Here is a 108,894-nt window from a genome sequence, read left to right as displayed (position 1 = left end):
TTTTAATAACTATAATTTAAATCTTTACCGACAGACTTTTTTGCATCATAAAGTAAACTCCATGTTGGTTTTCTCTTTTGTTATAGTGTATTTAATTTTTCTTCTATTTAATTATTACTTCGATCTTGTTTATAGTTTTTAGATAGATTTTTCTTCTTTTTGATAACAAAGACATTTTTTGGATGTCAAGAAGCCATGCGCAAAGAATGATTATATCAGAAGATAAGCAATAATAATTGATTTATTTAGTTTAAACTTAGAACATGTTGATTTAAAAAAAATTTCTTAATTTGTATTTGAATCAAGACGTGCAATTTTTTTAGTTTATTTTTTCAAAATAAAGATGACATGGTAAAATTTTAACTTTATGAATTTGATTTAATTAAATTATTTATTTTTTCTATGATTAAAATGACTGCCTGATATTAAAATATATTAATAATATAATATCTTGTAAATTATTGAGAGTATAATAGTAAAATGTTATATTTTTTATCATCGAATATTCAAACAATAAATTTTAGGATAATTGTGGTGGGTAGAGAAATCATTTTATGTATTTCACAAAATGTCACCCGTTTTTCAAAATTTCAAATATAGCAAAATATTTGAAGTTTTATTTTTTGAATTTTTATTATTCCAATTTTACCCTCATGATATCTGATATACATTCAATCTATATCTGATGTATATTTGTATTTGATATGCATCTGATGTTTATCTATATATGATATACATCCAACTATATAAGATATACATCCGATGATGTACCTCTGATATATTTTCGATATACATATAATGTACTACTGATATATATCTGATGTACACATGAATCAGGTCAATATTAGGGTATTCATTAAAACAGTTTAAACTTGTAATCAAGTTAAACTCCCTCAATCCAAATATTACAAAGTTCCCATTTAGATTGAATATCATTGCATATCATGGGCTCTTTTCAAATATTCGGCGAACTAGATGCACTAATAACTGTAGTGGACATCTCCTAATATTAAATGACAGAAAGTGTCCAAATGATCAATTTCTAAAGATTTCTATTTGGGTTAGTGCTGACATCTTGAGAATGTTATCTATTTATTCTAATTTTAAATATGGTTGCATTTTGTATTAAAATACCATATTTCATTCTTTTGTTAAAGTAAAATCAACATTATATTAGCTATAAATTAGATTATCACATCAATAGTATATCAGACAATCATATCAGTGGTATATCAAATAGTCATTTCAGTAGTATATCAAACACTCATATTAGTAGGATATCAGACGCTCATATAAATAGTATATCACATGTATATAAGATATACATATCAGCAGTATATCACACACTCATATCAGTAGTATATCACATTTATATTAGATTAAAATCAAATGAAAATCGAAATGTAGAGTTTTTTTTACCATATATCAAGTTGACCTTAAATTTTAATTTCAAAGATTTAGAATCATTTTATTTCCATTTCCATATGAAATCATTTTCTATCCATTTAGACACCAAACCAAGGGGAAATTGACAGATTTGACCCAAAATAGTTCTCAATTTGCTCAAACGACCTAAAATCTAATTTTTAACTTTTCTAACCCAATTTACTTTTTCTGACAGTTTAGAGAGTGTGTAAAGGTGGACATGCCCTTCACTTTTGACAGAAGAAAGGACGAGTACCGCTTGAATTTAATTAATTCATGGCCAGGGTTGAAATGCTACACGGTCGGGATTTAATTTCTTTACAACCAATGTATTTATTTCCCCCACCAGATTGTTGTATTTTCATTAAACACATTCTGTACTTTCATTAAACACGTTCTCATACATTCGAACTGATATCAGAGAAAAAAATACCTTCCTTTTTCAATCCTTATTGTCCTTATTCACATGTTGCACGTTTTTTTTAAAGAAATCTCACACATTTTGCAACATATTTAACACCTTCAACACTTGAAAGAAAGCTATTTCTTCATTTTCGATAGGTTCAACGAGGTTAGTTTTTCATTTGTTCAGAGTATTATTTTTGATGCATTATGAAGGTTAATGTTATGGAAAATGAAGAAACTTTTATATAATGGTTGATTCCCGGTCGTGGTTATACGATTCCAGGCCGTGGTTATACAATTCCCAGCCGTGGTTGTGAGATAATCACTCCAGCCCGTGGTTGGAAGTTACCTCGGCCGTGAATGTAAATTAATTTTCTTATATGTTAACTCGGTTGTTTGTATTATTGGACCGGATTTGCAAAGTTGATGTAACTAATTGTTGTGTGATGTAAATTTATGTAGAATGCGTCGAATATTTGTGATCTACTGTGGCAAGTGGAATAAGGCTGCTACGATGTACATAGGTGGCGTTATGGGTGGTCTTGAAGTTGATGAAATGATAACATTTACCAACTTAGTAAGTGATATGCACAGGCTTACTAGAATTGATCCTGACCAATTTGACATTGTGATACATTGTGTATATAAATTTGGTTTTCAACACGAAGTCCCAAACTACCACATATTTGATGATGCCAATTGGAGATTTTACTTGAATGGCCTTCCAGGTCCTCCTCAGGTGCCCTTGTATATAACTGTCCTGCCAAAAGCAACATATGGTAGTGGTAGGAATCGAGAAAATATTTTTTTTGGAAACGCAGACATCGTCTTCATTCCCATACTACCCAAGTCAGACTGATCCTTGTTTTGGCCCATCACATTCTATTCACTCTCCCTTGGATGATGCTTGTCCCCCCTCATTTGTCCCACGTATTACACTGCTGACCAATAACGTTGTCCCATATAATCAAGGCAATGACAAATCACCATATTATGGGGAATTGTACGACAATGATGTCGAGTATGACATTCAGAGCGGCGATGAATACGATTATGACGAGAATCAAACTGAGGATGGGGTTGATGACAGGGATGTTGGAAAGGACTTTCATAACGATGGTGTGAATGAGTATTACAACGATAACCAGGATGTCAGCGCAGAACATTTTGAGAATGAAGGTCAACCTGTAAATGAGTCGCATCCAGTGAGTGTCAACGCACCTGAGCCCACATTTTAAGGATTAGTTTCCCGTCCAATGTAGAATGTCATAACTGGTGATGTGGCTGAGTCTGTAGGTGAGATTGCTGTTAAGGGTGTTTTCCGTTCCAAGGAAGAACTACGCTTCAGACTGTCTGTGTTGGTTATGAAGCTTAACTTTGAATTTAAGGTAAAAAAATCGACGAATACATTGTACACCGTCGGATGTACGAAGGAAGGTTGCAAATGGGTTTACTGGAAAGAGCATCCGTGGTGGTGACTCATTCATCATTTCAAAGTTTACCGATGTCCACAACTGCAGACGTGAGGTACTGAACCATGACCACAGACAAGCTGAGAGTTGGGTGGTCGGTAAGTTATTGAAGTCCAATTTAGAAGATGTAAGTCGTCAATACAGGCCGAAGGACATTATTAGCGACATGCGAAAGAACTATGTGGTTAATATTAGATATGAAAAGGCATGGTGGGCAAAAGAGATGACATTGTATCTGCTTATGGGATCACCCAAAGAGTTGTATACTTTATTACGCAAGTATGGAGAAGCCTTGAAGGCTGTCAAGGCAGGAACTATTTTTGAAATGGAGCTGGAAGATGATAAGTATTTCAAGGGGACATTTGAATTTGTGACCCCTTCAATAACTGAAACTGGATAAATGACCTCATTTTCAAAAAACCTAATTTGTGACCCCATATTCTATTAATTATGACCCCTCTCAAAATATGACATAATGAAATTACCATTGTACCTCTGTTTTAAAAAAATTCATCCTCTCCCTCCCCATCCTTTGTCTCGGACGTTTCGTGGCACTCCCATCCCAAGTAAAACCCTAAACCCCCATCTCGGAGAATCCCCGTCTCGAAGAATCCATTTGCACTCATCCATTTTTTCTGAAGATCATTCTTTCGCACTCATCTGTAAGCGTCGAATTCATCTCGGAGGCTGCATGGTTAGTTTCTATCTTTTACAATGTAACAAAAGTTGCTATTCTTTGTTGTATTAGCATGACCGGCGCTATCTAAAGCAACCTTATAGATTTAGGTTTAGTTTGACGTTGTGATTGTAGGAGAATAAAAAAATCCAGAGATTGCTTCAATCTCGGATTCTATCTCGTATTCAATCCCGGACCACTGAGGTCCGGGATTGAATAGTGATTGCATCCAAGATTGAAGCCTTCGAGGGTCCGGAACTGCCTTTCATTTCGGACTTGTCCCGGTCTGGTTAGGTCCGGGATGAAGGTCGATCACGGACACGTCTCGGTCCTGTTCGGATCCGAGATGAGATGCAAATAGATAAAACTAAGTGAGATAGGAAAATCTATCATTCAAAAATAAAATATTAAAAATTAAGAAAAAAAATTAAATATCTCGGATGAATCTTAGACCAGTCTTGGTCCGAGACATGTCCCAGACAAATCTCAAAGCAAGACTGGTCCAAGACATGTCCCGGACTAAATATGCTTCGAGATTAGTCCAAGACATGTCTCGAACCAAGACAGGTCCGAGATATATTCGAGACAGTCTCGATACGTGATGCACCGAGATTGTTTACATTCAATCCCGGACCAGGTATAGATCCGGGATTGAAGTAATTACAACAATCTGATTTTTTTTCTTGTCAACAACCAAATCTAGTAGTTGAACCCATTAATGGGAAAATATTTCAATAAAGTTCAACAATTATAGAGTACAAAAGTTTGTGTAAAGGTAACATACCTAGCTTTCACAAGTGAAATTGTGGGGACAATGATTTTGGATAGTGTGGGGACAAAGAAAGATCAAACACGTTGATGCTTTGAGCGGATTTTGAAAACGTAATCTATGTGTTATACATAATCTAAAATATTAACAAGTTCAAACATATGTAAAATATGAGTTTACAGTTTGGTGAAATGGTTAGGTGGAAATCATAAATGCACATTTATTAACAATGAGGGTAAATTGGTCTTTTCCCATGAATAAAATATTTAAGGGATCATAAATAAGGGGTGGAGGGGTCACAAATTAGGTTTTTTGAAAATGGGGTCATTTATCCAATTTCAGTTATTGAAGGGGTCACAAATTCAAATTTCCCTGTTTCAAGTACGCCTTCATGGCCCTCGGTTGTTGTAGTAGAGGGTTCTCCAGTTGTATCTGCCCAGTGTTAGTGATAGATGATGCACTTGAAGGATAAATATAGATGTATTATCCTTATTGCTTCTTTTGTTGACGGTAACAACTAAATCTATCCTCTTGCGTTCGGACTTGTAGATCGGTAGAGTGATCAATCCTGGACTTGGTTTCTGCAAATGGTGAAACGTTGTATTGGAGAGGTTGATGTGTTATTATTTGTATCTGACCGACACGTGACCATTACAAAATCCATTAGGGAGGTTTTTCCAAACGAGTCCCACGGAATCTGCATGTAGCACTTGTCCACAAATTTAAAGGACAAGTTCAAGAACGAATTATTCAAGAAAATTTCATTCTAGCAGCAAAGACATTCCAGAAGTCAGAGTTTAGGTAGTATTTCTCCCAACTTGCAGGATTTCCAGAGGTCCAAAGGTACTTGGAAGGAATCGATTTTGATAAATGGACACGTGCATTTCAACCGGGATTGAGGTACGACCAAATGACATCCAACGTTGCGGAGTCCATGAATGCAGTCCTTGTATACGCACGTGCATTGCCAGTAACCGCACTTCTTGAACTCCATCACACCCATTGACCACCACGAGTTGGAGGTGAGCGATGGACTAAAAAGGGTGCGTGTGAATTTAAATACAAGGACCTGTGGATGTAAACAGTTTGACTACTTTCAGTTCCCGTGCTCCTATGCTATTGCAGCGGCAACCCTTCGGAACATGAACAGGTATACACTATGCTCACCTGCATAGTCTCCAAACTCTAATTACTGCATATGCCGAACCTGTGTACCCTCGACGATGTAGAAGACTGGATTTTACCTAAGGAATTTGTGGAGTTCAAAGGGAGTCACCCAAACTTGTAAAATGTGTTGGCCGTCGTCAAACTGTACGAATACCGTCCGATGGGGAGACCCGCCAAGTCCATAAATGTGGTCGATGTGGCAACATGGGACACAATAGAAAAACGTGTCGCCATCCACTTAGAACTACTGGACCAGACGCCGATGGTGGGCAAAACGTTGTACTCCACTTATAACTATAATCGTGCTTTATTTGCTTATTCAGCACTTTAGTCATTCAATATTCAGTAAAATTTGTTATGGCTGTCTATGATAGAAAATGCTTTCTGGAATATTTCACGGGTGTCAACGGACGAACTCATGGTCGAGATTCCTCATACAGCTAAAATTTCAGAAATTTTCCTAGCCATGAATTGTGTCACACACGACCGAGATTTATCTAAGCATGAATTGGTAGGTGTCAATGGACGAATTCATGTGCTTTCTGTAAAATTTCACGGTCGGGAGTTTAATATATTTCAACCATGAATTGGTCTTAGACTATCCCAAATGCTTAGTGTCACTGATTTCAATCCACTCGTATTCAAACATGTATCCTAATCACAAATATGTGTTAGTTTGAAGTCCCAAACTACCATTAAGCAGTCAACACTATCATTCATCAAACATGTTAAGAGATTAAAACATCAACGTTCGAACGTACCAAACAAAACGCACTAATTAGGTAAGTCATTACAACACCAAAACATCAGAATATGGATTTGTTCGCCCATAGCTATACTGCGAACTGCTGCCTAAAGAATAACATCCTATCCTGTGTCAAGGTATCTAATCTAGAATCCATCATATCGTATTCAAAGAACTTTACACAAAATATATCACAATCTCCATCTCCCTCCTACTGTGGTACGGATGAAACTCTATGTATGCGTCATGGTGTGATTGGGATTTCAGGCCTCTTTAACCGAACACCCGCCCTGCAAATAAGAGCTGGTATGATCATTCGCATTGGCTTCAACTCATCTTCTAAATTCGGCAACGGTGTCACGGCCATGAATGAGTCCCATGGGAAACCGTATAGACTATACGTCTTTCTCAATCCCCCATCTTTCGCCTTTCTGACTAGGGCTCGGTTAAGACTTTTTATGGTCTTCTCGAAAGCCATCCCAACCCAATCGTAGTTACAACATACTTCTAAGTCGTCAACAACACCTAATAGGCTCGTGTCGAATTTCAAAGTCCTCTCCCTACCAAACAACATGAGCTCCACAAAAAATGTCATTGACACATTCACCGCATTCAAGTCATTTTCAAACTGCAATTGCATGTACTTCGTCCTCCAGCTCACTTAGTTAAATGTCAACTTTGTCATCGAAGTACAACGTCCTAAGCCTAACGGGGTAAGTGTTCTTGTGAATTGGCCGCCTACTATACTTTAGGCCCATGATCAATTGAAATTCGCTCAACCCAAAGGATACCCTATTACCAAGCACATCCATGGTAATAACATCGTGTCTACTATCGTCCACTTCCCTAATCAATAGATTGTGTATAAGTGGTCCGTTAAGTACAAGGTCCACATATAGAAAATGACCAAAAATGATCTTCCTAAACATACTAAGTTGTCTACGTGTTAGTTTACTCTTAATCGACTTCACTGTACTCCCTAAGTGGGATATGCAGGTCAGATTGGCAGAGCGATAACTAGAAGAGGGGATCTTAGGTACCATTGCCATCCCATAAACTTGAGAAACAGTAAGAATACATACATATAAGCTAACCACAAATACATATGGCACACAAAACAACAAACAACATAAAAAATATGCATAAAACTGTTAAAATTCTCGGTCCAACCACGGCTGTTATCGGGTTCGAATTATAGGTCCAACCATGACAATCTTCACGAGAATTGCAATTCTGTGAAAATTACGGTCACGTTCACGGCCATGGTCTTGACCGTGAATTGTTACAGAATTGCAATTCCCATTGAGCCTCGATCAGGATTGTCATCTTTTCATAAATCACGGTCTACCTCGGTCGTTAGCGTGACTGTGAATTATTACAGAACTCAGTTTTGTTCCATCGCAATTCGCGGTCACACCACGCCCGAGTTTGGGCCAAAAGTTCACGAAATAGTCCTCGACCTCACCCTACCTCGGGCAATAATCCTTAACCAAATCAAATTTCAAGGGCCAAAAAGCATACAAATTACATATACACAACCAATCCTACATATATGCACATAAAACGCCCAGACATATAGTAAAAACGGAATCCCTAAATATGTAAACGAACAACTAAGGATGCTCGCTAATGAAATCAACCAAAAACAGTTCAGATAGTGCCGAAATTAAGCCCTACAACTGAATCCACTAAAAGCAACACAGAAAAAGAGGAGAGTGAAAATACCAAGACCAAAACTGAAACGAAACCGAAAAAAACTGCTCTTTTAACCCTAACTAACAGCGACACAAATACGAATGATATGAAATCCTAACCTTAAATCGAAAATGAGATGAGATTCGGAGCAAAAAACACCCAGAACTATGTAGGCAATGGAAAGGTCTGCAATATGGAACAAATGGAAACGAGGGAAACCGAAAGCGCAAGAAATTGAAGTGTGGAAGATGAAAAGGATACCAACGGTTAGAATTTAAATGGGGGGTATAACTGTAAATTCCATTTCACGGCCATGATTTTGAATTTCCCAACCGTGGTGTGCCCCCGTCAACCACGCCGATGAACAATGCTTCAATAAATTCCAGGGCATTGTTTGTTCGTGTTTCGTTGACACACTCCTCCGACATGTTTTACACGCAATATCGAGGCTAAAATCATCATTTCAACCTACATTATTTAATTGAATAAAGTAAATTGGGTCAAAAAAGTTAAAAATTAGATTTTAGGTTGTTTAAGCAAATTGAAAATTATTTTAGGTCATATCTGTCCATTTCCCCAACCAAGCATAAGTATTTTGGTTGAAAAATTTCAGACCATCCGGTCAACATGGAGTGAGAGTGTGATGGAATAGTGAAAGATGTCGTTCCAACCACGTCAACAATACCGCGACGGCGTGTGGCATTTTCTGACCACACATGCAAAGCCAAAATCTTTCGTTCCAACGCCCACCATTTCCAGTTTGGTTCTTCAATTCGCGCTGTGGCCGCTCGTAGCAGCGTGCGTATTTCTTCTTCTTCTTCCCATGTAACGCATTCCCACTCCAAACAAATTTATCAGATGTCCTCCTCAATCTGCTCGTCAATTCGGGCATTGCCGCCGCACCACGGGCGCCCCAACAACTCCAGATTCGCATTGTTTCAATCCAAGAGATGTTTATGCTTCGCGCCTCGCTTCGTTGCTTGCTTGACCAACGACGACTCTGTTGCAATCCCCAAACCCTCGCCGGTACTCATTCTCTCCAACTTTGTTTTCGCATTTCACCTCTTTTGTTTGCTTCTTCTGGTTTTCATTTTCTATCGCAGCTGGCCTTCGATCCTTCGGAGGAGTTGTACGGACTTGGCGTCGATTTAAACCCAAGGTTTAGTATCTGGTATTCAGTTACGCTACTATTGGGCGTTAATCCTTTGTGATTTGAATTCAGAACTTAGAAATTTATTGTGCATGTCAGGAATTCAGCTTCCAGCGCACCTGAACCCAGGTCCTGGTTTGGCCCGAATGGTCAGTATATTAAAGAACTACCTTGCCCAAGTTGCCGAGGTAGGGGCTATGCGCCGTGTACGGAATGTGGAATTGAAAGATCCCGAGCAGACTGTTCCGTGTGTAATGGGAAGGTATATGCTCTAGCAGACTAATCTGAACTATGTGGTTGATATTTAGTCAACTTCTCGTTTTCTGCTCGCACAAAACACCATAGTGATGGAATTTAACATGTAAAATAAGGGTGCCCAAGGATACAGACCTCTTTAAGACTGAACTTAGATGGCCTAATGATCAACCTCTTTAATGTATAGTAACAGATGGTTGTCGGAAGATTTCTAGGACCTGAAATACTCGTCAAAACTGTTTAATCTAGTAGCATTTGCTCTTGGATTTGGGAATAATCATAAAGCATGGAGATGTTGGTTGTTCTGCCGGTTTCTATTTGTTTGTTTACCGTTACCTCATGTTGTCAGGGTATAGTGACCTGCCACCAATGCTTGGGAGATCGTGTCATATGGGAAGAGTCCATTGATGAACAACCATGGGAGAAAGCGCGCTCCACGTACTAGCACCATTCTCTTTCTCTTATTCCTATTCATTTTATTTTGTGTTAGATTTTGTTGGATACTAGCTTTTAGGCAGTGAAAGAGTCCGGCTAAGGGAAAGTAGATTCTGGCATTATTATTACTCTACTGGGAGAAATAATCATGGGTGGTAATCATGCCGTTTTGCTATTATTAAATCCAAAACCAAAAAACTTGATTATTGTGAATCATTCTCTAGTCTCAACTAGAGCATCTCTTTCCCAAAAAGAAGTGGGAAACTCTGTTCCAGATTCTTAGAATTGATCAGAAGGTTGTTTGGTTGAATTCAATAAGAATTTAGGGAAGTGTTAAGTATATTTCTTTCTTTCTTAGTTTTTCTTTTCTTTTTATTTAAAAAAAGAAAAAGAAAAGAATAAAACGTATATAGATATTTAAAAAGTAAGCATGGAAGTACTTTATGGATATTTGAAAAGGTGCAAGGGAGACATTTTAGAACAATCTTGATGAGGGTTTAGGTTTTAGAATTAGTCTTGATGAGAGTTAAGGTTTGTAGAATCAATTTCCATCCTGGTGTTGAATTGAGTATGAATCATGGATTTAAAATGAAGAAAAGTAGCATAAATTTGTTCTTAATATGCAGTGTAGAGCAATGATAATCTAGGAAAGTTATCTATATAAAGGACAGTATTTGACACTTGTGGTGTTATTGAGGTGAATACCTCTTGCCTTCAGAACCTAGTGCACCTTCATTGAGGCGCACAACACTATTGTCGTTGCCACGGACCTAATGTTCATGGAAACAACACGATGTCAGCTTATGCAATGCCTATATATTCTATGAAGAATAAATAAAGTAAGAACGTAGTTTAAGAAAAAAAGACCACATAATAACTTTAACTTGCTATTTTAAGTTCCCATTTGAAGTGGTTCACACATGCCTCCATTCCTCTATGAATATTGAAACAACTAAAGAAGGTAAAACAATTTCCTATGGGAGCTCAGACACTCTTGCATGATAACTCTTGACAGACTCCAAAGAAGGTTCCCATGGTTGGTTATTTCTCCGAATTGGTATTCCATTTGTAAAAAAGCATTCTGAATCACAAAGTCACATTTCCATCACTTGCTCCTTTTTTGCTGAGACTTTTTGGGGGCATATCCGTTCCTCCTTCAACTGGCTTTCTCCCAAAGGACTGTCACTGCATGCTTTCCTTGATAATGCGTGATTGAAGATCCATTCTTAAGTAGTTTTTGGGAGGGGATCCCTCTTCCCTCTTCCCCCCTGCCCTTTTGTTCTTTTAATCTAAGGTTTGTATAAGAAACTGAGAAATTATATGAAAAAACCAAGACAACCAAGGGATAAACCAAGAAAAGTTTCTTTCTTTTAAAAAAAGAAAAGACATAGTTTATGAGTACCCTATTTCCCAGTTCCTACTAATGTTCCTCAAGTATGTATTCAGTACACTTACTGAATTTCCATACTATGCAATCTCGGTTCTACTTGCTTAATGTTCTAATTTCAGATAAATCTTAGTGGTTTTGGATACCTAAGTTTTTTCATGTGTTTATATCATATCAGTTCTCCATTAAGAATGAAGGAAGATGATGAAGTTGATAACTTGGAAATAAAGCTGGAAGAAAAGAAGAAATCAAAGCGTGTATACCAATCACCTTCTCCTGAAGTTGGATTAAAGATCAGTCGATCATTAAAAGTTTGTTCTCTACCTCCCCTTAATGTGACCTGTTAGGTATTTCATGCATGCTGCGCTGTTGGAAAGATAACCTAAAGAACTATGGATGAACATATGCACGCTGACATCCATCAGTATCAAACATAGAAGAAGCATATACTGTCAGCTCTTCAGTTGATGTTGAGGATACAGTCAATAATATGATTTTAATTATGAGATTTTGGAGAAATATCAGCTCTCCAAATGTACTTGTTTGCTATTTGCCAATTCATGAATTTAATCTTTGTTGTTTAGTTGAATGATTGCAGAGTCTCAATGCCAAAACAGGTCTATTTAGCAAGAGAATGAAGATTATCCATCGTGACCCCACTCTTCATGCCCAGAGAGTTGCTGCAATTAAAGTATGTTCTTGAGATCATTTGTCTTCTAGCATTCTGTTTTTGAATATTGTAACAACCCCAAGCACCCAAAGGGCAGCCTAGTTGACAAGAGCTTGGAGTCTCTTGGTCATACTGGCTCAGAGGTCTCAGGTTCAAATCTTCTGGTGAGCTTAATTACCAAAAACTCTTGATGTCTTCTGGGTCTGGGCCTCGGGGCGGGTGCGAGCGCCCTTGGGTGTTGTGGAGCAAAGCTTCGATTCCCAGTTATCAAAAAAGAAAAAAAAGAAAAAAAAATATATATTGTAACAACCCCACTTTTTCAACCTATTAGTTAGGTTTAATTACTAATACGTAGTAATCTGAAGTACAGTGGTAAATTTAATAAAATAAAATAACTGGTAACTCATTAATTTAGACATTTCTATATTAATAGAAGTTTTGTGAATATTTAACTGTTTGAGAAAACAATGTGACTGAAATGTAATTGGAGTCATCTGTAGTGACCCACCTAAGAATAGGCTTGAGACAAGGAAAACACCTTTCCCCTTTCCTCTTCTTGTTCGGGTGGATATTTTAAGAGTAGAGTCATTTGGAGAGGCGTGGAAAGTTAGTATTCTTGAGGGGTTTTGAATTGGGAAGGATAACTTGAGTGTGTCCTATCTTAGTTTGATGATGATACGATATTCCTGTGTTCGTGTATGGAAGAGTCTGTGAGGCCCCCCATTGTAAATACCTATGTAAGGAGGGCTAGAGAGGGAAATTCCTCCCCAAAGGACAGTTAGGAAAGGGGCTGTACGGGGAGGTTGGTTATAAGATAGAGGCTTAGCTTGTTTTGGGGATGTTTTTTCATTTTGTAAGTCTTGGACTTAGGAAGGAGAGCTCCAGACCTCTCGAACGGCTGAGAACTTGGTTTGCCCTAGGGCTGTAAGTTTGTTTTGTGTTGAACACTTTTGAATATCAAATTGTAAGGAGATACCTTACAGAGTCTTTTGTTAATCCAAATCACATTTTGGCTTTTTTCAGTCCATATCTGGTCTGAAAATTAACAGAGACAAGTGTCTTATGTTAGGCATTAACTATGACCCCTCTAAGCTGAATAGGTGGGCCTCCTCAGCAGGTTGTGGGGTAGGCTCTTTTACTTCTTCTTATATAGGTCTTCCTTCATCTTGGTCATAATTTCATAAGTTTGTCTCTTTGGGATCCAATTGTGGAAAAGATTCAGAAATGTTTCTCTTCTTGAAAGAGAAGCGACTCTTATTTAGTTTGTTCCGAGTGGGATTTCAATTTTTTTCCTTTATCTGTTTTGGTCTATGTCAGTCAGGAAATAGTAAAATCCTGGAAAAGTTTATGAAATATTTCCTTTGGAAAGTTTATGAAATATTTCCTTTGGGCTGGGGTGGATGAGGGGAAGGGCTCTCATTTAGTCAAGTGGGAGGTTGTGGTCAAATTGGTGGATTTTGGGGGTCTAGGCATTGGTAATCAGAGGCGCAAAACGAGGCTTTATTGGCTAAGTGGTTATGGCGCTTTCCTCGGGAGTTTGACACACATTATGGCATGGGTCATTGTGAGCAAATATGGTCGGACAGGGTTCAATTGGGACTTCCAGAAATTCGTGGAAAGCTATTTCTGTGGGGTTTCCTTTCTTCTCTTAGTTTGTTCTGTGTTTTGTGGGAGATGGGTTGGATACTTATTTTTGGGAAGTTAGGTGGTTGGGGGATAGAACCCCTTTGCTCCTTGTTTCCTTGTTTATTTGTTTATTATTATTATTATTATTTTTTATTTTGAGAAGAAACAGATAAATATATTGATTCAAAAAGGTGTTTACAAAAAGGCTTTAGAGAGAAGATACCAAGAAGAGAAATGAAGCTTGATCATATCCAAAAGATTTTCTGTACACAACTCTCCCCGTTGAAAATCCTTTGACTCCTTTCATGCTTAAGCAAACCATAAGTGCCGGATAATAGTCATCACCACATTTTTTTTTCACAGGATACTAGCATGATTATTAAGGAAAGCACCAACCCGCCCCCAAAGGTGTTGAGAAACTTTGCCCAAAGACCAAGAGCATACGGGCACTGGTAGAATAAGTAGCCATGACTTTCAAGGCTCTTATTGCAAAGAATGCACCAGCTGGGGAAGAAATATCACTAGTATTAGCTTGTCTTGCGCCAAGATTCAGATAAAAACCTTGACTTTCTTGTGCACTTTGGATTTCCATATGCATTGGCATCCTATGGTGGCTCTTGGCTGGGTTTAAGGCACTATTTTTGGCTGACAAATTCAAAGTGGCTGACTTCACGGTAGAGCAACCATCACTTTGAAGAGACCAAACTTTGGAGTCCTCTTGCACAAGGAGATTACACATCTACAAAGTAGGCTAGAAAGGTGGCACCATTCGCTAGCTTCATTGTCCGTGAGATTTCTTCTAAGTTTCAAATCCCATCCTTTAATGCCCTCATTCCAAAATGACTGAATCAAGAAGTTATTAGAGTTAACAACCTCGAAGAGTCTTGGCAAAGTTGTTTTAAGGGGGCCACTTCCAATCCAATGATCTTCCCAAAAGCGGATTCTCTCCTTTACCTACTTTGGGTATATATCATTTTCCCACAAGAAGGTAGCATTTTTCTATAGCTCCCCAAGGACCTCTGAAACGGCAGTAGGACGAAACAGGGGAGAGACTCCAGCCACTGACAACCATTTCCCTCCGTAGGGTGGGTGGGGTTCTCAAGAATCTCCATCATACAGGTAACAAGTTTTTGGTATTAGATAGCAAACTTACACCTGAAGGCATATAAGCAGATCTTGGTATTAGATAGCAAACTTACACCCGAAGGCATACAAGCAACCCGCCAATTTGAGAGTGCTGGGAGTCACTCCTACAATAGCCTCAAACTATTCAGCAAAATAAAACCTACCTCACAAGGGAGTGCCCACAGGTTTATATCACTCCCTCTCCCCCCTACAAACATCCATACTCATACTCTAACTAACTTTGGGGAAGTTCCCACTCTACCCCTCCTAGTGTAGGTATTAACAATTTGGTGGGAAGTTCCTACTCTGCCCCTCCTTCTACAGGTATTCACCACCGGAGGTCTCACATCACCCCCTAATTCTAGAAGCACCTTGTCCCAAGGTGCGTTTCAGGAAAGTGTTTTTTTTTTTAACAAGATACAAACTTTTCATTGATAAATGAAAACAAAATTGTTCAAAGATACAAACTCCCAAGGAGTGAACAAAAAGAAATTATTAAGATAAGAGGAAAAAAACCATGAACATGAAGAAACCTTATTAAAAGGGAGTTATAAAAGCCTCCCAATTCATACAAAGCATTCTAGGAGAATAAGAAGAGAAGAGATCGGAACGAACACACCATTATGAGGTTTTAAATTTGGCTATTGAGAAACACTCTATTGGAGAACGATTCTTGCCTCCAAAGACCAGCTGATTTCTTTCCAACCACAATTCGAAAGGAGAGCTTTTATCCCAAAAGCCCAAAGAAGATTGGTTTTAGAGCTTGCTCGCAAACCAATGAGAAGCTGTAATATAATTTGAGACACCTCCAGATCCCACACCCATGAAACTTCAAACATTGAAAGGAATTTCTTCCAACAAATCTCCACATAGCTACATGAAAAAAAGATTTGTCTTTGGGTTTCTCCACTTGGCTTGCGCATTAAACAAATCAATGGCTGCATCAAAGTATCGGGCATTTTCTTTTGTAACGTCTCTATAGTGTTAACTTTGCCCCCGAGAAGAATCCAGACTAGAAAATTAACTCTTTTTGGACAAAAAGAGCTCCATAAGATAGATAAAACTTCCTTAGGAATATTAGAGATCGAGTGCCCGGACTTACTCAACGAACGAACGGAAAAGATGCTCGAAGCTTCCAAACTCCATACCTGATGATCTTCTGAATCATTGAGGGAAATAGAAGAGAGTAAGGATAAAAGATTCGCCAGTTCAATGACTTCCTCATTCTTCAATGAAAGCTGAGTAGGTAGCCTCCAAGAAGAACCAATGCTATCCCAAGCATACGCTACAGCAATGAGAAGATCACAAGAGATCCTAAAGATTGCTGGAAATCTATCTTTAAGCAAAACATCTCCCACCCAAAGTTGATTCCAAAACAAACTCCTTTTACCGTTCCCAACTTTTAAATGGGAGAAAGAATCCACTTGCTTACAAGCTTTGGAAATGTTCAGAAGAGATCCTAAAGATTGCTGGAAATCTATCTTTAAGCAAAACATCTCCCACCCAAAGATGATGCCAAAACAAACTCCTTTTACCATTCCCAACTTTTAAATGGGAGAAAGAATCCACTTGCTTCCAAGCTTTGGAAATGTTCCTCCAAGGACTTTTACCTGAACCTGCCAACTTAGGCAAAGTGCACCAGCCGCCAAAATCAGTACCATGAATACTAGCCACCGCCAACCTCCATAAACTTGAGGATTCTACACTGAAACGCCACCCCCACTTTGCAAGCAAAGCTCTATTTCTTTTAGCAAAGTTCCCAATGCCAAGGCCTCCTTCCTCACGATCTAAAGAGGTTATGTCCCACCTCACTAGATGATTTACTGAACCTTTCGAAGAATCTCCCCAAAGAAAGGAACGAACGCTTTTCTCCATCTGCTTGCAAATTCGCATAGGAACCTTGAAGAGAGAAAAGTAATATAATGGAAGATGTTCAAGAACCGATTGACAAAGAGTCAATCTTCCATCCCTCGATAATTGGTACCTCTTCCATCGATCTAACTTCTTCATGATCTTGTCTTGAATAGGGCTCCAAAAATTGTCATGCTTTGGATTATCCCCTAATGGCATTCCCAGACAATACAACGGAAGCTTTTCTGCTTTGCAACAAAACCTAGATACCATATGCTGAATTTGTTGGGTATTCAAGTCCACTTAGAGAAGACTTCTCCCAATTAACCTTCAAGCCCGAAAGCCGTTCAAAAGCTTTAATTGTGTCAAACAATACAGCCAACATATCATCATCATCTTTGCAAAACAAGAGTGTATCATCAGCAAATTGCAAATGTGAAATATGCAACAAATTCTTGCCAGCTTTGAACCCCTCAAATGCCTCTATAGAGTGTATGTGACTAGCAAACTACTCAACACGTCACTCACAATTAGGAACAAAAATGGAGAGAGAGGATCACCTTTCTTTAAGCCCTTTGAATCCCCTTGGCCTGCCATTAATGAAAATGGAGAACTTGGTGTCCTTAATACACCTATTGATCCATGATATCCATCTATTCCCAAAGCCTTTTAGCAAAGTGTTGTTGATGGAAGTTAGGGAATTGCTCTTCCAACTTGTAGATCACCTACCACGTGGCTTCTACTTTTGCTAGATTCTTCCAACTTACTAAGGCCTCCACTGTCCCCGAATCTGGATTGATCCGTGTGGCAAAACATCTTCAAGTTTAGCTACCCATTCTATTTATTCCGTCAGCCATGGTATGATCTGTTGGACTATCAACGTCGCACCTATAGCCTTCTTGAGCTGGGACACATGAAACACCGGATGAACTCGAGCTTCGTCTGACAGCTTCAACTTATATGTTACCTTGCCAATGCGTTTTAGGATCATGAAAGGGCCAAAATATTTCTGAAGTAGCTTTTCATTCTGGCATTTGGCCAAGGATTTATGGTGATAAAGTCTGATTTTCAAGAATACCTGGTCCCCTTCATTGAATTCCACATCTTGTTGGTTCTTGACCGCACATTTCCTCGTACGTTCTTGTGCCAGCCTCATATGCTCCCTCAGTCTATCAATAGCTTCATCTCGTTCAGCTAGATGTAGCTGTTGATCTTGATCTAGGGTAGCATTGGAGGTCTCTGTTTGAGGTAATTCCAAGTCTTCTACCAGTCGCTGCAATATAAAATTACGCGTGGCCTCGCAGTTGATCAACACCACCACCTCCTTGCCGTGTACCGTCCCTTTGAGTTTCACTGTACCCGGAGTTGTAAATCCGACGATGGTGTTGAAAGCCACGAATTCAACTACCTTTTCTTTGTCCTCTAGTATGCCTTGTCCTTCCTAGATGGTTTCGATTGCAGTTTCCTCTTCTACTGATTCATAATTGTGAACCACATACACTCTCAGCTCTTGATTTTTGCATTTATGACCAACCGATGAACTGAGTATTTCTCTTTGTAGCAAAAACACAACCCCTTTCCCTTATTTTTCTGATACTCAGCTTCAGTGAGTCTCCGTTGTACTGTTTCCAATTTCGCTGGCAGCGTAGGCCCTGGTCCCTTACTCATCAATGCGACAATAACCGCTAGAGTTAACCCTATTGTTTTCCTGAGGGTCCTTGTCGCCATTGTTGCCGGTTTGCTTTCACTCTTACCTTGGTTCGATTCACTTGATTCTAGGACTGCTAGGTTAATATCCTCAATCAATTGTGCCTTTCGCATGATTTTGTCCAATCCCTCAAGTTTCGAAGCCAACACTTCTGCTCGTACAACTAGGTCTAGCCCGTTTAGAGTGCACTCTTCAACACCTCTTCCAAAATCTGCCGTAAGGGTGTCGCCAGTGCTTCAAAACATTCCCTAAACTCCACAACGATGCTTTCCTGTTTAATGGACAAAAGGCGTCACACTGCTTACCTTCTTTCAATGGACGAAATCTCTAGTACATGCCTTTAGATCGTTCCAATTCATGAATTTCTATTTATTGTCTGTCCATCGATACCACGCGAGCGCAATTCCGCTGAAGCTGATCACCGCCACGACCATCTTCTCCGAGTCCGTAAACTTATGGATATCAAAGTACTGCTCCACTTTGAAAAACCACGAGTTCGGGTTGACTCCTGTAAAAATCGGCATCTCAACCTTTTTGAATTTACTGCTATTGTTCCCCTGTTCGTGTGTTTCCAAGATTCGCGGAATGTCCTCCGTCTCCTTCTTCCTTAACAAAGACCCCTCACCAATGGTAGATGCTGATTGGGGTGTTTTCCTGCCGATGATCTCAGCCATAAACATCTCAGTGATTTCTGCATGTTCGTTAGCTGCTCACGAATGATTGTCATCGATTTCTTCATACTGCTTATCTTAGCTTCCGTTGCTTCGCACCTCTCTTCCAATTTCTTTTGTGCCATTTTGCTCAATTTCCCCCGATGAATGCTCTGATACCAATATGGAAGGTAACCCCTCATAAGTTCATGGTATTAGATAGCAAACTTACACCCGAAGGCATACAAGCAACCAGCCAATTCGAGAGTGCTGGGAGTCTCCCTTACAATAGCCTCCACCTATTCAGCAAAATGAAACCTACCTCACAAGGGAATGCCCACAGGTTTATATCACTCCCTCCCCGCCCCCCCTACAAACATCCATTCTCATTCTCTAACTAACTTTGGTGGGAAGTTCCCACTCTACCCCTCCTAGTGTAGGTATTAACAATTTGGTGGGAAGTTCCTAATCTGCCCTCCTAATATAGTTATTCACCACCGAAGGTCTCACATCCCCATTCGGCTAAGAGGCTGATATTTTTAATCTTTAAGTTCTCCATCTCTAGGCCACCCTCTTGAGCAGTTGGTGGCCTCTGTCATGGCTAGGCCACCCTCTTGAGCAGTTTGTGGTCTCTGTCATGAGGGGAGCACCGTTTCCTCTCTTATATCTTCTTTCTTCTACGAGAAATGAATCGGTAGTCTCTATTTTACCTTCTTTTTGGAACTCACCTCTCTTGCTTTGGGTTTCTGCCGTCTGTTATCCAATTGGGAAGCGAAGGATTTAGTGGCTCTTGTCTTTGCTTGGGGAGTTCTCTGGTAGTCCGAGGAGAAGAAATATTCGGCAAGGTCCCCATCTTTTAGAGGGGCTTTCTTGTAGATATTTTTTCCGTTGTTTGGTGGATCCCTCTTCCTCCAATAGTCACGTCTTTTCCTCGCTGTGGGAAGTTAAAATTCCCAAGAAGGTAAAATTTTTTGACAGGTACTACATGACATAGCTAATACGTAGGATCGGGTTTGGAGAAAGTCTCCCCTCATGATAGGGCCACAATGTTGTATCCTTTGTAAGGGTGTGAGTGTGACAAAGGATCTCGATCATCTCATATGGAGTTATTTCACTGTGAAGGGTTAGCCATTAAAGCCTAACTGGGGGAGAAGTGGTGAGATGCCAAGCATCTCACTATCTAAAAGAGGTTCGAAGAAAATGGAAGCTGAATACAAAGGGGAGTATCATTCTTGCAAAATCATTTTCACCTCCTGTAGCTTAACTTTACTTTTAATTTTCCTTTTACTGTATTTAATTCATGTTGGGTTTTGTTTTTGCCTTTGAGCTTAGTCATTTCATTTGGTTATATAGGAGTAGTTTAAAGTCTTATCAAGTAGAATTCTACCCCCAGCCCATGGTGAATTACTGCACAAGAATTTCATCAGAAGGATGAATTGTCAAGATTAGCTGAATGGATGAGATGTTCAAGCATCAGCGTTATTGAGCATCGCACCTATCTTGAGAGGATATATGGAAAAGACAGATTCCCGGCCCATTTACTAAAAGGACAGTTGTCAGACGTACAGTCTGCTACTCAAATATTCAGAACCAGTGCCACTCAAATATCCTAGTTCAATTTTTTAAAGCATTATCCTGTTTCACTCTTTGATATTGATGTATTAATTAAAACCCAGGCTAGTAGCCTATGCTACTATCTTGTTGGAAAGGATTTGTGGTCTCTTGGTCATATCGACTTAGAGGTCTCAAGTTTGAACTTTCTAGTGAGCTTAATTCCAAAAATCCTTGATGTTTCATGGGTCTGAGTCTTGGAATGGGTGCGGGTGCCATGGGTGAAGGGGAGTGAAGATTTGACTCCTAGTTATCAAAAAAAGAAAAAAAAAGGAGTTTAGGGGAGTATTATCAATAGCAATTCAAAAAGTCAAGGCTAGTAGCCTCTATTCAAGGACAATGTAAAGTTTAAGTTTGCGGGTATGGGTGTTTTGTTGAGCCATGTAATGTTGTGGTGTGGTAATTGTCTTGGCCCTATTATTCAGCTCGAAAGTAAAAGAACGAAAATTCTACCTGGGAAGAGCTGAGCAGTGAGCTTACAAACTTATGCAAGTCCTCCTTATAAAGAATGATTAAGACACTCAAATTACCAATTTGCCCCAACTGTGGAATTTGAATTGATTATCACTCTGATTAAAAATGGCAAGTTAGTGAAATCAAAAGCACTGGTTTCATGTTTTGACATGCAAACTAATTTTTAATTTAAATTTCATCTATACGATTTTCTTAAAATTTCAGAGAGTCATTTGGTAGCCAGATATGAAACATAACGGTTCAAAATTACCAAATTACTTTTTCTTACAAGTTTGAGATGTTTCAAATATATTCCTAAAAGGAAAAGAAAACTGAACCTGTTCTCATAAGATGCTTTTTGTTTAAAGGTTACTGCAAGCATTAAATCAAGTGAAATTGGGTTTAAATCAAGTGAAATTGGGTTTTGTTTTGAGTGTACTTGATTTTATTCTTTCTTTTTTTTTTTAAATTTTATTTTATGGGAATTATGCCTCAATACCAGTGGTGGTTCATTAGCTAAAAGAACTCAAATTTCATTTTGCAGTGTTTTTTCAATGCATGTTTGTTGTCAAACAATTTCAAGTCTCCTAATCCTTATAGTCCTTCAAATATATGATCTTTTCTTTGTAACACAGAAAGCCAAAGGAAGTGCTGAAGCAAGAAAACGTACTTCTGAAACTTTGAAAGCATTCTTCAGCGATCCAGAGAATCGTCGAAAGCGAAGTGTTGCAATGAAAGGTCAATTTTTGTATTCAAATTTCTATTTGCCTAGGTTCAGCTTTCATTATAATTAAGAATGCTAGTGTTATTGTTAAATGCTTTCAAGTGATTAGATTGATGTAGAAAAATAAACATTTGACCAAAGTGATCAGCACGTTATACAAACGCTCACCTTCTTTCAAGTACATTATACTGGAGCTGATATTGACTGCCTTCTTTTTCAATGTAGGAGTAAAATTTTACTGTACAAACTGCGGTCGTGAAGGGCATCGAAGACACTATTGTCCCGAACTTATTGGCAACCTCGATAGGCGATTCAGATGTCGAGCATGTGGAGAGAAGGGCCATAACAGAAGGACCTGTAAGAGGTCTATATTGAGTAGTAAACCAATCACTGCGACAATGCAGCGTTGTTGTGGGATATGTGATGTAAAGGGCCACAACAGGAGGAACTGCCCGAAGTCGGATAGCATGAAATTGATCAATGGAGATAGGATGGCTAATGAAAATAGCAGATTGAGGCAGTATCATTGTAGAATCTGCAATAAAAAGGGTCACAATCGGCGAAACTGTCCCGATATTGACGGGAAAGCCAACGATTCAACCCCTCGAAGAACATACACCTGCAAACTATGCAATGAAAAGGTCATAATAATAGGACTTGCCCAAGTAGAAATATGAATGATCTACAGAAAAATCCACCAGTTGCTGCAAACCAATGAACTCTCTTGTTGTACTTGAACAAAATTTGATAGTACTTAAACAAAGCCCCACTGAAATCACAAGTGACAGAAGAATCCACCAGTTGCTTCAATTTGTTTTTCAAACGACTTTTGATTACCATGGCAAAAAATTTTAATTTAGTAGCACATTTTTTTTAGAAAATTAGAACTTTCTGGAAAATCCATCAATGGAAATCCGTTATTCTCTAGTAGCAGCCGATTTAGTAGCCAATTCCCTCAACTAAGAGAAACTTCTCCCCGATTTCAACTAAGAGAAACTTCCTCTCAAACACTTCCCCATTTTTCTCTTCTCCCACTCTGCCTCCTCCAGCGTCCTTCCAATGGTGTCTTCCAACAGTTGGAAAAATATAACATATCTACCTATAGAAAATTGTGTAATTTTTATTGACCTTCTACTACAAACGGGTGAGCCTTCAAACCATTGTGAACTTTTTAGTTAAGAATGGACACTAATGAAAATATAAGCTCTAAATGGACTACTTGTGTAGTTATCCCTAAGAGTTGAAGGGATAATGCTTTAATCTCGACTCAAAGAGCGGTAAAAATTACCAACATGAGTATTATCTAAATAGTTAAGGTATTTTACTCTTTTCTCTAAAGGTTGGAGGTTCAATCATATATTCCCACGTGGTGTACTAAAAAAAGAGGGAAAAAATACACTTTTCGTCCTTGAAGTCTTGAGTAGGTGTCTATTCGATTTTGAAGTTTTAAAATGAACACTCTTGGTTGTTGAAGTATGGAATAGGTGTTTATTTTTTGTCCTTGAAGTCTCAAAATGAATACTTTTGGTCCACTACGATGGGAATTTCTTTGACAGTTAGTTGACTAATGTGAAAATGAACACGGTGGTTTAACTTGTTGATTTTACAAAATAATCAATTTAATAATATATTTGTAAGTTCTATTTTCCTTTCTCTTCCCCATCTCTAGCGAACGTTGCCACTATGCCAGTCGTTTCTATCCTCGCCCACCGACTGTCGTCATCCTCGTCAAAAGTCGTTCTAGTCACCCTCATTGGAGAGAAGGAAGAGAATCGTTGGAGATTGGGAGAGCTCCTCCTTTCGTTCTAGTCCCTACGCTAAAGAGGATAGGAACTAGAATCATTTTCGAAACTTCAAAGACCAAGAGCATCTATTTTGAAATTTCAATGACCAAATAGACATCTACTCCAAAATAAAAAAAGGTTCTTTTTAAACTTCAGAGATCCAATAGACATCACCTACTCTAGACCTCATAAGTAAAAAAATCAAAAAGCGTATACGTGTACCAAAATTTTTACACCTTAGTGTTCCAATCCAAAAAACATCTTTCCTCGTTTGCAAAATCAAGGTTGACAACGACGGGAGCAAAATACTATTTTACAGAAGTCTTGAATCATTCGAAAGATACAAACCACATAGTGGAAGAACAGGATCCTGTCATATACCACTTTACAATTTACAACATGCAAGTGTAAATTTACCCATTTGTCCTTAATTAAATAATGTATCAAATAATTTAAATTTAATACTCAAACTATAAAAGGAATTAAATTTCATGAGTATGCGACAACATTATTACACATTTCCTAAAAACTCATCCTCAAATGAACTTTGAACTCACTTTCCTAAAGCCTTCCCAAAATTGGTATTGAACTGTGCTTCTTCCACAGGTTCCACAAAGAATACAAAGCATATCTGCTCAAAGACTACTATTTTTTCAATATGTAAACAAAATTAATACAACATTTCAGTGATAATCTTTCAATTGAAATTGAATCACACAACAACCAGAAGAGTTTTTATCTCAGATATGCAGTAAACTGCACTTCTGCATTGCAGCAAGGTCACAACTTGAATTCCAGTTGGACGAGTTACGGTCAACACCCAAAGATCTCGACAACCTTGGGAAAGGAATAGTAGCATACAACGGATTGGCGTATAAATATGCATTCGTCAGAAAAATGTGCTAATGTGTAAGATATATTCTGCCGTGCATTCTAACTATTCTTCATACTCCAGGACTTCGCCATCTGCAATAGGAAAGATCACCTTAGTAACTCGTAAAGTTTACGGTTACTAAAATTATTTAAGAGAAGCATTACCAGCAAGAGTGATAGCCAAGTTTGCTTGAGCATCGGCTTCAGAATTAAGATTCTTTCAAGGATGGAAAAGCAGAATGTTAAGATTTTAGAGGATGAACGAGTAAATATCAGCAGCTAAGAAAATGGGATCTAATAGTTGCTTGAAGAAATTGGCATCTAGTTTCATTCACTTCTTCCTCATTCCTCTTCTCAGATAAGAACTTTTTCCCTCATTTTCAATAGAAATGATTATATCATCGACAGTTTAAAGATGCTAAGAAGCACAGACACTACAATTTGAGCAAAGACACTGATTCATGTTTCGGACATTTGTTAGCTCAATACATGTGTGTCACACACTAGTGGTACAAAATAAATATGGGCCGGACACTTGTTAGGTACATTTCACGCACTTGTTAAGCATAAGAAATAGACATAAATAGTAATATAGGACAAAACAATAAATTTTGAGAGCAAACATACATTAAATTCATTTTTTTAAGCATAAAAATGCATAATTTTATTGACTTTGAATTTTCATCTTAAAAATTGTATTTTTTAACAAACGTGTCTTTGTCATATCCGCATCCCAAATTTTCTAGGAAATAACGTGTCACCGTGTCCGTGTCATGTCATGTCCGTGTCATGCGTGTCCGTATCCGTGATTCTTAAGGTTTAAGAAGCAGACATAAGTGTCTTTTATATGGTAGGGCAGATGGGAAGAAAGCAACGTGCAAACTCTAACTTGACTGATAAGGTCACTGGTTTGCTAGAAACTGAACTCGAAAGCGTACAGTTTAATCCTATATTTATATGGGAAAAAGAACGCACGCTTAAGTATGAATGAAATCTAAACTAGAAAAAGCAAAAAAAAAAAAAAAAAAACGTATGAATCAGATCAAAACTGTAGTAATGAACAAACGCGGAAGTGCTCAATTAACTGTAGAAATCAACGAGTGGGATTAAGGTTCAAAATATCTTTTACCAACCTTCAGATCTCGAATAGCAAAGAGCCTACACTGAATGCTTAAGAGGACAAAAACAGTAATATACAGAAACAAACTAACATCACCGTAAGATATGCAAATAGAAAAGAATTAATGCACTGACCCGTAGTACATGACTGATCTGGAACGAGAGAAATTTATCCTTCAGCTTGATTACTTCATTACATAACTCAGAGATGTTCTCATTTTTTACCTTCCACAATCCTTGGACCTGTTAAATGAAATATGCTTGGTTTAAAATATTTAAGAAGTTGGGGACAAACGATGAATTCAGGTACTGCACAGAGAGCTAGGATTGATAGATTAGGTTGTTTTGATATAAGGAGGTAGAAAATTACAGAATACTAGCAGGTTTAATCCGAGTTTAGAAGTCCCACATACAAAATATTCAAATAAACACTGTAATAGTATTTCAACAAAACCATGCTACTAGAAAATGAAACTGAAGATGAGAACTTGTAAAATAAAACTAACCACAAGATGGAGCTGGATGCATTTTAGTTCTTTAATTGAAACGAGCATGCCTAGTAATTATCGAACATGTAAAAACTGTGTTTGGGTTCAAATTTGGATCTTCCCCAACACTTTCTATAGAACCTCCAAAATGCTAATCCACATTACAGAATACTGGGAATTCAAAAGAACTCACGACGTTATACTTTTCAAATCCAAGACCGGAATTGTTAACACCTCGAGGAAAGATCTTCCACCCCCCACCGGAAAAGAATATTTTAAGCAATGAGCTAGTTATGATGAGTGGTGTGGCATCATATCAGATTCAACTCCATGCCAAGAGGTTGTCATCCACTTGGCACTCCATATTTGTGTTTAAAATATCAAGTTGGTTTTCTTTAAACAAACGCTTCCGTAATTTGGTATTGGGGGAATCTTTACGGAGCAGGTGCATTGAGAAAAAGAAGTTGAGTCTCTTTTTACCCTCCCCGAAGGAAACAGTAGTAAAATCCTAGATGGAATCAGTATTATTGCAGAGATTGCATGCAGGGCAAGGTGAGCTATTGGTTCATCCCATCCTATATTAAGACATTGGCTTTCATGCAACTTGGAACATTATTTACCTTCAACACAAATGTTCCCTACAAAATAATAATAATTTCACAAGATTTGACAAAAGAAATCTTTTAAATACGAAGTTTTCAGCTTTGTTTTTCTTGGTAAATCCAAAGATCGACCATTAAACCCATCCCTACAAATTAAGACAAAAAATAATTCTACCCAACAGATTTATGGATTTAGAAACAATAAGAAATGAGTTGACCAGGTTCAAAAAATAACACAACAAAGTTTGTTAGCGAAAAAGATTTTAACCAACCTGCATACAGACAAGTTTGGAGTCACCTTGGACATGGATCCTAGTAAAACCTTTCTGAAGAGCATACTTCAACCCTAAAAGAATAGCTCGATATTCAGCAACATTATTGGTTGCCGTACCTAAGCCTTCACGCAGTCTACATATCTACTCCAAGGGAGAGAGAGAGATTAGACATACATGAAAAAGAATAAATAAATAATGTGGGTTCCAAAAGGAAGAATGTATACCACACTTCCATCATGTGCTCGCAGAACAGCTCCTGCTCCAGCTTGCCCAGGATTTCCTTTCGAAGCACCATCGAATTCTAGAAAGCAACATTCCTGTACATGAAATATTTTAAAAAGATCTTTTAAGAATTTGGACACTGAGATGAAAGTAAAAATAGCAGTTAGTTTAGCAACAAAACTAAAAAGAGATTCCACTCATTTTCATCATCGCATTTTTTAGTACCCAAATAAAATATGATAATCATTAAGTAACTATTTTTCTTTATAAGAAACTTTATATATGGATAAAAAGCATAGAGACAAAAGACAGCCTAAGGGCAGGGGGAAGAGGGCTCCCCCTCCCAAAAACTAGTGAAGTAAAGCACTCTAATCTTGCATAATTGACGAGAGGCTATAATTACAAAAGAATTTTCTATGCCTATAACACCACCAAGACGTGTGTAATTGAACAGTGTTACAAAAAATTTCTAAAGAGGACTTATCTTTAAAAATTCTATTGTTTCTTTCCATCTAGAGGTTCCAAATAAGGGCTCTAGCTGCACAATTCCATAGAATTTTTGCTTTCCCTTTAAAATGACACCCCCGAAAAGCTTCATTCGTCCATCCATCAATATTCTGAGACAAACAAATGGAGTACCCAAAGATTTGCAGCAGAAAGAACCACCCACGAAGAGCAAACTGGCAGTGAAGAAAAATGTGATCCATGGTATCCTCATTTTGATTGCAAAGAACACAAATGGAAGGAGAAAGAGCCCAATTTGGACATCTTCGCTGGAGTCTATCTGCTGTGTTTACAGCTCGGTTGGCTAGGATCCAAAGGAAAACTTTCGCCTTTTTTGGAATTGAGAATTTCCAAAGAACGGAAATTAAGGGAGAGTTCAAAAACTTGGGGAGTCGGAGCTTTGCTCCCTCATACCCAGAGGCACCCGCACCCGCCCCAAGACCCGAACCCGAGAGACATTAAGGATTTTTGGTATTAACTCATCGGAAGGTTCGAACTTGAGACTTATAAGCCAGTATGACCAAGAGATCCCAAGTTATTGTCAACTAGACTACCCCTTAGGGCCGACTCTAAAATTATATACTTGTATCAAAACTACCATGCATGCTAACAAACTTATTATGATCTAACTTGATATCTCAGTTGACAGATGCAATAGTTCCGCATATTACTGTGCTGGCAGGTTCTGATTGTTACAACGAGACAAGGAAACAATCAAACAAATAACTAGTTTAGAAACAGAAATCAATAGTTTCTAGCTGAAGGTCTAAAATAAAAATATTTCCCAGGGCTGTTTGCCATTTCTCTTAAACCTGAGGCTGTGATAGCAGATTGCTGGTGTAATGTTCAGAGAACTTGGGATCTAGGCTTCCGAAGAGGGTTGTTCGACAGAGAAATTGAGAACTGGATGAGAATGGTTCAACGTTTGGAAGCTTTTGAGATAGGAGATGAAACAGATGTAGCAGTGTGGCCTTCGGACCCAAACGGACACTTCACTACAAAGTCTGCATACCTCAAGCTAAAGGAAAATCCTCCCAAATTAAATTCCTCTCTGATAACAGGAAGGACCCTATCCCAAAAAAGGTGAAGGTCTTTCTTTGGTCCCTAGCTCATCGTGCGTTAAACACCCAGGAGAAGCTCCAAAGTGTCCGAATTGGTCTCTGTCCCCATCGGCTTGCTATCTCTGTTGGAAAGGGGCAGAGACTCTAGATCACTTGTTCATTCACTGTCCCCTTGCTACTAAAGGATGGTAGTTCTTGTTTCAGTGTTTTGATATTAACATTTGTATGCCAAAAGACTTGTAGAGTTGGATTTTAGAATGCTTTCATGGGTGACACTTAAAACTAGAGTCTTGTGGAGATGTGTTTTTCGAGCTCTTTTGTGGAATTTATGGCTGGGGAGGAATTCACGCTCTTTTGAAGATAAAGATAAGTCTTTGGAATCTTTTTGTGATAGTGTGTTGGTCTTAGCTTCCTGGTGGTGAATACGAAATACGAAATTCTTTTGTAATTACAGCCTCTCTTTGATCTTACAGGATTGGAGAGCCTTTTTGTGATTAGTTCGTGTTTTGGAAGGGGCTGCCTTGGCCCCTGTCTGTAGGCTGTTTGTCCTCTCTTTTCATCAATGAATTGTTTCGTATCCAAAAAAAAAAGTCTAAAATAAAAATTGATAGAACCTAGAGGCCAATAGACACATGTTAATAATTTACTTATTTTTTAGTTAGCCACTTAAGCTACACTAGGCAATAGATACTGGATTACCTGCACCTAATTATTGAGCTAGAGAGCAGAGTATACAGTTGATAGTATTGGTTGATTGTTATGGCAGTGTCAAGACTTTGACTTACATGGTTAGAGGATATTGCTCGGGACACCATGGAATCGTGCGACTTGACATGCTTCCTCAAGGCATCTTTTGGTGTAGAAGCTACAACAGTTCACCCTGCAAACATTTAGATCTACATAAACCACAAGTAAACAAGCATTGACAATCAAAGACCATAAGTTGCATACTAGAAGAGCAAAGAAAGTCACATTGCACAAACATTATTTTCTTCTATTAAAATTTCAGTTTAGAAGATAACATGAAATCAACTTACAACATCTTCTGATACAAGAGCTTCTCTTGATCTCTTCTTTGTGGCAGCCTGGTCAGAAGCTCCACCTTTGAGAGAAGTAGCTTCATCCTGGCACATGAAAAGAATTTTATATATACACTACTGTCAAGAGTACATAAATACAGTCCACGTAGAAGGTTGGATAAATTAGGATTATCTATGTTTTTGATAAGAGATAAATCAGTATTATGAAACCAATATAGAGCCTTCTTTAGTTACAAACTAGATGGCCAGATCTAGGAGCAATGAAGCCCATAGGTTGTTCCATGAGAATTATGAAGTAATCAATGTAGAAAAGCATTGTTGATGTCGATTTGTCTCAGATCCCAACTATTAGCCAAGGCCAAAGTAAAAAGTACTCGAATAGTGATGGGTTTGACTACGTGGACTATCTTTATGTACTCTTGACAGTAGTGTATATATATAGTTCTTTTCCTGTGTCAGGATGGAGCTACTCTCTCAAAGGTGAAGCTTTTAACCAGGCTACCACAAAGAAGAGGTCAAGAGAAGCTCTTGTATCAGAAGATGTTATAAGTTGATTTCATGTTATCTTCTAAACTGAAATTTTAATAGAAGAAAATAATGCTTATGCAATGTGACTTTCTTCGCTCTTCTACTATGGTCTTTGATTGTCAATGCTTGTTTACTTGTGGTTTATGTAGATCTAAATGTTTGCAGGGGTCAACTGTTGTAGCTTCTACACCAAAAGATGCCTTGAGGAAGCATGTCAAGTCGCAAGATTCCATGGTGTCCCGAGCAATATCCTCTAACCGTGTAAGTCAAAATCTTGACACTACCATAACAATCAACCAATACTATCAACTGTATACTCTGCTCTCTAGCTCAATAATTGGGTGCATGTAATCCAGTATCTATTGCCTAGTGTAGCTTAAGTGGCTAACTAAAAAATAAGTAAATTATTAACATGTGTCTATTGGCCTCTAAGTTCTATCAATTTTTATTTTAGACTTTTTTTTTTTTTTGATAAGAAACAATTCATTGATGAAAAGAGAGGACAAGAGGCAAACATCATTGCACCGCACCAAATAACAATGAAAGGCTCAATTTCTTTGAGTTAAAAAAAAAAACAATGTGTTCAAGGCTTCAATCATTTAAGTCCTCTTGAAAGTTATGGTATTATTAATACAAGAAAAATTAAGCAATATCTAATGTTTGCTTGTTGCAAGCTTTTGGGGTAAAACAATACTAGTTTCACAAACACAGGGATAAAATCTCAAATTTTAATAAAATCATCTTAGAATAAGAATAAAGAAATGCATAATCTCAAGATCTTTCTCTCTAGTCTTAAAAAAACTGGAAAATTTTACTACTAAAAAGTTCTTCAATTTATTAATTCAAGATTCAATTTTCAAATTATGCTGTCAAATGCATTTTCAAATTCAGGAACTAGAATATACACAATCCTCTATTGTATACTTATTTTCAAGAACTTGTTTTCAGATCAGAAACCACATGGCCTAAATTTTTGGAACTTTCTACTCCAATATCATTCTTTCAAATGTATGGATTTTATTTCTTTTCTTTTTTTTTTTTTTTGGGTAAATTCAAATGAGATTTTTTTTTAACAAAAATGAAATGATACTTATAAAGGAGCAATATTCCGTTTGATCCCTCGGGAATAGAATCAACATGAAAGAAAGAGAAATATATAGTTATTTTCTTATGCTTTTTTTCTTTTTTAGAAGGGGGAGAGAGTGACTTAGATAAAATAAAACTCACAATTGGTCCATTCTTCAGAACATGTTCCTTAGCAAACTTGCAAGCCTGTTTGACAGCAACAGCATCCATGCCATCCACCTGTAACCCAAAATTATGGTAACTTTTTTTGGATAGGAAAATTATGGTCACTTTTTGAACTCAAGGAATTAGTTGTAAAACCTATAGTATAGATACTGTTCAAGAAAATAACTGCTTCTACAGAGAAAACAAATGGAATATTTATTTTTTATAAGAAACATAGAATCATTTCATTATGATAATTGATATGGAATTACAAAAGAGAGGGATGAAAGCCAAAGCCCCAAAATTAAGGAAGATTACGATTACGAAAAACTTTCAACGAGTAATCAAATGATCTCAAGAACATATTTTAATTGCAGCAACTCTCTGGCCATGAAGAGTGGGGTCACGATGGATAATCTTCATTCTCTTGCTAAATAGACCTGTTTTGGCATTGAGACTCTGCAATCATTCAACTAAACAACAAAGATTAAATTCATGAATTGGCAAATAGCAAACAAGTACATTTGGAGAGCTGATATTTCTCCAAAATCTCATAATTAAAATCATATTATTGACTGTATCCTCAACATCAACTGAAGAGCTGACAGTATATGCTTCTTCTATGTTTGATACTGAAGGATGTCAGCGTGCATATGTTCATCCATAGTTCTTTAGGTTATCTTTCCAACAGCGCAGCATGCATGAAATACCTAACAGGTCACATTAAGGGAAGGTAGAGAACAAACGTTTAATGATCGACTGATCTTTAATCCAACTTCAGGAGAAGGTGATTGGTATACACGCTTTGATTTCTTCTTTTCTTCCAGCTTTATTTCCAGGTTATCAACTTCATCATCTTCCTTCATTCTTAATGGAGAACTGATATGATATAAACACATGAAAAAACTTAGGTATCCAAAACCACTAAGATTTATCTGAAATTAGAACATCAAGCAAGTAGAACCGAGATTGCATAGTATGGAAATTCAGTAAGTGTACTGAATACATACTTGAGGAACATTAGTAGGAACTGGGAAATAGGGTACTCATAAACTATGTCTTTTCTTTTTTTAAAAGAAAGAAACTTTTCTTGGTTTATCCCTTGGTTGTCTTGGTTTTTTCATATAATTTCTCAGTTTCTTATCCAAACCTTAGATTAAAAGAACAAAAGGGCAGGGGGGAAGAGGGAAGAGGGATCCCCTCCCAAAAACTACTTAAGAATGGATCTCCAATCACGCATTATCAAGGAAAGCATGCAGTGACAGTCCTTTGGGAGAAAGCCAGTTGAAGGAGGAACGGATATGCCCCCAAAAAGTCTCAGCAAAAAAGGGGCAAGTGATGGAAATGTGACTTTGTGATTCAGAATGTTTTTTTACAAATGGAATACCAATTCGGAGAAATAACCAACCATGGGAACCTTCTTTGGAGTCTGTCAAGAGTTATCATGCAAGAGTGTCTAAGCTCCCATAGGAAAATGTTTTACCTTCTTTAGTTGTTTCAATATTCATAGAGTAATGGAGGCATGTGTGAACCACTTCAAATGGGAACTTAAAATAGCAAGTTAAAGTTATTATGTGGTCTTTTTTTCTTAAACTACGTTCTTACTTTATTTATTCTTCATAGAATATATAGGCATTGCATAAGCTGACATCGTGTTGTTTCCATGAACATTAGGTCCGTGGCAACGACAATAGTGTTGTGCGCCTCAATGAAGGTGCACTAGGTTCTGAAGGCAAGAGGTATTCACCTCAATAACACCACAAGTGTCAAATACTTTGTCCTTTATATAGATAACTTTCCTAGATTATCATTGCTCTACACTGCATATTAAGAACAAATTTATGCTACTTTTCTTCATTTTAAATCCATGATTCACACTCAATTCAACACCAGGATGGAAATTGATTCTACAAACCTTAACTCTCATCAAGACTGATTCTAAAACCTAAACCCTCATCAAGATTGTTCTAAAATGTCTCCCTTGCACCTTTTCAAATATCCATAAAGTACTTCCATGCTTACTTTTTAAATATCTATATACGTTTTATTCTTTTCTTTTTCTTTTTTTAAATAAAAAGAAAAGAAAAACCAAGAAAGAAAGAAATATAATTAATACTTCCCTAAATTCTTATTGAATTCAACCAAACAACCTTCTGATCAATTCTAAGAATCTGGAACAGAGTTTCCAACTTCTTTTTGGGAAATAGATGCTCTAGTTGAGACTAGAGAATGATTCACAATAATCAAGTTTTTTGGTTTTGGATTTAATAATAGCAAAAAGGCATGATTACCACCCATGATTATTTCTCCCAGTAGAGTAAATAATAATGCCAGAATCTACTTTCCCTTAGCCGGACTCTTGCACTGCCTAAAAGCTAGTATCCAACAAAAACTAACACAAAAATAAAATGAATAGGAATAAGAGAAAGAGAATGGTGCTAGTACGTGGAGCGTGCTTTCTCCCATGGTTGTTCATCAATGGACTCTTCCCATATGACACGATCTCCCAAGCATTGGTGGCAGGTCACTATACCCTGACAACATGAGGTAAAGATAAACAAATGAATAGAAACCGGCAGAACAACCAACACCTCCATGCTTTATGATTATTCCCAAATCCAAGAGCAAGTGCTACTGGATTAAACAGTTTTGACGAGTATTTCAGGTCCTAGAAATCTTCCGACAACCATCTGTTACTATACATTCAAGAGTTTGCTCATTAGGCCATCTAAGTTCAGTCTTAAAGAGGTCTGTATCCTTGGGCACCCTTATTTTACATGTTAAATTCCATCACTATGGTGTTTTGTGCGAGCAGAAAACGAGAAGTTGACTAAATATCAACCACATAGTTCAGATTAGTCTGCTAGAGCATATACCTTCCCATTACACACGGAACAGTCTGCTCGGGATCTTTCAATTCCACATTCCGTACACGGCGCATAGCCCCTACCTCGGCAACTTGGGCAAGGTAGTTCTTTAATATACTGACCATTCGGACCAAACCAGGACCTGGGTTCAGGTGCGCTGGAAGCTGAATTCCTGAAATGCACAATAAATTTCTAAGTTCTGAATTCAAATCACAAAGGATTAACGCCCAATAGTAGCGTAACTGAATACCAGATACTAAACCTTGGGTTTAAATCGACGCCAAGTCCGTACAACTCCTCCGAAGGATCGAAGGCCAGCTGCGATAGAAAATGAAAACCAGAAGAAGCAAACAAAAAGAGGTGAAATGCGAAAACAAAGTTGGAGAGAATGAGTACCGGCGAGGGTTTGGGGATTGCAACAGAGTCGTCATTGGTCAAGCAAGCAACGAAGCGAGGCGCGAAGCATAAACATCTCTTGGATTGAAACAATGCGAATCTGGAGTTGTTGGGGCGCCCGTGGTGCGGCGGCAATGCCCGAATTGACGAACAGATTGAGGAGGACATCTGATAAATGTGTTTGGAGTGGGAATGCGTTATATGGGAAGAGGAAGAAGAAGAAATACGCACGCTGCTACGAACGGCCACAGCGCGAATTGAAGAACCAAACTGGAAATGGTGGGCGTTGGAAGGAAAGATTTTGGCTTTGCATGTGTGGTCAGAAAATGCCACACGCCGTCGCGGTCTTGTGGACGTGGTTGGAACAAACGCGACATTTGCATCACACTCTCACTCCATGTTGACTGGATGGTCCGAAATTTTTCAACCAAAATACTTATGCTTTGGTTGAAATAGTTTTGAATTTGCTTAGACGACTTAAAATCTAATTTTTAAGACTCAATTTACTTTATTCAATTAAATAATGTAGGTTGAAATGACGATTTTAGCCTCGATATTGCGTGTAAAACATGTCGGAGGAGTGTGTCAACGAAACACGAACGAACAACGCCTTGGAATTTATTGAAGCATTGTTCATGGGCGTGGTTGACCGGGGCACACCACGGCCAGGAAATTCAAAATCATGGCCGTGAAATGGAATTTACAGTTGTACCCCCCCCCCCCATTTTAAATTCTAACCGTTGGTATCCTTTTCATCTTCCACACTTCAATTTCTTGCGCTTTCGGTCTCCCTCGTTTCCATTTGTTCCATATTGCAGACATTTCCATTGCCTACATAATTCTGGGTGTTTTTTGCTCTGAATCTCATCCCATTTTCGATTTAAGGTTAGACTTTCATATTGTTCGTATTTGCATATTTGTGTCGTTGTTAGTTAAGGTAAAAAAGAGCAATTTTTTTTTTTGTTTCGTTTCTGTTTTGGTCTTGGTATTTTCACTCTCCCTTTTTTTTTGTGTTGCTTTTAGTGGATTCAGTAGTAGGGCTTAATTTTGGCACTATCTGAACTGTTTTTGGTTGATTTCATTAGCGGGCATCGTTAGTTGTTCGTTTACATATTTAAGGATTCCGTTTTACTGTATGTCTGGGCGTTTTCTCTGCGTATATGTAGGATTGGTTGTGTATATGTAATTTGTATGCTTTTTGGCCCTTGAAATTTGATTTGGTTAAGGCCTATTGCCCGAGGTAGGGTGAGGTCGAGGACTATTTCGTGAATTTTTGGCCCAAACTCGGGCGTGGTGAGACCGTGAATTGCGATGGAACAAAATTGAGTTCTGTAATAATTCACGGTCACGCTAACGGCTGAGGTAGACCGTGATTTATGAAAATATGACAATCCTGACCGAGGCTCAACGGGAATTGCAATTCTGTCACAATTCACGATCAGGACCATGGCCGTGAACGTGACCTTGAATTTTCACAGAATTGCAATTCCCTTGAAGATTGTCATGGTTGGACCTGTAATTCGAACCTGATAACGGCCGTGGTTGGACTGAGAATTTAAACAGTTTGATGCATATGTTTTATGTTCTTTGCTGTTTTGTGTGCCATATGTATTTGTAGTTAGCTTATATGTATGTATTCTTACTGTTTCTCAAGTTTATAGGATGGCAATGGTACCTAAGATCCCATCTTCTAGTTATCGCTCTGCCAATCTGACCTGCCTATCCCACTTAGGGAGTACGGTGAAGTCGATTAAAAGTAAACTAACACGTAGACAACTTAGTATGTTTAGGAAGATCATTTTTTGTCATTTTCTAGATGTGGACCTTGTACTTAACGGGCCACTTATACACAATCTATTGATTAGGGAAGTGGACGATAGTAGACACGATGTTATTACCATGGATGTGCTTGGTAATAGGGTATCCTTTGGGTTGAGCGAATTTCAACTAATCACGGGCCTAAAGTATAGTAGGCAGCCAATTCACAAGAACACTTACCCCGTTAGGCTTAGGATGTTGTACTTCGATGACAAAGTTGACATTTTACTAAGTGAGCTGAAGACGAAGTACATGCAGTTGCAGTTTGAAAATGACTTGGATGCGGTGAAGGTGTCAATGGTATTTTTTGTGGAGCTCGTGTTGTTTGGTAGGGAGAGGACTCTGAAATTCGACACGAGCCTATTAGGTGTTGTTGACGACTTAGAAGTATGTTGTAACTACGATTGGGGTGGGATGACTTTCAAGAAGACCATAAAAAGTCTTAAGCGAGCCCTAGTCAGAAAGGCGAAAGATGAGGGATTGAGAAAGACGTATAGTCTATACGATTTCCCATGGGACTCATTCATGGCCATGACACCGTTGCCGAATTTGGAATATGAGTTGAAGCCGATGCGGACGATCAAACCGGCTCTTCTTTGCAGGGCGGGTGTTCGGTTAAAGAGGCCTGAGATCCCAATCACACCATGGCGCATACGTAAAGTTTCATCCGCACAACAGTAGGAGGGAGATGGAGACTGTGGTATATTTTGTGTAAAGTTCTTTGTGTTGGGTGTGTTGCCCTAAACTCGTAGTTTGTATTTTGTAAAAACAAATGTCTATTTAATAAAGTTTTATTCAATAAATTTGTTGTTGAATCATAGCTTTGCATTGTCTAAAATCCAATAAACTAAACATCCAAGGTTATTTATGATGTAATCGGGACAGTATATATACTGGGTATATAGTTGATATACGGGGTATATATTTGATATACCCCTGATATATGAATGGATAATGTCCCGTGAATAACCTAAAGGGTCTATAGTATATGGATAAGGCTGGGTACCTTATCCTGACAACACTATGGATACGGCCCGCTCTGTAAAGGTTACAGACGACTCGATCCAGGTCGTTCGTGTGGAGACATGCGAGTGGGGGTATCCTATACAATGAGTTTGTATAAGACCGGACCGCGAAATAGGCAATCTTTAGATGTAACACCGTTAACTAATAGATTGCCATTTCTTAGGATGACCAGACAACTCATTCTCAATCCTGAGTGAGTTATGGACTCCTGCCCGTGAAGACTCGTTCTTTGATCTGTATGGGTGAGAGTGGCCCGAGTCGTCGACTCAACATTCCTACCATTTTGGGGACGAGACCGAGTGGGGAGCTGGGAACATAACTTCACAAGATGGAATTCACTCCTCCCCGACTTTAGGGAAGTAGGTGGGTGTTCCCTTAAATGCTGACTCCGGGATTTGAACAAGGGGCCCCACCCTCTCATTGGCCGAGAGGGACTTCCGGTTATTGGTTGGACCATAACCGGGTTGTTCATTAGAGGAGCAGTAGTGTTTAAGAAGTAAGATGTAACTCAGGGGTAAAATGGTAATTTGACCCAACTTGAGTTACGAACACTCGTGAAGGATTGACTCGTCATTAATGGTCGTATATCCATGGACACGAAAACATTCTGCAGTGAGAAGAGTGCAACTGCGGGTCTTTAGTGGAATGACCCGTAGTTAACGAATCTAGATTAACTCGGTCAATGAGTTTGACCGATTAATCTTGCATCGTTGGAGCTTCGGATCTGTAGGTCCATTAGGTCCCCTAGCTAGCTCATAATGGGTAAAACGAGGATCAAATTTTTTGGAAGAATTTGAATTGTTCAAATTACTTAAGGGATTATATGTATATTGATACATTATAATATATATAGTTAATTGTAAATTAAAACTATATATTATGAGAGATATTATTTGAATGAGATTCAAATAAAATTAATATGAATGAGATTCATATTAAAACTGTAGGTTAAAAATAATGTGCATAAGATGTACATTAAAACTATAGGTTATACGAGAGAAATGTTTTAGAATATGATTCTAATTTTATAATAAATAATTAAGTGTTAATTATTTATGTATATATATATTTATTAATTATTAATTGGATTAATAATTAATTATATTAATTAATTTGCTTAATTAATTATATATATATTATTAATTATTATATATATATTTTAATTATTATTATATATTATATATATATTAATATTAATATTATTATTATTATATTAACCCACCTGCAAAATTGCAGGGGAGTGAGGGGTTGCTGTGACGTGGGGAGATACCCCACGTCATTGTGCTTCTTCTTCAATGGTTGAAGAAAACAGAACATAATGATGAGAAAAGAAAAACTCCCAGATCTCTCTAAAAAATTCTCTCGATCTCTCCCTCTCTTCTATCAAGGTGCTACCACAAGCACGATCCCGAGACCCAAGAGGATAGCGAGGAAGATCCGGTGGTGGTGTTTGAGGGGAATTCACTGAAGAAAAGTTCTTCAAAGGTTTGAGTTTCCTCTGTATTTTCATTTTTTGAAATTCGATTTTATATCCCGAAAATCACCAACGAAAATCTGCTTCCGCTCCGGGATTCACATCCCTTTACTTTGAATACGATATGATGGATTCTAGATTAGATACCTTGACACAGGATAGGATGTTATTCTTTAGGTAGCAGTTCCCGGTACAGATATGGGCGAAAAAAATCCATATTCTGATGTTTTGGTGTTGTAACTTACCTAATTAGCGCGTTTTATTTGGTAAGTTCGAACGCTGATGTTTTAATCTCTTAACATGTTTGATGAATGATAGTGTTGACTGCTTAATGGTAGTTTGAGACTTCAAACTAACACATATTTGTGATTAGGATACATGTTTTAATACGGGTGAATTGAAATTAGTGACACTAAGTATTTGGGATAGTCTAAGACCAATTCATGGTTGAAATATATTAAACTCCCGGCCGTGAAATTTTACAGAAAGCACCTGAATTCGTCCATTGACACTTACCAATTCATGCTTAGATAAATCTCGGCCGTGTGTGACACAATTCACGGTCGGGAAAATTTCCAAAATTTTAGCTATAAGAGGAATCCCGATCATGAATTCGTCCATTGACGTCTGTGAAATATTCCAGAAAGCATTTTCTATCATAGACAGTCATAACAATTTTTACTGAATATTGAATGACTAAAGTACTGAATAAGCAAATAAAACACGTTTATAGTTATAAGTGGAGTACAACGTTTTACCCACAATCGACGTCTGGTCCAGTAGTTCTAAGTGGCTGGCGGCACGTTTTTCTATTGTGTCCCATGTTGCCACATCGACCAAATTTGTGGACTTGGCGAGTCTCCCTAGAGGACGATATTCGTACAGTTTGGCGTCGGCCAACACGTTTTACAAGTTTGGGTGGCTCCCTTTGAACTCCACAAAGTCCTTAGGTAAAATCCAGTCGTCTACATCGTCTGGGGTACACAGGTTCAGCATATGCAGTAATTAGAGTTTGGAGACTATATGCAGGTGAGCATAGTGTAACTTGTTCACGTTCCGAAGGGTTGTTGCTGCAATAGCATGGGAGCATGAGAACTGAAAGTAGTCAAACTGTTTACATCCACAGGTTCTTGTATTTAAATTCACACGCACCCTTTTTAGTCCATCGCTCACCTCCAACTCATGGTGGTCAATGGGTGTGATAGAGTTCAAGAAGTGCGGTTACTAGCAATGCACGTGCGTGTACAAGGACTGCATTCGTGGATTCCGCAACGTCGGATGTCATTTGGTGGTACCTCAATCCCGGTTGAAATGCACGTGTCTATTTATCAAAATCGATTCCTTCCTAGTACCTTTGGACCTCTGGAAATCCTGCAAGTTGGGAGAAATAGTACCTGAACTCTGATTTTTAGAATGAAATTTTCTTGAATAACATCGTTCTTGAACATGTCCTTTAAATTTGTGGACAAGTGCTGCATGCACATTCCGTGGGACACGTTCGGAAAAATCTCCCTAATGGATTTTGTAATGGTCACGTGCCAGTCAGATACAAATAATAACCCATCAACCTCTCCAATACAACGTTTCACCATTTGCAGAACGCAAGAGGATAGATTTGGTTGTTACCGTCAACATAAGAAGCAATAAGGATAATACCTCTATATTTACCCTTTAGATGTGCACCATCTATCACTAACACTGGGCGGATACAACTGGAGAACTCTCTGATACAGCAAACTTTGAAATGATGAATGAGTCACCACCACGAATGCTCTTTCCACGCAGACCCCATTTGCAACCTTCCTCCATACATCCGACGGTGTACAATGTATTCATCGATTTTTTACCTTAAATTCAAAATTAAGCTTCATAACCAACACAGACAGTATAAAGCGTAGTTCTTCATTCAAACGGAAAACACCCTTAACAGCATCTCACCTATAGACTTAGCCACATCACCAGTTATGACATTCTACATTGGACGAGAAACTAATCCTTCAAATGTGGGCTCAGGTGCGTTGACACTCACTGGATGCGACTCATTTACAGGTTGACCTTCATTCTCAAAATGTTTTGCGATGACATCCTGGTTCGTTGTGATACTCATTCCCACCATCGTTATGCAAGTCCATTCCAACATCCCCGTCATCAACCCCATCCTCAATTTGATTCTCGTCATAATCGTACTCATCGACGCTCTGCATGTCATACTCAACATCATTATCGTACAATTCCCCATAATATGGTGATTCGTCATTGCCTTGATTATATGGGACAATGTTATTGGTCAGCAGTGTAATACGTGGGACAAATAAGGGGGGACAAGCATCATCCAAGGGAGAGTGAATAGAATGTGACGGGTAAAAACAAGGATCAGCCTGACTTGGGTAGTATGGGAATGAAGACGATGTCTGCGTTTCCAAAAAAATATTTCCTCGGTTGCTACCACTAACATATGTTGTTTTCGGCAGGACAGTTATATACAAGGGCACCTGAGGAGGACCTGGAGGGTCATTCAAGTAAAATCTCCAACTGGCATCATCAAATATGTGGTAGTTTGGGACTTCGTGTTGAAAACAAAGTCTATATACACACTGTATCACAATGTCAAATTGGTCAGGATCAATTCTAGTAAGCCTGTGCAGATCACTTACTAGGTTGGTAAATGTTATCATTTCATCAACTTCAAGACCACTCATAACGCCACCTATGTACATCGTACCAGCCTTATTCCACTTGTCACAGTATATCACAAATATTCGACGCATTCTAAATAAATTTACATCACACAACAATTAGTTACATCAACTTTGCAAATCCAGTCCAATAATACAAACAGCCGAGTTAACATATAAAAAAATTAATTTACATTCACGGTCGAGGTAACTTCCAACCATGAGCTGGAGTGATTATCTCACAACCATGACCGGGAATTGTATAACCACGGCCTGGAATCGTATAACCACGACCGTGAATCGTATAACCAAGCCAGGGAATCAACCATTATATAAAAGTTTCTTCATTTTTCGTAACATTAACCTTCATAATGCATAAAAAATAATACTCTGAACAAATAAAAAACTAATCTCGTTGAACCTATCGAAAATGAAAAAATAGCTTTCTTTCAAGTGTTGAAGGTGTTAAAAATGTTGCAAAAGATGTGGGACTTCTTAAAAAAAAACGTGCAACATGTGAATAAGGACAATAAGAACTGAAAAAGGAAGGTCTTTTTTTCTCTGATATCAGTTCGAATGTAGGAGAATGTGTTTAATAAAAGTACAGAATGTGTTTAATGAAAGTACAACAATTTGGTGGGGGAAATAAATACATCGGTTGTAAGGAAATTAAATCCCGACCGTGTAGCATTTCAACCCCGGTTGTGAATTAATTAACTTTAAGCGGTACTCGTCCTTTCTTCTGTCAAAAGTGAAGGGCATGTCCATCTTTACACACTCTCTAAACTGTAAGAAAAAGTAAATTGGGTCAGAAAAGTTAAAAATTAGATTTTAGGTAGTTTGAGCAAATTAAGGACTATTTTGGGTCAAATCTGTCAATTTTCCCTTGGTTTGGCATCTAAATGGATAGAAAATGATTTCATATGGAAATGGAAATAAAATGATTCTAAATCTTTGAAATTAAAATTTAAGGTCAACTTGATATATGGTAAAAAAAACCCTACATTTTGATTTTCATTTGATTTTAATCTAATATAAATGTGATATACTACTGAAAGGGAGCATTGTTCAAAACCAAGATCGATATATAACTCAATAGGAATGAGCTTAATTAGTAGCAAAATAGTTTATCTGAAGGAGTGGTGTCATCTTAAAGTGTGTTTCGAAAATGGTTGAACAGTATAAAAAATCGAGGGAAAAAAATATTGTTCAAAATAACACACAAAATCAAAAATCCATTTATGGGTATGTAAAATATACCATTGCGAATCCTAGATTATTTATGAATAGATTAACCAAAATACAAGACCAAACAAACCTCGACTTTGAGGGGAGGCCGTCGACGAGAATGGAATAAAGCAGGGGTGATCAAACCAAGCCGAAAAATCGATCCGACCGACTAAAACCGACCGAACCGAGTCGGTCGGTCGGTTTATAGAATGAGTCGATCGGTGTCAGTTTTTCCCTATAAAAAACCGACCAGTCGGTTGGTCGGCTCTTCCAATATCATAGGAACCGACCGACCGACTTATTTTTTTTTAAAAAAAAGAAAAACATATTCCAGTATTACACCCAAGAAAGCTCAAGAATCGAAGAAAAATGAATGGAAAAAGAATGGTGGTGAAAGCAAAGAGAACAAAAACGAGGGAGAGAAATTGGGATGAAAAAAAGAAGGGGAGAAAAGAAAGGGAAAAATAAATTCAAAAGAAAGAATATTGAAAAGGAAAAAAAAAAAGAGTGGCTGATGACTAGCCACGTTAGTTAAAGTGTGAAATAAAATTAAAGAAAAAAAAAACAAAATTGCTCCACATGATTCACGTGATTCTTTTAATTATTTCTTTTTTTCTTTTTACCCATTTTTCTTCCCACCGACATGGCACACTAGTAGCCATTTCTTTGTATCCCCTTTTCAATTTCTCTCTCTTTCTTTTCTTCCTCCCACTCTTCTCTTTTCCATTTCTCATTTTCGTTCTCTCTCCACATTTCTTCTCTTTCTTCCTCCATCTTCTTCCGCTCTTCCCTTTCTTCTCTTTCTTCATTTGTCTGTTTCTCCCGTTCTTCCCTCTTCAAATCACTGTGTTTGAGTCCCCAACACTCATTTTCCATCTCCTTTTCGAGTTTAGTATTTAGTCCAAACCGACAAAATCGACCGACCGAATAGTCAGTTAAACAGTCGGTTTGTACAAAAGGGTAAAAAAAAATTCCCGACCGATCGAAACCAACAAGGTCTGATTTTGACTGATTCCGACCGACCGATGCTCACCCCTAGCATAAAGGACTGCACTGTTTGCTACGACGAGAACGGACTGCACGCTCTGCTACGACTGCTACCGGCGACGAGAACGAAGGAGATGCCGGAAAAAATGTTGTTCGGAGAAGGAGAAATTGGCGGCAGAAGAAACTGCAGAAGAAAAAGTGGAAAAACCGAAAGGATAAACGAAGAATAAACCGAAATGATTTCTTTTGAAACTGTCGGCGGGAGAAAAAGAGATTTTTGGGATTTTTTTTTTGGAAAGTTTGAATGGTCATAAAATAAGGGATTTGAAATCTAACCTACCAAATAAACTATTTTAATTTTCATAAATTTATTAATATTTAGGTGTAATTAAAGAAGGATATAAAGGTAAATTGATTATGGGTACCATCTTACATAAGGCTATTCTAAGACAAAAGTGTAAATTTTGTACATTCAATCCAGTTACGTAATTATAATCTCTAAATAGGCTATCAATGTACTAATCCCCTCTATTTATAGGGAGGTTTCCACAGGTTTGGTGGGCTGTTGGCCTTGAGTGATTTTGGACTCAACTCATGGATTGGGCTCTATTCGGGTTATGAGCCCAATTTAATTTCAAAATATTTGACTTGGATATTTTTGGACCCAACCCAACTCTTTAAGTTAATTTAAATTTATTTAAATTTAAATATCAATCCATCCGATCTCATGGTAATTTGGGTTTTGGGCCAAGTTTGTGAACCAAATTGATTACAGGTCAAATTCTCATATGACCCAATTAAACCAATAAAATTCAACACAGGGGCCCAATGAGAGACATGTGACATATTTCAATTGTCAATTTATCTTTAATTTTAATTTAGGGTTAAATATATAATTAATACCAAAATAAAATAGATAATGACGTGGCTGCTTATGATTAGCCCAAAATTTGTGGTTCTACAGAAGCCACTCACCCGAAGGACACGTGGACCTCTCCGAAATTCGCCGCCAACAATGATAAATAAATTTCATCTCATATAACATTAATTATATAATTGTCTTTCAAAAAAAATATTAAAGTTAAAATGAAATTTATATTTAATATTAATAACTTTTCTTCTTGAAAAAGGTCTTATATTGATATGAATTCAACATAATAACAAAAAAAAAAATTAATATATACGAAATTATATAAAAAAAACAAAATATAAATTAATAAAAACAAATTTATTATATAATTTATATGAATATATTAGTAAGGGCATTTTTTGAACATTACATAAATTTACAACATTCCAAAAATAAATCCTAAAAAATAAACATAGCTATCCAAATATTCTCATCCTTATAAATTTTCGTACAAAACAAAGATGAATATCTGAAGATGTTAAACATCTAAAATTTTGAGCATCTAAAATTCCCCAACTAAGCTCAAAGAATGAGTGAGGTATATGAGATTAACTCTTGGGGAATTATGCAACTGATTTTCAAGGTTGTTTATCCAGAGAAACTGGATCATTTTAACTCTTATTCATACCAAATCTTTAGAAACTATTAAATCTCTTATTGTTCAAGATATTTGTCAAATGATATCCTTGAACTCTTATCTTTCTCTTTCCTTTCTTCTAGGAAGAAGGAAGCTCACCGTTTTTCTTCATCATTAAGCTTTGTTGAAAAATCATGATTTCTATCCTTAGTTCTAATGTCAAAAGTTGTTCTCTTGTATTCAACATTTTTGTCAGTTACAAGGCTGAGGTTATGAAACAGTTTAATCAAACGAGATGCACAATGCTAATAAATTACCTTTGATGGTTCTCTAAACTTGTACATGAGATACATCTAAAAAAGCATCCCCAACCAAACCTGATATGGTTGAGAAATCACCTTGATGCATATATCTCCTATCAAGTGAAGACATTCATTAAAAAGAAAAAGAAAACATAAGCAAAGAAAAAAAAAAGAAAATAGTTGACATGTTTCCTCCAATGTTGACAATACTTTTTTCATTTGATTCTTTACTAAATATTTGCTAATAAAAATGACGAGAGTAGACAAATGATAATATATTTGTAAAATAATGGAAAGACTTTTTGGGATTTTTTTTAAATAATGTTTTTATTTAAACTTATTTTTAAAATAATGCTACATTAAATAAAATTAAAGAAAAAATACTTCTTTTGAAACTTATTCCAAAAACAATGCTTTTGGAAGTAGTCCCCCACTTGGTCGTCTCTTGAAGAGACGGTCATGACACTTTTAGTAGTTAGTCGTCTCAGACGACCATAAGAACGTGGAGCTTTATTGGCACCACGTCTGATTTTTAAAAAAAATCAAAACATGGTCGTCTCTTGTTGGTCACGGTCGTTTCTTCACGGGACGAATTGGGTTTTTAGGAAATAATAAGTATTATTATTTATTATATATTAAAAAGTAGACATTTGTTTAGGATACTAATTAGTGGCACAGTGGATGACTTGAAAAACACCGGATCCCGAGAAGAGTTGAAGATGGTGCAAGATCGAATCCTCTTACCTTACTTCGAATGGAAGCTTAGCCCGCCTCACTTGCTTTCTTTACTGCATAAGGACATAAATGAAGTCAACAAATTTCCTTCTAACTAGCGACTGAGAGTAAGCAAGCTACCTTCATTCAACGATTTGTGGTTGAGTCAATAACATGCTCTAGGTCGGGAATCTTTGCTCTTCTCTTTGGCATTTCCGCTTCCTGCATTCTTTTTCTCGACTAATTTTAGTCTTTCAGTAGTGAAACACGATTTCAGTATTCAATCTATCCCCCTCGTTCTAGAGTTCAGGACTGATTTTCTATGGTTTCTTTTCCTTAAACTTCAGCTCTCTTTAAGCTCTCTTCTAGGGGATTTTTTCTTCTTGGTCTAGTAACAAGTCTCGATAAGCTGTTGCAATCAGGCAATTCGTTAAAAGAAATATCTGATAATAATAATAAATTGGTCAACATTAAAAACGTAATAAGAAATGAGAAACACATCAATCAAAGCTTGAACACGAGAATTCTTGAATATAAGGTGAGTACAAATTCACTACACCATAGCTGACTTTAACTAAAAAGATGATTATATACAATAATTAAGGTGATTACAAATCCAATAAAAACTATAATAAATATGTATGTATATATATATATATATATATATATATATATTTATATTTATACACAATTTATTAAAAATAATATAAATAATATATAAAATATAATGATATAATAATTATAAGTAAAGTGTTGATTAACAATATAAAGAAAAAAGAAATGCATTTGCAATTTATTAAAAATAATATTTTTTTGAAATATATTAAAATATAAATAATAAATAATCATAATATATAAAATATAATAATTATAATAATGTATTGTTGTATTGTTTTAAAATAATAATAACAATAATAACTAAAAAGTTGATTAATAGTAAAAGAAATATAATAATAATAATAATGTATTGTTGTATTCTTTTAAAATAATAATAATAATAATAAATAAAAAGTTGATTAATAGTAAAAGAAAAGAACCTGGATTCGAACCCATAAAGGGAAAAAAGAAAACTGTACCATCATCTACTGCGCCACTAATTGGTATCACATATAAACCTCTACTTTTTAAATATAATATATAATTATAATTATTATTTTCTTAAGAATCCAAGTCATCCCATGAAGAAACAGCCGTGAAATGCGGTCCAACACATGGTTGTCCCTTCAAGAGGCGACCATGTCTTGATTTTTTTTAAAAAAATCAGACGTGGCGCCAATAAAGCGTCACGTCCTTATGGTCGAGAGACGACCAACTACTAAAAGTGGCACGGTCGTCTCTTCGAGAGACGACCAAGTGGGGAACTAATTCCAAAGGCAGAGTTTCAAAATAAGCATTTTTTTCTTTAATCTTATTTAATGCAGCATTATTTTAAAAGTAAGTTTAAATAAAAACGTTATTAAAAAAAATCTAGACTTTTTTGTTCTCTCAAGTGACATTACTTGCACCACCATTTTTCAAAAAAAAAAAATCATGTTCATATCATGGTTAAAAATAAATAAATAAAAAATAAAAATCATGCATACATGTTGCATTCATCTAGTTTTATCATGCATGTCATTATATCATGCATTCATTGGTTAAATCAAGGGAACAAAAGAAGAGTGTTTTATACATTTCCCAATTACATTCTCACTTTGCAAGGTTAATAAAAAAAAATCTTTGCTTAATTCATGACATAGGGACAATGCACATTTACAAATTCACACATCATTCTTGTAAACTTCATTTACATGATAAGTAATGCATACTACCTTTGGAACTTTTCATTTGCATGAAAGTGCACATCTCATGTATTTAGGCATGTTTAGGAGGATTTCTAAACCATGCACTTAGGTAAAGAACTTCCTAATAAATCAAATCACTTTACCTTTTTGGAAAAATTGCATTTTAATTTTTTTATTATTAAATTGAACCCGATCCAAGATCGAGATCGAAGCCCTAGTAAAATGCAGGTCCAATGCATTTCTATCTTTTTTGGTTAAATCGAACCTGATCCAAGATCGAGGTTGAAGCTTGCGTAAAGTGCAAGTCCACTCATTTTCATATTTTCTGGTTAAACAGAACCCGATCCAAGATTGAGGTCGAAGCCCACGTAAAGCGGAGGTCTAGTGCATTTTCATCTTTTCCGATTAAATTGGACCCGATCCAAGATCGAAGTTGAAGCCCGCGTAAACTGCAAGTCCAGTGCATTTTTCATCTTTTTTGGTTAAATCGAACCTGATCTAAGATCGAGGTCTAAGCCCGCGTAAAGCGTAGGTCTAGTGCATTTTCATCTTTTCTGGTTAAATCGAACCCGATTTGAGATCGAGGTCGAAGCCCACGTAAAGCGAAGGTCCAGTGCATTTTCATCTTTTCTAGTTAAATCAAACCCAATCTAAGATCGAGGTCAAATCCTATGTAAAGCGCAGGTCTAGTGCATTGTCATCTTTTTTGGTTAAATCAAACCGAATCCAAGATTAAGGTAAAAGTCCACATAAAACGCAGGTCCAGTGCATTTCCATCTTTTCTGGTTAAATTGAAACCGATCCAAATCAACGTTGAAGCCCCCGTAAAGCACATGTCTAATCATTTTTCATCTTTTATGGTTAAATCGAACCCGATATAAGATTGAGGTCTAAGCCCGCGTAAAGCGCAGGTTCAGTGCATTGTCATCTTTTTTGGTAAAATCGAACCCGATTTGAGATTGAGATCGAAGTCCACGTAAAACGCAGGTCTAGTGCATTTCCATCTTTTCTAGTTAAATTGAACCCGATCCAATATCAACGTTGAAGCCCGCGTAAAGCATAGGTCTAGTCATTTTTCATCTTTTATGGTTAAATCGAACCCGATCTAAGATCGAGGTTGAAGCCCATGTAAAGTGTGAGTCTAGTGTATTTTCATCTTTTATGGTTAAATCGAACCTGATCCAAGATCGAGGTCAAAGCCTGCGTAAAGCACAGGTCCAGTGCATTTTCATCTTTTCTGGTTAAATCGAACCTGATCCAAGATCGAGGTCGAAGCCCGCGTAAAGCGCTGGTCCATTGCATTTTCATCTTTTCTAGTTAAATCGAACATGATCCAAGATCGAGGTTGAAGCCTGTGTAAACCGCAGGTATAGTGCATTTTTATCTTTTCTAGTTAAATCGAACCCGATCAAAGATCGAGGTCAAAGCCCGCGTAAAGCGTAGGTCCAACACATTTTTCATCTTTTCTGGTTAAATCTAATTCGATCCAAGATCGAAGTCGAAGCCCACGTAAAGTGTAGGTCCAATGCATTTTCATCTTTTTTGGTTAAATCAAACTCGATCCAAGATCGAGGTCGAAGCCTGTGTCAAGCTAGGTTTGTCACATCTTATCTTATCTTTGGTTAAATCAAACCCGATCCAAGATCGAGATCGAAGCCTGTGTTAAAGTTAGGTCCGTTGCATTTTATCTCATTTTCGGTTAAATCGAACTTGATCCAATATCAAGGTCGAAGCCTGTGTAAAAGGCAGGTTCATTGCATTTTATTTGATCTTTGGTTAAATCTAATCTGATCCAAGATCGAGGTCGAAGCCTGTGTAAAAGTCAAATCTGTTGCATTGTACCTCATCTTCGGTTAAATCGAACTCAATCAAAGATCGAGGTCGAAGCATGTGTAAAAGCCAAGTCCGTTACATTTTATCTCATCTTCGGTTAAATTGAACCTGATCCAAGATCAGGGTCGAAGCTTGTGTAAAAAGCCAGATCTGTTGCATTTTATCTCATCTTCGGTTAAATCAAACCTGATTCAAGATTGAGGTCGAAACTTGTGTAAAAATTCAGGTCTGTTGCATTTATCTCATCTTCGGTTAAATCAAACCTGATCCAAGATCGAGGTCGAAACCTGTGTAAAAGTCATGTCCGTCTCATTTTATTTTATCTTAGGTTAAATGAAACTCGATCAAAGATCGAGATCGAGCCTTGCGTTAAGCTATGTCTGTCACTTATCTTTCCAGCCTTTAAATAAAATTTTCGCCTTCCAAATACTTTGTCTTTTTGTCTTTGTCTAACTGTTTCAGTTTTTTAAGAATACACAGAGGGGGTAAGCTATAGATACAATATTTGGTTACCTCAAATTATTATTCTCTTTTTTTTTATTATTATGTTTTATAAAAAAAAGTTGATATTGGTTTTTATATGTTTTTTTAATTATTTTTTTAAAAAGAAAAAAGGAAAATAACTAAAAGCATTAAATAAATATAAATTGATTTTGTTTTTTTAATAGAAAAGTAAGCATTTCTTTAAATGGTAAGGTTTTTTTTATTTTAAAGTGAGTTTTTTTAAGTGGATCAAAGTTAATTAATAAAAAGTTTCCAATTTTGAAAGTTTCTTAGTCGAGTGTTATACATGTGGTTTAGTTCTTCTCATTTTTTTTCTCTAAATTCAGTTTTGGACTTCCTAAAAATACATTTTTTTTACCTATATAAAGGGAGTGTTTAATTCTTTGAAGGGGAGATGGAAGAAACCAAATGGAGAAAGAAGTCTTTCCACTTTATGGGAAAACCCACCATGGCCCACCATCTCTCTCTCTAAAAAAGACTCTTTCGTCCTCTCTCGCGCATAAACCAGTTACCTCCTGTTGGGTGTGTTATCCTAAATTTGTAGTTCGTAATTATGTAAAAACAAATTTATATTCAATAAAGTTTTGGTTTCATATTCAATCAATTTGTTGTTGAATTTATAGCACTACATTGTCCAAATCCAATAAACTAAACATCCAAGGTTATTATCATGTAACCAGGACAGTATATATACTGGGTATATATTTGATATACCCTTGATATACAAGTGGATAATGTCCCGAGAATAACCTAAATGGTCTATAGTATTTGGTACCTTATCCTGACAACTCTGTGGATACGACCCGCTTTGTAAATGTTACAGACGACTTGATTCAGGTCGTTCGTGTAGAGACATGCGAGTCGGGGTATCATATACAATGAGTTTGTATAAGACCGGATCGCGAAATAGACAATCTTTATATGTAACATCGTTGATTAACAGATTGCTATTTCATAAGATGACCAAACAACTCATTCTCAATCCTGAGTGAGTTATGGACTCCTGCCCGTGAGGGCTCGTCCTTTGATCTGTATGGGTGAAAGTGGCCCAAGTCGCCGACTCAACATTCCTACCATTTTGAAGATGAGACCGAGTGGGGAGCTGGGAACATAACTTCATTAGATGGAATTCACCCCTCCCCAACTTTAGGGATTAGATGAGTGTTCTCTTTAGTGCTGAGAATAAGGAGTCCCACCCTTGTATAACTTTCCAATATTTTCGAGGGGATTAATTTTCTTAATGGCCTTGGTGCTGTTAATTCACGTTTTATCTTAAGATGTGAATTAATAAAAGATGAGACATTTAAAATAAAAATAGTTCTTTTAGACCAAATAAATATAATAGGATAATTTATGACAAAATTTGGTAACCTTTTTCAAACGGGTGTTATAGGGTGCTAACATGTTCCTTACGCTCAATTGACTCACGAACAAAAATTTGTTTTTCGCATACCATTTTTCATTTTTTAGGTGACCAATCACACCTCGTGGATGATTAGTAACGACTCCAAACTCTTATCTCAAAAGAGGCCCTTTAGGGGATGACACAAGCTGCTCCGCATCGTGATGACATTGTGACATACGAAAATAGAGAATTGGAGGAGTTTTGTTATAAATGGAAGGATTTATAGATTATTATTGATTGGAGAAAACTCGAGGAATAAATCAGATGCAGCCCACTAAAGAATGAATTCTAAAAATTTGAATACATCATATTGAATATGTGGAAACCAAATATGTTAACTTTTGAGTAAATATTAAATCTAATTATTTAAATAAAACGCAAATCCCATTAAATCAAATAGTATTAATTGAAGGCAAATGTAGGATAAACAAAAACAATATTTCAAATACTATAATAATGAAAACAAAGACAATTTGTGAAATATAGTTTATATTTTGACCTACAGAAGACAATTCCTCTTAAAAAAAAAGTAGTTCATTTGAATAAATTGAAAACGTTTTTAGATCATATATGTCAATTTCCTTATTGTTGAGAGAAAATTGATAAAATTGACTTAAAAAATTTTCGACATGGTTCAAATGACCTAAGCTTTCAAAATTATTTTTCTGACTTAAATCAATATTTTATTTAATTCAAAAAATTTGAAATTATAATTATGTCCCCTCTCTTCTCTTCCCTCCTCCACTTATTTCTCTTCCATTCTCAAACTTCTCTTGTCTTCTCTTCCCAATTTCCATTTTCTCATGTAAAATTTCCTCACTCACATTTTTTAAAAGCAATTGCATATATGATATGAGCGGGGAGGGGCCTCTGATTCGAACCCTTCATCCCAAAAGATTGAGAGGATTATTATTTTTTTTAAGGAAAGGTTAAAAATTCGCTTCACCTAACTTGTAGTTCGCACTCTACTTTGAAATTTGTTTTGTTTTATCTTGGTATGTTTAGTTTTTTCTTAGGCAAATTATTTGAAGAATGATCTTGCCGAAAACTTCGGGCAGAACTCATGCGAAGTTGCTCATTTTTTTTTTTGGAATTTGTATGTTTCCTCGGGCTCAATTTTTTTTTTTGGAATTTGAGGAATGTTACAGAGGCAAGAATGTGGAAACTTGTGCGTGTTTTTGCACAAGTTATGGTGCAAAATGATAACTCGTGCGAAACTTTAGGGGCGTCCCCAAGTTTTGTACAAGTTTGTTGAACATGTCTTTTACTTGGGCAAAAATTTGGGTGGGTTGTAGGCCAAGGAACAAAAACAGTAGCTTTGTAAATTCATCTCGATTGACGTGTCAGAAAAAAACTCATTTAGGTTAGAAAAAATAAGTTTTCAAACGATGAGTCATTTGTGAAAACTTTTTAAAGTTATTTCTACCAATTTCCCATTGTTGAGCCTATATCAAGCCCACCAAAGATCTAGTGTGGATGTTGCACACCAGCATGCTCAAACGCTCTAGAATAGCCATGTGCGCACTGTTTGATTGTATATATTGTTGTGTGCTTTTGTTTGTCTAGTTGTCCCCACACGCCTGTGTTCGTCCCATGCATGCGACACTCGCTTGCGTGCGTCTGCATCCTACATATGTGCGCGATCACCAACCTTGCCTACCATGCTAGGCAATTACTTGCATGTTCACAAGACGCTAACCACCCAATAGCTCTCGTATGCCTTGTGCGTGCTTTACTTCATGCTTGGCCACATGTGCTGCTGCCTTACCTTGCCCTCCTCTTTTGAGTTTGCTACCCCACTTCACTCTGACAATGGCCCGTGCATGGTCCATTAAGCCATGTCACATATTTCAAGCTACGACATCTCCATGTGCTAATCTCCACCCTGAGTTAGGCCCACCTTGAGTTAGGCCCACTTGTCAAAATCCTACCCAAACTGTTAGAATTAAAATATCTTATTATTAATTTTGTTTTTTATTTCATACAGGTCGCATGAAGAATCTTTTCCATTCTTCGGTTACGTGTGGGAAGATAGAAATAAAATAAATGTCATTTTAGGTGTTCACTTAATTTTGTTAGGTAAATGTGCTTTTCTGATAGCATTCAAAGTTCTTTATTTTGGGGGTAGGATTTTAGGTGTATGGTAATATTTGGGCTTCGGGGGTGACCCTTAGCCCCATGGTTGTATTTGGTTTCTTTTTGGAGGAGAATGATGGATTGTTAGTGTGGACGATTTGGAAGATATAGTTGGAGGCGCTCAATATCTTCGCGCTTTGGGATCTGCCTGTCATTCTCGTGTGCGAAAACAACCATTGTAAGAATTTAGTGAAAAAATTCAACCTCAAATTGGAGTTGGAGTTTTTTCACTGTATCTATTCGTCACGTTCTTGATTGATTTAGTTTCATTTTGGTTGGATTTTTGTTAGACGGTATGGGGACTGCTGAGTGGAGAGCAGCGAAGAGTCCATCTTATTATAAACGTGGGGACTACGTTCCTGGATTGAAAGTGAGGCTTCTCTATCCATGTTTTTTTAATTGCTAAATATATACTATTGATGCTGATTATCTCAATTTCCTTTTCTCGTCTTGTCAAAGTTTTCGCTTCTTTAAGAAATGTTGTGGTGGTTTGTTTGATACTTGAGTCTTGAATATAGTTATCAAAAATCCTTTGGGAAGATAATATACAAAAATCTAATTAAGTCATGAACATGGGGTGCGAAGTTTCCACTGGGGATACATTATCTACTTATATAACTCTATATATCTTATTTTTTTCCCACATGATTTACTCCAAAGACTTATCTGCCATATTCTCGATGCACTATGACTATAATGTCTTGAGTTCAAATTGAGAGCAAAGAGGCTGACACTTCCCCTTTGTATCTGCCTATCCGGGCATGAGTGTGGTGGTTGTATCTGTGTGCTTTTCACTTCTGATAAACCATGACATAATGTTAACAAGTTTCTGCTTCTTTGTGGAGAGGGGTTTCCATGGCAAGTGCCTTCACTTAAATATTGTCCTAGTTGTCTTTTGCAGGTTATCAAAGAGGTCCAACCTTCATTTTCTTTAAGCATATTTGACTAAATTAGTATTTGGTGCAATGATGTTCGCCTCTTGTCCTCTCTTTTCATCAATGAATTGTTTCTTATCAAAAAAAAAGTCTAAAATAAAAATTGATAGAACTTAGAGGCCAATAGACACATGTTAATAATTTAGTTATTTTTTAGTTACCCAATTATTGAGCTAGAGAGCAGAGTATATGGTTGATAGTATTGGTTGATTGTTATGGTAGTGTCAAGACTTTGACTTACACGGTTAGAAGATATTGCTCGGGACACCATGGAATCGTGCGACTTGACATGCTTCCTCAAGGCATCTTTTGTTGTAGAAGCTATAACAGTTGACCCCTGCAAACATTTAGATTTACATAAACCACAAGTAAACAAGCATTGACAATCAAAGACTATAAGTTGCATACTAGAAGAGCAAAGAAAGTCACATTGCACAAACATTATTTTCTTCTATTAAAATTTCTAAGTTTAGAAGATAATATGAAATCAACTTACAACATCTTTTGATACAAGAGCTTCTCTTGATCTCTTCTTTATGGCAGCCTGGTCAGAAGGTGAGTACATAAAGACAGTCCACGTAGGAGATTGGATAAATTAGGATTATTTATTTTTTTTGATAAGAGATAAATCAGGATTATTTAGATGTTCTTGATAGTATAACTACTAAACATTGGATATACATAAAAGCAACATTGGAAACCTAATATCCTAATTCTGCAATGGGAAAAGCAAGATTTTTAAATGTCGTGCTTGTATTTTATAGCCTTCAACTGGTAACTTGAAAGTGCAAGCTGCACTAGTTATACTATTTCTTCTATAAGAAAAGAAACCATGTTCTCCGTAAAACAGAAAGTTACACGGGAAAGACATGGATTATGAACTTGAAATAGTGACCAGGGAGACTAAAATACTATGCACTTTTGTTGTAGGCATTCGTAGAGCATCCAAAAACAATAATAATAACTATAATAGGGTCATCGTAAAGATAATGGTGCCAAACTCATCCTCATCAATAATGACCAAACTAGGATCATTTAACATTTTAGAAATATTAGCCACTGGAATGCTAAAAAAAGATATAGGAGCAAAAGTTATTATTGATTCCTTCCTTTTTGTTATATAAACTCATGAAAGAAAATGTTAGTTTGAAATTTTAACTCAATATTCTTCCAAGAATTGGCATACAATGCAAGGCACAAGCGAACCGAAAATATCCGACCTCATATCTGCAGCTTTAATAGTGTACAGAGTATTCTTAAGCCCAACGGAAGCAAGATATTCCTCAGTCTCTTTAGACAATGAGTGTCTTTTATACACGCTAACAGGAAGATCACATATCTGCCATAAAAAAAGACAAGATAACACTTGAGATTAATTCACTAAATCAAACGCATAAATTAGAAAAGAATGTGCAGCTTCTAGTATTTCCAGTTTTCTAAGATTACAGTAGATAATTAACAAAAAACTAAGCCTTTCAAGGAAAACATATGCTTGAAGCAACAAACAACCCGCTGAAAGTGAATAACTGATCAATCACCGAACCGATGCTGTGAAAAAAATTGAATATAGTTAATAGAAATGCCTCTAATGCAACTTGATACGAGATGCACCTCAACCAGATTAGGCAGTAAATTTGCAGGGACTACAACAATTCAAGATGGTAAGAAAAACGAGGTACACGCAAGAAATGAATCAAACAAAGTAGGCCCAATAGGCAGCCATTTGTTGGCGTATCATGAAGGAGCTAGCTTGAGAACAACAAATATATCAACGACAACAATCTTGGCAAAAATTCCAAGCCTCGAGAGAAAGAACCACAGAATCACTATTCACTACTTAAAGTTGAAAGAAATGATTATCGAAGATCCAATTTGAGCCTGACAGTCACTAAAATTTTTTATAGACTCCAACAGCATCCCCCTTCCGTAAAACAAAGAAGTCGCCTTTCTCCGGTTCCATGGAAGAAGGTTTAGTATCTAACTTCCGCGAACGAGAATTGCCCTTGGTGATTTTTCGGGACGAATAGCAGCGCAGATGGAATCTAGAGCACACAGTATCTCAAGCAGCAACCTTAAGAGCGGCAATGTGAAAACTTCACCTCCAGTAGGGATTGAAGCAACCATTAATGGAGGTCGTAGGCAGAAAAACACAGGCTCTTCTGAAAATGGCGCGAGTATAGGTAAACAGTTACGAGAAGCAGTTCATAGAGGGTAACTTTCCAGGAACTATTAGCATTCCAGGATTCCCAACTTTAATGTAAAAAACTCCAAAGAAAGTTGGGATATTTGATTACTTCATTACATAACAATTCTCATTTTTTAAGCAATGATTACTTCATTATGTAACTCAGAGATGTTCTCATTTTTTACCTTCCACGATCCTTGGACCTGTTAAATGAAATGTGCTTGGTTTAAAATATTTAAGAAGTTGGGGACAAACGAGATGCCATGGGATCAAAATAAAGATGAATCGAGGTACTGCACAGAGAGCTAGGACTGACAGATTAGGTTGTTCTTATATAAGGGGGCTGAAAATTACAGAATACTAGCAGGTTTAATTCAAGTTTAGAAGTGCCACATACAAAATAAACACTGTATTAGTGTTTCAACAAAACCATGTACTAGAGAATGAAACTGAAGATGAGAACTTGTAAAATAAAACTAACCACAAGATGGAGCTGGATGCATTTTAGTTCTTTAATTGAAACGAGCATGCCTAGTAATTATCGAACAACATGTAAAAACTGTGTTTGGGTTCAAATTTGGATCTTTCCCAACACTTTCTATAGAACCTCCAAAATGCTAATCCACATTACAGAATACTGGGAATTCAAAAGAACTCACGATGTTATACTTTTCAAATCCAAGACCGGAATTGTTAACATCCCGAGGAAAGATCTTCCACCCCCCACCGGCAAAGAATATTTTAAGCAATGAGCTAGTTATGATGAGTGGTGTGGCATCAGATCAGATTCAAATCCATGCCAAGAGGTCGTGATCCACTTGACACTCCATATTTTTGTTCAAAACATCAAGTTGGTTTTCTTTAAACAAACGCTTCCATAATTTGGTATTGGGAGAATCTTTACAGAGCATGTGCATTGAGAAAAAGAAGTTGAGTCTCTTTTTACCCTCCCTGAAGGAAACAGTAGTAAAATCCTAGATGGAATCAATATTTTTGCAGAGATTGCATGCAGGGCAAGTTGAGCTATTGGTTGATCCTATCCTATATTAAGACATTGACTTTCATGCAACTTGGAACATTCTTTACCTTCAACACAAATGTTCCCTACAAAATAATAATAATAATTTCAGAAGATTTGACAAAAGAAATCTTTTAAATACGTACTTTTAAGCTCTGTTTTTCTTGCTAAATCCAAAGATCGACCGTTAAACCCATCCCTACGAATTAAGACAAAAAATAATTCTACCCAACAGGTTTATGGATTTAGAAACAACAAGAGGTGGGTTGACCAAGTTCAAAAAATAACACAACAAAGTTTGTTAGCGAAAAAGATTTTAACCAACCTGCAGACAAGTTTGGAGTCACCTTGGACATGGATCCTAGTAAACCCTTTCTGAAGAGCATACTTCAACCCTAAAAGAATAGCTCGATATTCAACAATATTATTTGTTGCTGTACCTAAGCCTTCACGAAGTATACATATCTACTCCAAAGGAGAGAGGGAGATTAGACATACATGAAAAAGAATAAATAAATAATCTGGGTTCCAAAAGGAAGAATGTATACCACCCTTCCATCATGTGCTCGCAGAACAGCTCCTGCTCCAGCTTGCCCAAGATTTCCTTTCAAAGCACCATCGAATTCTAGAAAGCAACATTCCTGTACATGAAATATTATGATGGCAACCAAAATCTGTTGTTCAGGTAAATTGAAAATTTAAACTAATATTTTAAAGAGATCTTTTAAGAATTTGGACGCTGAGATGAAAGCAAAAATAGCAGTTAGTTTAGCAACAAAACTAAAAAGAGATTCCACTAATTTTCATCCTCGCATTTTTTAGTACCCAAATAAAATATGATAATCATTAAGTAACCATTTTTTTTTTGGATAAGAAACTTTATATATAGAAAAAAGCATAGAGACAAAAAACAGCCTAAGGGCACGGGGAAGAGGGCTCCCCCTCCCAAAAACTAGTGAAGTAAAGCACTCTAATCTTGCATAATTGACGAGAGGCTATAATTACAAAAGAATTTTCTATGCCTATAACACCACTAAGAAGTGTGTAATTGAACAGTGTTACAAATAATTTCTAAAGAGGAGGACTTATCTTTAAAAATTCTATTGTTTCTTTCCATCCAGAGGTTCCAAATAAGGGCTCTAGCTGCACAATTCCATAGAATTTTTGCTTTCCCTTTAAAATTCCACCTCCGTAGAGCTTCATTCATCCACCAATAAATATTATGAGACAAGCAAATGGAGTACCCAAAGATTTGCAGCAGAAAGAACCACCCACGAAGAGCAAACTGGAAGTGAAGAAAAATGTGATCCATGGTATCCTCAGTCTGATTGCAAAGAACACAAACGGAAGGAGAAAGAGCCCAATTTGGACATCTTCGCTAGAGTCTATCTGCTGTGTTTACAGCTTGGTTGGCTAGGATCCAAAGGAAAACTTTCGCCTTTTTTGGAATTGAGAATTTCCAAAGAAGGGAAGTTAAAGGAGAGTTCAAAAACTTGGGGAGTCGGAGCTTTGCTCCCTCATACCCAGAGGCACCCGCACCAATCCCAAGGCTCGAACCCGGGAGACATTAAGGATTTTTTGTATTAAGCTCATCGGAAGGTTCGAACTTGAGACTTCTAAGCCAGTATGACCAAGAGATCCCAAGTTATTGCCAACTGGGCTGCCCCTTGGGGCCGACTCAAAACTTATATACTTGTATCAAAACTACCATGCATGCTAACAAACTTATTATGATCTAACTTGATATCCCAATTGACAGATGCAACAGTTCCGCAGATTACTGCGCTGGCAGGTTCTGAATGTTACAACGAGACAAGGAAACAATCAAACAAATAACTAGTTTAGAAACAGAAATCAATAGTTTCTAGCTGAAGGTCTAAAAAAAAAATTTCCCAGGGTTGTTTGCCATTTCTCTTAAACCTGAAGTTGTGATAGCAATGCTCTTTCTCTTAAACCTGAAGCTGTGATAGCATATTGCTGGTGTAATGTTCAAAGAACTTGAGATCTAGGCTTTCGAAGAGGGTTGTTCGATAGAGAAATGAAGAACTTGATGAGAATGGTTCAACGTTTGGAAGCTTTTGAGATAGGAGATGAAACAGATGTAGCAGTGTGGCCTTCGGACCCAAACAGACACTTCACTATGAAGTCTGCATACCACAAGCTAAAGGAAATTCCTCCCAAATTAAATTCTTCTCTGATAACTGGAAGGACCCTATCCCAGAAAAGGTGAAGGTCTTTCTTTGGTCCCTAGCTCATCGTGCGTTAAACACCCAGGAGAAGCTCCAAAGAAAGTGTCTGAATTGGTCTCTGCCCCCATCAACTTGCTGTCTTTGTTGGAAAGGGGTAGAGACTCTAGATCACTTGTTCATTCACTGTCCTCTTGCTACTAAAGGATGCAGTTCTTGTTTTAGTGTTTTGATATTAACATTTGTATGCCAAAAGACTTATAGAGTTGGATTTTAGAATACTTTCATGGGTGACACTTAAAACTAGAGTCTTGTGAAGATGTGCTTTTCGAGCTCTTTTGTGGAATTTATGGCTGGAGAGGAATTCATGCTCCTTTGAAGATAAAGATAAGTCTTCGGAATCTTTTTGTGATAGTGTGCAGGTCTTAGCTTCCAGGTGGTGCATACGAAATACGAAATTCTTTTGTAATTACAGCATCTATTTGATCTTACAGGATTGGAGAGCCTTTTTGTGATTAGTTCGTTTTTTGGAAGGGGCTGCCTTGGCCCCTGTTCGTAGGCTGTTTTTTCCTATCTTTTCATCAATGAATTGTTTCTTATCCAAAAAAAAAAAGTCTAAAATAAAAATTGATAGAACTCAGAGGCCAATAGACACATGTTAATACTTTACTTATTTTTTAGTTAGCCGCTTAAGCTACACTAGACAATAGATACTGGATTACATGCACCCAATTATTGAGCTAGAGAGCAGAGTATATGGTTGATAGTATTGGTTGATTGTTATGGTAGTGTCAAGACTTTGACTTACACGGTTAGAAGATATTGCTCGGGACACCATGGCATCGTGCTACTTGACATGCTTCGTCAAGGCATCTTTTGGTGTAGAAGCTACAACAGTTGACCTCTGCAAACATTTAGATCTACATAAATCACAAGTAAATAAGCATTGACAATCAAAGACCATAAGTTGCATACTAGAAGATCGAAGAAAGTCACATTGCACAAGCATTATTTTCTTCTATTAAAATTTCAGTTTGGAAGATAACATGAAATCAACTTACAACATTTTCTGATACAAGAGCTTCTCTTGATCACTTCTTTGTGGCAGCCAGGTCAGAAGCTTCACCTTTGAGAGGAGTAGTTCCATCCTGGCATAGGAAAAGAACTATATATAGACACTACTGTCAAGAGTACATAAAGACAGTCCACGTAGGAAATTGGATAAATTAGGATTATTTATTTTTTTGATAAGAGATAAATCAGGATTATTTAGATGTTCTTGATAGTACAACTACTAAACATTGGATATACATAAAAACAACATTGGAAACCTAATATCCTAATTCTGCAATGGGAAGACTAAGATTTTTAAATTCCGTGCTTGTATTTTATAGCCTTCAATTGGTAACTTGAAAAGTGCTGCACTAGTTCTACTATTCCTTCTATAAGCAAAGAAACCATGTTCTCCGTAAAACAGAAAGTTACATGGGAAGGACATGGATTATGAACTCGAAATATTGACCAGGGAGACTACAATACTATGCACTTTCGTTGCAGACATTTGTAGAGCATCCAAAAACGATAATAATAACTATAATAGGGTCATCATAAAGATAATGGTGCCAAACTCATCCTCATCAATAATGACCAAACTGGGATCATCTAACATTTTAGAAATATTAGCCACTAGAATGCTAAAAAAAGTCTAGATATAGGAGCAAAAGTTATTATTGATTCCTTCCTTTTTGTTATATAAACTCATAATATAAAATATTCGTTTGAAATTTTAACTCAAAATTCTTCCAAGTAATGTCATATAGTGCAAGGCACAAGCGAACCGAAAATATTAGACCTCATATCTGCAACTTTAATAGTGTACAGAGCATTCTTAAGCCCAACGGAAGCAAGATATTCCTCAGTGTCTTTAGGCAATGAGTGTCCTTTATACACGCTAACAGGAAGATCACATATTTGCCATAAAAAAAGAAAAGATAACACTCAAGATTATTCCATTAATTCAAACGCATAAATTAGAATAGAATGTGCAGCTTCCAGTATTTCCAGTCTTCTAAGATTACAGTAGATAATTAACAAAGAACTAAGCTTCTCAAGGAAAGCATATGCTTGAAGCAACAAACAACCCGCTGAAAGTGAATAACTGATCAATCACCGAATCGATGCTTTGAAAAAAATTGAATATAGTTAATAGAAATGCCTCTAATGCAACTTGATACGAGATGCACCTCAACCAGATTAGGCAGTAAATTTGCAGGGACTACAGCAATTCAAGATGGTAAGAAAAACGTGTATTAGTTCATAAAGAGAGCTATACAAAAGCCTGTAATCGCGAAAGGTACACGCAAGAAACGAATCAAATAGAGTAGGCCCAATAGGCAGCCATTTGTTGGCGTATCATGAAGGAGCTAACTTGAGAACAAAAAATATATCAACGACAACAATCTTGGCAAAAATTCCAAGCCTCGAGAGAGAACCACAGAATCACTATTCACTACTTAAAGTTGAAAGAAATGATTACCGAAGATCCAATTTCAGCCTGATAGTCACTAGAATTTTTATATACTGCAACAGCATCCCCCTTCCGTACAACAAAGAAGTCGCCCTTCTCCGGTTCCATAGAAGAAGGTTTAGTATCAAACTTCTGCAAACGAGAACTGCCCTTGGCGATTTTTCGGGACGAATAGTAGTGCAGATGGAATCTGGAGCACACGGAATCTAAAGCATCAACCTTAAGAGCGGCATTGTGAAAACTTGACCTCCAGTAGGGATTGAAGCAGCCATTAATGGAGGTCGTAGGCAAAAAAAACGCTGGTTCTTTTGAAAATGGCATGAGTATAGGTAAACAGTTGCGAGAAGCAGTTCATGAAAGGGTAACTTTCTAGGAACTATGAGCATTCCAAGATTTCCAATTTTAATGTAAAAAACTCCAAAGAAAGTTGGGCTATTGAACCATTTGACCAAACAAATGCTTGGGTTTTGCTTAAATTGACCTACCAATTCAAAATACTTTTTTCTAACTCCTAACAATATTGTATTTGAAATAAAAAAAATTATTTAATTTTAAAATCTGCGAAATTACACTGATGCCCCCGACGATAAAAATTGATGCGCTCAAAGAAAAACTAGAACCGTTGACCTCTCTCTAATGAATTCTTTCTCTTGCACTGAATTCATTAATTTGGGAAAGGAATACAAAGACCTATTTATAGAAAAGAGGAACACATGTTTTACAATAGAAGCCAATAGTTTGTTATAACAACCCAACTGAGAACTAAACAAACTGAGCTTTAGTGATTATATTTAACTCCCCCAAGTCAAGTCAATGGTATACGGAGAACTAAACAAATTGAGCTTTAGTTACAAATTAACTAAAGCTCAATTTGTTTAGTTCTCGGTTGGGCTGTTATAACAAACTATTGGCTTCTGTTGTAAAACATGTGTTCCTCTTCTCTATAAATAGGTCTTTGTATTCTTTTCCCAAATTAATGAATTCAGTGCAAGAGAAAGAATTCATGAGAGAGAGGCCAACGGTTCTAGTTTTTCTTTGAGGGCATCAATTTTTTTCGTTGGGGGCATTAGTATAATTTCGCGGATTTTAAAATTAAATAATTTTTTTTATTTCCAATACAATATTGTTAGGAGTTAGAAAAAAGTATTTTGAATTGGTAGGTCAATTTAAGTATAACCCAAGCATTTTTTTTGGTCAAATGGGTCAATATCCCAACTTTCTTTGGTGTTTTTTACATTAAAGTTGGGAATCCTGGAATGCTCATAGTTCCTGGAAAGTTACCCTCTGATGAACTGCTTCTCGCAACTGTTTACCTATACTCATGCCATTTTCAAAAGAACCAGCGTTTTTTTTGCCTACGACCTCCATTAATGGCTGCTTCAATCCCTACTGGAGGTCAAGCTTTCACAATGCCACCCTTAAGGTTGCTGCTTTAGATTCCGTGTGCTCCAGATTCAATCTGCACTGCTATTCGTCCCGAAAAATTGCCAAGGGCAGTTCTCGTTCGTGGAAGTTAGATACTAAACCTTCTTCCATGGAATTGGAGAAAGGCGACTTCTTGTTGTACGGAACGGGGGTGTTGTTGGAGTCTATAAAATTTTAGTGACTGTCACGCTCAAATTGGATCTTCGGTAATCATTTCTTTCAACTTTAAGTAGTGAATAGTGATTCTATGGTTCTTTCTCTCGAGGCTTGGAATTTTTGCCAAGATTGTTGTCGTTGATATATTTTTTGTTCTCAAGCTAGCTCGTTCATGATACGCCAACAAATGGCTGCCTATTGGGCCCTACTCTGTTTGATTCGTTTCTTGCGTGTACCTTTCGCGATTACAGGCTTTTGTATTGCTCTCTTTATGAACTAATACACGTTTTTCTTACCATCTTGAATTGTTGTAGTCCCTGCAAATTTACTGCCTAATTTGGTTGAGGTGCATCTCATATCAATTTGCATTAGGGGCATTTCTATTAACTATATTCAATTTTTTTCAAAGCATCGGTTCGGTGATTGATCAGTTATTCACTTTCAGCGGGTTGTTTGTTGCTTCAAGCATATGTTTTCCTTGAGAAGCTTAATTTTTTGTTAATTATCTACTGTAATCTTAGAAGACTGGAAATATTGGAAGCTGCACATTCTTTTCTAATTTATGCGTTTGATGTAGTGGATTAATCTCGAGTGTTATCTTTTCTTTTTTTATGGCAGATATGTGATCTTCCTGTTAGCATGTATAAAAGACCCTCATTGCCTAAAGACACTGAGGAATATCTTGCTTCCGTTGGACTTAAGAATGCTCTATACACTATTAAAGCTGCAGATATGAGGCCTGATATTTTCGGTTCGCTTGTGCCTTGCACTGTATGACATTACTTGGAACAATATTGAGTTAAAATTTCAAACGAATATTTTATATTATGAGTTTATATAACAAAAAGGAAGGAATCAATAATAATTTTTGCTCCTATATCTAGACTTTTTTTAGCATTCCAGTGGCTAATATTTCTAAAATGTTAGATGATCCGAGTTTGGTAATTATTGATGATGATGAGTTTCGCACCATTATCTTTATGATGATCTTATTATAGTTATTATTATTGTTTTTGGATGCTCTACAAATGTCTGCAACGAAAGTGCATAGTATTTTAGTCTCCCTGGTCACTTTTTCGAGTTCATAATCTTTGTCCTTCTCGTGTAACTTTCTGTTTTATGGAGAACATGGTTTCTTTTCTTATAGAAGTAATAATATAACTAGTGCAGGTTGCACTTTCAAGTTACCAGTTGAAGGCTATAAAATACAACTGCGGCATTTAAAAATCTTGCTTTTCCCATTGCAGAATCAGGATATTAGGTTTCCAATGTTGTTTTTATGTATATCCAATGTTTAGTAGTTGTACTATCAAGAACATCTAAATAATCCTGATTTATCTGTTATCAAAAAAATAAATAATCCTAATTTCTCCAATCTCCTACATGGACTGTCTTTATGTACGCTTGACAGTAGTTTATATATATAGTTCTTTTCCTGTGCCAGGATGGAGCTACTTCTCTCAAAGGTGAAGCTTCTGACCAGGCAGCCACAAAGAAGAGATCAAGAGAAGCTTTTGTATGAGAAGATGTTGTAAATTGATTTCATGTTATCGTCTAAATTGAAACAATTCATTGCAGCCCCTTCCAAAAAACGAACTAATCACAAAAAGGCTCTCCAATCCTGTAAGATCAAAGAGAGGCTGTAATTACAAAAGAATTTCGTATTTCGTATTCACCACCAGGAAGCTAAGACCGACACACTATCACAAAAAGATTCCGAAGACTTATCTTTATCTTCAAAAGAGCGTGAATTCCTCTCCAGCCATAATTCCACAAAAGAGCTCAAAAAGCACATCTCCACAAGACTCTAGTTTTAAGTGTCACCCATGAAAGCATTCTAAAATCCAACTCTACAAGTCTTTTGGCATACAAATGTTAATATCAAAACACTGAAACAAGAACTACCATCCTTTAGTAGCAAGAGGACAGTGAATGAACAAGTGATCTAAAGTCTCTGCCCCTTGCCAACAAAGACAGCAAGTTGATGGGGGCGGAGACCAATTCAGACACTTTCTTTCGAGCTTCTCCTGGGTGTTTAACGCACGATGAGCTAGGGACCAAAGAAAGACCTTCACCTTTTCTGGGATACGGTCCTTCCAGTTATCAGAGAAGAATTTAATTTGGGAGGAATTTTCTTTAGCTTGTGGTATGCAGACTTCATAATGAAGTGTCTGTTTGGGTCCGAAGGCCACACTGCTACATTTGTTTCATCTCCTATCTCAAAAGCTTCCAAACGTTGAACCATTCTCATCAAGTTCTTCATTTCTCTGTCGAACAACCCTCTTCGGAAGCCTAGATCCCAAGTTCTTTGAACATTACACCAGCAATATGCTATCACGGCTTCAGGTTTAAGAGAAAAGGCATTACTATCACAACTTCAGGTTTAAGAGAAATGGCAAACAACCCTGGGAAATATTTTTATTTTAGACATTCAGCTAGAAACTATTGATTTCTGTTTCCAAACTAGTTATTTGTTTGATTGTTTCCTTGTCTCGATGTAACATTCAGAACCTGCCAGCACAGTAATCTGCGTAACTGGGATATCAAGTTAGATCATAATAAGTTTGTTAGCATGCATGGTAGTTTTGATACAAGTATATAATTTTAGAGTCGGCCCCAAGGGGCAGCCCAGTTGGCACTAGCATGGGATCTCTTGGTCATACTGGCTTAGAAGTCTCAAGTTCGAACCTTTCGATGAGTTTAATACCAAAAATCCTTAATGTCTCCCGGGTTTGGGTCTTGGGGCGGGTGCGGGCACCTCTGGGTATGAGGGAGCAAAGCTTCGACTCCCCAAGTTTTTGAACTCTCTTTTAAGTTCCCTTCTTTGGAAATTCTCAATTCCAATAAAGGCGAAAGTTTTCCTTTGGATCCTAGCCCACCGAACTGTAAACACAGCAGATAGACTCCAGCGAAGATGTCCAAATTGGGCTCTTTCTCCTTCCGTTTGTGTTCTTTGCAATCAGAATGAGGATACCATGGATCACATTTTTCTTCACTGCCAGTTTGCTCTTCGTGGATGGTTCTTTCTACTGCAAATCTTTGTGTACTCCATCTGCTTGTCTCAGAATATTTATGGGTGGATGAATGAAGCTCTTCGGAGGTGGCATTTTAAAGGGAAAGCAAAAATTCTATGGAATTGTGTCACTAGAGCCCTTATTTGGAACCTCTAGATGGAAAGAAACAATAGAATTTTTAAAGATAAGTCCTCCTCTTTAGAAATTTTTTGTAACACTGTTCAATTATACACTTCTTTGTGATGTTATAGTCATAGAAAATTCTTTTGTAATTATAGCCTCTCGTCAATTATGCAAGATTAGAGTGCTTTACTTCACTAGTTTTTGGGAGGGGGAGCCCTCTTCCCCCTGCCCTTAGGCTGTCTTTTGTGTCTATGCTTTTTATCTATATATAAAGTTTCTTATCGAAAAAAAATGGTTACTTAATGATTATCATATTTTATTTGGGTACTAAAAAATGCGAGGATGAAAATTAGTGGAACCTTTTTTAGTTTTGTTGCTAAACTAACTGCTATTTTTGCTTTCATCTCAGCGTCCAAATTCTTAAAAGATCTTTTTAAAATATTAGTTTAAGTTTTCAATTTACCTGAACAACAGATTTTGGTTGTCATCATAATATTTCATGTACAGGAATGTTGCTTTCTAGAATTCGATGGTGCTTTGAAAGGAAATCTTGGGCAAGCTAGAGCAGGAGCTGTTCTGCGAGCACATGATGGAAGTGTGGTATACATTCTTCCTTTTGGAACCCACATTATTTATTTATTCTTTTTCATGTATGTCTAATCTCTCTCTCTCCCTTGGAGTAGATATGTAGACTGCGTGAAGGCTTAGGTACGGCAACCAATAATATTGCTGAATATCGAGCTATTCTTTTAGGATTGAAGTATGCTCTTCAGAAAGGTTTTACTAGGATCCATGTCCAAGGTGACTCCAAACTTGTCTGTATGCAGGTTGGTTAAAATCTTTTTCGCTAACAAACTTTGTTGTGTTATTTTTTGAACCTGGTCAACTCATTTCTTATTGTTTCTAAATCCATAAATCTGTTGGGTAGAATTATTTTTTGTCTTAATTTGTAGGGATGGGTTTAATGGTCGATCTTTGGATTTACCAAGAAAAACAAAGCTGAAAACTTCGTATTTAAAAGATTTCTTTTGTCAAATCTTGTGAAATTATTATTATTTTGTAGGGAACATTTGTGTTGAAGGTAAATAATGTTCCAAGTTGCATGAAAGCCAATGTCTTAATATAGGATGGGATGAACCAATAGCTCACCTTGCCTTGCATGCAATCTCTGCAATAATACTGATTCCATCTAGGATTTTACTACTGTTTCCTTCAGGGAGGGTAAAAAGAGACTCAACTTCTTTTTCTCAATGCACCTGCTCCGTAAAGATTCCCCCAATACCAAATTACGGAAGCGTTTGTTTAAAGAAAACCAACTTGATATTTTAAACACAAATATGGAGTGCCAAGTGGATGACAACCTCTTGGCATGGAGTTGAATCTGATATGATGCCACACCACTCATCATAACTAGCTCATTGCTTAAAATATTCTTTTCCGGTGGGGGGTGGAAGATCTTTCCTCGAGGTGTTAACAATTCCGGTCTTGGATTTGAAAAGTATAACGTCGTGAGTTCTTTTGAATTCCCAGTATTCTGTAATGTGGATTAGCATTTTGGAGGTTCTATAGAAAGTGTTGGGGAAGATCCAAATTTGAACCCAAACACAGTTTTTACATGTTCGATAATTACTAGGCATGCTCGTTTCAATTAAAGAACTAAAATGCATCCAGCTCCATCTTGTGGTTAGTTTTATTTTACAAGTTCTCATCTTCAGTTTCATTTTCTAGTAGCATGGTTTTGTTGAAATACTATTACAGTGTTTATTTGAATATTTTGTATGTGGGACTTCTAAACTCGGATTAAACCTGCTAGTATTCTGTAATTTTCTACCTCCTTATATCAAACAACCTAATCTATCAATCCTAGCTCTCTGTGCAGTACCATGAATTCATCGTTTGTCCCCAACTTCTTAAATATTTTAAACCAAGCATATTTCATTTAACAGGTCCAAGGATTGTGGAAGGTAAAAAATGAGAACATCTCTGAGTTATGTAATGAAGTAATCAAGCTGAAGGATAAATTTCTCTCGTTCCAGATCAGTCATGTACTACGGGTCAGTGCATTAATTCTTTTCTATTTGCATATCTTACGGTGATGTTAGTTTGTTTCTGTACATTACTGTTTTTGTCCTCTTAAGCATTCAGTGTAGGCTCTTTGCTATTCGAGATCTGAAGGTTGGTAAAAGATATTTTGAACCTTAATCCCACTCGTTGATTTCTACAGTTAATTGAGCACTTCCGCGTTTGTTCATTACTACAGTTTTGATCTGATTCATACGTTTTTTTTTTTTTTTTTGCTTTTTCTAGTTTAGATTTCATTCATACTTAAGCGTGCGTTCTTTTTCCCATATAAATATAGGATTAAACTGTACGCTTTCGAGTTCAGTTTCTAGCAAACCAGTGACCTTATCAGTCAAGTTAGAGTTTGCACGTTGCTTTCTTCCCATCTGCCCTACCATATAAAAGACACTTATGTCTGCTTCTTAAACCTTAAGAATCACGGATACGGACACGCATGACACGGACATGACATGACACGGACACGGTGACACGTTATTTCCTAGAAAATTTGGGATGCGGATATGACAAAGACACGTTTGTTAAAAAATACAATTTTTAAGATGAAAATTCAAAGTCAATAAAATTATGCATTTTTATGCTTAAAAAAATGAATTTAATGTATGTTTGCTCTCAAAATTTATTGTTTTGTCCTATATTACTATTTATGTCTATTTCTTATGCTTAACAAGTGCGTGAAATGTACCTAACAAGTGTCCGGCCCATATTTATTTTGTACCACTAGTGTGTGACACACATGTATTGAGCTAACAAATGTCCGAAACATGAATCAGTGTCTTTGCTCAAATTGTAGTGTCTGTGCTTCTTAGCATCTTTAAACTGTCGATGATATAATCATTTCTATTGAAAATGAGGGAAAAAGTTCTTATCTGAGAAGAGGAATGAGGAAGAAGTGAATGAAACTAGATGCCAATTTCTTCAAGCAACTATTAGATCCCATTTTCTTAGCTGCTGATATTTACTCGTTCATCCTCTAAAATCTTAACATTCTGCTTTTCCATCCTTGAAAGAATCTTAATTCTGAAGCCGATGCTCAAGCAAACTTGGCTATCACTCTTGCTGGTAATGCTTCTCTTAAATAATTTTAGTAACCGTAAACTTTACGAGTTACTAAGGTGATCTTTCCTATTGCAGATGGCGAAGTCCTGGAGTATGAAGAATAGTTAGAATGCACGGCAGAATATATCTTACACATTAGCACATTTTTCTGACGAATGCATATTTATACGCCAATCCGTTGTATGCTACTATTCCTTCCCAAGGTTGTCGAGATCTTTGGGTGTTGACCGTAACTCGTCCAACTGGAATTCAAGTTGTGACCTTGCTGCAATGCAGAAGTGCAGTTTACTGCATATCTGAGATAAAAACTCTTCTGGTTGTTGTGTGATTCAATTTCAATTGAAAGATTATCACTGAAATGTTGTATTAATTTTGTTTACATATTGAAAAAATAGTAGTCTTTGAGCAGATATGCTTTGTATTCTTTGTGGAACCTGTGGAAGAAGCACAGTTCAATACCAATTTTGGGAAGGCTTTAGGAAAGTGAGTTCAAAGTTCATTTGAGGATGAGTTTTTAGGAAATGTGTAATAATGTTGTCGCATACTCATGAAATTTAATTCCTTTTATAGTTTGAGTATTAAATTTAAATTATTTGATACATTATTTAATTAAGGACAAATGGGTAAATTTACACTTGCATGTTGTAAATTGTAAAGTGGTATATGACAGGATCCTGTTCTTCCACTATGTGGTTTGTATCTTTCGAATGATTCAAGACTTCTGTAAAATAGTATTTTGCTCCCGTCGTTGTCAACCTTGATTTTGCAAACGAGGAGAGATGTTTTTTGGATTGGAACACTAAGGTGTAAAAATTTTGGTACACGTATACGCTTTTTGATTTTTTTACTTATGAGGTCTAGAGTAGGTGATGTCTATTCGATCTCTGAAGTTTCAAAAAGAACCTTTTTTTTATTTTGAAGTAGATGTCTATTTGGTCATTGAAATTTCAAAATAGATGCTCTTGGTCTTTGAAGTTTCGAAAATGATTCGTTTTCTCAACTTCTTTTTCTCAATGCACATGCTCCGTAAAGATTCTCCCAATACCAAATTATGGAAGTGTTTGTTTAAAGAAAACTAACTTGATGTTATAAAAACAAATATGGAGTGTCAAGTGGATCACGACCTCTTGGCATGGATTTGAATCTGATCTGATGCCACACCACTCATCATAACTAGTTCATTGCTTAAAATATTCTTTGCCGGTGAGGGGTGGAAGACCTTTCCTCGGGGTGTTAACAATTCTGGTCTTTGATTTGAAAAGTATAACGTCATGAGTTCTTTTGAATTCCCAGTATTCTGTAATGTGGATTAGCATTTTGGATGTTCTATAGAAAGTGTTGGGGAAGATAGTTGAACCCAAACACAGTTTTTACATGTTGTTCGATAATTACTAGGCATGCTCGTTTCAATTAAAGAACTAAAATGCATCCAGCTCCATCTTGTGGTTAGTTTTATTTTACAAGTTCTCATCTTCAGTTTCATTCTCTAGCAGCATGGTTTTGTTGAAACACTAATACAATGTTTATTTTGTATGTGGCACTTCTAAACTCGGATTAAACCTGCTAGTATTATGTAATTTTCAGCCTCCTTATATAAAAATAATCTAATCTATCAGTCCTAGCTCTCTGTGCAGTACCTCGATTCATCTGTATTTTGATCCCATGGCGTCTCGTTTGTCCCCAACTTCTTAAATATTTTAAGGAAAACATATGCTTGAAGCAACAAACAACCCGCTGAAAGTGAATAACTGATCAATCACCGAACCGATGCTTTGAAAGAAATTGAATATAGTTAATAGAAATGCCTCTAATGCAACTTGATACGAGATGCACCTCAACCAGATTAGGCAGTAAATTTGCAGGGACTACAACAATTCAAGATGGTAAGAAAAACGAGGTACACGCAAGAAATGAATCAAACAAAGTAGGCCCAATAGGCAGCCATTTGTTGGCGTATCATGAAGGAGCTATGTTGAAAGAAATGATTACCGAAGATCCAATTTGAGCCTGACAGTCACTAAAATTTTTATAGACTCCAACAACATCCCCCTTCCGTACAACAAAGAAGTCGCCCTTCTCCGGTTCCATGGAAGAAGGTTTAGTATCTAACTTCCGCGAACAAGAATTGCCCTTGGCGATTTTTCGGGACGAATAGCAGCGCATATGGAATCTGGAGCACACAGAATCTAAAGCAGCAACGTTAAGAGCGGCATTGTGAAAACTTGACCTCCAGTAGGGATTAGAGTAGCCATTAATGGAGGTCGTAGGCAGAAAAACGCTGGTTCTTCTCAAAATGGCGCGAGTATAGGTAAACAGTTGGGAGAAGCAGTTCATCAGAGGGTAACTTTCCAGGAACTATGAGCATTCTAGGATTCCTAACTTTAATGTAAAAAACTCCAAAGAAAGTTGGGATATTGACCCATTTGACCAAAAAAATGGTTCAGTTTTGCTTAAATTGACCTACCAATTCAAAATACTTTTTTCTAACTCCTAACAATATTGTATTTGAAAAAAAAGGATTATTTAATTTAAAAATCTGCTAAATTATACTGATGCCCTAAAAAAAACTAGAACTGTTGACCTCTCACTAATGAATTCTTTCTCTTGCACTGAATGCATTAATTTGGGAAAGGAATACAAAGACCTATTTATAGAGAAGAGGAACACATGCTTTACAATAGAAGCCAATAGTTTGTTATAATAGCCCAACTGAGAACTAAATAAACTGAGCTTTAGTGATTATATTTAACTCCCCCAAATCAATGGTATATGGAGAACGAACATTGAGCTCGTCCTTGAGTAGTTGAAATCGAGCAGAAGACAGAGGCTTTGTTAGGGCATCGCCAATTTGCACCAGGGAAGGAAGATGCTGCACTTTAATTTTACCAGAAATAACCATATCACGAACGAAATAGATATCTATTTCAACATGCTTGGTGCGAGAGTGCAAGATAGGATTGACAAACAAGTTAGTTCGAGCTGAGATATTCACACCATAAAATAGGTGGCTGACGGACTAGAATGCCTAGCTTAGTGACATTCAGTCCAGTAGCCAAGGCCAAAGTAAAAAGTACTCGAATAGGGATGGGTTTGACTACTGAACTAAATGTCTCTGAATAATCAATATAGACAGTCTGGTGAAACCTTTTAGCAACAAGTCTAGCTTTATACCTTGATATTGAGCCATTAATATTTCTCTTGATCTTAAAGACCCATTTCCCTCCCACTATTTTATGATAAGCAGATGGTGACACTAACTCCCAAGTGCCATTTCCATAAGATCTTTATACTCTTCTTCCATGGCCTGTCGCCAATGAGAGTGTTTAAGTGCTTCTTTGGTAGTAGTAGGTTCTATGTTAGTGTAATCCGTGAGAAATGCTTTGGGTTTAAAAATGCCATTCTTGGATCGAGTGACCATGGAATGAGTATTTAAAGAAGTAGCAGGTGGTGGATCAGGTAGAGTTGGTGGTGGATCAGGCAACGTAGATGGTTGAAGAGTAGAATGGTGTGAAATATTGGACAGTAGGTAAAGTAGGTTGCAGAACAGTAGGTGCAGGTGGATTAGACTCAAAAATGGTAGGTTGAGTAGATTGAGGAGATGCAGAGGGATTGATAGGATTAGTAGTACGTGTACCAGATAATGTTAGAATGAATCTAGTTGGTGGAGATAGGGGAGTAATAGGTGATGGGTGTATTGAAGGTAAGATAGGTATGGATGAGAGAGTTACCAAAGGTGAGGAAGGATTAGAAAAGGAAGGAGTAAAATGTTTACTAAAGGGGAAACATGTTTCATTGAAAATAACATGACGAGATATATAGAGTCGGCCATTTGAAGATAAGCATTTGTAACCTTTGTGAAGATTAATGTAACCAAGGAAAGTACAAGGAGTAGATCGAGGTTGTAATTGGTGATTATTATAGGGACGAAGGTAGTGAAAGCAAAGACAGCTAAATGTTTTTAGAAAAGAATAGTTGGATGTGTGATTAAAGAGTTTATCCATAGGACTTTTTCAATCAAGGTTTTGTGAAGGTAGTCTATTAATGAGATAGACAATGGTTGAGAATGCATCGTCCCAAAATTCTAGAGGTATAGAGGAATGAGATAATATGGTTAGACGAGTGTCAACAATGTGACGGTGTTTTCTTTTGGCAATTCCATTTTGTTGGGAAGTATAGGGACAAGATATTCTATGCTGAATACCATTAGATTTTAGGTAGGAACTAAAAACTTTGAATTCCCCTCCCCCATCTGATTGGAAATTTTGTATTTTAATACTTAAGATATTTTCAACTAGAGTTTTGAATGGTATAAAAGCAGAGAAAGTCTGAGCCTTGGATTCAAAAAAATAGATCCAAGTGAAACAGGAAAAGACATCAATAAAAGAGATATAATACTTATAATTCCATTTATGGAAGTTTTGTAAGATGGTCCCCAAAGGTTAGAGACTACTAGTTGTAATGGGGCAGTATAGATAGTGTTAGATGGAGTAAAGGGAAGAGAGTGATGTTGCCTATGGCACAAGTATTGCAAAAACATGGATTTTTATTGATTTTCAACTGAGGAGTACAAGAGTTAAGAACTTGAGTAATAACAAGGGGGAGGGGTGGCCTAATCTGGAATGCCATATATCAATTTGTGAAATATAATTTGTAGTGGGAGACATGGATTTGAGAATTGTGTAACATTGTTGGCAGTGGGATTACGAAGAGATAGACTTATAAAGACTTTGGGAGATGCATCCAACCGAAAAGAATATAACCCATCTTGGATAGTTCCTTAGAGTAAAGTTTTACCCGTTGCTTGGTCCTTGACAAAACAAAGAGATGGGTCAAATTCAAAATAAACACGATTATATCTAGCAAATTGGCTTACACTTAAAAGATTTTTGGTAACAGTGGGGACATGTAAAATGTTCTTAAGATGAAAAAATATGTTGGTGGATAAGAGAAAGGAAGAATAGCCTATGTGAGTAATACTCATACCTGATCCATTTGCTGTTTGTATCTGTTGACCAATGGTAACCTCATTACTGATAGCCAGGTTGTTCATATCATGTGAGATATGATTAGTAGTCGTCCCTGACTCGGGATACCAATTTGTATCTCTGTTGAGATTTAAGGACATCATAATGACTACCATGGGAGATTGTTGTGAATAGGAATCTAAAGGAACTGAGGGATGTGACTGATTGTTTGAATAGGAACCATTGTTTGCTGTATTTGTCATACGATAGTAACATCTATATGTCGTGTGACCAAACTTATGAAAGATTTTGTTAGCTTTATGAGGTTCAATCACATTGAATGTTTTGATGATAACAAACTTTATTTACTAATGATTTTAGTGTTTCAAAGTATCTATTTCATAGAGCTCAGAAAGACGAATCGAATGCCTTTTGAATCACTCGAGTCGGAGTTCAAATGAAAAAATTATGGTCAAAACAAGTCAAGTGGACCAATCCTACGTGGTAGGGGACATGACATTTAATAGTGAAATTATGCCACCGTGACAATGATGTGATAGTAACGTGGCATCAACAATTTTAGTGACGTAGTGAATGACGTGGACAGATCATGTGACGACAGGTGGTGCTTTCAATCTCAACAAATCAAATTGCCACAATTCTCTTAATTCCACAATCTTCTCTCAATTTCACATAATTTCTCAATCTCCACTAATTTCTCCAAATTTCTAAAATTCTCTTTATTCTTTTCTTTATCTCTACATTTAATCTTCATCATCCATCCTTTGTTGCCCTAAATCCAACAATCAAATTTCATCTTTGAAACTCTATTTAAAGTTACCAAATTTCACCATTATCTACACCAATTATCAAAGCAAACATTCTTCTCTCTTCAAATCACTTTGCTCTCAAACTTTCTGATGGGATGTGAATCCCGGAGCGGAAGCAGATATTCGTTCATGATTTTTGGAGAAAACAAAAACAAATGTGTGAAGAAGAAAATACAGGGGAAATGTGTTTTTACCTTTGAAGAATTCTTCTTCAAGTTAATTTCCACCCGAACACCACCACTGAATCTTCCTTGCTATCCTCTTGGGTCTCAAGATCGTGCTTGTGGGAGCACTGATTTGGAATTAAGGGAGAATTGAGAGAGTTTTTTTTTATCGAGAGAATTCTTGGGAGTTCTTCTTGTGGTGTCTAATGCAGAACAATTCTGCAAAATAACCACATATGACGTGGGGTTAACTCCCCACGTCATAACTGGCCCCCACTCCCCTGCAGGGGAATGTTAATATTAATATTAATAATTAATATATATATATAATTAATTAATCATACTAATTAATAAATGTTAATTAATTATTAATCTAATTAATAATTAATTAATATATATATATATATATCAAATAATTAACACTTAATTATTTATCACATAAATAGAATCATATTCTAACCTATAGTTCTAATGTACATCTTATGCTTATGCACATTATTTTTAACCTATAGTTTTAATATGAATCATATTGATATTAATTTTATTTGAATCTCATTCAAATAATTTCTCTCATAATATATAGTTTTGATTTAGAATTAACTATATATTATAATGTATCAATATATATTTAATCCCTTAAGTAATTTGAACCGTTCAAATTCTTCCAAAAACTTAATCCTCGTTACTCAACTTGGGTCAAATTACCGTTTTACCCTTGAGTTACATCTTACTCCTTAAATACCACTGCTCCTTTAATGAACAACCCGGTTATGGTCCGATCAATAACCGGAAGCCCCTCTCGGGCCAATGAGAGGGTGGGGCCCCTTGTTCAAGTCCCGGGGTCAGCATTTAAGAGAACACTCATCTACTCCCCTAAAGTCGGGGAGGAGTGAATGCCATCTTATGAAGTTATGTTCCCAACTCCCCACTCGGTCTCGTCACCAAAATGGTAGGAATATTGAGTCGGCAACTTGGGCCACTCTCACCTATACAGATCAAAGGACGAGCCCTCACGGGCAGGAGTCCATAACTCACTTAGGATTGAGAATGAGTTGTTTGGTCATCCTATGAAATAACAATCCGTTAGTCAACAGCGTTACATCTAAAGATTGTCCATTTCGCAATCCGGTCTTATACAAACTCATTGTATAGGATACCCCCACTCGCATGTCATCACACGAACGATCTAGATCGTGTCGTCTGTAACATTTACAAAGTGGGCCGTATCCATAGTGTTGCCAGGATAAGGTACCCAACCTTATCCATATACTATAGATCCTTTAGGTTATTCACGAGACATTATCCACTCGTATATTAGGGGTATATCAAATATATACACATTTATTGAATATACATTTATTTTTACATAAAAACAAACTACGAGTTTAGGGCAACACACTCAACACTTTCAGCTTGTGAGATATATATATATATATATATTTTGTGAGAGATACATTAGAGTTTAGCTTTTTAGCTATTGCTCATTTCACATTTTTGGGTTTTGTATTAAGGTGTGGGTACGCCTTGGGTTGTGAGATAACACAATTAGTTAGATCCTGAACCAGTAAAAAGGATCAGAGGTTTCTCTTTAGCCTAGGACAAAAAAAGAGGATCGATCGGTCTGGTTCTCACCCGTAAGAGAGCCGACGTACTTGTTGGGTGTGTTGCCTTAAACTCATAGTTTGTATTTATGTAAAAACAAATGTATATTCAATAATTTTTTTGTTGAATTCATAGCATTGCATTGTCCAAGGTTATTATCATGTAACCGGGACAGTATATATACTGGGTATATATTTGATATACCCCTGATACACAAGGTATATATTTGATATACACCTGATATACGAGTGGATAATGTCCCTGAATAACCTAAAGGGTCTATAGTATATGGATAAGGCTGGGTATCTTATCCTGACAACACTATGGATACGGCTCACTTTGTAAATGTTACAGACGATTCAATTCAGGTCGTTCGTGTAGAGACATGCGAGTGAGGGTATCCTATACAATGAGTTTGTATAAAACCAGACTGCGAAATAGCTAATTGAATATTGTGGGTTATTAAGGAAGAGAGAGAATGAGATATAAAATTGGATACATGGATTAATTTGAAAGATAATGCAATTTATGTTGGAAATAAGAATATGTTGAGTTTGTATTGGATTAAAACATGAATTAATTTGGCAGTGGATCGATATTTCAGGTCAAGCAGAAGTTTGAGCATAGGACGACTCAGTTTAAAGGATTCGTGAGTGGTTATTTTATTAAACGTTTTTGGATATTTATTATAGAATTTACGAGAAATTATATATATTATGTATGATTTACAATTCTATTAAGGATGAAAGAAAATGTGTTTGTCTTAGAATTTATAAATGTTTACGAGAATTTAAAAATGCTTTACGATTTTATATAAATCTTTGAAATGTTATTTAGAAAGAGATATAGAAAATGATTTTAGAATTTCATGAATTGTATCTAGAAAGAAAGATTTTGGAAATGATTTGAGAAAGTTAGGAAAGTTCTTAGAAAGAAGAAAAGAAGAATTTTATAACTATATATGAGATTGAGAATTTTATGCAGAAATAAGTCTTCAAACCACCATGTTATTGTATTCAGGTAATTATCCGTATGCTATATGAATGTGTTTCTATAGTATACTCAGAAATAGAAGGTCTTTGGGATCATTTGACTCCACACATTGAGAGAATTATTCTGCTATCCGTATTGAGATTACTCTATGCTAGTAGACCAGAATTATTCTGTTGTGTATATTGAGATTATTATGCGCCAGTAGACTAGAATAGAATATAAATACATGTGTGGTGTTCAGTTTTATCTTAGCTTGTTTTACGTTTGAAGAAAAATGTTTTATATGTTTTTAGATTATGCTTTTATATCAGGTTGAGAAGTTGGCGTGACTGGGTCGTAGGGGACGCAGGGGAATGCCGGGGGGATTAGGGCCAAATCCGGATTCCAAATCCTAGGCTTGGGAACGTTACCTTTTCAGTTTGCCTAGAAAGAAAATTCTTGTTACAAGGTTATTTATGAGAAAGTTTACTAAGTTTTTAGTTGCTCAAGTTTTAGAAAATTTAAATGAGAATGTTGTTACTTCAGTTTATGAAGTTTGTTTTAAGAATTTAATTTTCATGTTAGAATGTAAAGGGAATGATTACAAGTTAGAATGTAGATAGCTATTTATTATGCCGAGGCAGCCAACACAATAACAAAAAAGAATGAAGAAAATAAGCATGATAGAACCAATTTGAACCAATTCGACGAAATGAGCAATATGTTGCTTGGGATTGCCCTTTCCATCGAAATGTTGGAATTTTGGAGGTTGGTATCTAGCAGGCATTCTCTTATTCCTCTTAGTATATGGTTTAGAATACAAGAGGGAGCTTTGAGTAGGTCCTCCATACTGTGCTCTGATGGTATTCGTTATCATATCTTGCAGTTGTTGGACAGACATCGAAGCAATGGAAGTGGAATATTGCGATTGGTTTTCTTGAGCAATGGTCTTTCCCTTATCATTTTTCTTGAGACCACGGGTTTGACTCGACTCAGAAACATCTCGGCTTTCGATCTGATTTTTTAGGGAAGTGATGTCATAGTCTTTTTCTTCCATTGTTTTCATTCGTGCAGCGAGTTTCCTTTTCATTTCAACCATTCTCTCTTTTGTGCTGCTTGCATCAGCCATCATAACAGACATCACATCGATTTCTGGGATTTTCTCCAACTGAACAGAGGAAGGAGCAGACTCGATGAACAAAGGGTTCTCCTTGATAACAACCACAACTTGAGCATGTTTCTTCATCTGCTGCAGTATTTTTGTGGCAAGGGCTGGAGGAGTTTGATTTTCTTCTAGCCGGATTTCGTTTGAACGGCTACAGGTGATCGATCTTGTGTAGGAGGTGTTGCTTGAAGCAGAAGTACTTTTTGCAAAAGTTTTCTTAGATGTCATTGTTTCTTCTTTATTTTTCTTGGGAGAAGCCTCAGTCTTGAGAAAGAGATGAGAGGTAGAGATGGTCCCATCGGGCGAGCCAATTTGTTCACATGAAATTTACGGAGAAATTATATTTTCTGGAGTTGAACTTTTATATTGTTTGTATGTATTGTATAGTAGATTCAATTCATAATCTTTATCCTCTAATTCTTTCTCTTGAACTTGATGTGAAGATATCTGTTCTTGAATTTGGATTTGGATCGAAGTTATATGTTCTTCGAAAGTCTTCAAGTCTTCAAATTTTCAAAGTCTTCGAATCTTCAGAGAGTCTTCAATTTGGTGTGAATTCTATCAATTCTCAAATTCTAAACACTTGAAAATGAAGGAGACTCCCTTTATTTATAGAGGTTTCTACAGGCTTAGTGGGTTTTTGGGCTTGAGTGATTTTGAATTCTAACACAGGCTTCGACCTCGACTTGATCGGGTTCCATTTTAATCGGAAGAGAAAATGCAATGGACATGGCTTTAACACAGGCTTCGACCTCGACTTGGATCGGGTCCGATTTAATCGAAAGAGAAAATGCAACAGACCTAGCTTTAACACAGGCTTCGACCTCGACTTGGATCGAGTTCGATTTAATCAAAAGAGAAAATGCAACGGGCCTGACTTTAACATAGGCTTTGACCTCGACTTGGATCGAGTTCGATTTAACCAGAGGTAAAATGCAATGGACCTGACTTTAATACAGGCTTTAACCTCGACTTGGATCAGGTTCGATTTAAGCGAAAGAGAAAATGCAACGAATCTGTCTTTAACACAAGCTTCGACCTTCATTTGGATTGGGTTCGATTTAACCAAAGATAAATGTTTGATCACAAAAATGACCAAGCTTGCGAACTCGGCTCTGACAGAATAATGACTTTGAGGATGAACTGAAACATGCTAAGCAGGAGACTTACAAGAGAAAACACTCTGATGCCCAAGTCAGGAAGAATCCGAGCTGTAGTCGATATAAAATACAGTGTTTGCGTATATGGGATAGAGGCAAATGGTTTCTATATATAGGCAAGGTCTCTAACAGGATTTCCGACAAGGCCTCAATGACTCTTTAAGGGAAGCTTGAATCATGACGTGCTGTCATGGAGTTTGTCGGAATATATGGTTGAGCAAGACGCATCTAGGTCGATTCAAACAAAGAATGGGAGCTAGGCCAAAGGAGATCTTGGTCGGCTCGGCCATAATGGGCGTCAACTCGGTGGTAGTTGAAATACCGAGGTGATAGAATTTGGTTTCATAGACTTAAAGTCACGCGTGTTTTTCTCTTCCAATAAGGATGTGCCACGTGTGAGCCACGTGTGAGGTAGAAAACTACCCCAATAGATTAAAATGCAATTTTTTGAAAAAAGTTGAAGTTATTTAATTTATTATGAAGCTCTTGACCTAATTGAAGGGTTTAGAAATCCTCTTAAACTTGCCTAAATTCATGAGATGCACATTTGACACATGACGATAAGACTAACGAAAACCACATTTTCATGGAATGCAAACTTTCAATGGTAGTATGTAGTACTTATCGTAAATGATGTTTACAAGAATGATGAGTGCATCTGCAAATGTGCATTGCCTCAATGTCATGAATGACAAATGATGCTCCCTTTTATTTTCCATTTATTTTTTTATCAATTGAAGAATGAGAACTCATTGACAATGCGTGACAACTTATGATCTGTTTTTTTATTTAGCTTAACCAATGAATTTAACTGTCAATGCATGTTGCAATAATGTATATGCATACTGAAAGCTAGATGGATGTAATATGTATGCATGATACTCATTTTTGTTTTGGCTCAAACAATGGAATGTGACTATCAAAGCAGAATGCATTTTATGCATGATATTTATATTTACTTTGGCACGACTAGTGAATGTAACTCCGAATTCATAGTGCATATGCTAGCGCTAAATGAATGCGTGATATTCATATTTTTAATATTTAACCATGATATGAAAATGATTTTTTTTTTAAGAATATATATGCAAGTGATGTGAATACATGATTTATGAAAATATGATTGAGAGAATTTTTTTTCCATATTTGGTAAAGATATTGTCTTTTGTCTACTTTCATCCTTCTTATTAGTAAATACTTAGCAAATAATCAGATGAAAAAAATAACGTCAACATTGGAGGAAACCTGTCGACTCTTTTTCTTTTCCTTTTTTTTTTTAATGAATGCCTTCACTTGATAAGAGAATATACACATCAAGATAATTTCTCGACCATATCAGGTCTGGTGGGGAATTCTTTTTTAGATGTATCTCATGTGTGCTAGTTTAGATAATTATTAAAAGTAATTCATAGCATTGTACATCTTGATTGATTAAAATGCTTCATAAACACAACCTTGTAATTGACAAAAAGGTCGTATACAAGAAAATGGATTTGATGTTAGGATTAACTGAGGATGGAAACCATGATTTTTCAACCAAGCTTAATGATGAAGAAAAACGGTGAGCTTCCTTCTTCCTAGAAGAAAGAAAAGAGAAAGATAAGAGTTCAAGGATATCCTTTGGTAAATCTCTTGAACAATAAGAGACTTCATAGTTTCTAAAGATTTGGTATGAAGAAGAGTTAAAATGAACCCATTTATTTGGATAAATAATCTTGAGAATTGGTTGGGTAACTCCCCAAGAGTTCATCTCATCTACCTCGCCCCTTCTTTGAGTTTAGCTCAAGATCTTCGATAAAAATCTTCTTTCTCGCCTTTAGCCTTAAAATAGTTCTTTATGGGCATATACTACAGACTGTCTTTTTAGCATTAGCTTCGATGTGTAGTTGATGCAATCGACTTGTAAAGGACCTATCTTTTTCTCAAAGTGTAGCCTCTTTATGGGATGTTGTAAAGTGCACTTTGTCAATGTTGAAGACTTCTCAAATTTGTTTTTTTTTTTTTTACGAAGATGACCTTTGTCTCAAAGTTTTGTATAATGTAGTTACAATTTTGCCCCGACGTAGCATTGCTCGTCTTTTCCCCTGTTTGAAAATTTGTAAAGAGGACATTGAAGCCTTTGAAACTGCTATTGTTTATCTATGTTGATTGCCCCAGTAATTGAACTAAAGAATTGTCATGGCCTTAGACATTTCATATTTTCTTTTTTTTCTCTTTTAGATAAATATATTTTTTGGGTCATGCATAAGTCACCCTTTACAATCCTAACCATTGCTCTAAATTATTTCTTTGCTGTTATTACTTATGTATCATAATGAAACGGTTTTCAAGTGAAACTCGTCAGAGGAGACTGAGATTTTGAGACTATTTGTCAGGTTGCTAAATTCCCAATTCTAAAAACTACTATCCTCAGTTTTGGAATCACTTTATACTCAAAAGAATAGAAGAGACGAAGGATTGGGCTAGGAGAACAAGATGAAATAGAAATTGGAAGAAGAAAGTCAAAGTAGAGAGATTTTTTATCTTCATGTCATTCGTACATTATAATTTAAGTATTACAAGAGCATCCTTAGACTTTTAGATGCCAAGGTGAGCTCTCTTGTGGCAGCTCGTCCTTTGTATTTCACTTAGGGTGATCCTTAAATTGGGCGTTTGGGGCACAGTTCGACATCTGTAACCTGGGAATGTTATGCCTGGAGGGTAGATTTAGAGGTGCGTGATGCAAGGGATCGAGAAGCCTGTGTTTGGAGTGTAGTAACATGTAAGATAAGATTGGGGTAGCCTGTATTTGGGGTGGAGGAATGTGTTTCTTGAGTTTAAGTTGTCTTATTTATTTTTCTAAATATTTTTCTTTCATTTATTTTTATTTTTTATTTCATAATTTATGTATTTCGTATCTCAAATTTTTTATTTTCTAGAAAGAGATTCCTCAACTCTTTCATAGAAGGCGACTTCATCTCCACAATCACGTTATTGCTTCATAAAGTTTTACGTTCGGGTTTGCGACGTGGAGCGACCGACTGTCTTCCTGAGAAGAGAAAAATGGAGGCGCCACTAATCTTCATTTATAGGGTGTGACTAGCTACCCAAATGCAAGGATAAGTTGATCTGCACAAAAAGATTTAAGTTTAAGGATCTTTTGTGTTTGAGGAAGGTATTAACACTCCACAACACTTGTTCAATGAACGATAATTTATTTTTCATATCATTTAAAAAAATTATTTTTATTTTTAAATTACGTCCCATGTTTTATTGATCATTATTCGTAAGGTAAATAATGAATAATAATTATGAGCGGCCTAAAGCCATTAAGAAAATTTTGTTTATTTACATTTAAATCGACCTCCCACAATAAATTCATCACCTGAAGAATATTAGGGAATCGACCTCTCGAATTCTCCAATCTTCGTCATAGGAAATTTTTTAGGAAAATATTAAAATAAGATTTAGAAAACGATTTGATTTTTTGACTTTTAGAAATATCATGTGTGCTTTTAAAAATGTCAACTTTTTATGAGGAAATGCTTTATAAAAATTGTTTTTTTTATCATTTAAATGTTTTTTTAACAGCAAAATTTTCCTTATAAAAGAAGATTTACAAAAACGAAATATATTTTTATTTTTTTAAGAAAAGATACTTATTTACTGCAAGACCGAGCCCTGATCATCGACTTAATTCGACCACCCTCGACAGGGGAGAACCGACTTCGAACCTGAATGAAGCGACCGACCCTTCGGGTGAGGCAAGACCGAGCCCTGGTTATCAACTTAATTCGACCGTCCATGACAAGGCAAAATCAGCTGAGGAGGTAGAATCTGTCCCTCTGACAGTCGAAGATCGATAAGTCAACATTGAAACTAGGTTGGGAAATGAGGAAAGAGAAAGCCTTATAAACTTCCTCAGAAGCAACGCCGACGTGTTCGCGTTGTCACATGAGGACATGCCAGGAATCGATCGAGGAGTCATGGTACATCGACTCAACGTCGACGAGAGCTGTAAGTCAGTGAAACAGAAGCGTCGCGCGTTCAACCAAGAAAAGAACGAGATTATAGCTGAGCAGGTGGAAGTGCTACTAAAAGCAGGTTTCATACATCCCCAGTGGATATCCAACGTAGTGCTAGTAAAGAAGCCTAACGGCAAATGGAGAATGTGCATTGACTTCACCTAAATAAGGTCTGTCCAAAGGGTTCTTTTCCTTTGTCTCGAATAGATCAACTGGTTGATGCCACTGCATGACATGAAAGATTGAGTTTCATGGATGCCTACTCCAGGTATAATCAAATCAAGATGCATATACCAGATTAAGAGAAAACTTCTTTTGTCACGAGTCGAGGTTTATACTACTACACGGTGATGCCGTTCAGATTAAAGAATGCAGGTGCGACATACCAACGAATGGTGAATCAGATGTTTGCAGCCTTAATCGGCAAAAATATGGAAGTTTACGTAGACGATATGCTGGTAAAGAGTCGAAAGAACAAGCAACACGAGGAGGATTCGACAGAAGCATTTGAAGTTTTACGAAAATACAAAATGAAGCTGAATCCTACCAAATGCACATTTGGAGGACCTCGAGCAAGTTCTTGGGATTTTTAGTACACCAAAGAGGAATCGAAGCCAATCCAGATAAGATCAAAGCTGTTCTGGAGATGGATCCGCCCAGAACTCTGAAGCAACTCAGGGACTCAATGGAAGGATAGCAGCACTAAACAGATTCGTTAGCCGTTCAACTGACAAGTGTATGTCGTTCTTCAAAATCCTGAGGAAGAAAGGACAATTTGAATGGACAGAAGAGTGTGAGACTGCCTTTAAGGATTTGAAGTAGGACCTGGGGGCAGCCCCACACCTCTCAAAGCCAATAATGGGTGAGCTACTTATACTTAGCTGTATCTGACACTGCAGTAAGTTCAGCGTTGATAAGGAAGAAGATGGACGACAATCTCCAATCTACTACACAAGCAAAGTAATGGTAGATGTCGAGCTTGGATACCCGCAAATGGAGAAATTGACGTTAGCACCGGTCATTTCGGCTAGGAGTCTACGTCCGTATTTCCAAGCTCATAAAATAACCGTCCTCAACAACTTTCCCTTGCAACAGATTTTGCAAAGGCCAGACACTTCTGAGCGACTGGTGAAGTGGGCCGTGGAGCTCAGTGAGTACGACATTCACTATAAGCCAAGAACTGCCATGAAAGGGCAGGCTGTGGCAGACTTCATAGCATAATTAACCCCAACAGAACCCCAAGTATATAGTATCGACCTACAATTGGTCGAGGAAGAGCATCCCTGGACACTATACATAGACGGGTCCTCAAATTTCTGAGTATATAGGGCAGGACTTCTACTGGTCTCTCCAAATAGAGAGAGATTTGAATATGCCCTACGGTTCAGTTTTCATGCATCCAACAACGAAGCCGAGTATGAAGCTCTACTAGCAGGACTAAAGGTGGCCAGGTACGTTGGAGTCAGGAACATACTGATACTCAGCGATTCACAGCTGATTGTAAGTCAGGTGAAAGAGGAGTTCCAGGCTAAAGAACCGCAAATGGCGAAATACCTTTCTCAGGTAAAAAACCAGCTCGACCAATTCTCAAAATATGAGATTCGACAAATTTCACGTGCTCAAAACGTCAACGTTGATGCGTTAGCTCGACTGGCTGCAACTTATGAAACCGACCTAGGAAAAACTGTACCGGTCGAGATTCTACCCGATCCAAGCATAGAAGGTTAGGAAGCAATGGATATCGACGAACAAGGGCAACCAGGAGAAAACTGGATGAGCCATTTAATTAAATATTTGAGAGACGGAATCTTGCCTACTAAAAAGATAGAGGACCAGCAGCTACAACGACGAGTAGCCAGATACGTACTTAAAGACGACAATCTATACAAAAGTGGCTACTCGTTGCCGCTTTTAAAATGCTTAACGCCTGACGAAGCTGACTACGTCATGAGAGAGATACATGAGGGCATTTGCGGGAGCCATTTTGGAGCACAATCCCTAAGTCACAAGATTATTTGACAAGGGTACTACTGGTCGACCATGCTGAACGACACGAAGCAATTCACCAAAAAATGCGACAAATGCCAACAGTTTGCAACAGTACCTACACAACCGCCAGAGCCCCTAACAAACATAATGAGTCCTTGGCCCTGTACTCAGTGGGGAATAGATCTTATAGGTTCTCTCCCACTAGGAAAGGGCCAGACCAAATTTGCAGTGGTGGTAGTCGACTATTTTACTAAATGGGCCGAAGCCAAAGCCCTAGCTACAATTACTGAGAAAAAGGTCACCGACTTTATCTGGAAGAGCATAATCTGCCGCTTTGGAATACCCTACACCATTATCAGTGATAATGGGAAGCAGTTCGACAATGCTGCCTTTCGAGAATTTTGCAGGGAGTTGGGCATTAAACACATCTGTTCCTCGCTAGCACATCCGCAAGCTAATGGGCAGGTTGAAGCAGTCAACAAAATCATCAAGATAACTCTGAAAACCAGATTATAAAAGCTCAAAGGGTTGTGGGCAAAGGAACATCCCAATTCATCATGGGCCTACAGAACAACACCTTGTATTTCGACGGGGGAAACGCCGTTTTCACTGTCATTTGGCTCTAAATCAGTGGTGCCAGTGGAAATTGGTCTCCCTTCCCCAAGGGTAGAACTCAGTTCAGTCTACCCGACAACAATGAGTCCGTGCAGCTCACCTCGACCTATTAGAAGAACATCAAGAAACAGCACGAATACGAACGACTGAGTACAAAAATCGTATAGCTCGATACTACAAGTCGAAGGTTAAGAAACGTGACTTTAAGGAAGGTAATTTAGCGTTAAGAAAGATTATGCCTAATACCAAAGATTCAACTAGCGGGGCATTCGGGCCAACATGGGAAGGCCCACACAAAGTCACTAAAGTGGTTCAAACAAGTACTTATGCTCTAGAAGACCAACGGGGTAAGGCCTTACTACACCCATGACACGCTCAGTGTCACGGTCGTACATTTTTCAACCGTGCGGCGTCATGATCTAAGCTCGACCATGGCCAGCCTTACGAGGAACTCTAGCTCCGATCCACTTTTCGCGCCCCTTTGTGGCTTCGTCGGACCTTAGGCGAGGTTCTTTCTTCCTCAACCGAGCTTCATTTGCAGCGGAACTCTCACTTGTCTCGGCAATGCACGTCGCCCGTACGTGCATTTAAACTCTAACGCGACTCTAGCCGGCTTGCCTCTACGCTAGGCCAAGCCTCACGGCTCTACCTTGTCTCTACTCTAGGCCAAGACTTCTAAACGTGACGTCGCAACTTGATTTCAACAATCTTGGTTCTCGGCCACTCGGCTGTCCCGCTCCTACGATGAGCCAGGACCTTACCGGGATGAGTTCTGACCCATAACGGGGCCAGAACGCGCTTAAAACGCCAACCTGGTACAACCGGGATATTCCTGCCGCTTAACTATGTCAAAACTAGCTTATCGGGCCCAACGGACGCCTCTAAGACCATTCATGCCAAGAAACTAGTCAATAACGGGCTAAACGACCTTACCGAGTACTGCCGGGGTGATTCCTGCCGACTTCCGGACAATGGATGACTAAACTTGGCAACCGGGATGAGTCTTGCCGCTTACCGGGCCAAGACTAGCTTTTTCTCACTTACCGGGTGCCCACCGGTACTTTAGGATGTCACCCCGAGCATCGGGATGTCATCGGGCTTCGCTGCTCAATTGGGCACGCATATCGAGAACCGACCCATGTGCTTGTCTTAATGATCGGGACCTTCCGGACACCAGCCATCCGGACACTATCGTGGCACGACGACTCTTGCGCTCGTACCGTGTTGTTCGAGCATACCGTACCGCATAGGGACCCCCGTGGTGTAACCTCCGACACATTGACCGAGGCGCAATGCCGGCACACCCGTGTCGCCCGACACTGTCCTCGAGTTTACTATCATCGACGGAAGTCGCCCAAGACACTCGTCTTGTAGACGCTCGCCCTCGCCATGACACACGCATGTGCCATGGGGTGGCTCACTTAGGCCCTGACATGGCCCAGGGGTGGTGGAGAACCAACACCATGCCTTCCCCTAAGGTACATTCTAAGGCAAACTTGGTCTGGCAGGCATGTACGTTGAAAGTGGCGAGGAGTCACTCGCCAACGTAGAGCGCACGTCCGAACTCCGATTGACACGAAACTTGGCGTGCTTACATATTTCACTAATATGCATCTAACTCTAAAGCCGCTCGTCCAAACTCTCGACGGAACCCCGACTTCTAGGGTCGTGGCCCGGGGCCCCAACTGGTCCCCGTTGAGCTTGTCACCGACACCACTGACATTGCCTTCGCCTTGCATTTTGCATACGCCTTCTCTAGGCATTCTTGAGCACATCCATATGGTGTGTTAGGTGATGCACCATCCTCCTTGGTCGCACCACGACACTTCTCTCTCGGCCCTCGTCATGACCTGATAGGCAACATATGCTTGTCGCTGACACTTGCACACTACGTGGGCGTCACAACCTACTCTCTACTAGTATGGTTGTGACACTCAGCACCTCAAAAGATACTATCACTAGTTCGACATATTTCTGGACATTTTTATGTTTTTCCATTATTTGGACCAACTAAGGTTATTGTAACTAAATCTTCGACAAGGCGATCTTCCTACTAATAAAGTCTTCGACATTCGACGTGATACTTGAGTTTTTATGTTCATGCAGAAATAAATTTCTCAAGTAGGGGGCATCATATATCTACATATCTACGACCAATCAAGAAACTCGAAATTGGGACAAACCTAGAACCAAGCCAAACAGGCAAAAAGCCAATAACGGCTCAACATGGTCAAAACTAAAGTAGAAAAATACAGGATATAAAACTGTTTGGCATAAAAAGCCAGGCAAGTTAGAAATCCAAAGGTATCGACATTACTTTTGTTAAAATTAGATCCCAATGCCAAAAGTAAATGGTTTAAGCTCAGATGAGAATAAAACCAGGCTCATGAGACTTGATTATGGCCAACGAAAAATTGAAAGAAAAAAAAACTTTCAAATCATGTATGGTATCGACAAGCTCAAGGCACAAAACCAGTGGCAGGAACTAAGCAGCTAAAATCTAAAATTGGATCAAAAGCTTTTGGTAGAAGCTCTGTGCATTAGAAACCTTGACATTATTAGCCACTGATATATATATAAATGAGGCTATAGAATGATCTTGCGGTAACGACAAGCGACAGACACTCTCAAAACAAAGATCTTGACGCAATTATTCGTCTTCTGTTTTGAGAGTGGGGGCCATTGTTATAGAGAACAAAAACGACCCGAAAAGAGACAATTGAAGCCCGAGATCATCGACTGGGGGAGACCGGTTCGCAACGTAACAGGCTGGCCCAAAGGGCGACCTAGTGCCAAGGCCGTCATGGCGCCTCTGCACCGACCCCACCTCGGCATTGAGACCTCCTCGGCGCCGAGGCACCTACCTTTCAACAATCGCCTTTGGGCCAAGATACCACGTGGGCCTCCTTCGCTCGGATCTACATCAGGAGGTTAAACACACCTATTCGGGGCCGAGGCCGATCATTGGACCTCGCAAATCCAAATTAGGGCTCAACTACAAGAAGGTTATGGAACCACCCTCACAACTATAAATAGCAGTGCAGCCTAACCCTAGAGAGGCAAGTGACGTATCCCTAGCTCACTATTTTCTCCATTCTCCCTCGCTAACTTATGAGGTCACACCGGTTTAGATCGGTTTGGTTTTGCAGGTATCGATTCCCTTCATTGAGTTCGGTGTGTGTGAGAAGAAGAACCGAAAGGTCAAAATCCACGCATCAATAGAAACCTACACTCAGTTTTAGTGATATTTTATATAATTTAACCTATATAATGACTATATATTTGGCTTTGGTTGTTGATGACATTACGATCTGTTGTTGGGTGATTTTAGTTAGATAGTTTTTGGTGGTGTTGTTGGGTGGAAGTTGATCCTAAAATTAATAAAAATAAAGTTTAATAATCTTTTCTTAAAATTTGATGTTGGAGACCAAAACCGAGATTTTTCAAGACCTCAAGAATAAAAATGTTGTTTTAAAATTTTATTTTATTTAAGACAACATGTGGGGGTGAGGATCGAATTCATAACCTCTTAATTGAAGATATATGTCAATTACCATTGAAATATGCTCGCTTTGGCTGTTGAATTTTAAAATTGAAGAATAAAAGTGTGTTCTTTAAGTATAACAAGTAGAGTGGGGTTTGATCACACGACTTATTGGTCGAAGATAGATACTAATTACCGATGAGCTAATTCAGGTTGGCTAAAAAATAAAAGTTGAATTTTAGTAGCTGATCAAATGTGTATTTACCATATAATTTTACATGCTCCTTTATTTCACATTTTTAAGGAATAATAATTTGTACATTTTTTTTTTACGATTTGCTAAAAAAAAATCATGACAATTTTTTGTTTTTTTTTTCTATATGATAAGAGAAAAATCATGACGAATAACTTTATCATATTTCTCTAAAATCTAATATATCAAAAGATGATCAATAAGATCGAGATTCGCACAATGCGATTTTAGGAACAATTAATTTTTAGTATTATTAATAACGTTTAGAAATTAATTAATAATTTAACACTCAAACTTAATAAATTCACAAGAATTATTAAACAAATAATTAAAAAGTACAAGATAAATAGTCATAATTAACATAGTAAAGTTTTCCATTGTCAAAGCATTATAGCTCTTTGATGGTACACAATACTTAAGAGGTGAAAAGAGGTTTTTGATTTATCCCGATAAAATAAGCATTTCTAATTATGGTTAAGGGGTTTTAACTAAGCATTTCTAATCACAAGATATCACGACAGTTCTCCAATTTGGTCCGAGGAAGAAATTAGCTATGGTTGAAAGGAAAATGCCAAAATAAAATGATTAATTTTTTGGAAGTTAAAGTTGAATTACAAAATAAATAAAGCTGGAAAACATAAGAAAATAACAAGGAACTGTTGAGTTTATAACGGGAATGCAAACAAAGTCTACTAGAAAAAGGAGTGATTCGTATATTAGTAAGGACAATTATCTCCATTGGTATCAAGCGTTTTGGGTGAAACTAAAAATAAAATGGTTTGTAGAGATACTTTTATCAAAGTACCATTATCCTTAAACAAGAACTCTTTTTTAGTTTTAGTACACATTCTGATCATCTTTCTTTAGGCTTGTGAATCAAAAGACACACCCACTCAGGAATGAGTTTATAAACACTCAAGAAATATCAAGATACAAATAATAATTCAAGTAATATATTGATATTTTCTTTAATAGCGTACAAGTAGATTATCGAAAAAAAAAATCTAGTACTTTCATGACACCTACATTTTCCATTCATACTAGAAATCAAAATTTAATTGATATATTGATATTTTCTTTAGTAGTCGGTACTTTATTCTTCAGTCTACCCGTAGACTGAAAATTTTTCCAAAATATATTAGATAAGTAAATATGGGATGCATTATTCTCATTGAAGAAAAAAGATTGGCCGAAGCCCAAAGAGCGGCCCAGCATTTAACTCAGCATAAATATATGGATATGGATAAGACCCATTTAAAATTGTGGCATATTCAAAAGGGGAAAAGAAAGTCCTTAATAAAATTACAAAAAAACTAAAATGCCATTAGCAATCATTGACTAATATATAAGTGAAATATAACATTTCCACCATTTTTAAAAATCAAAATAATAAGCAAATCCACATTTTTTTTTCACTCCAACCACTCATGTATTAATTCATTGCGTTTTGAAAAGTGATAGTGAAGAATCAGCTCAAAATTAAGAATTTCAAAATAGAAAATTTAAAAATTAAAAATAAAAAACAAAACAAAAAGTGGGTTGGCATCCACCATCACATGGGAAGATATCTATGGTATAGTATAAGGCAGTTAACTAACTTTCAAAGCCCAAATCGAAAGCCTCACAGTGTCTACCTTATAAAGCTGCCTTTGAAATTTAATTATGTGAGTGTGTGTGTTGAAGTGCTAAACCAACCAACCAAAAAAAAAAAAAACAAAAACATTACATGCAAACACAAAGAAAATGCCACTAGGTTGTTTTTCTACTTTCCCACGATTCAAAAGTTTCAATTCTACCTCTGTTGGGGCCAGAAATCCGAACTGGAACGAGCTGCACGCGAGAAGTAACTTGTATAGAATGAGCAAACACTCAAAAGCTCAAGTCAATGAAAGTTCGAACTACTATAAGTCGTGTTCAAATAGAATATCGTACCTGAATGAGTGGAATTGAATAATGTTCTTTTTATAGGCACTAGGCAAGACAAGGCCGTTGGAATCGTAACCGCCAGGACCCCTACAGGTCGGCTCTCGGGCCTGAGTTCGGTGTCCTCAGGTCGGTTGGAGAGAACTTATGATTCTCCCGTTGGCTTGGTCTTCAACTCAGTCTCTAGTATTGAGTCGGTCTTCTCCCTTAGGCTAGTTGAACAGGTTTGACATTACCGAGCTAATTAGTTGATTGGTCCACGTATCATGTTGTATTTTTCCCTCAAATAACCTCGATTTTTTAATTTGTTTCCAAATAATATCTTTTGCAAATTCCCATCGAAATACTTAACCACGGAAATTGAAAGAACTGGTGCTAAAATTGAAAACTTTAAGGTAAATTAGAAATCTCCCACCTTAAGTACTCAATTTCAATTTGCCCCTAACCCAAAGGATTTTGTTTCGATTTTGTACCTAACGTTCTAAAAGTTTCAATTGCACAAAATTGCTAATGAGTGACCTTTTGCTGACCAACCAATAATTTGAGTAAAATTGGAACTCAAATATTAAGAACCAAATTGAAACAAACCATGATTGGATACAAAAGTTTGATTTTGGGCTATATTTGGATATATTGGATGTGGAATGCACCTTCTAATACTTTTGTATTCTCTTTGCATGTGATATCACTTTTCCAAAATTTTTTTAAGTCTTTTATTGTGGGAGAGAAACATAATTATGTAAAATATACATAATGTTTCTATGTTTAGGTATTTTGTGGGAAACCAAATCTCCATTTGATTTTGGGTTAATTATAAGGCTTGAATTGGAAGCCAAAAAGGACATGGCTTTCTTTCTTTTCATCTCCTTTGCCCACTAACTCCCAAACTCGCCAAAATCATCCCTAATTTAGTAATTTATATATATATATATATATTTTTAAAGTTTTCTTGTAAAGGAAAAAAAAAAGTTACAAGCTTGTTCATGCTCCTTCCCTCTCTCTTTTCATTTGATTCTTCCCCTTTCCTTTCACCTTTCACACACCCCTTGGGAAAATAAATGCTTTTTTTTTTTTTTCTAACTTACTTTTCTCTTCCTTTTCTCCTATTTTCTAGTGTGTCAATCTTTTTTGTCTTGGTAACCAACCAATCCGTGAAGATAATTAGGGATCTTCTTAGGTTGGATTTAGAGACTTTTTAAGTCATCGAATTTCTTAACATTCCTATCTATAATGGTAAAATTCTTGAATTATTGTTCCTAAGATCTTGTTTGATAACTATTTTAGTTTTGGTTTTCCATTTTTTAAAATGAAGTTTATAACCACACCACTTTCACTTCGTGTATCTTTATTCTATCATTCACTTTTTAAGATCATTTTAAAAATCTAAGCCAACTTAAAGAAAAACGTAGTTAAAAAAAATTGAAATTTGGCTAATAATTCAAATGTGTTTTTAAGAACCGTGAAAAATATATCGAAGAATTTACAAGGAAACAGGTAAACACGTATTTTTTAAACAAAAAATGAAATGGGCATCAAATAAACCTAAATGATTTGTTCGAAGAAAAAAGGTTCTTCAAAATTGTTTTATGCATCGTTCTAAAGTTTACAAAGAATTATCTTGAAGCATCACAAGATGGACAAATAAGTATACTGAGTATATAATAACTGATAAATAGTGTAGAATAAAGCAGATATCGAAACGACACTCTATGAAAATGGAGGAAAAAGGGGAGCGATCAATTAGAAAGTATAGGCGTGTTTAGTGAAAGAGATTGGAAGGGGGTGAGGATTATGATGCAAATGTGTGTGGGATTTGATTAAATATATAGAAGTAGATGATTGAAGAGAAGACCCTTTTTTTAGGCTCCACTCTTTGAAATGGAGAGGTCCAACGTCACACACACGCTCCCTCGAGAATACCCAACTTCTCTCGTCGTCATCATCATCTCTCTTTTCTTTTTAGATTTCATGGCATCCAAAGCTAGATTGCCAAAACCCTACACTCTCATGTGTACTATTAATAAACTTGGTATTTCAAATAGGGACGTTTGCTGTTCGATTCAGATCGAATCAGTTTATGACTAAATCGAAATAAGTTGGATTTTGACAAAATATTATAAAAGTGAATTGTCCCCCATCGAAAAGATATAAGGAGAGAGTGTGCTCCAAGTGCTATAAAAGGAATCCATGACCTTGAGTTTTATTCCTCCCAATTAAACAACTTTAAGCGTGATAAACTAGCTCTAGTTGACTACTGATTGTGCGGTTGTAATAATTTTTCTCATACCGAACTTTTCTTTGCGGGTCCTAGTTTTTCTCTGGTTTAGATTCCTTTATTTTATTTATTATTGTACTTTCTTTTAGTTTTTGAATTATTTTCTATTTATTCAGGAGAAATATAAGGTTTTTTCTCCCATCATGACATACCTGAAAATAAGATGAAATCCAATTATTCTTTAAATTTATGTATAGTCTAATCAATTAGCTTAGTTCTATTTTCTCAACTTGGAGCTTATTAGATCCAATTTTTCAATACATATAGACCACTGTTGAACGTCTTTATCTTTCGCTATGAGATATTTGATTCTTTTTTTCATTTTAAAAACAGCCAATACTTCAATTACATTCAAATTCTCAACGAATATCAGTTTATTTCAATATTAGAATAAACAAAACAAAGAATAATCAAAATTTTCCTCTTTTGGAACCAAAGATTTAGTACAATTTCTCAATTTTATGTAAACACTCCTATGTGTGTGTATAGAGGAGGTGAATGAGACATTATAATTAGTACAGAGAGAGAGATTGATATGAAAGAGACAAAATCTGGAACTTTTGAGGTATAAAATTTTGGTATATTTGGAGAGGGAGAGAGAGTGGCATATAATTAATTATATGTTTTTGTTAAGAGAGAGATGTGATTATTAAAGAGACAATCTTGCTTTTCAGCTGCCTTTTCATTTAAATCTCTTGTTTTATTTTGGGTATTTTTTTTAATTTTTAATTTTTAGTTTTTTTTAGTTTTTTTTTTTTTTGGTAAGAGAAATCTGACACATATATTACAATGGGGACTATAAGTACCCCATGGACTTGATGGATAAATTGGGTGATATATTGCATTCACCATAAAAATCACAAAAATGATATATATATATATATATATATATATCTAAAAGAGTAATTGATTTAGCATCATTCTAGCTTTTCAACTTCTTTATTCTCCAAATTAGGGGCCATTCAACTTTTTAATTTACAACCAAATATATTATTTTTAGTATAAAATAAAATAAAACTCAACTTAAAGGATACTCTAACTTTGTCATCACCACCAAAAGTTGGCAATTTTCCCCATGGAAAAGGATAAGATAGTAAAAAGGGGAGAGATTCTCTTCTCAGCCTTATAATATACCATACCATTCCCCACTTTCATTTTTCATTTGATGAGGGAAAGAGAAGTTTTGGCTTTATGATTGCCCTAATACTTTGGATTCCCTTTCTCTCTCTTCAAAATTTTTAAAATTATGTGCCTTTTTTTCATTTAAGAATAACACTGACATTTGTGCCACCCATGTTACTTTTACTATACATTACCCATGGAATATCACACAACATGAAAAAGGAAAATTTGTAAAAGTCTTACGTGGGTTTTTGGACCCACCCATTTCTATTCTTAGTTTTTCCAAACTTTTGTTTTCAATTCCATTCCAATCATTTTTCTTAATACACAAATATAGATTGAGATTCGAACTCACGATCTTTAGTTAGAAATAGATACCTTAATCGTTCAGTTGAATTAAGTTCAGGTTGGTTCAATCCAATAATTTAAAAAGCTTCAATTTCATCTCCAAATATCTTTTTGTTTATTCTTACAAGAACTTGTGTATCAATTTTGATCCTAGCTTGCTTGATGGGGTGTCAATAGTAGTTAATCAAATCTTAACATTTTCAAAATTTATACAGTCAAAATCTACCTCTTTTTCTTTTGAACTTGACGAGGATAAGATATTAGAAATTAGCTAACGTCTTAAACTCGACTCAAAATGCATCTTTTTAAATCGATAACTAAACATCCCAAAAATATTGAGAGTGCTTCTAATTAGCCAAAAGACTTTTCTTTATTCTAAAATGCAGACAAAACTTTAACTTTATTTAATTCATTTTGACGTTTACATGTGTAATTTTGTTATTTTCTTGGAAGTCCACATGCCATGCTCCCATTGGCACATATGATATAGTCACTCCTCCCACTCCCACACCTTCTTCTCTCCCTTTCCATATATATGCATATATAATGGGTAAATAATAGGTCTAAGTTAATAATGAATAAGGGCTAGCTATACTATGGAATATATAACATATATATTGTGCAAACATGATCAGCTAGCTGGCTCTCATGATGAAGGGTAATGGTGGGAAGTGGGAACCAATTATTCAACAAAAAATCCAAAAACTCTTTCACAATTTCCACCTTTTTTCACCCATCACCATCCTCATCATGGTATTTTTAGATAATAAAAAAGAAAAAATTAGGTAATAGATGAAAAAAAAGCATCCCCTATTAAAACTAAATCATTTTTATTTAAATCTCACTTTAGTGGTTAATGGATAACTATTTTATTTCTTATTTTATGAATACTACCTTTATCTATTATTTTTTCGTATTAGTATTTTTTTTTACAATGTTTTAGAATATATGTCAAAATTTAAAAACTAAAAAAAAACAATTAATTTTTTTTCCACGCGTGGCATACCCACATATGTTCAAATAGATATATTTTTTTAAGTTCAACAATTGTGAGGTTGAGAATCGAATCATCTACCTTTCAAGTGTTAATAAGTGTCTTATCTACTGAACTATGCTCAAATATGTTAACAAAGCAATAATTTGATGTCACATTAACTTTCTATTAACATATTTTAGCATTTTTTGGGGTCGTTTATCGCCTGTCACGTATCAACATTCTAAGAAGGTAATCTCACAGAAAGTATGGAGATTGACACAAGTCTTGGTAGCTCGGTATTACATTACCGAGCTAATCTATCTTTCCTTTCGGCCGACCTATTCAAGGTACGAGCCAACCTTTGTAGTACGCCAGCGGGGGCGAAGGTAGTTAGCGTATTCTCTGAAACACGTCACATTTCCTGAAGTGTCGAAAAACAGTTAGAATGTTGTCGGAAGTCATGTTGGAGTTCATCTCTGTTGATGTAGAAATTTGGCCTCCTGGGATTCCGCCAAATTCACACCAATCTTCTATAATAAAATGGGTCGACAAGACCTGCAAAACAGAATATCACTAAAGACCGGTGTGGCTCTTGCCACACAGGCTCTAATGCTTAAGTCATAATTGGAGTAGTCGAGTAGGGTATTTAAGCTTAACAAATAGTAGGGTCTCGTACCCTCATTATGAGTATTTACTTTATATTTATAGAGGGAAGATCCTAGGCCATTAGGATATCTTTTTCTTTCGAACATAGGATATATTCTCCAAAATCTAGGACAATCCTAAGACGATCAACATATCTTCTCTTTTTGAATTCCTTAAATAAGAGGAATTCGAATTGTAGAAAATAAGGATTTTCTCACGCATAACATTAGCTCCCAGTCTCAAAATAGACATGAATAAAATGCTAAGAGTACTTGTCGCTTGGTCGTTTCGTGGATGACTATTTTTGTGGAACAGCCCCCATACCCTTTTGTCACTGTTGGCTGTCGTTTCACACGGGCTGGCCTTCTTAACCTCCATATCCTTTTGTCGTAGTTGGCTGTAGTCAAGTCTCTTGGGCTCTGCTATACGGTTAGTTTTAACCGTTAGATTTTAGCCTTGGGATCTAACTTTTGAGTTAGGCTAGTGGTACTACCTTTGAGTTTCTAACCTATTTGGCTTTTGCCTATTCTTTTATAACCAAGGTTTACTCTTGGGTTTCTAACCAATTTGGCTTTTGCCAACGGTTTTATACCCTGAGTTTAGTCGACACCCTTGGGTTTCTAACCTATCTGGCTCCTGCCGGTTTTTTACTTTAAGTTAATCAACACACTTGGGTTTCTAACCTAATTTGACTTTTGCCAAATGATTTTATACCCGGGGTTTCGTTTGATTGGTTTGGCTTGCCTGCTTTCTATTTTAACCTTGTTGGACCTGTACGCATACCTTTTTCAACACCTTTGGGATTCTCTTCCTCGATAAGCTAATTTCACTGACTGGCTTCCAGCTTATCAGCCTGCTTCTAGGTCTTTCCCAGTTCGAGTTCCTAAACCAGCTGTTGATTAACTTACCATTTTAGGACGTTTTGTTTAAAGTATCAAACAAAATTTTTCTCAAAGTATAGAACATATGAAATAATTAATTTAAATCAAACTAAATTATCATAAATAAAATACTGTGTGAAAAAATCACACATCATGCTTAAATCAATTTGAAAATAAATAAATAAACAACATGCTTAGATTTTTACTTAATAATTTATCACCAAAACATCACACAGTAGAATAATTTGAAAATCACATATGAGACATGAAAATTACCAAAAAAATATATGATATACTTAAATTTAATTTAATAGTTAAGAATGCATCACCTCCAAGTTATAGGTTGTAGTTCTCTTCTATGTCACTTCTTTTACCCCCAATTTGGGGTTTGTTTAGTCAAGATTCAGCTACATATTTGTTAGTAAAATTTTTTTAATTTTACAGGATTATGAATCTTATGTCGAAACAGAATGGATATTATCGCTAAGGGTTGTTAAATCTGGTTGTTGCAACGTTGAAGGAAGTGCTATCATTGCTTACAAGTTGATTTTGAAGTCATTGTTTGTTGTTGCGTGGGGTTGCTGCTATTTTCTCCCTACTGCTGTCAACAATGCCAAGGATAGTCGTTGGCCATTTGCAGATTTGGGTTGGGATTTGGGCATCACTCCTCTGAATTTGCCGTCGGTTTGTTCATATTTGTCGTGTAATGTCACCAGTCCGGGGTTTTGTTGCAAGGGTCCGAGTACCAATTTGTCGATCTGTTACTGATTATTGAGCTACAGATCTGGTTTGATTCTACAGATTTAGGCTTGAGGTCGTCGGAGTCCACCTTGTAGAGGGAACCGCCGCCATGAAGGGTTCAAGTGTCGCGGGTTACTGGACTTCAAATATGGGTTTGATATCGTCGGAGTCCCCTTTTATAGGGGAACCCGCCATCGGTCGTGCAAAGATCTGCTGTTCGTCAAGTAAAAACCAACGGCTGCCACTGGTTTTGCCGCCGATTTTCACATTTAATAAAAAAAAATATTTTATTTTATTATCTTTATTCCTCTCTTCTTTCCCATTTCATTTTTACTTCTCTCTCATCTTTATTTTTTCTTCTTCTTCTTTCTGTCTCCTTCCTCTTCTTCTTCTCTCTTCTTTCCGTCTCCTTCCCTCTTCTCATCTTCTTTTTCATCATCATTCTTTCATATTTCATATTTCATCTTCCTGGCTCTCAACTCGCACGGAAGCTTGCCTATTGTCCATTTCTCTCCTAGTTTTTTTCTGTTTTGTTTCATAAAGAAGGCCAACTACGGCTCCGCACCGCCATCTTCATCAAGAAAACAAAAAAAAGGTATTTGTTACAAAAACCGATGAACCGACCGACCGAACCGACTAGTTGGTCGATCGGTGCAAGTAAACATAACAGAGGAAGTCGGAAACAGACTAGGTCGATTTTCGACGTCGGGGTAGCCAAAAACCGACCCCGACCGACCGATGCTCACCCCTAGTTGATATACTGGCCAAACAGACACGAAATCTTTCTAGATTTCTAGATTTTCTGTTATTAATGATTTTAGACAAACTTGACAGCATATATACTCAATTTATAACCTTGCTAGATGAGCCTTATTCCTAAGTACCCACACTCTAAACTCAAGTAGATCTAGCACGAGTTGAAGCCAAACACTTTCTATTACAATTTTCCAAGAGTTAATAAGAAGATATTCCAATATGTTGGCCAAGCACATTGAAAATAAAACCTTAAAAACGACTTCAACTCAATATATATATCATCATTAAAGTCAAAGCAAAGTTTATAGCCCAAGACCAAGTTCACAACATCCTCCCCCTTACATATAAACTTAGCTACTCAATGTCATACAAGAAAAGGGAAGAAGATAATACAAAACCCGTGCACTTAAGAGTACAAAAGAAGAAGAAAATGAAGAATAGCAACAGTCATTCTATCTTTGTTGTCTTCTTCAACAGTTTCTTGAGAGCTTTCTTGAAGTGAGAGTAAAGTGATAGGATGGGGAATGTTATTGGAGGCACCCCTTAAATGCAAGCTTTTATACCCCTCTTTATTTTAAGGCAACACAAATGATAAAGTGGGTCCCAGCTCGGCATATCAGGTATTTTTCCGTTTTACTACAGTAATTTCTCGAGTAAAAGTTGTCACTGTCAACTCTGTCTTTTGCTGCCTTTTTCATTCTGATAAACAAAACATTCAAAATTAGGTTATTCTTCATAACTCTCAACATCATTTGCAAATGCAGGGATGCTAGTGAATTTGAAACATTATTTGCACAAAATCAATGTAAAGTGGGTGTTGGTGTGGTTATCCTTAGCTAATTTATATGAATTCTTGCACAAATAACTCACTTTTGGAGAGTTATCACCCGATGCTGGAGTTTAGAGTGAATAATAGAGTTGAGAGGGGAAGATGGAGAGGTGTAGGCGGCTGAACATATGTGAAGGAAGATAGAGAATGAGGATGGAGGCTAGAGTTTCTTTCAAGAAAGAGAATTGGTCATCAAAGATTTTTCTTTTTTCCCGTTTTTGTAATGAAGAGAGAGAAAGTGTGTTTGGCAAAAGGTTTTTTCTTTAACCAAAATTTTCTCTTTGTTGTTTTTGTTCTTCAACACTATTTCTGTTGCTTGAACAATATTTCTGTTACTTGAGCACTACTCCTATAACTTTTGTTGCTTGAATGTTATGTCTTGAATATTGTTTCTGTCGGAATTCATACTAGTAATTTTGGCTTTTTTATTTTAGTCGTCCCCACAGACGGCGTCAATTGTTGACGTAAAAATTTGGTCTTTTGGGATTCTGCCAAATTTGCACCAACTTCTTGAATAAAAGGGATCGACAAGACCTGCAAAACAGAATAGCACTAAAGATCGGTGTGGCTCTTGCCACACAGACTCCGATGCTTAAGTCAGAATCGGAGTAGTTGAGTAGGATATTTCAGCATAGCAAATAGTAAGGACTTGTAGCGTACCCTCATTATAAAAACTTGTAGCAGAAATTGCTTACCACAAGTGTACGGGTAAAGTTTTAATAAAGTGGTATGTCAATACCGATATCGTTCTTTGAATTGAGTTTCTAGATCACTCAAGTACCACATATACAAAAGCTCAATTTTATTTAGAGAATCAAAATCAATGGGAGAGTATAATCAAAGAAAATAAACATGCAATAATAAAGATAAAAACAATGAGGAGAAAGTTCCTAGGAAATTGATTTCACCTATTGAATCTATGAACCAACTACTTAATTACTCAAGATTGAACGAGTTATTAATTTCATAGGCGAAGAACTCTCAAATCTCAACTGCCTGTCTCGAGCGCAAGCAAATTCTCCTTACCAATTAAGAAACCAATATCCCTATCTAGTTTCTATAATAAGTAAAGGCTTTAATGAACAAGTCTTTTAACGACCTTTAAAAGACTTCTAAATCTCCCGATATTAAAACCCCTTTAGTTATGAATCACAGTTCTAACTCTAAACCCCTCTCCCGAGCGTAAGATTTCAAGTCTAAAATCAATCAATCTATGACTAGTAGATTCAAGGTATTAAGCATAGAGAAACATTTCCTTTATTTATATGCATTAGTCAAACAGTCTTTATTTCTAATTCTTTGTTTTTGAATTTGATTGTTTTCATTTTACATCTTCTGTATTTTTCTAGCTAAGTTATTTTGTTTGATTTATTCATTAACAATTATTATTACTCAATCCAAGTTTAATGAAAATGAATTTTCTTCGTATTATCTTTTCTTCCATTTCAGTGATGAGCTAAATTATTTTCTCAACCCTCCTACGAATGTCTTAGTTTAATTTTTATTAAAATTTCAACTATTAGGAAGCACAACACTCAAGGGTCTCATTGCTTATCTTGATTGATTAAGTTTTACATAGTTGATTTACTGGCTTGCCACTTGTTTAATCAAGTAAGTTGGAGTCCAATTCTAAAAAAGTCAGAATAAAACATAGTTCATCAAGATAAAACATGAAATAGCTTTATAAATAAAGTGCTAAAACAAGAACCTAGACATAGGATTTTTTACATGTTAAAAGAGCGTTGACGTTTAAATTATTTAGTTTTTTTAGTATGTCATATACATATATAAGTACTAACCCAAACTCTAAATAAAATAAAAGCAGTATGGAATAAGAGTAGGACTTAGTTTGCATGATGTGGTGTACAATGCGTCGGGTGCATTGATCAGTTGCAGTAACTTTTCTGGAGCTAAGGCAGTAGTAGGTGGTTGGCCTTCTAAATTCTATTTCCTCTGTGATGTTAGTGTTGCTTCCAAATTTGGGATAGTCCTCAACTATTGTTATTCTAAAACTAATTGCTTACTCAAACAATTTGCGAACTTATTTAAAAGAAACTAACTTCTGTGGAGACGAACTTGGATACCTCCAATTATTACTTGTGACAGCGTGCGCTTGCTCTTGACCCTCTAACTGTTAAACGGAGGCGCAACATGTGTCTAGCACCATAGTAATGTGTAATCTCTCTATTTTTGCAGGTTTATTTGAATCTCTTTATTTAAGAAAACGGGTGCTAATTTGATCATTATGTTAGGCCAAATTTATAATTATGCATCAAAATTGTGACATTGTTTGTGGGGAACCACTGAAGTAGTTCTCAACACGACTTGCACACCAATCATTCAACATGTTAAAAAGCATAGAAAACCTTCTCCAAGTACTCAAAGGAGAAGAAGGATCAAATTGTGATTAACATTCAAAAAGGGTGGTAACCTGGGGTAAAAACTTTCAACAACCTAAGGTACCTCCTCTGATTGAACCAATCTAACTTGGCCCAAAGTTAAGAAGAAAATCGAAGTGAGGAAGAAGATCGGGAAAGAAAAGGAAAATATTGGTTAGTGAGCCTAAGGTTACCCCAAAGGACTTGAAAGTTTGCATCACCAGTTAGGTGACTTGAGTCTATAAATCGGCTTCTCAAAGTCTCCTACCTTATAGAGGGATGATACCATTGGCTCGCACCTCCAGGAGATGATAATGCAATCTCCAACAAAGGAAAGACCAACCTAAGTATTGAATGCCGAGCACATGGAAATGTTTATTGAAGACTTAGAATATATTCCACTTACATTCAAAGAACAACAAGTCAACATCAAAACAAAATTGGAGGTCGAGCAGAGAAGAATCTCATCAACTTCCTTAGAAGCAATGTCAATGTGTTCGTATAGTCGCACAAAAACATGCCAGGAATTGGTTGGGAAATCATGGTATACAACAACTTAACATTGAGACTTCCAGCTAGGTAAGACAAAAGTACTGAGCTTTCAACCAAGCTAGGAACAAGATAATAGTCGACCAAATGGAAGAGCTACTTAGGGCAAAATTCATCAAAGAAGTTCACTATCTTAAATGGTTCTCCAATTTGGTTTTAGTAAAGAAATAAAATGGTAAGTAAAAAATATGCATTGACTTTGCCAAGGCGTATCCAAAATATAGCTTCCCCTTATTATTGGATAGACCAATTGATAAACGTAACCATCAAGTACGAAGCACTGAGTTTCATTTGACACTTATTTTGGTTACAACCATATTAAAATGCACTTGTCTGACTAAGTAAAGTGAGAAGAACATCGTTGTGTTAGGGCTCATTCATGTACCCCTCCTCTCTACTCGAGCGTCACAATTATACTTATATACGAGTAATTGAACATATGCAACTATAGACCTGAAGTTCATGAATCGAGATATATTTACCATTTGGCATGATTGATTGGGTCATTCTGGGACTATAATGATGAGAAGAATTATTGAGAATTGACATGGACACCCGTTGAAAAACCAGAAGATTCTTCAATCTAATGAATTATCATGTGATGATTGCTCTCAAGGCAAATTAATCATTAAACCATCACCAGCTAAAGTGGGGACAAAATCACCTGCATTTTTAGAACGAATTCATTGTGGTATATGTGGACTTATTAATCTACCAAACAGACCTTTTAGCTAGATATTTTATGGTGCTAATTGACGCATCAAGTAGATGATCAAATGTGTGCTTATTATCAAGTCAAAATTTTGCATTTGCAAGATTACTTGCTCAAATAATTAAGTTAAGAGCACAATTTTCTAATTATGTAATTAAGAGTATTCGTCTTGATAATGTTGGTGAGTTTACATCTCAATCATTTAATAATTACTGCATGACAATTGGGATAAGCTGTGCGGAACATCTTGTAGCTCATGTTCATACATAAAATGGTTTAGCAAAATCATTTATAAAATGTTTACAATTAATTGCTAGACCGTTACTTATGACAGCTAAGCTTCCTACATCTGTATAGGGACATGCTATTTTGCATGTATCATCACTTGCACGCATTAGACCAACAACCTATCATAAGTACTCTCTGTTACAATTAGCTTACGGTCAAGAGCCAAATATTTCTCATGTGAGAATTTTTTGATGTGCAGTATATGCTTCTATTACTCCACCACAACGTACTCAAATGGGTCCTCAAAGCAGGCTAGGAATATATGTTGGATTTTGTTATAGGAAGATAAAACGAGATCAGATTGGACGAGCAGAAGACAAGAGTTAGGCTGGAGGAGGAGCGGGCTCACCAGGTAAGGAGACCGAAACTCGGTGACTGGGGCCCGCCATAGTCGATACGGGGTCGGTGTTGAGAACTGCTCGGTGCCGACCAGGCTTCGACGCCGAGACCTTCTTGATGCCGAGGAGTTCTCGACCTCCTAGCCAAGAACCCCGATGGTTCTCTCCCGACCCCCACGTAGCCTGATCCGAGTTTACCTTGTCTCGACCCTGGATTCAACATTAGGCCAATTACGAAACACACAGGTCAAGAAGTCCAGGTCTCCTGGGCACACTAGGATTCAACTTTGGTAATTCATAAAGGGATTAGGGTTCGACTTCTATAAATAGAAGGGTAAGTCATTGCCTAGAGGTACGCTCACAATACCCTACACTTTATACTCAACTACTCCGATCTTAACTTAAGCATCGGAGCCCTATGGCAAAAGCCACACCAGTTTTAGTGCTATTCTATTTTGCAGGCCTGGTCGATCCCTTTATTTTAGAATATTGGTGCGAATTTGGCAGAATCCTAAGATGCCAATTTTCTGCATCAACAATTGGTACTGTTTGTGGGGACGACTAAGATCTAAAGTCAAGACGATTGACGACGAATTAACCGAGAACCCTCTGATCCAAGGAGACTTCGGGAGAAACCAATCGACATGAATTCTAGAGATATACTACAATTTTTTGACGACGAATACCATACAACTCGGGGCTGCCCTTACTTGAGGTAGCCGAGGGGAAAGCAAATCAACAAGTTCTATGGTAGGACCCAGAATGAACGAATCAACAAATTCCATGACAGATCCTAGGTAAGATAAGTCAATCCATCCGAATAAGAGGATAAGCTAAAAAAACTTCTCAGACCCGATGAGGTCTAGGGCAAATCAAGTCTACAAGTTATGGGGCAAGACCCAAAGCAAAACAAATCGACAAGTTCCAAGACAGATCTTCGATGAGATAAATTGACGGATTCAAAAACAGCTTTTGGGAAAAACGAGTCAACAAATCCAAAAATGGAGAAACCAATTTAATGAAGTTCCAAGGGCTCCAAAAGACAAATTGAGTTCTGTGAAAAGTCAGCGGAATGTATCATAACACGACCCCCCCCCCCCTTTTGAAAAACTCAAACAACAAAAAAGCAACATACGCCTGTCCGAGGTCCACAGAAGAACAAAACTACTACAAAGACCTGACAAGCGAACTACATAACTAATCATGACCTGATCCAGGACATAACTAGACTCTAGAGCATGACCAGATCCAAGGCATGACCAGGCCTAGGGCATGACCAGGTGTCGGCCGAGCAAATCTCTACTGACCAGGTCTTTTATGCTGAACAGGTCTGTTCCGGTGACCAGATCTGATAACTGCACGACAGCAAAACTCAGCAGCACACAACAGCAGGAGCTACCTAAAAAGCTGACTAGGTCTTGAGAAATCGCGCTCGACAAAGTCTCCCACAAGGGAGATAAGATAATATTAAAAGGACCTACAGGATGAGAATCTAGTAGAAAGAGAGAAACGATAATCGAAAAAGAACGACAAGTATCACGAGAATGCTACTACACTACCTTAAAAACCAATTGATTTAAATACGAAGTTTCTACTTCATATGATGGTAAGTTTACTGTGTATGTCCAATCATTTAACGCTTGAGATTTAATTAATTTATGATTAGGCTTCTAGCGCCTGACATTTAATTAATTCTTTATTACTTGAGCATTTATATTTTATTCTAAATGAAAACTCCTCAAGTGGGGGTATGGGTAAGTTAATCAACAGTCTGTCAAGGAACTCGAACTGGGACATACCTAGAAGCAGGTCGATAAGCTAGAAGTCAGTCAATGAAACCAGGGAAGAGATTCCCAAAGGT

The 108,894-nt window shown here is 36.9% G+C and overlaps 2 protein-coding genes and 2 pseudogenes across 4 annotated transcripts; 2 read left to right on the top strand and 2 right to left on the bottom strand.

Annotated features, from left to right (window-relative positions):
- The first annotated feature begins 9,029 nt into the window (after positions 1-9,029).
- On the top strand, positions 9,030-22,809 carry LOC111019288 (uncharacterized). Its single transcript, XM_088127521.1, is given in 9 exon segments — positions 9,030-9,449; positions 9,452-9,513; positions 9,604-9,766; positions 10,109-10,197; positions 11,760-11,892; positions 12,180-12,272; positions 21,911-22,013; positions 22,225-22,632; positions 22,635-22,809. Coding segments are annotated over 9 exon segments (1,371 nt in total). The 5' UTR covers positions 9,030-9,212; the 3' UTR covers positions 22,718-22,809.
- Positions 22,810-24,240: 1,431 nt separating this feature from the next.
- LOC111025602 (uncharacterized) lies at positions 24,241-35,359 on the bottom strand. Of its 2 annotated transcripts, none has more exons than XM_088127519.1 (11): positions 34,989-35,359; positions 34,843-34,910; positions 34,602-34,764; positions 34,171-34,259; positions 32,472-32,604; positions 31,723-31,800; positions 27,365-27,457; positions 27,138-27,281; positions 25,911-26,018; positions 24,822-24,873; positions 24,241-24,749 (listed from the first exon to the last, which is right to left on the bottom strand). In XM_088127519.1, the coding sequence occupies exons 1-11, from the start codon at positions 35,154-35,156 to the stop codon at positions 24,721-24,723; spliced, it is 1,125 nt and encodes a 374-aa protein (XP_087983645.1). In that variant the 5' UTR covers positions 35,157-35,359; the 3' UTR covers positions 24,241-24,720. The 2 variants fall into 2 exon arrangements, with proteins under 2 accessions (XP_087983645.1, XP_087983646.1); XM_088127520.1 differs by having other exon boundaries at positions 34,855-34,910; positions 34,989-35,355.
- Positions 35,360-44,271: 8,912 nt separating this feature from the next.
- LOC148209798 (uncharacterized) lies at positions 44,272-73,404 on the bottom strand (annotated as a pseudogene).
- LOC111019287 (uncharacterized) lies at positions 64,502-71,653 on the top strand (annotated as a pseudogene). The gene is made up of 7 exons (XR_015792874.1): positions 64,502-64,845; positions 65,414-65,566; positions 68,440-68,532; positions 68,616-68,759; positions 69,879-69,986; positions 71,022-71,073; positions 71,146-71,653. The product of XR_015792874.1 is annotated as an uncharacterized LOC111019287 (transcript).
- Positions 73,405-108,894: the final 35,490 nt, after the last annotated feature.

This window comes from Momordica charantia, assembly GCF_013281855.1.
Source record: "Momordica charantia cultivar OHB3-1 chromosome 8 unlocalized genomic scaffold, Mcharantia_2.0 BLBB01000008.1, whole genome shotgun sequence".
NCBI classification, from domain to species: domain Eukaryota; kingdom Viridiplantae; phylum Streptophyta; class Magnoliopsida; order Cucurbitales; family Cucurbitaceae; genus Momordica; species Momordica charantia.
The sequence above is the reverse complement of the archived record's forward strand: the minus strand, read 5'-3'. Positions and strand labels throughout refer to the sequence as shown.

Bases quoted from the DNA above. Each gene is read 5' to 3' on its own strand.
- LOC111025602 (XM_088127519.1), bottom strand. From the start codon at position 35,156: ATGTCCTCCTCAATCTGTTCGTCAATTCGGGCATTGCCGCCGCACCAC. The intron at 24,874-25,910 runs GTCAGTGCATTA...CATCCTTGAAAG, and splicing joins AGATCAGTCATGTACTACGG to AATCTTAATTCTGAAGCCGA. The intron at 24,750-24,821 runs GTAATGCTTCTC...TTCCTATTGCAG, and splicing joins CTTGGCTATCACTCTTGCTG to ATGGCGAAGTCCTGGAGTAT.